This window comes from Haliotis rufescens, unplaced genomic scaffold (genome assembly GCF_023055435.1).
Source record: "Haliotis rufescens isolate VD_foot unplaced genomic scaffold, xgHalRufe1.0.p SCAF_13, whole genome shotgun sequence".
NCBI lineage: Eukaryota > Metazoa > Mollusca > Gastropoda > Lepetellida > Haliotidae > Haliotis > Haliotis rufescens.
Window position 1 is genome coordinate 13,044,114 of NW_025963813.1, and position 128,449 is coordinate 13,172,562.

Genomic DNA, 128,449 nt, shown 5'->3' on the forward strand with positions numbered 1-128,449 from the left:
ACTGCGGTATTGTATTGACCTGATGGAGTTTCTAATATGATGGAAGGATGCACTGTGTGTGTGGCATGTTTTATTAGAATTTTGTTGCTTACATTGTATATACTCAGAACAGGGTCATCATGTATTGCAATTTTTTACCGATGCTGTGGTGCACCAAGGCTGTCTGATTCCAGTTCCACCAAGATTGTCGAACACAGGGACACAGGGGAATATGTTCAGGATTTATGAACACAATTTATCAATGTGTTTTTTGTTGTCCTTTACGTTTGCTTTTTAGGATGGTGTGGATGAGGATTAATCTGATAATGGCAGTTCCGACCAAAGTTGTAGCAATCATAATGCAGAGTTGTGGCCCTTGGCTGAACCAGGATCCATGTGTGAGTTTGAATCCCATCTTCGTCCTCAGTGTGTGATCCTTGGTCAGCACTGTACCAATTGATATGGGACCAGCCCAAATGGTATAAATATATGACTGTCACTTGTGGCATTTCTCTCTCATTATTCTGACGGGGCGGTCGGGTAGCCTAGTGGTTAAAGCGTTTCTTGTCAATACCCGACATGGGTACAATGTGTGAAGCCCATTTCTGGTGTCTGCCATCGTGATATTGCTGGAATATTGCTAAAAGCAGCGTAAAATCATACTCACTCACACATTATACTGACAGTGTCATACAACTGAAATAAGATTCAAGGTGGCATTAAATCCAACTCATTCACTCTGTTGACCTGCGCTGCAAATGTTTCCATGTCGCCCTGTTTGAGAGAATTGATTCGTGGTGCACCACTGCTGGGATAGACTATGACCAGACTATTATGCTTACATTACCACAACTATGTATTTGCATCAATCTCATTAAAATCAGATCTTAGTTCTCGCTACTGCTAAACAAAGATCTGAGGACATCCCATTACGGGTCATGTCAGACCGACCTTGCGCGAACTTTGACCGACCAATGGAATGACCAATCAGAAGGCAGCTTTTCGAGGCTGCATGATCAGAAATCACATTCTGACTGTCACTTTCATAATCTGGTAAGCCATGCTCTGATTGGTCGGATGAAAGGTCGTTCTGACGTGACCCGTAATGGGATGTCCTCAGATCTTTGTTTAGCGGTAGCGAGAACTGAGGTCTGATTTTAATGAGATTGGTATTTGCATGTTTCGTTGATTCCTTTGTTCAGTATAGTGCTATAGATATTATCATGTGTACAGTCAGTTTATATTTTCGACAGGAAAAAAACAAACACAAACTTAAATGAGGTATTAACACCAATACGTGTACCTCATTGAGCCATTCCATTACCGGTGTGAAAATACATTCACAGTATGTTTTGGATTAAAATGCATTGAAACAGACCAAGAATGAAATATTTGTACTCATTCCTGAATATTAAACAACTATGACTAACAAATACATACAAATAATAAATTATTTCATGACATCATTCTAATATTTATACCTCCAGGGCTCCACAAAGCTATGCTAGCATAGACTTAGACAATCTGATACTAAGATATTTTGAGAACAGTTTCCAGTTATCTGTCAATTTCTGTAGACGAGATTTCTTGTGTTCCACCCTCCCATTGCGATATTGCTTCCCATTGCTTCCACGATCCTCTAATCATGGGTTCGAATCCCAGAGTCACCTGATTCTGGTCTGTTGGCACCACCCATGCTCATTGGTTTGCTTGTGTGCCAGAGGACCATACCATGGTCTGTGACACCGAGATCTGTCTGGCAGTGAACTACTTGCTGGAGAGAGGTGCTTCTGTTACTGGATTCTTAGTGAGTTAAATTTTAGATTACATTGGCAGTATGTCAGCCAGATGATGAAGGTGATATCAGAGATTCCACTACCCTGCCCAAATATTGTCTCATTGTCTCCATTCCTGTGCTCCTGGGCTTCAAATTGGAGATGCTTCTGTGACTAGATTGTGACATATTGATCAGCATCGTCACCATCCCTGTGCTCCTAGGCTTCAAATTGGAGATGCTTCTGTGCCTAGATTGTGACATGTTGATCAGCATCGTCACCATCCCTGTGCTCCTAGGCTTCAAATTGGTGATGCTTCTGTGACTAGATTGTGACATATTGATCATCATCGTCACCATCCCTGTGCTCCTAGGCTTCAAATTGGTGATGCTTCTGTGCCTAGATTGTGACAATATTGATCAACATCGTCACCATCCCTGTGCTCCTAGGCTTCAAATTGGTGATGCTTCTGTGACTAGATTGTGACATATTGATCAGCATCGTCACCATTCCGTAAGTCCTTTTCAAACTGAAAAAAAGACTATACTGTTCCATCACTTTGGGCCTTCCTCACACATTTAGCTGACAAACTGTGATATTACTGAAAAACTGTTTAAAGCTACCTAAACCCAAACTCACTCTCTCAATTTGCTGAATCTGTTTGGCAAATTCAAGCCCACGGCATTGCAGCAAAAAAGGACTGAAATGGAGTACTGTTCAGTTTTATCGTTTTCACTAACTTATTTTAAGCTCATTGTAGTATAGCCATGCATGACACCAATCATCAATCTCATTAAAATCAAGTCTTAGTTTAGCAGCAGCGAGAACTAAGATTTGATTTTAATGCGATTGGTCATCAATATGCTCTTAAGCCAACATTTCATTACATTGTCAACATTTTCTGAGTTGTGACTTTATCGACATATCTTGCTTTGGTTGATGTTTTATCATATTGTATCTATTTTTGTAGCGTTGTAGATGTATATACTTTAGTTTCCGCCATGTATCTCACTAGTTGTCCTATGTATCACTGGGCAAAGAAAGTTGTCTATATAAATAACTTTTTTCTGCATCAACAGTTTGTTTAAAAGAACTTATTTGAGTTGCTATACTGTTTGTTGTATGTTGAGCTTTGGTCATGAAATGTTCAAAAACTGTTTCTCATCGTGCAGATCTGTTTTAATAAGATACTTCATTTCTGACATTTCTGGAAGACAGAACATGGGGTGGCTGGCCAAGTGTGAGTCTAAACCCAGGAAGAACTGCTACTGTCAAGGATTTTAGACACAGACCAGATACAGAGGAAGTAACTCTCGTTTTTTAACCCACAGGCATTTAATGGATGTTGTGTGTCAGCAAAGTGGGAAGTGCTCTCTCACTGGTAGTGGAGATGATGCTGGGTTTGCCCCAAAATGGAGGTCATGGGTGGCCCAGTCGTCTGAGGTGATGCTATTTGCTGTGCAGAGTTGCGTCCCTTGGGCACGCCAGAAACCTATGATTGTGGGTTCGAATCCCGGTTCGACCCAATTATGTTTCTAGGTTTGTCAGCACCATACCCGTGCTCATGGGTGTCACCGAAGTGGTAAACGTCTGAGACCTGCATCACTTGGGGCTTTCTTTCCACATTAAGCTGACATGCCGTGATACAAGTGGAATACGTGATACAAGTGGAATACCGGGTACTGTTCAAAGTGGCGTTAAACCCAACACACTCATTCACTCACTGCTTCTCCAAATGAAGACAACATGTGAGGCTGGTACCTTGTGTCCTTGCCATGACTGAAGTACATGTATTGTCCAGTTGTGTAAGTCCTCTGCATAACTTGTCACAATGTTGGTTGGTTGGTTTGTTGTTTAACGCCGCACTCAGCAATGTTCACTGATGATGTAGCACAACCAAACCTAGATTTATTATTTTTATGTGTATTATTTTAAGATTTAGGTTCAAAAAAATATTTTAGTTATCAGACTCCTACTTAAAACATCTCAATGTCTTGAATACTTTTTTTTTTTTTTTTATATTTCAAAATGAAATTCTAACTTCGCGGATGACACTTTTATTGATGAAAACATTCTTGCTTGGGAATAAATAATGGTTACAATATTTATCTTCTCTCGATTACCAGGGTGCCGTTGTACAAAACAACCTTAGCGCTACAACTGTCGTAAGTCTATGTTAAGGAATGGGAGTTACGATCACCTTAGCACTAGGATCGCTTTGTACAATGCCACTCTGTTCTGAGAATGTGAAATAGGTTCAGTAGAGGGTATTGACATATCATGAGGTGTTAAATCAAAATATGCTGGCATATCCACCATCCTCATATTTCGTGTCCAATGTGAGATGTCATAGTTAATAAGTGGGTAATACTGAGAAGGATGTGCAGAGCGTTACATGGAGAATGCCCCATAATGCATGTGAATGAAATTGCTGTTTTATGCTGAAATTACTGCTGCTGCTATTCTTGTTTCATCATGAAATGTTTGGTTATGTGTTTGTATGATTTAGATGTATTCTGGTGTGAAACTGCTAAAACATCCCCATTTTTTCATTTCTGTGAGGTGATTTATCTGAACACCACGGGGCAGTGGGGTAGCCTAGTGGTTAAAGTGTTCGCTTGTCACATCAAAGATGGGGGTTTGATTGCCCACATGGGTGTGAAGCCCAGTTCTGGTTGCTGGAACATTGCTAAAAGTGGCGAAAAACCGTACTCACTCACTCACTCTGAATGCCACATCCATGCAGTTTGTCACGTGTTGACACCTTCTGAGATAAATAAAGACATATAGACATTATTACCCTTCACTAGGCACACTCTTCACAATTGTGCCACATTGGCACTGTGTTGTTTTACACCTCTATTTTGTGTATAAATATTACATTTGTGATCCTTATAATAAAACTGGGGGCACGGGTGGCCCAGTCGTCTAAGCAGCCGCGATTCACTGTGCAGAGTTGCGTCCCTTGGGCATGCCAGAAACCTATGATTGTGGGTTCGAATCCCGGTTCGCCCCGATTATGTTTCTAGGTTTGTCAGCACCATACCTGTGCTCGTGGGTTTCACCGAAGTGGTAAACGTCTGAGACCTGCATCACTTCGGGCTTTCCTCCCACATTAAGCTGACACGCTGTTATATAACTGGAATACTGGTAAAAGCGGGGTTAAAACAAACTCACTCACTCACTCATTATAATAAAACTAACCCAAGGTGTAGTAAATTGTGCCCAAAGAGTAAACAGTAATTTAAGGGCTAGGAAAGTTTTAGGGTACAACGACTGAGATAATAAGGGAGTTGTAAAAGGGTCAAAGCATAGTAAAGGGGTACCATGCAGGCTTAGATCACTTTTAGTATCATATACCTTTGGTAGGAAAAGGCATCCAATGGCTAAGATTGTGAAGGGGGTCCAAAGGCTAAGATAGGAAACGGGGTCCAATGGCTCCATTTGTGAAGGGAGTCCAAAGGCTAAGATAGGAAAGGGGGTCCGAGGGCTAAGATAGGAAACGGGGTCCAATGGCTCCATTTGTGAAGGGAGTTCAAAGGCTAAGATAGGAAAGGGGGTCCAAGGGTTAAATTAGTAAATGGGACCGAGGGCTAAGATAGTAAAAGGGGTCCAAGAGCTAGGGTTGAATAGGGAATCCAAACACAAGATAGTAGAGCAGGTACAAGGGTTAAAATAGTACAGGGCAGGGCTTTATCTTGACATGGTCAAAGGCTGATATTTGGTGCCACGCCCACAGGAAATGGCAGTTCAAAATCCGGAAACAGAATGAACAAGTTCCCAATTCATTTTAAGTTAGTTGTCACAAATGTTATGGCTTTGTAAAGATGACTTATGTTTCAAGGTTGTATAGTTGCATATGTGTGTTGAGTGTGTGTGTGTGTGTCTTGAGTGTGTGCGAGGACACACTCTTTCTCTTTCTCTCTCTCTCTCTCTTTCTCTCTTGTACTTGTCTGGTCTTCTGCAGGAGTTTTAAAACAAAGTAACACTTTTAAATATGTTATATCTTGAGAAGCAGAATTTAAGGTCAGACATTTTAAGTTTAATTTTCATGGTTTTTTTTGTTTTTGAAAGGTTGTATCTCTGTGTTGCTCTTCTTGCCATAACATCAACATCCTTTAAGGGTCAATTGTGGTCTGGCAATATGCTAGCTACATGAGCCAATACAAATGTGTCTAGGTCTTTCAAATATTTTTTTAACTTAGGATACTAGTCATGTTCTTGGTGCAGATTGTTTGATTTTAGTTAAATACAAAGGAAGTTATTCTCAGAATCGCACTGAATATGATGTACAGTTCACCATTTCAGAATATGTATTAGGTAGTTTTGAAGATAGTATGTGTGAGGCCTGAAGAGTTGAGCTATCTTATTGTGATAGTAATACAACAAACTATGCATATTAACTGATGTCAGAGAGGAGACTGGTTGACCAGGGACGGCTGAGTTAAAATAATAATAACAATAATAATTGGTGTTAATGCGTATGAGTGTCTAAATCTAAATGTTTATTTTACACTGTAATATTTGTCATGTCAATATTATCAGTTTAATGAATTTCTTGTTTATATCAAACCTGAATGTACACAGATATTTGATGATTAAGTGATGAGAATATTTTTCATGTTTGATAAAAAAGATGCCACGTGGAAAAAAAAGATTCTTCAAAATTTGGTAAAAGGTTTCTGTAGCCATTGTCTCTATCTCTGATATGGTTCTTTCTAGTTATCGTGAGTGTCAAAGTGTCTTACTATTCTTGGCGCCTGTGATCCCTGTATTGTTTTGAGCAGTATATGTATGCCTGGTCTACATTTTCACATTTCTACTTGTGAAGTGAACATTTCCTGCACAGATAATTTGTATGGCAGAAATTACTACTCCTTGAATAAAAACCAAGTAATATTCTGCAGCTTCTGTGTTTGTTATGAGACATTTAATATCCTGTCTATACTTGTGGGATGACTGTGAGTGAGTGAGCAATATTCCAGCAATATCATGGCGGTGGACACCAGAAATGGGCTTCACACATTCTACCCATTTCGGGATTCGAACCCGGGTCTTCAGTGTGATGAGCGAATGCTTTAACCACTAGGCTACCCGACCGCCCCTTGGATGACTGTGAAGGAGCCTTGTGGTTAAGGTGTTCCCTTGTCACGACTAAGGCTGAGGTTTCATTTCCCCCTTGGGTACATTGTGTTGAATCCTTGTATGGTGTCACCGCCATGATATTGTGGGAATATGCAGCATAAAACCCAAACTCACGCACCCACTATGAGTATAGGTAGGTAGGGAAGCTGGGGAAGAAGAGCTGAGTTTAGAGGATCTGGATGTATTGTACACAACATCTTTCGCGCTGGGACTGCCGTTTGTCTTGGTTATTACGGTATGGGAGATACAACCACCTTTGTGCTAATTTTGCTTTGTACTATGGCACCCAGGTTGTTCAGTGTCTGGCCTCCTTTCACAAAGTGATCATAGCTCCATGCCTATCATAGGTCTATGTTGACGTTTGCGAGTCATGACACTTGCACTATGAAACACACCCATGGCTAATTGTGCATCACATCATTGTACCTTGTACCATTGTACCAAAGGAGACACCACATGTAACCTGTGTATCTGGGGCAGGACTGAAGCCCAAGAAACTGATAGAAGTCCATCCACCCACTCTCCGCCACCGGCAGTGCTTAACTTCGCCTGATTTGTGGATTGTGCGCTTGGCACAGGACCATGTGCCATCACATTGGTACGATGTGTGGAGACCATTCTAAAGGATATTGTGGAATACGAGGCATAAAATTATGTATGCCAACTCAATGACCTGGAGGGTCAAGTGTTCACGGGACCAGGGATCTTATATAGCCGCCAAGGTCAAGGTCATTTGTAAGCCTGCAGATATCAGAAAGTAAAGTCACATGGGCTACAAAAAAGCTGCATCATAACATGGATATGATGAAAAAAATATGTATACATTAAAAGGTGAAATGGCTTAAGCTTGAAATGTGAATCTGTTGTCTTGTCCAGGACCAATTTATGAGTGAAAAGGGATACCAATATCGCCGTCGGCTAAGACTAGTTTCTTCATCCCAGAATCCGTCACCATAGATCATCAAGGTGATGCAACAGGTATAAAAACAGGGACCAGTCTAAAAGCGAAGTGCAGCCTGTGGTCATTGTGTTCTTGGTAGTGATACCACTGAACAAAGAAAGGAGAGTTAAGATAGCCATTTTGTGGAAGTAAGTTCCAGCCCATTTACGACAAGGGGAGCTGCAGAGAATCAGGGTAGGGTCATTCAAACATGTGACAGTGGTCATCCTCCCGAGGCAAGAGTGTTAACTGACTTTAAAAATCCAGTTTCAACCCATGCCGAACAAGGCTGGAATTCCTGGGTTATTACGAGTTATGTCCCTTCTAAACCTCTCCTATGGACCAATCAGATTCCACAGAAATACAGTAAACTACGGTTATAACGAACTCAAATAGAGCACTAATTTTAGTTCGTTATAACCGGAGTTCGTGATAAGCATATATACAACATCCAAACAGCAAATGTCAGGACCAAAAATTAAGTTCGTAATATCCGTCAGTTCATTATAAGCGTGTTTGTTATAAACATATATTACTGTAATATTAACCTGTAGTAAGACTACAAATAAACAATACAATTAATGGAAGCAAATATGGTGAGATAATATAAAAACAAAGCTCATAGGTCACATTTCTCAAAACGTCGTTTAAGTCATCACAAACTAAAAATTGAACAGTTACCCAGAAATAATTTCCAAGATCGGTTATCATATATGCAACTTTGAAAAGTTTCCGCGCATGTACTGCATTATGTGGTCGAATATATGAACAGTATGCGTTCTTAAAGTGAACTTTGAAACTTGGAATGAAGCAACCCTTTTCTACATATATTTCTGTGTTGCTCGGCTCCACGATAGTCCATATCGGAAGCGGGGAGCTGTGTTGATGTTTCAGAAGTTAAATGGCATGAAAACCTGGGACAATTGCAATCACACTCTCTGTTATTTGTGAAGTTCAGGGTTGGTGCAACCTTGGTCCTTAAAGTTAACATAAGTTACTCATTCCCTGTGATCGTGTACGACAGGCGATCATCCCACAAGGTAAGTGAACGCTTTCCTCTGCGAGAAGTATGTTTGCAAACATCGTTTCAGTGAAGCATTTATCTTTATCATCCAAAAAATGAAGATCTGGGGTAGAATAGGTCAGCAACCCATGCTTGCCGAAAATGGCGACTATGCTCGTGGTAAGAGGCGATTAACGGGATCGGGTGGTCAGGTTCGCTGACTTGGTTGATGCATGTCATCGTATCACAATTGTGTGGCTCGATGCTCATGATGTCGATTACTGGATTGTCTGGTCCAGACTCGACTGTTTACAGACCGCCGTCATATAGCTGGAATATTGAGTACCGCGTAAAACAACAAACAAACAAACAACTACATCTATGCCAAATGTTGATACATTTTGAAAAAAATAGATGGACGATTCATAGCCATTCATGAGTTGCTAAGTGTGGCTTCTGTTGTGGTCATGTTTTAAATCAGATCGGAATTCTGTGAGCAAATTTAGATACGTTACAGCTGGGATCATTCATACGAAATTTCAGCCGAATATTATCAATCCATTCCTTGTTAAAGTTATTGAAATCCACTCACGCAGGTGTGTTGTCCAGAAACAATAAGAGCATCAAGGTTCACCAGTGCAGGGATGCAACTCCTATGGCAACAACAAACCTACCAACACGCGTCTGAAAGCAAAATGTAAGCGATGACTTCATATCGACCCACTTGGTTAGCCACAGTATAGGCAGTCAACCATTTAACTCAATCGAATGACGACGAAAGAGTATTGTTAAGAATAGTCCAATTTTTATAGTAACATGCCAGTTTTAAATCTACATCTATGATAATCTAGTTATCTTACTGTCCTTTGTTGACATGGTTTATAGTCTGATGATATGTATCATTAATATATAACTTGTTCTAGTCACGTAAGGGCTGAAATATTGCCAATGTGACAAAAAAAAACTAAACTCACTCACTTTCATATGCTAGTAACATTTGGATTAAATATCTCAATTGGCCGTTTTGGCCTAATTATTTTTAAACTACAAAGTTCTTGGAAGTCGGCCGGTGTTACAAGCAGTCTTCACAGTCGGTGATTGGACATCTTCCTGAGGCAAGGGAGTTAATTGACTTTAAAAGTCCAGTTTCCACCCTTGCCGAACTAGGCTTGAATTCCTGGGCTCGACCGTAGCGCCACCAGTGGTTATTACAAGTTATGTCCCTTCTAAGCCTCTCATATGTACCAATCAGATTCCACCTCTCGTATCACTTGCATTTGCTTCAAACCAAATGGCGGCGCCCAGTCAAAACGATCTGATCGACAATCAAGATCTATATTGTGATGAAACGGGTCTTACATTGCGAAGTGCATCAAATTACGTGAGCACCTTGATTAAAAACATACAAAGACTTGGGAAAAAATATCTGTTGACAACGAGTTGGCGGTGCACATACTTTGCAAATCCTGCAATCGATAGAAATTTGCACGACATTGTACGAACCGGATTTCGATTTCGGTGCGCGATTTTGATTGGACAATGCATAGACTCGTTAGTCCAGCCAAAATGTAACTCCATAATACCAGCCTATTTCGGAAAGGGGGGAAACTGGACTTTTATAGTCAGTTAACTCACAAGCCTCGGGAAGATGGTGATTGGACTAGGCCTACTCATGTGTTGCGAAATGAAACACAAAACAAACAGCCGTGTTTGAAAATGCTTTTTTGGCACACGTGGGTACGGATTGCCCCGTTCCCTTGAAAAATATATAACTGTATCTCTAACCTTGACTCGTGTTGCATGGTTCAAGTGAATATTGAATTGAGACAATTTAAAGTTTAATATGTATGCCTTATTTTGATGGCCTTATACCTTCCATAATAGGTTAACTTGTGTTTGTCATCGAAAAGAGAAATTTAAATTTGGATTTAAGACTCACTTACACACCTAAAGAAAAAAGAGCCATACGGGCATGATCTCTTTTTATCCCCCCGGCATATAATGCGGGGGAATATAGCGATCAGCCAGTCTGTCTGTCCGTCCGTCCGCCCGTCCGTCTGTCTGTCAGTCCGTCCGTCTGTCTGTCCGTCTGTAATCATTTCCTTTTCCGGGGCAGAATTCCAAAACCATTCAGTGTATTTGATCGAAACTTGGCAAATCTATCAGGCACATACTGAAGTGGTGCCTTTTGATATTTTGGGATTTTTCTAATTTTTATTTTTTATTTTTTTAATGGAATGAAGATGGACATAGACTCAATTGGGGATGGGGTTCGTTTCAGGGGCAGAATTCGAAAATCATTCAGTGTATTTGATCGAAGCTTGGCAAAGCTATCAGGCACATACTGAAGTGGTGCCTTTTGATATTTTGGGATTTTTCCAATTTTTATTTTTTTAAAATTTTTATGGAATGAAGTTGGACATAGACTCAATTGGGGATGGGGTTCGTTTCAGGGGCAGAATTCGAAAACCATTCAGTGTATTTGATCGAAACTTGGCAAAGCTATCAGGCACATACTGAAGTGGTGCCTTTTGATAAAAAAATTTTTTACGAATTTTTATTTTTTACAATTTCTATTGAAAGAAGTTGGACCTAGACTCCAATGGGAAACGGGTTCGTTTCCGGGCCAGAATTCGAAAACCATTCAGTGGGTAAACAATGTATGGTTCTTGAAGAACATTCAACTGTTGACTCATTACATAGAGAATTGCACATTTACTAGTGGTTACTTTACAGACAGCTGCCGGGGGGATAGGTCATCTTTCTGATGACTCTTGTTTATCATTGTATATTATGATCAGATAGAAGTCTTGAAGTATTGACATATCAAAAATGGAACACAAACTGGTACTATTGTAAAAAAATATTATTTTGAATTTATTTTGATTTATTTGGTTTTATCAATTAGCAAAATAATCCTGCTAGACATTCGAACTAAAATGAAGATTCTTCTACAATAGAAAGACCATTTGAGAAAAGTCAAATAGAGTGGCCTCCCTTGGAGTTTTTGTTTACGATTTCTTCAGTGTGCAGATTGGCAAAGAATGACGAATAATAGCTAAACTGTTTGCTTTTGAAAGACAGCTGAAGTATGGAGAACGTTAGTTGTCTACAAGGTAATATGATGCATGCAAGTTTGGATTGTTTATATTTGCAGTATGAATCATTGTCGTCCGGAACATTTGTATCCGATAATGAACTCTGAAGAGTATACAGAATTCGCGCACCTGTCTCGTTTCAGCAGAGACCATATAATACGATATATTATATGGTCTCTGATTTCAGTCATTCTTTGCTAACAATTCCTCTCTTGCTGTGCTGCCACGTACATTGAAATAAGAGAACTATACTGAAGTTTTCAGAGTGATAGTATTTCCGACATTGTCACAAATATCTTATTTCAGCATGTTCGTGATGGGAATGTTATTCACCGACAATTTAAAAATGGCACCCCCAAGCTAGGAGATTACATCTGTGAATTATTTGCACATGTATAATGTGTTAATATGTTTCTGGTATACTGAACTAAATCATGCACAGAAATTTATCTTAAAATACAGTGCTACATTTTAGGAATAAATCAGTGTCATATCTGAGCGACTGCATTTGTACCAATAACTGAGAATGACAGATTTGCATTAAGAATCATTGCCATGGCCCAACTAACCATTTCAATGTTTAGACACCAGGGTGCATTTGCACAAAGCAATCTTAGCGCTAAGATGATTGTAACTCCCATACATTAACAAAGGCTTACAATAGTCGTAGCGCTAAGCTCACTTTGTGCAAGTGGGCCCAGGCCTGAGTGTTCTAATCAAAACGTGCTATGCGTCAGGGGTCTGGAAACGGTCATATGTGCCGGACATGTCCAATTGGGAATCTCAAATGTCTGGTTTAAAATATTGCTTACCGGACATTTAAATTTTTCTGTCCGGACATTTTAAAAAACAAACAACGCTACCTTCAGGGTCCAAATAATTGATGAGCGTTATCATATCCCTTCAGCGAATTCAGGTGAATAAACAGGTATAACAAACTTGGTCAATAAAAGTGTGAAATTTGATAGCATTGTATGTGTAAATAAGGTTTTCTGTGTACATTTTTGACAGATTCAGTATGTTCAAGAAAAGTTGATATTTTATTTGTCTCAGTGTCTTCTGATGTCCTGAGTGAGTTCCTGGAAGTGGCGGTGCACTGCATCCTGTACAACCGAGGCCTCTACCCAGCAGGGGTGTTTGTGAAGAGGAAGAAGTACAATGTCCCAGTTCAAGTACATCCGTCTACTTTTCAAAATATTTCCTCACTCTTACATTGGGAATTTCTATGCTCCATCAAAACTGTGATGTGAAACTTTCATCATGTTCATAGTTTTAGATGACTCTCCCGATTCCCTGTGACCCACCTTAGCCTATAATAAATGACTGGTCCCTGAATGCAAATCTAAGTTTCACATGTTCTTCAACTGTATGTTCAATAACTTTGGGTCCCAAGGTAAAAGAGTGATTGAAGTTATACCTTAAAAAAAAGCTTTATGGACATGACTAAGTTGTCTCTGAAATATGAATATTTTATGTACATTAAACATGTTAAAGGCAAAATGAAATAAATGAAAATGTGCTTTTTGAGAAAGACAAGACAAGTTTTGCCTCCTTTTGTATTTTGACTTCAGCAAATTTGGATGAGGTAGATTTGTAAAGCAACTAATTAAACAATTTGCTGATCATTATTCAGATGTGTCTGATTAACTGCTGATGTGTCTGATTATTGACAGATGTGTCTGCACCCTGAAGTGAAGGAGTATGTGATCCACGTTGTCGACGGGGTCCGCTGGCTGCTGGAGCAGGGGGAGGTCGAGACGGTGGCCATTGTTGTTCTAAGGGCAGATAACTCTCCACTGGAAAGATTTGTGTTTGAGATAGCTGACACACACAGTACCAGGTCAAAGTAAGTTCCACTTGTACTGATATAACTGACACACATAGTACCAGGTCGAAGTAAGCTCCACTGATACTTATATAACTGACACACACAGTACCAGGTCAAAGTAAGCTCCACTTGTACTGAAACAGCTGACACACACAGTACCAGGTCAAAGTAAGTTCCAATTGTACTGATATAGCTGACACACACAGTACCAGGTCAAAGTAGGTTCCACTTGTACTGATATAGCTGACACACACAGTACCACGTCAAAGTAAGTTCCACTTGTACTGATATAGCTGACACACACAGTACCAGGTCAAAGTAAGTTCCTATTGCACTGAAATAGCTGACACACACAGTACCAGGTCAAAGTAGGTTCAATACCAGTACCAGGTCAAAGTAAGTTTCCATTGTACTGATATAGCTGACACACATAGTACCAGGTCAAAGTAGGTTCCACTTGTACTGGTATAGCTGACACACACAGTACCAGTTCAAAGTAAGTTCCACTTGTACTGATATAGCTGTCACACACACTACCAGGTCAAAGTAAGTTCCCATTGTACTGATACAGCTGACACACACAGTACCAGGTCAAAGTAAGTTCCAATTGTACTGATATAGCTGACACACACAGTACCAGGTCAAAGTAGGTTCCACTTGTACTGATATAGCTGACACACACAGTACCAGGTCAAAGTAAGTTCCACTTGTACTGATATAGCTGACACACACAGTACCAGGTCAAAGTAAGTTCCTATTGTACTGAAATAGCTGACACACACAGTACCAGGTCAAAGTAGGTTCAATACCAGTACCAGGTCAAAGTAAGTTTCCATTGTACTGATATAGCTGACACACATAGTACCAGGTCAAAGTAAGTTCCACTTGTACTGGTATAGCTGACACACACACTACCAGGTCAAAGTAAGTTCCCATTGTACTGATACAGCTGACACACACACTACCAGGTCAAAGTAAGTTCCCATTGTACTGATACAGCTGACACACACACTACCAGGTCAAAGTAAGTTCCCATTGTACTGATACAGCTGACACACACACTACCAGGTCAAAGTAAGTTCCCATTGTACTGATACAGCTGACACACACACTACCAGGTCAAAGTAAGTTCCCATTGTACTGATACAGCTGACACACACAGTACCAGGTCAAAGTAAGTTCCCATTGTACTGATACAGCTGACACACACACTACCAGGTCAAAGTAAGTTCCCATTGTACTGATACAGCTGACACACACACTACCAGGTCAAAGTAAGTTCCCATTGTACTGATACAGCTGACACACACAGTACCAGGTCAAAGTAAGTTCCCATTGTACTGATACAGCTGACACACACACTACCAGGTCAAAGTAAGTTCCCATTGTACTGATACAGCTGACACACACACTACCAGGTCAAAGTAAGTTCCCATTGTACTGATACAGCTGACACACACAGTACCAGGTCAAAGTAGGTTCCCATTGTACTGATACAGCTGACACACACAGTACCAGGTCAAAGTAAGTTCCCATTGTACTGATACAGCTGACACACACACTACCAGGTCAAAGTAAGTTCCCATTGTACTGATACAGCTGACACACACAGTACCAGGTCAAAGTAAGTTCCCATTGTACTGATACAGCTGACACACACAGTACCAGGTCAAAGTAAGTTCCCATTGTACTGATACAGCTGACACACACACTACCAGGTCAAAGTAAGTTCCCATTGTACTGATACAGCTGACACACACACTACCAGGTCAAAGTAAGTTCCCATTGTACTGATACAGCTGACACACACACTACCAGGTCAAAGTAAGTTCCCATTGTACTGATACAGCTGACACACACAGTACCAGGTCAAAGAAAGTTCCCATTGTACTGATACAGCTGACACACACACTACCAGGTCAAAGTAAGTTCCCATTGTACTGATACAGCTGACACACACACTACCAGGTCAAAGTAAGTTCCCATTGTACTGATACAGCTGACACACACACTACCAGGTCAAAGTAAGTTCCCATTGTACTGATACAGCTGACACACACAGTACCAGGTCAAAGTAAGTTCCCATTGTACTGATACAGCTGACACACACAGTACCAGGTCAAAGTAAGTTCCCATTGTACTGATACAGCTGACACACACAGTACCAGGTCAAAGTAAGTTCCCATTGTACTGATACAGCTGACACACACAGTACCAGGTCAAAGTAAGTTCCCATTGTACTGATACAGCTGACACACACACTACCAGGTCAAAGTAAGTTCCTATTGTACTGAGACAGCTGACACACACACTACCAGGTCAAAGTAAGTTCCCATTGTACTGATACAGCTGACACACACAGTACCAGGTCAAAGTAAGTTCCCATTGTACTGATACAGCTGACACACACACTACCAGGTCAAAGTAAGTTCCCATTGTACTGATACAGCTGACACACACAGTACCAGGTCAAAGTAAGTTCCACTTGTACTGATACAGCTGACACACACACTACCAGGTCAAAGTAAGTTCCTATTGTACTGATACAGCTGACACACACAGTACCAGGTCAAAGTAAGTTCCCATTGTACTGATACAGCTGACACACACAGTACCAGGTCAAAGTAAGTTCCCATTGTACTGATACAGCTGACACACACACTACCAGGTCAAAGTAAGTTCCCATTGTACTGATACAGCTGACACACACAGTACCAGGTCAAAGTAAGTTCCCATTGTACTGATACAGCTGACACACACAGTACCAGGTCAAAGTAAGTTCCCATTGTACTGATACAGCTGACACACACACTACCAGGTCAAAGTAAGTTCCCATTGTACTGATACAGCTGACACACACAGTACATTATTTCAATATTGATTTCTGAGGCACTCTTGCTGGAATCACTCCCACATACAATGTTTCAGTTTCCTTGGCCATGTAGCCTCGGAGGAGATGTTGAAAACAAACTAAATGTTAAGACCAATTCACGTCAGACAATGGGCGACCCGTAAAGATCAGGGGTAGAATAGATCTTCAGCAACCCATGCTTGTTGTAAAAGGCGACTATGCTTATTGTAAGAGGCGACCAACTGGATCGGGTGGTCAGGCTCGCTGACTTGGTTGATGCATGTCATCGATCCCAGTTGCGTGGATCGATGCTCATGATATTAATCACTGGATTGTGTGGCCTAGACTCGATTATTTACAGACCGCCATGATATAGCTGGAATATTGCTGAGTGCAGCGTTAAACAACAAACCAACCAACCAACTTCTCAGAGATATTGTTAAAACTATAGTTTCATCTCAAAATGATGATTTTTGTTCCAGGACTGATGAATATCTGTTCCAGTTGGAACAGTCTCTGAGGGCGTTCCTGCTGAAGCTGAACATCTGTGACTCGGTGCTGCAGCCGCTGCCTGAAGGTGTGTGGGGATACGTGCATTTATCACATAAGAGTGATGAGGGATACGTGCAGTTATCACATAGGAGTGATGAGGGATTCATGCAGTTATCACATAGCAGTGATGAGGGATCGAGGATACATGCAGTTATCACATAGCAGTGATGGGGGATGGAGGATACATGCAGTTATCACATAGCAGTGATGGGGGATGTAGGATACATGCAGTTATCACATAGTAGTGATGGGGTATGGAGGATACATGCAGTTATCACATAGCAGTGATGAGGGATGTAGGATACATGCAGTTATCACATAGCAGTGATGAGGGATGGAGGATACATGCAGTTATCACATAGCAGTGATGGGGGATGGAGGATACATGCAGTTATCACATAGTAGTGATGGGGGATGTAGGATACATGCAGTTATCACATAGTAGTGATGGGGAATGTAGGATACGTGCAGTTATCACATAGTAGTGATGGGGAATGTAGGATATGTGCAGTTATCACATAGTAGTGATGGGGGATGGAGGATACATGCAGTTATCACATAGTAGTGATGGGGGATGTAGGATACATGCAGTTATCACATAGTAGTGCTGGGGAATGTAGGATATGTGCAGTTATCACATAGTAGTGATGGGGAATGTAGGATATGTGCAGTTATCACATAGAAGTGATGGGGAATGTAGGATATGTGCAGTTATCACATAGTAGTGATGGGGAATGTAGGATACATGCAGTTATCACATAGTAGTGAATGGGAGATGTAGGATACATGCAGTTATCACATAGTAGTGAATGGGAGATGTAGGATACATGCAGTTACCACATAGTAGTGATGGGGAATGTAGGATATATGCAGTTATCACATAGCAGTGATGGGAGATGTAGGATACATGCAGTTATCACATAGCAATGATGGGGAATGTAGGATACATGCAGTTATCGCATAGCAGTGATGAGGGATGTAGGATACATGCAGTTATCACATAGCAGTGATGGGGGATATAGGATACATACAGTTATCACATAGCAGTGATGGGGGTTGTAGGATATGTGAAGTTATCACATAGTAGTGATGGGGGATGTAGGATACATGCAGTTATCACATAGTAGTGATGTGGGATACGTGAAGTTATCACATAGCAGTGATGGTTTGATGGGTATGTGCAGTTATCATATAATAGTGATGGCGTGATTGGGACGAGGGGGGATATGAGCAATTATCACATAGAAGTGATGGGACTGGCTGTATTTCACATCAAAATTTTGGAAATTTTACTATTGTACATTACTCTTGTAAACTGATACATATGTAAAACCTTATCAGCTTATTGACACTATTGTGGAAGTCATCCATCGCAATTCACATGCATACCATCGTGACACGTATCGCTTTGTTGTTCTGATGAAGCTGGAATATTGTGGTGTTCCATCACTCACTCACTCATGATCTCACACACTGAAATACATCAATCATTCTCTCACACACTGAAATACATCAATCATTCTCTCACACACTGAAATACATCAATCATTCTCTCACACACTGAAATACATCAATCATTCTCTCACACACTGAAATACATAGTTCTCCTTTGTTCCCAGACTGCACCTGGACAGTGCACATCCACACACGAGAGTCTGCTGCACAGAAGTTGGATGAGAAACAAGTCATCAAAGTCCCCGGGAGATTTGAGGAGATTCTACACTCTAGACCAGTGAGTGACAAATTTGATTTGTGTGATTTTAAATATGGCTGCATTGTCTTGGCGGTAGTATAAAACACATCTTACTCTATCAGTTCCAGGACGCAGTAGGACCGCCTCCGTGGTCTAGTGGTAGAGCGTCCGCCCGGAAAGCGGAAGGTCTTGGGTTCGATCCCCGGCCGCGTCATACCAAAAGACGTTAAAAGATGGTACTTGTTGTTACCCTGTCTGGTGCTCGGCATTAAGGGGCTAAAACAAGGACTGGTCGGCTCGGAGTCAGTATACTGTGTCTGAGTGGGGTATTCATGTTAAACTGCGGCAAGGTATCTCAGTGAGCTAGCACTATAAATCGGCATCAGTCCGGACTAGTACAAGCAGCCACACAAACACACAAGCGTACATGCACGTCGCTATATAAGTGCAATAATCTTGGACACGACGTTAAACCCCATTTCACCTCACCTCACCAGGATGCAGTACAGACTGGTGAGCCTTTGTTGTACCTGGGTTAACTTGTCATGGGTAGGAATCCCATTTTCACCCTAATTATCATCTTTGGTCTGTCAGTACCTACCCATGCTTGTGGCTTCCACCAAAGTGGTAAATGTCTACTCTTGCTTCTATTCAGGTTTGGGGCAGTCGGGTAGCCTAGTGGTTAAAACGTTTGCTCGTCACGCTGAGGATGAGGGTTCGATTTCCGACATGGGTACAATGTGTGAAGCCCATTTCTTGTGTCCCCTGCCATGATATTGCTGGAATATTGCTGAAAGCCTTGTAAAACCATACTCACTCACTTCAGGTTTTTCTCCCACATGTGGCTTTTTAACGGAAATAGTTGAAAGCCATCCCAACTTACTCAATGTATTTTGACTCCATCAACCACTGGTTTGCCAGGTGCAATGTATGCGACACTTTTTAGGGCATACTGTGATAGGTGTAAATTTGCAGACTTCTGTTTACATTATGTAGAGGTTTTCTTGTGAGTATGTTTGGGGATGGTATGTAGTGTTTATTCCAGATACAGGACATTTACCATTCCCAAACTCAAGTGGGTAAATGTTCCAGTATATGCATTAACTCAGTAATAATTCAGATTATACCACAGCAAGCTCCACATCATGAAATCAGCATCCGCACTGTTTTAGGTGAGAGAATTGTATTGTGTGATAAGAGATTTTGTTGACTATATGTTAGTCTAGGAATAAATATGTAGTATTTATTCAAAATACTTCCAAAACACACAGTATGGTAACCTTTTTATCATAAAATGTTAAAACTCCTTAATATGTGCATCAACAAAGCTGCCGTGGCCTGGCACCCTGCTGGCCTAATTTCGTTAGCGAAATCCATGGTTTATTTTATGATAGAAATTAACGTCATGAATCTTTGGTATTTAGAATAACAAAAAAATCTGATAAGGGATCAGCGATTATCACAATTTCGAAGCTGTTGCTGTCCTTTGTGCACAGAATTTTGATAAATGCACCGAGTCTCAGGGTCCAGGTACTTTGAGAGGTGTTGGACTAAAAGTTGATAATCAGACGATTAAAAACAAACATCAAGGTAACGTTCAGAATATTTATTGGAACTGTTATTGTTAATTGTCAGCTAGTTGACTGGCTTCTATTCCAGCGTTGGGATAGTTGCCGGTTCCATAAATAGCAGATTCTCGGGTCAAGATCATTTGACATGCTTCCTTTTGCTGGATGTTTCAACTTGAACCACATAGTAATAGAACAGCTTTCAAGACTACTGAAGGAGGAAGACGGTGTAGCGTCAGCCATTAATCTTCGGGATAAGATAAGGTGCGAGCGAGGCTAACACCCAACAGTAATCTCTATTAGCAGTCCCTGGTTTCGATTACTCTCCTCATTCACTGATAATAGTGTGAGTGAGTGAGTATGGTTTTATGCTGCTTTTAGCAATATTCCAGCAATATCACGGCGGGGGACACCAGAAATGGGCTTCACACATTGTACCCATGTCAGGAATCGAACTCGGGTCTTCGGCGTGACGAGCAAACGCTTTAACCACTAAGCTACCCGACCGCCCCTCACTGCTAATAGAGATTACTCACTAGTGTTTGTCCCACATCTATCTTATCTATACATTAAAGGATAAAGCATGTTCCAATCTGTGCTTTCAGAACTTCCCCTGGGTTGAAGCAGACGAGAAACAGCAGAAAATGGAAGACTCAAAGCTTGTTCCTCTCAAGTCCATGAAGTCCGACTTCTTTAAGGTACAACTCCTGATCATGTCAAAGAAAATACAGTCCTACGTCTCAGGGACAGCTAACAGTCGAATATCCCATTATGACATGAGACCCGTCAAGATTCCGGATTAGAAATTGGTCTTCAGCAACCCATACTTGCCGTAAAAGGCAACTAATGGGATTGGGTGGTCAGGCTCGCTGACTTGGTTGATACATGTCATCGATCCCAATTGTGTGGATCGATGCTCATGATGTCAATCAATGGATTGTCTGGTCCAGACTCGATTATTTTACAGTCCGCCGTCATATAGCTCAAATATTGCTGAGTGCGGCATTAAATAACAAACAAACAAACAAAACATGACATGATCACAATTTTTATGTTTTACCTTACCTGATGCTACAGTGCTTCAGCTTCCCTACGATCAAGACTTCTCCTGGCCATGGTGACCCAAATTAGTGAGCTTCATGCCCTTGATGTTTCCTGGGTTTTCGTCCCTAAAACCGGGTCAACCTAATGGCCAGTTCCATGATAGTCAGCCCAGATGATGACCTGAAACTCGCCCTCTGCAGGTGTCCACGCAAAGGTGACGTGAGACACAATCTGGTTCTGATCAGCTGTCCTTCATGTGTATCATCATGCTGACCTGTTGCCAACCTGTCGCCAACATCTCTGGCCCAGGAGTGAGTTGGGTTTAATGCCGCGTTTAACAGTATTCCAGTTATATCGCAGCGTGTCCACTTAATGTGGGAGGAAAGCCCGACAAACCTAGAAACATAATCGCGGCAAACCAGGATTCGAACCCACAATCATAGGTTTCTGGCATGCCCAAGGGACGCAACTCTGAACAGCAAATCACCATGCCTTAGACAACTGGGCAACCCATGCCCGTCTCAGTCCCATGAAGATTCGGGGTAGAACAGGTCTTCAGCAACCCATGCTTGCCGTAAAAGGCGACTAACAGGATCAGATGTCAATCACTGACTCGATTATTTACAGGCCGCGGCTTTAAACAACATCTCCATCCGGACTACCATCTACAACTATCTTTGCCAGTCATTATCACAGCAATGCATCTGTTGAGGATGTTGAGGGGACTCACAGGTTGGGACCACTTTTCTTAGCCCGGCAGCGGACCAACGCCAGAGACCATGCTCTGACAGGAGGAAAATGTCACCTTTGGTCCTTTGGTCACCTGGGGGCACGGGTGGCCCAGTCGTCTAAGGTGCTGCGATTCGCTGTGCAGAGTTGCGTCCCTTGGGCACGCCAGAAACCTATGATTGTGGGTTCGAATCTCGGTTCGCCCCAATTATGTTTCTAGGTTTGTCAGCACCATACCCGTGCTTGTGGGTTTCACCGAAGTGGTAAACGTCTTTGACCTGCATCACTTCAGGCTTTCCTCCCACATTAAGCTGACACGCTGTGATATAACTGGAATAATGTTAAAAGCGGCATTAACACACACACTCACTTTGGTCACCTGCTGATATGGTACGACCATACCTTCTTCCGAGAGTGCTTGACCTGCATCAGAGCCACTATCTCACTGCCGTCTGGAGAGATCCCTGTCGCAGTGCTTCCTCAGCGTGAATGCTGCTTATCAGGGTAAACCCAATCTCATTAAAATGAGACCTTAGTTCTCACCACCGCTAAACAAAGATCTGAAGACATCCCATTTGGGGTCGCGTCAGAGCGACCTTTCATCCGACCAATCAGTGCGTCGCTTACCAGATTATGAAAGTGACAGTCGGAATGTGATTTCTAATCATGCAATCTCGAAAACTTTAACATTGGGTAATCCGAACGATAGTTACGGGTTTAACAACTGAATCCTTACAATCTAGACCATCTATTAGCCATTCCAGAATGTTTTTTGTTAAGGTTTCAAATTTGTAATCGAGAATTTGTCAAAATATGTTTCGAAGCGTAGTCGCCAATTTGAAATCAATGCCGTAAAGCACAAGAAAGCTGCCTTCTGATTGGTCATTCCATTAGTCGGTCAAAGTTCACGCAAGGTCGGTCTGACGTGACCCGTAATGGGATGTCCTCAGATCTTTGTTTAGCGGTAGCGAGAACTAAGATCTGATTTTAATGAGATTGGGGTAAACCTGCCTTCCATGTCAGTCCAATAAAGCACTGTGTTGAGTCAGGTAAGATAAAACATAAGCAATGTTTTTATACTTACCTGAGGCTAAATGTTTAAGCTCACCCACTGTCTGTCTCACTGTTCTGGCATTACTGTCTGCGCCTGCTGCCATACCCTGAAGAATATGAAACACATGTCAAATATATGTTCTTTAAGTAACCTTAACATTGCAAGTTAGTGATTTTTGGGTAACACTTGTTTTACATTCTGATTTTTTTGATTATTCATCAGCTTTTATCAAATTCTTGGTATATTTATACAGAAAATGAATAACTCCATGGTTCTTTTCATATAAGGGTTGTTGGGTAGGCAAGTGGTTAAAGCATTTGCTTGTCACGCCGAAGACCCAGGTTCGATTCCCGACATGGGTACAATGTGAGAAGCCTATTTCTGGTGTCCCTCGCCATGATATTGCTGGAATATTGCTAAAAGCGGCGTAAAACCATACTCGCTCGCTCACTCGCTCGCTGACCCACTCACTCACTGACCCACTCACTCACTGACCCACTCACTCACTCACTCACTCACTCACTCACCTCTTATTAAATTCTTTTGTTTTTTTTCAGATGCAATTGTTTGTTGAAGAAAGTGCTAAGAAGACATCTTGATGCCCAGGCTGTTGTCTGTCTGTATGTGTGTTGGTGTTAAGTTTAGAGCGGGATCCTTTTTATCACTGTTGTGTACAAGTTTGCATGGGGCTTTCTTCTCTCAGGCCTGAACACATGTTGTGGATATCAGTACAGAAACAATATAGGGAACAGACAAGGGAAGGTTTTGAAATCTGCTGATATTGCAGTTTCCTGCATGATCAAATTTTAAGGAGTGAATTTTTAAACTTATCCTATCTCACATTATGCATTTCTCCTTCTTTCGATGTTGGTGTGGAAACACCCTAGAACAAAGTTTCCAGCTTCAAAAAACATTACACTCGAACACATCCCAACATCACTACACTACCAAAACAAATGAGTCGCGCATTGTTATCTCCTGCCAATCTTCAACGTGTGTCACATTGATATAACTGAAAACTCGTTTGTATGTTTTAAAACCCAAAGCCACAGAGGCTCTTGAGAAGATGCTGGTATAAATGGATGTGTATGTTTAATGTTGTGGTCCAAAATCTACACATTAATCAGCAAACATCACCCCCTGAAAACTTCAATACAACCTACAAATGTGAAACAGGGCGGTTGGGTAGCCTAGTTGTTAAAGCATTCGCTGGTCACGCCGACGACACGGGTTCGATTCCCAACATGGGTACAATGTGTGAAGCCCATTTCTGGTGTCCCCCACCATGATATTGCTGGAATATTGCTAAAAGCGGCGTAAAACCGTACTCACTCACTCACTCACAAATGTGATACATTTAGGAGCTGAGCCCACACAAAGGCCTCAAGTAACACAAGGCCTAACATGTCACGATGGAATTCCCTTCTCCACACATCAGCTGTACAATCATTTGATAGCTTTGAAACTGCATTACAGTGGTTCGAGATGGGAGCTAACTCTGTTTGCCTAATCGAAAGTTCCAGGTGGGCCCATATTCGAAACTAAATATCATCATATATTTTAGAAAATGGTTATCAGCACTAAACCAATCTAAGAAGATGTACGGATGGAAAGATAAATATATAATGCATTCAAACATTTAATTAAGAATACGTTTTACCTTAGGGATAAGCTGGGCATTTAATAGCTGGACCAACAACAACGTACAGCGTGACCGACGCCATTTCTCGCAAATACGAAAACAACGGAGATAGCTCCAGTTTCAAATTAGAGTGACCTCCCTTTCCCAATATGAACCACTGACAATGCGGTTTCACCCACATATCTTGCAAAGAAAACAATTTATTCCAGTAAACTTTGTACTTTTTGTTACACAAACCCTCCAACCAAGCAGCTAATGACATGGCTGCTTGATGGCTACCTCTAATATGGCGAATACAAAAAATTTGACCATGTGTTGTATTTCATTACAGAACCCTGCCACGCCCCTTAAACATTCCATGGAAACATACATTTGAAACTCATGACATACTATGTTTTGCATTAATATTTATGTATATTTCGATACATATTTCATTGTTGAACATGTGTATATGTGCCTTAATAAATATCTATCAAGTTCACATAATGAGTTATTGTTATGTGATGTAAGCAAAATAAACCTATAGAAAGCATCTGGGCCCACTTGCACAAAGCGATCTTAGCGCTAAGATTAACGTAACTCCCATACTTTAACATAGGCTTACAATAGTCTTAGTGCTAAGATTGCTTTGTGCAAGTGGTCCCTGGTGTTTGTGTTGCCGAGTAGACCCAACAATTCAGGGGGCACGGGTGGCCACAATTTGCTGTGCAGAGTTGCGTCCCTTGGGCACACCAGAAACCTATGATTGTGGGTTTCGAATCCCAGTTCGCCCTGATTATGTTTCTGGGTTTGTTAGCACCAGACCCGTGCTCGTGGGTTTCACCGAAGTGGTAAACGTCTGAGACCTGCGTTAAGCTGACACGCCGTGATATAACTGGAATTCTGTTTAAAGCGGCGTTAAACCCAACTCACTCACTCTCACCAAAAAATACACTCACTTTGTTCATTACATCTCCAGGATAAGATCATACAGCGTCTTGCATACATGCATTCATCACATTTAACAATTCATTCATATATAACAATTAGGTCATTCACCATAATCAGTCACCATGTTATTCCATGTTATTCCAATTCCCTTCCCCACCCAGAAACCGCTTTACGTAAAAACATTTCATGCAAAGATTTTTTTGTTTTGTGATGTGGTCTGTGAATAATCGAGCCTGGACCAGACAATCCAGTGACTGACGTCATGAGCATTGATCTGTGCAATTGGGATACAGTGACATGCATCAACCAAGTCAGTGAGCTTGACCACCCAATCCCGTAAGTCGCCTCTTACGACAAGCACAGTCAGTCCTCTTTTACGGCAAGCATGGGTTGCTGAAGACCTATTCCACCCCCGATCTTCACGGGTCTGAAATGAGATAAAAAGCAAATTGTTGTAACTGTAATGACGGAATGAAGTTGTTTAAACTACTGAAAAAGTCAATTAGGACACATTAAATATCTCAGTACAAGTGGAGGGGCACGGGTGGCCCAATCGTCCAAGTACGGCGACTCGCTGTGCAGAGTTGCGTCCCCTGGACACGCCAGAAACCTATGATTGTGGGTTCGAATCCCGGTTCACACCGATTATGTTTCTAGGTTTGTCAGCACCATAGCCGTGCTTGTGGGTTTCACTGAAGTGGTAAATGTCTGAGACCTGCATCACTTCGGTCTTTCCTCCCACATTAAGCTGACACGCCGTGATATAACTGGAATAATGTTAAAAGCGACGTTAAACCCAACTCACTCACTCACTTTGACCTGGTACTGTGTGTGTCAGCTATATCAGTACAAATGGAACTTACTTTGACCTGGTACTGTGTGTACCACCTATATCAGTACAAGTGGAACTTACTTTGACCTGGTACTGTGTGTGTCAGCTATATCAGTACAAGTGGAACCTACTTTGACCTGGTACTGTGTGTGTCAGCTAAATCAGTACAAGTGGAACTTACTTTGACCTGGTACTGTGTGTGTCAGCTATATCAGTACAAGTGGAACTTACTTTGACCTGGTACTGTGTGTGTCAGCTATATCAGTACAAGTGGAACTTACTTTGACCTGGTACTGTGTGTGTCAGCTATATCAGTACAAGTGGAACTTACTTTGACCTGGTACTGTGTGTGTCAGCTATATCAGTACAAGTGGAACTTACTTTGACCTGGTACAGTGTGTGTCAGCTATATCAGTACAATGTGAACTTACTTTGACCTGGTACTGTGTGTGTCAGCTATATCAGTACAAGTGGAACCTACTTTGACCTGGTACTGTGTGTGTCAGCTATATCAGTACAAGTGGAACCTACTTTGACCTGGTACTGTGTGTGTCAGCTATATCAGTACAAGTGGAACTTACTTTGACCTGGTACTGTGTGTGTCAGCTATATCAGTACAAGTGGAACTTACTTTGACCTGGTACTGTGTGTGTCAGCTATATCAGTACAATGGGAACTTACTTTGACCTGGTATTGTGTGTGTCAGCTATATCAGTACAAGTGGAACTTACTTTGACCTGGTACTGTGTGTGTCAGCTATATCAGTACAAGTGGAACTTACTTTGACCTGGTACTGTGTGTGTCAGCTTTATCAGTACAAGTGAACCTTACTTTGACCTGGTACTGTGTGTGACAGCTATATCAGTACAAGTGGAACTTACTTTGACCTGGTACTGTGTGTGTCAGCTATATCAGTACAATGGGAACCTACTTTGACCTGGTACTGTGTGTGTCAGCTATATCAGTACAATGGGAACCTACATTGACCCGGTACTGTGTGTGTCAGCTATATCAGTACAGTGGGAACCTACTTTGACCTGGTACTGTGTGTGTCAGCTATATCAGTACAATTGGAACTTACTTTGATCTGGTACTGTGTGTGTCAGCTATATCAGTACAATGGGAACTTACTTTGACCTGGTACTGTGTGTGTCAGCTATATCAGTACAAGTGGAACCTACTTTGACCTGGTACTGTGTGTGTCAGCTATATCAGTACAATGGGAACCTACTTTGACCTGGTACTGTGTGTGTCAGCTATATCAGTACAATGGGAACCTACTTTGACCTGGCACTGTGTGTGTCAGCTATATCAGTACAATGGGAACCTACTTTGACCTGGTACTGTGTGTGTCAGCTATATCAGTACAATGGGAACCCACTTTGACCTGGTACTGTGTGTGTCAGCTATATCAGTACAATGGGAACCCACTTTGACCTGGCACTGTGTGTGTCAGCTATATCAGTACAATGGGAACCCACTTTGACCTGGTACTGTGTGTGTCAGCTATATCAGTACAATGGGAACCCACTTTGACCTGGTACTGTGTGTGTCAGCTATATCAGTACAATGGGAACCCACTTTGACCTGATACTGTGTGTGTTCAGTATGTGCCTGGTAGACATACAAAGTTTTGTAAGAAAGTATTTAACGGCTTTTGAGTTACGTTCCGGAAACGAACATCACCCTTTTAGAACCTTAGCCCAACAGACACATCTGCAGATACACAGACACATCAGCAGATACACAGACACATCATCAGATACACAGACACATCAGCAGATACACAGGCACATCAGCAGATACACAGACACATCAGCAGATACAGACACATCATCAGATACACAGACACATCATCAGATACACAGATACATCATCAGATACACAGATACATCAACAGATACACAGACACATCAGCAGATACACAGACACATCAGGAGATACAGACACATCAGCAGATACAGTCACCTCATCAGATACACAGACACATGAGGATAGACAGACACATCATCAGATACACAGACACATCATCAGATACACAGATACATCATCAGATACACAGATACATCAACAGATACACAGACACATCAGCAGATACACAGACACATCAGGAGATACAGACACATCAGCAGATACAGTCACCTCATCAGATACACAGACACATGAGGATAGACAGACACATCATCAGATACACAGACACATCAGCAGATACACAGATACATCATCAGATACACAGATATATCAACAGATACACAGACACATCAGCAGATACACAGACACATCAGTGGATACAGACACATCAGATGCACATACACATCACCAGATACACAGACACATCATCAGATACAGGCACATCAGATGCACATACACATCAGCATATACACAGACACATCATCAGATACAGACACATCAGACACAGTCACATCATCAGATACACAGACACATCAGCAGATACACAGACACATCATCAGATACACAGGCACATCAGCAGATACAGACACCTCAGATGCACAGACACATCAGCAGATCCATTTACCATTCCAAAACACACAGCATGATAACCTTTGTATCATAAAATGTCATTCTTTAACTCTTCTCATCTCATCTCTCACAAGTGGTACCTAATCACCCAGGTTTTGCTGGAAGGTGTGCAATACTATATATTACCTGACAAGATCAATGATCAATGATCAATGTGTTCTTTGAGTCCTAATGCAGAAGTGACGTTTTGTTTCTCCTACATATTGTTTCTTACATTTGGAGCAGTTTAGTAAGCAGATTATGTTTCTACTCTCGCAGTTAAATTGCGTTTGAACATTTGTATTTTTAGCCTGTCGTGTTTGCTGACATGATATACATGTTTGTTTGTGGTTTGCATGGTATGTGATGGCCGCCTTCATGAGGATATCGCTAAGTGTGCAGTTCTTTCTATATGCTGTGATGTGTGGGAATCGGAACGTGTCTGTGCAGTACCAGGAGATTTTAACCTTGGAGCTGACCTTGAGTGCTGCGGGATTGTAGTCTGTGATGAAGATCACCAGTTTAAGAGGTCTGTTCTCTCCTTCGTGTTCGCTCTCAGTTTATTATCCAGAAGGATTTTCTAAGGGTAGACTCTCCTGAGATAATACTTGACCATATTGTTACTCCGGAACTCATATTGTGATTGCGAACTGCATATCTTTTTGAGTCGTAAGAATTGGCTGTAAGATCCTAATGTAACGCATGCAGGTGACTGGTAGTGAAATTCCAGTTCGTGTCTTCTGGTTAAAGATGACCCGTGTCTTAGAAAGATGAAAATTGAAAATTGAAATTCAGCTTTAAATTTAATGTAATGTAATTCATTGATTTCTTTGATGAAAGATTCTAATCTGGTGAGACCCAGGTCTAGATAAGGAAAATGTAAAAACATCTGAAGTACAGGTTTGGGTTATCAGTGGTTCTTTTGGGGAGTTTTCTTCTTAATTTTCCCATGAATATGTTGGCGTAGGATGGGGCTAGTTTAGTAAATCATCTAATAATCTGGGCTTCTGATCGAAGGCCTTCCTTGTTTGGTATGTCAGCGTAAGGGGATGGAACGTCCATAGTGACATGGACAAGGATGATGTCGCTATTTGGTGGGAGGTTAAAATTGTCTTAAGTCTGGATAAAGTGAGTGGTGTCAGATATAACTGGGGTAGTTTTTGACGACCTCCTTGATGGATTGGCGTGGCACTCTGTTCGTTAGCGAAATCCATGGCTGGGCCATGGTTTATTTTATGGTAGAAATTAACGTCATAAAGTTGACGTTTAGAATAACAACCGCTGATCCCTTATCAGCTTTATAATTAACAAACTGTCCATTTTGGTAAATGCACCAAGCGTCAGATACTTTGATTGAGGGTACCTGTCGCGTTGTTCTCATGGAAAAAGTGAGAGGTTTTGGACTAAAAGTTGATAATCAGACGATTAAAAACAAACATCAAGGTAACGTTCAGAATATTTATTGGAACTGTTATTGTTCATAGTCAGCTAGTTGACTGGCTTCTATTCCTGCGTTGGGATGGTTGCCGGTTCCATAAATAGCAGATTCTCGGGTCGAGATCATGTGACATGCTTCCTTTTGCTCAATGGTTCAACTTGAACCACATAGTAAGTAAACAGCTTTCAAGACTACTGAAGGAGGAAGACGGTGTAGCGTCAGCCATTAATCTTTGAGATAAGATCTTATCTATACATTACATGATAAAGCAAGTTCCAATCTGTGCTTTCAGAACTTTCCCTGGGTTGTGTATCGTTCGGCTACAAACACGATATGAGAAATTGTGAGTAACCGGAATCTCCAATGTCATGTAATCATTTCAGAAATATTTTCCTTGAGGTAAACTGGAAGTTCAACAGACGAGAAATGGTCCTAATGATATTTTGAACAGTGAAAAGAAAGGCCAACAGTACATGCAGAGTAAGTGAGCGAGTAGGTTTTTACGCCGCTTTTAGCAATATTCCAACAATATCACGGCGGGGGACACCAGAAAGCCTTCACACATCGTACCCATGTGGGGAATCGAACCCGGGTTTTAGGTGTGACAAGCGGACGCTTTTATCACTTGCCTACCCCAACGCCGAGTACATGCAGAAACTTGTGGCAGCTTCATGTATTTTGTGGTTGACTGTCGATGCTCATTATGTAAATCACTGGATTGTCCGGTCCAGACTCGATTATTTACAGACCACCGTCAAAAAGCTGGAATATTGCTGAGTGCAGTGTTAAACAACAAACACACACATACAGTGGTTGATTGAACATATCCCTAGATTTACGGTGGGTATCTAACAACTGGTGGCTCTAGAGGTGTGTCCAGTGGCTGCACAAGCCCTTATTTCACCTTGTATTTAAGTGTCAATCTATTGTGAGATGTAAACATTGTGACAGAATTACTTTAAAAATGACAATATCCACGGACCACGGCACGTGATACGACAAACCAATCAGGAGCGACTTTGGTAAATGGGTCGTCCGTGCAGCATGTGCAGATCAGCCTTGTCCTCCGCCCTGTGTGGTCGAGCTTGAATGTTTAGCGTGCCGGCCGTTAGCCTTCCTTGTTGAGACTTACATTTGGTGGAAGGTGAAGAACATTTGAAGATACAGCAAATGAAAATACACCGTGTGAGTGAAAATTGACTTTGTATTTTATTTTCTTCACAGTTTTTGTTGAGTGTGTTACACAGTCAGGCCAGCATGCCCGACCAGAGAGTTTTCGGATGGCTCTGGGACCCCCAAAGAGCTTGGACTTTCGGGGGAAGTTTGAAAATGGCAAATAATTATCCTAAGCAAATAACATTTTCGCCATGGATCGAGAACATTTACGAAATGAAAGCCAGGGGATTTGTTTCTTGTTGCATTTGTTTGACCACCGGGTCTTTGTTTTGAGGGGGCACGGGTGGCCCACTCGTCTCAGGCGCCGCGATTCGCTGTGCAGAGTTGCGTCCCTTGGGCACGCCAGAAACCTATGATTTGCGGGTTCGAATCCCGGTTCGCCCCGATTATGTTTCTAGGTTTGTCAGCGCCATACCCGTGCTCGTGGGTTTCACCGAAGTGGTAAACGTCTGAGACCTGCATCACTTCGGGCTTTCCTCCCATATTAAGCTGACACGCCGTGATATAACTGGAATACTGTTAAAAGCGGCGTAAAACCCAACTCACTCACTTTGTTTTGAGTGTTTTGGTCTGTCCCCGTGACTTAATAAAAGAAATGTTTGATACAAGAAACTGACAGAACTGTTTTACGTAAACAAAACGCAGCTACTGATTTCCTTACTTTGGCTCAGAAAGCTCCTCAAAACATTGATGATTTTGCATTTAAAATACAGGAGGCTGGTCTTTCATGTACAAAGTTAAATAAGGAAGAGTTTTGTGCTCTACGTGAAGTGATGTTCTGTATTCCAAGTCATTGTTTGTCAAAAACTGCCCACATATGACAGTACCTTGAAGGCGACGAGTCATGTGTGCAAGAATGAATCCCAGAACATTCTGACAATACTGCAGTTTGCGTGTTAAATGTTTATTCTGTTCAAGGGGTTACACATTCTGGTGTTACGTCAGTCCTTTGAGTGACGCACGCTGAGTGGCGCGGTGCGTCTAGTTCTAGTTGAGGTGTGCTTGATGAGAGAACTACTTTGTTGGTTGGTTGGTTGGTTTGTTGTTTAACGCCGCACTCAGCAATATTCCAGTGATTGACATCATGAGCATATATCCACGCAATTGGGTTCGATGACATGCATCGACCAAGTCAGCGAGCCTGACCACCCGATCCCGTTTGTCGCCTTTTACGACAAGCATAGTCACCATTTATGGTAAGCATGGGTTGCTGAAGACCTATTCTACCCCGGATCTTCACGGGTCTTGTAGCACGATTCTGTGGTAGGAGTGATTGTTGTACAGCTTCTGCTTCACCACCCAAAACTGTTGAAATTGGTAAGCTTAGTACGCAAGCAGTCATCAGTTGCTTGGTGCCATGCATTAGATTTAGCTGGTTGAAAAAGACTTTCTTAACGTTGTGGCCATACAGGAAACGTTGGCTCGCTGATCGATGACTTGGTTGATGCATGTCATCGTATCCCAATTGCGTCGGTTGATGCTCATTGTCGTCAATCACTGGATTGTCTGGTCGAGAGTCGATTATTTACAGACCGCCGTCATATAGCTGAGTGCAGCGTTATTTTAAACAACCAACAGTGTGTGAGTATGGTTTTACGCCGCTTTTAGCAATATTCCAGCAATATGACGACGGGGGACACCAGAAATGGGCTTTACTCATCGTACCCATGTCTGGAATAGAACCCGGTCTTTGGGGTGACGAGCGAACGCTTTAAACCACTAGTTAAACGACAGTTGGTGATGATCGAGTGATAGGAATGGGTATGTTCAAACAAACTTACAGATGTGAAACCTGGGGATTTCAGCGAGCCGGAGTTTAAAATAGGGTGGATGATTTACACCCGAAAGAGTTGGTAGCATTGCTCAGTGAATACAAATGTAGTTGTGTCATTACGTATATATTATCAAGTGCATTTAAATCCAGCTTCTATTTCAATTAACTTGCTGCACTATGACACAAGCAGTCACCATTGTGCTTGCTTGCTTGCTTGCTCCCTTGTCTTGCCCCCTTGTCTTGCCCCATATATTCAGTGACAGGGTACCGTGTGACTCGTCAGCAGATTTTCTTTGGTGTCTCTCTTGGGTGCAGGGGCGGTCGGGTAGCCTAGTGGTTAAAGCGTTCGCTCGTCACGCCTAAGACCCGGGTTCGATTCCCGACATGGGTACAATGTGTGAAGCCCATTTCTGGTGTCGTGTCCCCCGCTGTGATATTGCCGGAATATTGCTAAAAGCGGCGTAAAACCATACTCACTCACTCACGTCATTGGGCTCGGTGTCATGCACACGGTGAGTTATTTCTTATATTTTATACACTCAGATAGTGTGCTATGACTAAATATAATCATTATCAATTTATGTAAACTGTCAGTATACATGAAAAAGGTTGTTTGGGGGCACGGGTGGCCCAGTCCTCCCTGTACATGGTTGCGTCCCTTGAACACGCCAGAAACCCATGATTGCGAGTTCGAATTCCGTTTCGTCCCGGTTGTTTCAAGGTCCGTCAGTACTGTACCATGCTAAATGTTTGAGACCTGCATCACTTCGGGCTTTCCTCCCACGCCGTGATATGACAGAAATAAGTGGAGTTAAACCCAACTCACTCACGTTAGTTATGCGTGTCAATGTGTGTGTTTTATGTGTACGTTGCACAACTTGACTCTGTATTATTTGTCCACAGGGCCTGTCATCGGTCTTCCCATCAAACTACACAGGTTTAGGCAGGAGGCATGGTCATACATTCAGGCTTACACTTGAGCCCGTGGATTTGACCTTCAAAGTGTCATTCTTTAAGAAAAGCGTAGAACATCTTGGTTTCTCAATTTCAGTTGATGGCGTCGGTCCCTCCGTAGTAAGCAGTCCAGGATGGTCCTGTTCCTGGACATGGGAGCAGGTTTGGTTCACTACATTACTTTGATGTATTCTCAATGTTTCGGATTTTGTTTTGCCATGAAAGTCTGGAGGGCACGGGCATGGGTTGCCTAGGGCACCGCAATATGCTGAGTTGCGTCCCTTGGGCACGCCATAAACCTATGCTTGTGGGTTCCAATCCCGGTTCGCCCTGATTATGTTTCTAGGTTTGTCAGTGCCAAGTATGTAAAAACACACCGTGATATTACTGGAATACTGACTTTAGTGGATGTACGTTCGCAGAATGTTGAAGCATAACACTGTTAAAGGGTTGTCAAACTGAACCAAATTTCACCTGTCTGGCGGTATGTACATCACCAGCATAGATCTTCGGAGTGCTTGTGCAAGACATTTCCCATTGAATATTCTTAGGAATTAAGTGTCAAATAAACTAAAACCATACTAGTGAGATGGGTACATGGACCAGTTGGAGATTACGTCATGTTGTGGTGGTTGCTGTGGACATGACACCAGTGTTTGGGAAAAGGTTAAGCATCACTAATTCATGTACAGACATGTAGAGTGGTCGGGTCATCGTGTCCCAATTGTGTATTTGAGGAGAAATAAATGTGTAACAACCGCCAGTCTTTTTGTTATCCATAACACTACCATACTCTGGGACCCAGATAAGAATTGGTCTTCAGCAGCCCATGCTTGTTGTAAGAGGCGACAAAAGGGATCGGGTGATGCATGTCATCGTATCCCAATGCTCATGTCAATCACAGGATTATTGCCGAATTTGGCATACTAAATGTGATGAAAGCCCGCAAAAGCAATTTCCAGCTAGCAATCAGTGACTTTTGAAAAGGACTCCACATGAATGAAAAGGTAAATTTTGGGTTGCTCATGTTCTGCCTAATTATGGTATACTAAAACGCATATAAATTGCTTTTCCCCCCACATTCTTTGTCCATTATATTGGAGTGACACTGAGAATCAGCACAATCAATGTTGAACGACCCAAAATTATTGCCCGACAACACAGGTCTTTTAATATACTGCTGTCATACTTCAGCTACCATGTGATCTCAAGGCAACAGACGCTTGTGATTGCTAGCTTGAAATTGCTTTTGCGGTCTGCACCAGACGATCCACATGATGCCATACATGAACACCGACCCGTGAAAATCCGGGGAAGAATTTGTCTTCAGCAACCGAGTCTCAATTATTTACAGACCGTCATCAAAGTTTAAAAAAAGCAATATTTTCTCAGAAAATCCACACTGCTAGTAGAGAAACTGCCCTTGTAGTACATACCGACGGGATGCAGCTGATAAGAAAATGATGGCTTTTAGACAGTTTATTCAGTATGCAAGGCCATATAGCCCGAAGTACAGTTCAGTTGTAACAGATACATGAAAATCAACTTGAAAATAGCATTATATATACTCACCTTTGTTTGAATACATTGCTAAGACTGTCAACACCACAATTTCATGATTACCTTTCCTGCATTCTTTGTCCATTATATTGACGTGACACCGAGAATCGACACAGTACAGAATGTTGAAAGACCCAAATTCATGAAAACCAGTGCTGTCAGACACTTGTGATTGCTAGCTTGAAATTGCTTTTGCGGTCTTTCAGTGTCGAATATTGCAGTCTGCACCATGCATGAACAGTATTGAACACCGACCCCGTGAAAATCCGGGGAAGAATTTGTCTTCAGCAACCCAGGCTCACTGACTTATCCACATGATGCCGTGAAGATCCAGGCTCTCTTACTTGTCTGGTACAGACCATTTAAAATAAAAGCAATATTCTCTGAGAAAATCCACACTGCTTGTATACTGCACCTCTCCTGTTGGGAAAGAATCCATGAAGTAGTTTATAGGTCGCATAAGGTTGGGGGCTAGCAAACCACTCTAAAATGTAATATGACACAGTTTATTCAGAATGCAAGGCCCGAAGTACAGTTCAGTTTTAACAGATGAACATTGCTAAATATTTGATAACATCTTCAATTCATTAAATTAATCATTGATTGTCTTAATTTGATAGAAACTTTGATCTCAATACATGTTCAATATTTTTCACATATAAAAAGAACAACCAGAGATTGAAGACAACTTTCAAAATCACTATCCTTGGTTCTATGACATTTATTGACCTGGAAGTTATATTCTAAACTTACAAAGAGCTCTCAATTTTATCTTGTAATATGCTTAAATATGTTTCTGGTTGTAACAATGATTTGACACTAGCATAATGCTTGAGAAAGTGAAGAGGAAACTTGTTGGTGCCAGTTTTCCTGATATATGTTTATTAATCTTTGTTTAAATTTATGAAAAAATAGTTTTTTATTACCAAGGTCTTGTGAAATCCATACAAAGGAAAATCCAGTATTAAAAATGCTTCTTACACCAGACATTTGTTTTCATTGAATAATTTATAAACATTGCCTTAGATGCTTTGGACCAATTAATTACTTTTAATAACTTTTCAATTTTTAAATGTTTATCACCATATATCCAATTTTCATGCTTCGATACCATTCCACCATTTCTAAAAACAATGATATTTGTTTTCTCATGGTTTACTTCTGAACCCCATTTAATACAAAAGGACTTCTATACATTAAGCTGTTTCTGCAAGCCTACCACAAAGGACACCAGAGCAACATCATCCGCGAACAGCAATAACATCTTGCATCACAAACACAAACACACCATGATGACATTCTTTGTATAAATTTCAGAAACAAGTTCGTTTATAAACATGATGAAAAAGATTGGGCTTAAGATGCAACCTAGACGAAGTTGATGGAGGCGGTAGTCAACAAGTGGTGAATGTCCCTGGGGTGAACTTCGAGAGTGGAGCGAAATAAATCCGAAACAACGAGCACTGAAATGGATGATATTTGAAGCAAAAATAGGCAAAACGAATGCAATTGTGAACAAAGAAACGAACAAAGAGAAAGCAATTACATTTGTCTGTACTTGAAGAGTGAGTGCGTGAGTGAGTTGGGTTTAACGCCGCTTTTAACAGTATTCCAGTTATATCACGGCTTGTCAGCTTAATGTGGGAGGAAAGCCCGAAGTGATGCAGGTCTCAGACGTTTACCACTTCGGTGAAACCCACGAGCACGGGTATGGTGCTGACAAACCTAGAAACATAATCGGGGCGAACCGGGATTCGAACCCACAATCATAGGTTTCTGGCATGCCCAAGGGACGCAACTCTGCACAGCGAATCGCGGCGCCTTAGACGACTGGGCCACCCGTGCCCCCTGTACTTGAAGAGAGACGGTGCACGAATGGTTGACTATGGTTTGGATACACGCGATAAAGCCATTTAGTAGTTAGTACTAAATGCAAATATGTCTATCAGTGGTTGGTTCACAGGACAAAGGACAAAATGTGAAAGATCGCTCGACAACCCTAACAATACTCAAAGTGACATCTCTCAATATCAGACATCATTATTATTAAAATAACGTACTACCACCCAAGAGTAAGTACATGTAGATTCAATCAAACTCGTTGAGAAGTTTTCATGAGCAGCAAACCTATTTTCGATCACTCCTAACTAGCATTGCTTGTACTTCACACTTGGCTGTCTCATTGAGTGAGTATGGTTTTATTCCGCTTTTAGCAATATTCCAGCAATATCACGGCGGGGACACCAGAAATGGGCTTCACATATTGTACCTATGCCGGGAATCGAACCTGGGTCTTCGGCGTGACGAGCAAACACTTGAACAAAAAGGCTACCCAACAACTCCCTGCCTCACCGAGACGTCTGCTCAAAATAAACTTGCTTGGCCAGTAACATGATGTACAAGATTTTCTTACGTATTATTTCATAAATACAACTTTAGAAGAGTATTTTAAACCTTGGATATTACATGACATTCGTCAGAATTTATTTCCAGTAGTTTTCCATTTCATTCCATGCAACAAAAGGACAGGTTTGAAATAGATAATGATTGTAGGCGAATGAGAGTAAAGGAATAATTTGTCATAAAAGGTAAAATATATTATTAGCATTGAACTTCGAAAATATTAACTAACAAAATCTTTTATATAAAGGGTTTTCAGTTATTATGTCTTTCCCTTTTTTTCTTTTGGCCCAGCTAAACTACAGCTTGGAGGGAACATGCACACTTTAAAATTGTGAAACAAGAACCACAAGAATGCATTCATTTTGCTCTTAGACAAGATCTATTTTACAAATTCTATTTTTTCCAACTAAGGATGCAAAGCAAAGTAATTATTAATATAAATGTACTTCACTGATCGGAGTATTTGATAATTTATATAATGCAGAGTGAAAAAAACAAAATGAAAACTATTTAAAACATCAAAACGAAATCACATTTAGTCTTCTCTGAAATCATTTTGTCATTCACAAATCAATTATCTATATACATGATATAGTGTGTGTAGATCTAATTACATTTACTGTTTATGTCATAAATAGAACCATGAGAGATTCTTATATATGAGGCTAAAATACTAAAAAGGTTCTTTAATATTGAATCCCGTTGGACAGCTTTCTCACTATAAAACATTCCATTCCATTCCCTTATTCAACTATATGCACATTATTTTCTTGGAACATAAAGCCTTCAATCAGATATGAAAAGCACATACAGTAAACTACGGTTATAACGAACACGCTTATAACGAACTGACGGATATAACGAACTTTATTTTTGGTCCCGACTGTTTGCTGTAGTTATGCTGTATATATCCTTATAACGAACTACAGTTATAACGAACTAAAATTAGTAGTCCCCTTGAGTTCGTTATAACCGTACTTTACTGTATATCAACATACCAAATTAGAAATTGACGCCAAATATTCAAACAGTGTTACTCAGGTGATAAACCATCTTCCCGAGGCAAGTGAGTTAACTGACCATAAAAGTCCAGTTTCCACCCTTGCCGAACTAGGCTGGTATTATGCAGTTACATTTTGCATAGTCCAATCAAAATCTCGCACCGAAATCGAAATCCGGTTCGTAAAGTGTCATGCAGATTTCGGTCGATTGCGGGATTTGCAAAGCATGTGCACAGCTAACAAGTTGTCAACAGATATTTTCTAAATCTTTTCATGCTTTTAATCAAGGTGCTCACGTGATTTGATGCACTTCGCGATGTAAGACTCGTTTTATCACAATATAAATCTTGATTATCAATCAGATCGTCTTGATTGGGCGCCACCGTTTTGTTTGAAGCAAATGCAAGTGATACGAGAGGTTGAATCTGATTGGTCAATAGGAGAGGCATAGAAAGGACATAACTCGTAATAGCCACTGGTGGCGCTACGATAGAGCCCAGGAATTCCAGCCTAGTTCGGCAAGGGTGGAAACTGGACATTTAAAGTCAGTTAACTCTCTTGCTTCAGGAAGATGGTGATAAACCGTCTCATTCACTCGTGGGTCGCCTTGGAAATCTTCCCATTCGTGATGTACTAATCACAGCTGCGGGGTGTTCCCTTGACAGAAACGGGCAGAGCTACCACATGTGAAACCGACCTTCACATAATTTGTTTACAACATGGCATCGACTCACGTCAGCATGCTTAGATGTCGTGGCCACACTTTTGAAATCTCCTTTTGCGACAAAATGTGAAACGGCTTGGGCTATTCATTCACACGGTCTGGAAGTTTCAGCAATAACACATGACTAATAGTCATTTTATATGAAAAAAGCAGTTATTTGTCAAAACGAGTGAGCATGTAGGAAAATAGCAGACAAGAAATCATGGCACTGATATTATGCGAACGTGCCCTGTCGATCACTTCAGGCTTGTCCATTCAATGTTTACATTTTGATCATGAACTTCCTTCCCATAAATATACACTACACTACCTTAATACTAACGATCATAGCTATCTTTCCATATATTAGATTTGATTATTTTCTGTAAATCAACATCATAAACAGAAAGACAATCTGCACTGTCGTTTCGTATCTCGCACCATGCTAAATCGCCATGACACACAGTCAACAAGAGTTTGCCACCAATGTGCCCCTGTTGCAGAATTATGCCATAATTAAATCAAAACAAACCCTAACCTTTTTTTAAAGGAGGTGGAACTTGTTGTCATGGAAATTGTTAAAAGAGTTTGCCACTAACGTGAAGTTTCCTGCCCGGCAAATGAAGTGTATATTATGTCAACAATAGTGAAATTTGATCACACAAACACATACATTTGAAAATATTCAAAATTTGGTAAGGAGTAAAAGGCAGCAAGGGAGCATCTACTTGATGATAATGCAAAATATCCTAAAGAAACAAAATAAAATGCCGCAAAACACAGTTTCTATGATGTTCAAGAAAAAAACCTTCTCCACAAAAACATGATGGAAGTACAAACTGACAAAACCAGTTACCACATTTACAACTGAATTCATTAGGGTGGGAGAAAGAAAAAACATTACAAGTCATGTTACCGGCACTCACTGCGAGGAAGTAGGGTGCCACGAGTGCCACACACATTTTATGTTGTGGCTTTTTAACAATAAGGTCGTACCATGTTATATTATAAAGTGAAAATACAAACAAGACAATATTATAAATGTGAATGTGAAAACTCTACAGCACAAAAGCCTTCATATCAACATGTGCTGAAAACTGTAAAAAGTTTCATACAGAAGTATACCATCTTATCGCATACTCATCTCTGTAAAATCAATGCAGAAGTATACCATCTTATCGCATACTCATCTCTGTAAAATCAATGCAGAAGTATACCATCTTATCGCATACTCATCTCTGTAAAATCAATGCAGAAGTATACCATCTTATCGCATACTCATCTCTGTAAAATCAATGCAGAAGTATACCATCTTATCGCATACTCATCTCTGTAAAATCAATGCAGAAGTATACCATCTTATCGCATACTCATCTCTGTAAAATCAATGCAGAGGTAGGGATGATGGATTTGATTATGAAGTCAATAAACGTAAGTTACCCTCCACCATTATTGAGGCACATACTGACAACTTGGTAGAAGGCATGCACAGTTTCCCCTACCATGGGAGATACCTCCAAATGATGACAAAACACAAAATGTAGGCACGCCAAAAACTTTATTGTGACTTATAAGATTCCTTAAACAGGTTAAATGGGTATCAAGTTGAAAGTTTTGCCATTTTAAAGAAGAATTCATATATTTCTAAAAGTTCAACTTGTTGCCATGGAAAAATAAAAAAATATTAATTTCCAAAAAGAATTAATAGTAAAAGGCACCAGTTGAGCATGTACCTGACAGACCTGCAAAGTATCATGAAAAAATATTGAACGGTTTATGAGTTATGCTCCGGAAACGAACCCTACCCTCACAGAACCCAAGTCCATCTTGTTGCCATGGAAACGTAATAAATAGAAATTTCTAAAATTTCTAAATAGCAAAAGGCACCAGTTCAGCATGTACCCGACAGACCTGCAAAGTTTCATGAAATAATACTGACAGTTATGCTCCGGAAAAGAAATGTGACTGACGGACAGATGGAGCCTGTTTCTATATCCCCCGCCAACTTCACGAGATATGAACAAAGACTTCCATTGAGGACTAAACTTGGTTGTTTCACACCAATAACTGTACAGTGGAGAACAGTAAATCTTTCTGGCCAGTCTGATAGATGTCTTTTTCAAATTGGCTGTCTGATATGATAATAGTTACGTGTATGTGACATGGGTGCATAATTAAAAGAATTGCCATTATTCACACGAAGTTCAACATGGCAGAAAAAGGTCGAGAAGTGTGGTAACCACTTTACAAATATTGCCATATTTCGGAACCCACAGCACTGCATAAAATATGAGTTACACGATGTTAAAGTTGAGATGATTAGGGTGATGATCGTTATAATTTTGATTGTGCACACTCAGTGTTTGACATCTTAATTAACAGTTGAAAATGGACATTAACACTGATTAAGGGACATTAAGAGGGTGTGACTGTGAAGAGTGAGGAACCACGTATGGTCCCTTGGCACCAAGAGGGTTTTGTTTCTTTCTTTAGCAACTTGTGACATACTACTTTTCTTCTCTTTCTTGATACTCCTCTCCAATCTCTCTAACTCATGTTTCAGATGCTTCATCCTCAATATGCTTATGTGAAGTATTGTGAACAGCAATCTCTCGATCACTTAATCTAGACAAAACGGACGAACTTATTTCTGATCATGTGGTCATTTTTTCATCAAGTTCATGATTCATTTTAACTACATGATATGACAAATAGGCAGGTGGTCCTCTGCGCCTGGACGAAAACCGGACAGGTCGTGTTTCACCTGGCATATCATTGTCATTACTGTCAAAGTTCATAATTAGGCAAAATACTTACACATCCTGCTCGCGGGGCCATGGAAAGACGAAGAAGTCCCCGGGAGTCATTCAAGACAATTTACTGGCAGTTTGTTATTTCATCGCCATAGACAAATGCAAGGCAAGGCATTGCACAGCACGATGTCAACACACGGGCAACACGTGGTTACATTAAAAAAAAGAAAAGATTCGGGTGCATATAATTGTTGAACCGGAAACGAACTGGCAGACAAATAAAATTAAATTCCTTCACGTACACACTGCATCGGCAATAGGCGAACAGAGTCATTAGACACATAATATTATAATAGTACATGGACGAACAAAGTGATTGGACACATAATATTATAATAGAACATGGACGAACAGTCATTAGACACATAATATTATAATAGTACATGGACGAACAGAGTGATTGGACACATAATATTATAATAGTACATGGACGAACAGAGTGATTGGACACATAATATCATATTAGTACATGGACCAACAGAGTGACTAGACCCATGATACTATATTAGTACATGGACGAACAGAGTGATTAGACACATATAATATTATATTAGTACATGGACCAACAGAGTGACTTGACCCATGATACTATATTAGTACATGGACGAACAGAGTGATTTGACACATATAATACTATATTAGTACATGGACGAACAGAGTGATGGACACATATAATATTATAATAGTACATGGACGAACAGAGTGATGGACACATATAATATTATAATAGTACATGGACGAACAGAGTGATGGACACATATAATATTATAATAATACATGGACGAACAGAGTGATGGACACATAAAATATTATAATAATACATGGACGAACAGAGTGATCGGACACATAATATTATAATAGTACATGGACGAACAGAGTGATCGGACACATAATATTATAATAGTACATGGACGAACAGAGTGATTGGACACATAATAGTATAATAGTACATGGACGAACAGAGTGATTGGACACATAATATTATAATAGTACATGGACGAACAGAGTGATTGGACACATAATATTATAATAGTACATAGACAAACAGAGTGATTGGACACATAATATTATATTAGTACATAGACGAACAGAGTGATTAGACACATAATACTATATTAGTACATGGAGGAACAGAGTGATTAGACACATAATATTATATTAGTACATAGACGAACAGAGTGATTAGACACATAATACTATATTAGTACATGGACGTACAGAGTGATTAGACACAGAATATTATATTAGTACATGGACGAACAGAGTGATTTGACACATAATACTATATTAGTACATAGATGTACAGAGTGATTAGTCATATATCAATGTATTAGTAGTTGTAGGTACAGAGTGATTAGACATATATTTGGCTTTTTCTTAAAAAAACATATTCAGGCTGGAGGTAGTCAGCTACAATACGCGCATGACGTTCGTCAGAACACCCCCGGGCACATCCATACTTGTCCAGAAATTCCAGAAGCAATAGTAAACTCCAACGTAAACATCGAACGCGACCCTAGGCTACCCGCCCCAGTCTCCACGTTCCATTGTTCACATGTTAACAGTGTACACATTGTAGCCGAACATGCAGATTAACTACATGCATGCAGACGATTTCTCGATAACTTGAACTCTGGTGGCCTGGAGCAATAAACAGCGATTTAATTGGCTGTTTGGAATTCGATTTCCTAAAGTCTGGATTCTGATTGAGTGATCCTGAAAGTGTGATGTGTGACCTTTGGCACCATGTGCGGGGCCAATCATTAACATTTTGTGTCTGCAGAAATCTGCAAGTTGCAGACTGAGACACATTGAACATACTGGCTACCCCTTTCAATCGCCTCTGCCAACAGCCCTTAGACGTTCATCACATTGTTGACGACACATGCCCCATCTTATCACAAATACTGCATTACAGCAAGAGTGGAGAGTTCACATGTTACTGTGGATAAAACATGACGCCCAAACCCACATGGTATTTCATGTTCCATGTGCAATGTTTCGGGGGTGTTGGAGCGTTAGGTTTTGGTTCTGAAACCGTTCCATCTTTGGCAGTCATATTTCAAAGCTGAACTTTGTTCTGGCGACTGATCATTATCATATATATTTAAATGACCCTCAACTTGTTTAGGAGAGTACATGTTGCCAACAATATTTATCCGGGAAGGGACATTTCTGGATTAGTGGGGTCCGGATTAACAAGTTTCACTTAATGCAGGTAGTGTTAAGCTCTGTAGACAAGAAGTCACACCATGCCATTGAATCCAGAATTTCTCGATCACCGTTAAATCAAACTGCTGGGCAAAAGATAGCACACAATTGTTTACATTTTGAGACACCATCAAACATGGGTGTATACTTTCTTTTGCGGTCTGTTTTATTTTTTCTCTTGTGCGTTAAACGAACGGCTGATAAGATAAATTAAAATGCTGAGTCACTGGAATGACGCCGTTATTTTATATGGGTCGTGTTACACTTAAGAAAAACTCCTTTGTATCTAGAGATGGTGAGATGCAGGCAGGGTTTGTTTGTTCTCAGCTGGGGGACTCGAAGTGATCAGATCAATATATACACTTGCATGTACATGACGTGTGAATATATACAACATGTCGAGTCAGGAGAAGTCAGCAGCGAGAGATGAGAAATCCCCTGTAGCATTCTCATGTAGGTATAACACGCTCATTTTTATGACAAACGCAATTGTATCATCTTGGTTTCAGATGAAATGTTCAATGTACATTGAACGTCAGATGAGGTGAGGTGAAACGCGTGTGTGTGTTTGTACTGGTCCGAAATTATGTTCAGTTAAACATGGATACCCCATTCAGGCACACCGCCTCCGTGTTCTTGTGGTAGAGCGTCCGCCCGGAGAGCGGAAGGTCCGGGGTTGGATCCCCGGCCGCGTCATACCAAAAGACGTTAAAAGATGGTACTTGTTGTTACCCTGTCTGGCGCTCGGCATTAAGGGGCTAAAACAAGGACTGGTCGGCTCGGAGTCAGTATACTGTGTCTGAGCGGGGTATTCATGTTAAACTGCGACATGGTATCTCAGTGGGCTAGCACTATAAATCGGCATCAGTCCGGACTAGTACAAGCAGCCACACAAACACACACACGTACATGCACGTCGCTATATAAGTGCAATAATCTTGGACGCGACGTTAAACCCCATTTCACCTCACCTTACCTCACCATTCAGACACACTGTACTGACTCCCAGCAGGGTGACAGCAATTGTCTTCTTTTCACATCTTTGGATCATCAGTATCAGACTAGTGATATATTTTTAAATGTTGTCTTCTAACTGTATTCTTACTATGTATAAAGAGTGGTTGCTTCCAAAGATTCATTGTGAGCGACCACCATAACTCCCATGGAGGGCTCTGTTCTTGGGGGGGCGGTCGGGTAGCCTAGTGGTTAAAGCGTTAGCTCGTCACGCCGAAGACCGAGGTTCGATTCCCGACATGGGTACAATGTGTGAAGCCCATTTCTGGTGTCCCCCGCAGTGATATTGCTGGAATATTGCTAAAAGCGGCGTAAAACCTCACTCACTCACTCACTCACTCTGTTCTTGGGGTAAATTTTGAGTTAAACGGAGTGTATAGTAACAATGTGATCATAATTATGATTATTGGTGTAAGAGTTCGTCTCAGGTCACGAAGAACACTTTGCTTTACAGAACTCGTGTTATCAGCTAACTGGTGCATCATCGCCATTCTATGATTCCGTATTAAAAGCGACAAATCACTTTCCATAAGCATGAATATCCATTGTACGATTCCGAGTTTATCATGAGCATGTATTTATGAATCACTCTCAAATAGCGATTATTTCAGGTGTTCGCGAAAAGTTGTTCGTAACCTGCCCCATCGGTGGCTGTCGTCACAAACACACGCAAGGGCAACTTAATTGCTTACCCGAAAACACGGTAACATGTGGTCCACGTCAAAATAGGGAATTGGATCAGACATATTTTTTTTTACTTATGAATAAGATTTTGAAATGTTCTCCACATGAAACCTTTTGAAAGCTTTGCTGAGAATTCATATCTTATGACCCTAATCAAACAAATGTTCACAATGTGTGCGCAACCCCAATGCGACCACTAGTCACTTAATGCAGATTAGAATGAGTGATTGAGTGTTTGTTACGCGTGAGTCAGCGATATTTCATTATATATAACGACCAAGAACACCTGTGTTTGATGGCATTCACACCGCCGAACGAACGATGAGAAGGCCGACATTTTGTCTGTCTGTGGCATGTGCAACCTCTCGGCATTCTCATTTAATGGCATGTCAGTTAGTGACAGTTAGTGACAGTCGCAAATCAAAATACTTCGCTCAATCCGTTTAAAGAGGACATTAATATTTAAAAATTACCAAGAGTATTCTATACTCGAATCCAGGCAGGTGCGCGCCTCCCCCTTTTTTTTAGCATGCTAATCATGTTAACATATACTACTCAACGTTTGCTAAGGATCACCAAGGTAAAACGTCAAATTGTGTTGAAAAAGCCAAAGACAATCATGCGCGAAGGCATGTTTAATGAACAAAGCGACAGAATGACAACAAAGAACGCGTGATCACAGGTCAAAATCTGAAACATAAAAGAAATCATGAAAACAAATTCATTGTCTAATCGAAACGCGCCACTTTGTGATGTCGGATGGGTGTGATGCAAATGCATGCTTCGATATCCGGAGACTAGCCTCGCGGAGACGATCACACACTGACTGAGTAGAAACGTTAGCGCCATTGGCGTTCCGCAGGTCATTTCTCAGAGTGGTGTCAGTCACGAAGTGATGACATCTTGCTGCAATCACCTGCATGTCGCTGGGTAGCTGATCCAAACGTCTGATATCAATGAAATGCCCTGCTGATCGCACTTTGGCTGACACCAAAAACCTTTACTTCGTGACGTTATGTTGACCGAGTTTCAAGCATGTCTGTTCATCGACAGTCACTTAAATTCTTCGGTCGTCAGACGACTTTTTTTTACGCCGAGGGGGCATAGGTGCATTCAGTTGTAACAGTTGCAATCCTCAGTCGCTGTTGTTCTCTCTTATAATGATGCTCAACGAGTCTGTTACGATACATCCAAGCACAGGTTCTCAATCACCCCGTGCACCACATGCCTCTGTCCGTTCGTCATGAAATTGAGGTGAGGTGAGGTGAAATAGGGTTAAACGTCGCGTCCAAGATTATTGCACTTATATAGCGACGTGCATGTACGTGTGTGTGGGTGTTTGTGTGGCTGCTTGTACTAGGCCGGACTGATGCCGATTTATAGTGCCAGCTCACTGAGATACCATGCCGCAGTTGAACATGAATACCCCACTCAGACACAGTATACTGACTCCGAGCCGACCAGCCGTTGTTTTAGCCCCTCAATGCCGGGCGCCAGACAGGGTAACAACAAGTACCATCTTTTAACGTCTTTTGGTCCTAAAGGGGTTATCCAATCATTATGTACTGAGATATTTCAATTTTCATTTGTTGGATGATGTTTTGATGTCATCAAAATGGATCCTCAGCATACTTTGAATAATATATACTAAACATATAGGTAAAACGTTCGCTCATCACACCGAAGAAACGGGTTCGATTCCCCAAATGGGTACAATGTATGAAGCTCATGTCTGGTGTCCCCCGCCATGATATTGCTGGAATGTTGTTAAAAGCGGCGAAAAATCATTTGCTGACTCACTGATTCACAAAATATGACACTGAATCATTTGGTATTATTTGGTTAAATAACAATCAAATGGCGAACAAACTCAAATTGTTTATGTTTATATTTTAAGTGAACCGTTCTTTTCCAAAACGTATTCACGCCCTATTCTTCAAATAGTTGTATACGGACTTGTATTCCTTTGTAGTATCGTGCCTGTGTTCACAACGATGGCTACTGGCCTTCGTTGGCTTGTTTGCGGGCATCATGATGAACGCCGCCCGTGTCAACCTCAGCGTCGCCATCGTGTGCATGGTCAACGACACCGACACCAATTCTACGTCGTCGACATCGGAGGTACAGTTTTCAACCACCTCATCCCCTTCGCACTGTTACGTATCATGGTCAAGTGTGGTCGCCCTTGTATCTCTTCTGGGGGCACGAGTGGCCCAGTCGCCTAAGGCGCCGCGATTCGCTGTTCAGAGTTGCGTCCCTTGGGCATGCCAGAAACCTGATTGTGGGCCCGAATCCCGGTTCGCCCCAATTATGTTTCTAGGTTTGTCAGCACCATACCCGTGCTCGTGGGTTTCACCGAAGTGGTAAACGTCTGAGACCTGCATCACTTCGGGCTTTCCTCCCACATTAAGCTGACACGTTGTGATATAACTGGAATAATGTTAAAAGCGGCGTAAACCAAACCCACTCACTCACTTGTATCTCTTCTTATTATGCCTCAAAGTCAGATTGACCAATCAGAGAGCAAAACTACTAACCCCATATGAACTCGTATACCTGTAAAAATCCAAGATGGTAGTGTCTGACCGAATATGAGACCGTCAGAAACAGCCATTTTGGATATTCCAACACCCACCTCACATATTTCACATGACAATTCTGGTACAGAAATTCGTTATTCGACACTGTTTTGTGCTTTAATATCATTAATTGTGATGTGTAAAGACATTATTTTTTAAAGAAACCACGTTCCTAACTTTATTAATAAATGCTATAGAGAACAAAAAGCTCACAACGGAGGTCACCGAACTTACAACGTCATAGAACATACTAGAGGATGACGTCACAAACAAGAAACGTGACAATATTGACGTCACAGAGAAATAGAAAAGATAGCAGCCCGGGAAAGCAGTGGCCTGCAGATTTCTGATAACAAGCGGGCATATTTGTGATAATTCTATTCATTTTAGCTATAATATTTGTTAAACGTTCGCATTTAGTGCATTACATAGTCCATTGTTAACGTTTGTGTTTACATAAACGGAACTCGTTACTCGTTACTTTATGTGTTGCAGCCTTTGGCATCGCTCGATGGCTTCGAAGTGTCCTGCTTTGTCAAAGTATTGCATCAATCTTGTACATGTAAATCATAAATTAAAAATGAAAACAAACTGCTTTGTGCCCCCCCCCCCCCCCCCCCCCCCCCCACCACCACCACACACACAAGCTCACACACTTCCTACTTAAACACAGCTATGGTTCAAAGATGGGATAAATAATATGTCCTTGTACTTCACACGTTATATTTCCAGCATGCCGAGTTTAACTGGTCCAAGGGAGAGCAGTCTGGAATCCTCAGCTCGTACTTCTACGGCTACATAGTGACACAGATTCCCGCGGGAATACTGGCGAGTAGATATGGCGGAAAGTACGTCCTGTTTATCGGGATGCTGATTGGCTCGATCGCCACACTGCTTCTACCAATCGGCGCCCGGACTTCCATCTACCTGGTGTATGTGCTTCGTGTGATTCTTGGCCTGGCACAGGTAGAGATGACTGTCAAGTTGAAAATAGCCTTTTTAATTTCCATGTTACTTTCTCACTAATGCAATTATTACTAAGGATGATAAATTCACTGATGGAATTGCGCATTGCGATATCTAACACAATTATTACAGTTATCACGGAGGCTTAAACGAACCAACATCAAAACAGTCGACACAATTCGAATTGTGTTACTCTTAACCAGTACATTAAAAGGTTCTTGTCCAATGAAAGAACGTCATTTGACCATAGTGGGTGTATTTATATTCCGAAACCTCTACAGCTCTACTCAACAAGACAATATATGACTGTGAGCTAAATTCTGATTTATTTTGTTTTACTGGTTTAAATTGTGTTTTACTATACTCTCCCCAGGGAGTATTTTTTCCATCCTTTCAATCCATGTGGGGCCAATGGGCGCCACTACTAGAGAAGACAAAACTCACTGCTGTCTGTTACTCAGGTAAATCAGATTTGAAAGTTTATATTTCTGAGGAAATCGGCCAATCTGAGATGTGTTTCGTGGTGGCAGAGGTTAACCTAGAAATCGGAATATGGTATTTAATGTTTCCCTGCACGACGCTTGGGAGTTATGGGGTTAACCAAGTTCTGGTCGTCTCGGAGTCAGTATACTGTGTCTGAGCTGGGTATCTATGTTAAACAACTGCGGCTTGGTATGCCAGTGGACTTGCACACTCCATTAGTCCGGACTACTACAAGAATAGTACTGGAAGCTGGCTGGAACTCGGTACTTCCAAATATTTCTCTAAACCGCTCTTCGCCATCTTCCCGAGGGAAGTGAGTTAACTGACTTTGAAAGTCCAGTTTGCACTCTTGCCGAACAAGGCTGGAATTCCTGGCCTCGATCGTATGGACCAATCAGATTCCACCTCTCGTATCACTTGCATTTGCTTCAAACAAAATGGCGGCGCCCAGTCAAGACGATCTGATCGATAATCAAAATCTATATTGTGATAAAACGGGTCTTACATCGCGAAATGCATCAAATCACGTGAGCACCTTGATTAAAAACATGAAAAGATTTGGAAAATATCTGTTGACAACGAGTTTGGGGTGCACATGCTTTGGAAATGCTGCCATCGACAGAAACCTGCATGACAGTTTACGAACCGGATTTTGATTTCGTTGCGCGATTTTGATTGGACTATGCATAGACTCGTTTGTCAAGCCAAAATGTAACTCCATAATACCAGCCTAGTTCGGCAAGGGTGGAAACTGGAGTTTTAAAGTCAGTTAACTCCCTTGCATGGGGAAGATGCACTTCGCAAGTAGACGGAAAGGCCTGAAATCACACTCGTGTCGCTCTTATATAGGTACTATTAGCCTTCTAGAAACTGTCCCATCCAGAAACATCTCAAAGTGCCAGTTATTACAAAACATACCTACAACAGTTTATACGGCCACTACAAGTCATAACACATGTCAACGGATCGATGCAAATGAATGTTTTGATGATTTAATTTCACTTCCAATATCTGTACATAAAAAAGTCATGGAGAAATGTTCTGAAGTCATTATTGCGACTGTCTAATTTGTTTTCACAAATAGTTGCTCAAATAGTATTTTTTTAAAAACCCAGACAATCTTGAAATATAGCATGTTTATAGATTGACTTGAGTATTTGTCACAGATAGAAGGGGAAGCCGTTTTGTCATTATTGTAATATTGTTATTAATATTCTACATTCCAGGACCTCAGTTTGGTAGCATAGCAACGTTCGCTTTATCGGGGTTCATGTGCATATATGGCTTCGATAATGGATGGGGTTCCATGTTCTATGTTACAGGTAATTAAGATATACACAATCCGATACTAAAGTGAATAGATTCATTAAAACTTCAAGCGACTATTCCCCACATGTTATTTGTTATAACCGAGTATTCTTTCAAGTAAATTGTTACAACCGAATATTCCTTTTCCCGTCTTTGTCATCAACCGAAAATCCATTATGTACTAAACCATACTTAGTACCGTAGATAAAACCCCAATAAATACATAATGACAGTATTAACTTCGGTATATAACATGCAATATGGCTTTACTCTGACAGTGAGCTAATGCACCGTCATATTACTGGAAACAGGTTCAAAACAAGGTTAAACCATAAACAAACTCACTCACTCACTCACTCACTCACTCACTCACCAATACCCCCACCCCACCCCACTCGACCCCACTCCACTCAATCCCACTCACTCACTCACCCACCCACTCACTCACTCACTCACTCACTCACTAACTCACCCACCCACCTACGCACCCACCTCACCCCACTCCACTCCACTTCACTCACTCACTCCACTCACTCACTCCACTCAATCCCAATCACTCAATCCCATTCACTCACTCACTCACTCATCCACCCACCCACCCACCCACCCACCCACCCACCCACCCACTCACTCACTCACTCACTCACTCACTCACTCATAAAGGTGTCCGGCCATCACAAATACTCCCCTTATAATGCCTGCTAATGTATATTGCTTTGGACACGGCATCAGTTTGTGGGGAATAACATTTGCCAAGAGGAAGCAAGGAAATTGTTCAATCTTTGAAATCAATAAATATTTTCACCCCAGAACTAGTTGATATCACCCACTTTGGAACAACATTGTTTGTCTCATGCTTACAGGTGGTATATCGTTGTTATGGTGCGGGCTGTGGTATATAACGGTCGCCAGCACACCGGCTCAGCACCCTCGTATCACGGAGAGAGAGAGGAACTATATCATCACCAGTATAGGGAAACAACAACAGGTATCGTCCATTGTATCTACATGATTTAAATGTGTTATATATTCTACCATAGAAGATCGATTCAGTAACGAAATGGTCGAAGCGTTTCTTATCACTCAATGTCCGGGGGACACTGGGCATTATATTACGGCGGGGGACACTGGGCATTATATTACGCCGAGGGACACTGGACATTATATTACGGCGGGGGACACTGGATATTATATTACGCCGGGGGACACTGGACATTATATTACGGCTGGGGACACTGGACATTATATTACGCCGAGGGACACTGGACATTATATTACGGCGGGGGACACTGGACATTATATTACGGCGGGGGACACTGGACATTATATTACGGCGGGGGACACTGGATATTATATTACGGCGGGGGACACTGGACATTATATTACGGCGGGGGACACTGGACATTATATTACGCCGAGGGACACTGGACATTATAATACGGCGGGGGACACTGGACATTATATTACGGCGGGGGACACTGGACAAAATATATTACGCCGAGGGACACTGGACATTATATTACGGCGGGGGACATTATATTACGCCGGGGGACACTGGACATTATATTACGGCGGGGGACACTGGACATTATAATACGGCGGGGGACACTGGACATTATATTACGCCGGGGGGCACTGGACATTATATTACGGTGGGGGACACTGGACATTATAATACGGCGGGGGACACTGGGCATTATATTACGGCGGGGGACACTGGACATTATATTACGGCGGGGGACACTGGACATTATATTAACCGATAATGACATATGCCTAACTGCGAGTCGACAACAGATGATAGCTAAATATTCGTTCAATACAAAATGTTACTTGAAACAACACGTCATGTATCTACGGTGAGGCTAAGGCAACGCTCGCTGAAAGCCAAATCAGTGTTGCGATGGGTCTCATTTTGGCGATCATTGCTATAGGTAAGAATGCCAAATTATATTATTATATTGTTTTAAGTCAGAGAAATCACTCGCACCTGCTGATTCTGGAAGAATTAATTAATGAATTAATTAATTAATCCGCCCCTTCGGGAATCAGACTTCGGGAATTAACAGATGCCCGTGATGTCTCCATTACTTCACAAATAAGATGTTAACGTTGTTATCTAGACGTTCTCGACCCCATGGGCCGCCCTGCTGAAGTCACCGGCGCTGTGGGCGTGTCTAACTGCACACGTGTGTTGTAACTGGATAATATACACACTACTGACCATCATACCAACATTCCTTAAAGAGGTGCTGGATTTCGACATAGCCGAGGTGCGTATGTAAATACATTCGACGAATAGGCATTTCGATACCGGTGGACTAGAAACAAATAATTTTTTTTTTTTATTGTTGTGAGGTACGATTATGATGGAAATTATAATAATTTTTTTTTTCTTCTGAATTCCTAACGGGTGAGGGCGCTGGGGTTGCCTAGTGGTTAAAGTGTTCGCTTGTCACAGGGAAGACCAGGGGGCACGGGTGGCCCAGTCGTCGAAGGCGCCGCGATTCGCTGTGCAGAGTTGCGTCCCTTGGGCACGCCAGAAACCTATGATTGTGGGTTCGAATCCTGGTTCGCCCCGATTATGTTTCTAGGTTTGTCAGCAACATACCCGTGCTCGTGGGTTTCACCGAAGTGGTAAACGTCTGAGACCTGCATCACTTCCGGCTTTCCTCCCACATTAAGCTGACACGCCGTGATATAACTGGAATACTGTTAAAAGGGACTGTTAAAAGCGGCGTAAAACCCAACTCACACACTCACTCACAGCGAAGACCCGAGGTCGGTTTGGATGTTGGCCTGATATTGAACGAATGATGCTGAAACAATGTAAAACTGACACACACTCACTCAGTTAATTTCAGTGCTTATGGTAATAAAATCAGCATTGCTAGATGTGTGTATAGTGTCCATCATGGAAATGTTTAATGTAAATCGATTGATTTTTGTCAAAAGAACGGCTTGCTGTCGTCCATTCCCTACGTGAGCCAGGCAGTGTCCGGAATGTTGACAGGTCAAGTGGCCGACTACATCCGGTCAAGGAAATACCTCAGCACGACGGCCACCCGAAAGATCTTCCAGTCTATATGTCAGTAACAGTAGATACACACATTGTATATGTCAGTAACAGTAGATACACACATTGTATATGTCAGTAACAGTAGATACACACATTGTATATGTCAGTAACAGTAGATACACACATTGTATCTGTCAGTAACAGTAGATACACACATTGTATGTGTCAGTAACAGTAGATACACACATTGTACATGTCAGTAACAGTAGTACACACATTGCATATGTCAGTAACAGTAGTACACACATTGTATATGTCAGTAACAGTAGATACACACATTGTATATGTCAGTAACAGTAGATACACACATTGTATCTGTCATTAACAGTAGATACACACATTGTATATGTCAGTAACAGTAGATACACACATTGTATATGTCAGTAACAGTAGATACACACATTGTACATGTCAGTAACAGTAGATACACACATTTTTAACGGATTAACGGATCGTCGCAAAAAGCATAATCAGTCGCAAGACGTAATTCTTTAATATACTCGTGGCGTGGGCTTTATTCTGAATATGAGTAAAGAGAAGCCCCAAAGATTCTCGCCGTGATAACAGTGGAATGTGGCGGCTACAAATCACCTTTGTACCATATTCACTGTGCACACTCAAGCACATTGAGGGTAATGTGAATTGTTGCCAAACTGATATGTAGGCATAATGATTTGAAACCAAAATGAGGTGAAGGCAAATGAAATAACGGACAAGTAAAATGTAATCAAAATGAGTGGAAGGCAATGGCAATCTAGTCTAAATGAGATGTAGGCAAAATGAGCGGAAGGCAATGGCAATCTAGTCTAAATGAGATATAGGCAAAATGAGCGGAAGGCAATGGCAATCTAGTCTAAATGAGATGTAGGCAAAATGAGTGGAAGGCAAGGGCAATCTAGTCTAAATGAGATGTAGGCAAAATGAGCGGAAGGCAATGGCAATCTAGTCTAAATGAGATGTAGGCAAAATGAGCGGAAGGCAATGGCAATCTAGTCTAAATGAGATGTAGGCAAAATGAGTGGAAGGCAATGGCAATCTAGTCTAAATGAGATGTAGGCAAAATGAGTGGAAGGCAATGGCAATCTAATCTAAATGAGATGTAGGCAAAATGAGCAGAAGGCAATGGCAATCTAGTCTAAATGAGATGTAGGCAAAATGAGTGGAAGGCAATGGCAATCTAATCTAAATGAGATGTAGGCAAAATGAGTGGAAGGCAATGGCAATCTAATCTAAATGAGATGTAGGCAAAATGAGCAGAAGGCAATGGCAACTAGTCTAAATGAGATGTAGGCAAAATGAGTGGAAGGCAATGGCAATCTAATCTAAATGAGATGTAGGCAAAATGAGCAGAAGGCAATGGCAACTAGTCTAAATGAGATATAGGCAAAATGAGTGGAAGGCAATGGCAATCTAATCTAAATGAGATGTAGGCAAAATGAGTGGAAGGCAATGGAAATCTAATCTAAATGAGATGTAGGCAAAATGAGCAGAAGGCAATGGCAACTAGTCTAAATGAGATGTAGGCAAAATGAGTGGAAGGCAATGGCAATCTAATCTAAATGAGATGTAGGCAAAATGAGCAGAAGGCAATGGCAACTAGTCTAAATGAGATATAGGCAAAATGAGCGGACGGCAAAGGGAAATGTTGGCAAAATGAGTGGATGGCAAAGTGAAATGTAGGCAAAATGAGTGGATGGCAAAGTGAAATGTTGGCAAAATGAGTGGATGGCAAAGTGAAATGTAGGCAAAATGATTGGAAGGGATAGGGAAATGTAGGCAAAATGAGTGGACAGCAAAGTGAAATGAAGGCAAAATGAGTGGACGGCAAAGTGAAATGTAGGCAAAATGAGTGGACGGCAAAGTGAAATGTAGGCAAAATTAGTGGACGGCAAAGTGAAATGTAGGCAAAATGAGTGGACGGCAAAGTGAAATGTAGGCAAAATGAATGGATGGCAAAGTGAAATGTAGGCAAAATGAGTGGATGGCAAAGTGAAATGTTTGCAAAATGAGCGGAAGGCAAAGTGAAAAGTAGGCCAAATCAGCGGAAAAATGTGAAATGCTGGCAAAAGGATTCGGAGGCAAAGTGAAATTTAGTCAATATGAGATGAAAACAGAATGGTCGGAAGGAAAAGTAAAATGAAGGCAAAATGAGTGGAAGTTAAAGTGAAATGATTTCCAAATTTTCGAAAGGCAAAGTGAAATGTTAGCAAACGATCGAAGGTCAAAGTGTAAAATGTTAGATGCATAATGGAACCTCTTAGTCAAAGGTCTTTGATCATTGTGGGGGACAGATTGAATCCCCTGACTGTGTATGCAACACATGCTGCACCTCAACACCAGACAGTTGGTAGAGGCAGTGCTGATCTGAATTGTCATGATAAGAGTATCTCTATCATATACATCCAGCCTCACTTGTGTTTGGACATAATTTCTAAATATCTTTTAGCCAGTTATGTTTAGTGACAACCCATACATCCGGGTGGTAGCGCTCCCGGTGAAATCTTCAGGTTATCAAATTTCCGGATGGTCAAATCAATGATATGGGGTTATGCCCATCGTATACAGGAATGCATTCTTAACAATAATCGATTAAGTAGTCGATTTCCGTACTAGCGGGGTTGCACTACACATGTTTTTCTACCAAATCTATCATTTTATATCACAAATTAGGTTTTATTTCAGCCTTCGTGGGGGCAGGTGCGTGTCTGATCGGGACAGGGTTTGTGAACGTGGAGAACCGCTACGTCGCTGTAGTTTTGTTAACGATAGCCATGTGGTGTGTTGGGATGGCATCTGCTGGCTTCATTGTCAACACTGTCGACTTCGCTCCAAGGTAGGGTTTCTCCCTCTTTTCAATTCCAGATGGGAAATTCAGTTTTTAATGTGTTGTTCCATGTTGTTTTAAAAAAAATGTGTCGGATGGTTAAAACAAAAGATGTTATCATCGTTAAGAGTATAGATCATGGTATTTTCATCTTTTTGGTTGGCCTTGTTTATCTGAGGTTGTGTCTCTCAATACTGATGTAGATGATATGCAGTATACTGAAATACATTGTGCGGATATGCAGTACATTGATATACAGTGTGTGGATATGCAGTACATTCATATACAGTGTGCGGATATGCAGTACATTCATATACAGTGTGTGGATATACAGTATACATATTTTCAGAATACTGATATACAGTGTGCAGATATGGATGATGCTGATACATACTAGTTGGCAAAAGAAAGTATACACCCATGTTTGATTGTCAATATAATGAAAAGAAACAAGAGAATGTTATTCAATGATTTTGCATTCGCTAATAGGGTCACATGCAATTGTCCATGCACAATTTCAGTGCGAAACTCAAAGCAGGTGACGTGTACATGACGTTTACAAGTACATGGGGGTAGACAGATCACAGTTCACAGGAATGATCAGTGAGTGAGTGAGTATGGTTTTACGCCGCTTTTAGCAATATTCCAGCAATATCACGGCGGGGGACACCTGAAATGGGCTTCACACATTGTACCCATGTCGAGAATCGAACCCGCGTCTTCGGCGTGACGAGCGAACGCTTTAACCACTAGGCTACCCCCCAAGAAAAGAAAGAAGAAAGTGTAACCCATTTGTTGAAGAACGTCTTCAACGGAAACCTGGTACGCTCAGTAACGAGTATGACCACCGTGAGCACCAATGCACGCCCAGACACGCCGCCTCATTGACGTTGACGTAATCGGGAATCCGATTCGATTCAATTCTTACAGCGTCGGCAAGCTCTTGCTGGTTTGCTGGTGTTTGCTGGCGGGTGTGGACGTCTTCGGACCTGACGCTTCAGATGATCCCATAAGTGTTTAACTGGGTTCAAGTCAGGCGAGAGTGCTGGCCACGGGAGAATGTTGACGTTGTTCGTTCACAGGAAATCGGGGCGGTCGGGTAGCCTAGTGGTTAAAGCGTTCGCTCGTCACGTCGAAGACCCGGGTTCGATTCCCGACATGGGTACAATGTGTGAAGACCATTTCCGGTGTCTTTCCGTGATATTGCTGGAATATTGCTAAAAGCGGCGTAAAACCATACTCACTCACTCTCAGGAAATCTTGGACGAGCCTTGCAGAGTGTGGTCTAGCGTTGTCATGCTGTAGGAGTGTTGCTTTTGGCGAAGGTATGGAAGCACCACGGGTTGAAGAATATCATCTCTGTATCGCTGGCCGTTGAGGATGCCGCGGACGCGGACAAGCCTCGTCCGTTGGTTGCCACAAATTCTACCCGAAACCATTTCACCACCTCCACCAATGGGATGAACTTCTTGAATGCAGCCTGGCACCAAACGTTTCCCCCTGCGACGGTATGCTCGAGCTCTACCATCATTGTAAAACAGCTGAAAACCTTCTTTCGTCAGAGAAAAGTACTCTCTACCAATCACGGACGTGCCAACGTCCTACTGTTCTGGCCAACTGCAGTCTTCAACGTCGATGTTCCCGGGTCAATGCCATTCCAAGGAAGCAACGGCGAGATCTAATACCTGCGTGACGTAGGCGTCGTAGCACCGTGCGTCGACTGATAAGGCGTCCTAACGCCGTTGCTGTCGTTTCCGTCGCTGTGACGAACCTGTTGCGCAGATGGTACGTGCGCAGATGGTACGTGCGCATGTGCCGATCTTCCTGTTGCGTTGTCACTCGTGGTCTGCCCGATCTTGGTCTTGTGTCCTGCCAGTCTGTCTGAAGCCTTGAAACAGTTTACCCCACCAATTTAAAAGTGTATACTTTCTATTGCCCGTGAGTTTACAGTGTTCTGACATAACGTGTATCGATATACAGTGTACTGATATACAGTGTGTAGATATAGAAAGTATGGATGTACAATGTATTGATATATAGAGTACTGACATAGAGTGTCCGGATATGCAGTGTACTGATGCACAGGTGAGGTGAGGTGAAATGGGGTTTAACGTTGTGTCCAAGATTATTGCACTTACATAGCGCGCGCGCGCGCGCGTGTGTGTGTGTGTGTGTGTGTGTGTGGCTGCTTGTACTAGTCTGGACTGATGCCGATTTATAGTGCTATATCACTGAGATACCATGCCGCAGTTTAACATGAATACCCCACTCAGACACAGTATACTGACTCCGAGCCGACCAGTTCTTGTTTTAGCACCTAAATGCCGAGCGCCAGACAGGGTAACAACAAGTACAATCTTTAAACGTCCTTTGGTATGACGCGGTCGGGGATCGAACCCCGGACCTTCCGCTCTCCGGGCGGACGCTCTACCACTAGACCACGGAGGCGGTCTGATGCACAGTGTGCAGATATATAAGTGTACTGATAAACAGTATAGCCTGGTGGTTAAAGTGATCGCGATAAGTGTTGGACATCCGAGTTCAATTACCAACATAGACAATGTGTCAATCCAATTGTTTGTGTACCCTGTCGCCATAGTAACGGAAAATGGCTCAAATAGGCGTAACCAAGGTTCCTCATTCCTCCATGGACAGCTGTGGAATTCCGTAATATATTCATTTTATTAAATATATATTTCACTGAATGAAATGATATAATTTTCAATTGTGATTGGTAAGTCCTGTTTCATGTTTAACCTTTGAATAAAATGGAAATATCTGACTTTGTTTTATGATTTTGTTTTGGTATATTTGTTATCTAACACCTTTCTGAGCAATATACACGTATACCAGAGCGTCATTTCCTTACAGGGTTCATGTTTGTGTATGTGGGTATCTGTGTCTCAATGTCGACATTCATGTTGCAGATACGCTGGTATACTGTTCGGTATTTGTAACGCTGCTGCGACGGTCCCGGGGATGGTGTCACCTCTCCTAGCCGGTGCCCTCACCCCAAACGTAAGTGTGAGTGAGTGAGTTGGGTTTAACGCCGCGTTTAACAGTATTCCAGTTATATCACGGCGGGTCAGCGTAATGTGGGCGTAAAGCCCGAAGTGATGCAGGTCTCAGACGTTTACCGCTCGGGTCAAACCCACGAGCACGGGTATGGTGCTGACAAACCTAGAAACATAATCAGGGCGAAACGGGATTCGAACCCACAATCATAGGTTTCTGGCGTGCCCAAGGGACGCAACTCTGCACAGCAAATCGCGTAGAAGAGTCGTTAGCGGTTTAGTTCTTTGTTTGTTTTGTTCAACGGTGCTCTCAGCTTTCACAGCCATACGACAGCGGTCTGTAACCAAGGCAACAAACATAACAACCCGATCCATTTAGTCGCCTCGTACGACATAGGACAAATTCTAACGCGGGATTCCAACGGTGACGTCATCATTTCATATACGGGATTGTTTCTTATGATGTTTTGTCACTTGTAACGATTGGTGGTGAGTCAATGAATCTTCTTTTAGTCGGTTCCCGCATTCACCCTTACTTGGATTTTCTTTAGCTGTTTAACGCTTCACTAAAACTTCTTATGACTACACCCTAATGATCTACCCGTGTCTGCGCCGTGCTGTTTGACTTACCTCTCACATTAAGCTGACATTCCCCAATATGACTGAATATTGTTATACGGCGTTAACCCAACTCATTCACGTGAACGCATAAATCGATGCTCACTGCTTTTTCAGTTTCTGATTAAATGTTGCCGACCTTTAATGATAATGATAATTTATGCATATTTCATGTTCTGGGGGGATTGTGTGTCTGGGATTTTGAATTGAGACCAGATATTTTTTCAGCAACAACCCACCATCACCACAATCTAAATAAAATCAGATCTTAGTTCTTGCTATCGCTAAACAAAGATCTGAGGACATCCCATTACGGGTCACCTCAGAACGACCTTTCATCCAACCAATCAGAGCGTGGATTAGCAGATCGTGACAGTCGGAATGTGTTTTTCTGATCATGCAACCACGAGAATACGTCAAAATATGTCGTCGCCAGTTTGAAACCAGTGTCATAAAGCTCGTGAAAGCTGCCTTCTGATTGGCTCATGTCGATTTCTTGTCAGTCATTTCATTGGTCGGCCAAAATTAACGAAAGGTCGTTCTGACGTGACCCGTAATGGGATGTCCTCAGATCTTTGTTTAAGATCTGATTTTAATGAGATTGACCATCACCACCACCATAATATGAAATGGCCAGCCCCTTACTATTGCCTCCGTTAGCTATCAGGCTGGTTTTGGTAAAACGTTCACCCGAAGACCCGAGTTCGATTCCCCATACGATGTCAAAAGTCACTTTTCCATACACTGTTGAAATATTGCTTACCGCGGCGTTACACTATTATCACTCACACACATTTCTCTCCCCATAGAAAACTCAGGAAGAATGGCGGAACGTGTTCTACGTGTGTGCGGGATTCTGTGCCCTGGGAACTTTGGTGTTCGCCACCCAGGCCCGGGGGGAACTGCAGCCGTGGGCCGTGGACCAGGTGGAGGTAGACGTGGGGGAAGGGCAGGAGGTCCCCGACGTTTCAGACAGAGCTCTGGATACCAAGGGCACTTTTGACAAGAAGTCAACTACAGATACGTCAACTCATCTGTAACAGTTTTCAGTCTAACATAACACAACATACATCGGTTAAAGGGAACCCCCTTTAACCGTATCATGGATGCGTTGATACAGAAGATATGTTAAACCAGACAATTCTACAGGGAATGGTACCGCACGGAATAACTGTGATTCCATGAATTCAATGATGATTGCAAACTGTGAAAGGAAAAAGCGGCCATTCACTAAATACAACGGACAGACCAATTGTATGTTTTAAATGTAGCTGACAGCGATCTTAGTCTGCAATCGCTTTGTGGAAGAGGATGGCGATTGTAGCCGAAGCCAAAGATCGCGATCGTCAACATTTACAATAATTGTAGTGCTGAGATTGTTCTGTGCAGGTGGACCCGGGAATTGAAATCACTACATGAAACACCATAACATTCATAGATAGATGTTACATTGTTAAGCAGAAAGGCTTCAAGTATCTCTAATGAACATGTAAAGTTAACGTGTTGATAATATGGTGACCAAATACGAAGAACGTGAATGCAAATTAAAATACTATCTTTCAATATAAGCACGTCTTGGAGATTCTAAAACACAAAATATTCTCTTCATTAAAAACATTTTTTACACATTTCTTACACAATTGTTTTCTTATGCATACATGTACGCTCCCACATAGACGTCCAGACTTAGATGACTCTACTGCTGAAGTGTACAAATTATTATCTGGAAAGGGTTGCAGTCAATCTCATTCAAAAATGTTTCAGCTTTGCAAAATATATCCAAAGACGACAGACATTTGCTCACAAGTCCATTGACATTCCAAGTATCTATAAGGATGTAAAGAACTTGTTGTTGATCTTGATCGCTATCACTGCACTGACTGTCCTCACAGTTGCTTACATGAACTGGGTCAGCACGCCAAGACATCGTTGTCGATTAAAATAGGTCCCTGTGAGATATCTATCTATGTCATGGACTTGTCTTCAGATGCATTATTTTGTTTGTTTGTTTGTTTGTTGCTTAACGTAGCACTCAGCAACATTCATGCTATGTGACGACGGTCTGTAAATAATCGAGTCTGGACCAGACAATCCAGTGACTGACATCATGAACATCGATCTAGGCAATTTGGATACGATGACATGCATCAACCAAGTTAGCGAGCCTGACCCCCCTATCCCGTTTATCGCCTCTTACGACAAGCAATGTCACCTCTTCTCTACCCGGATCTTCACGCGTCTCAGATGTATCGACAGTATTTTGACGTAAACGAGTCATTCTCAAATCTTGTTGAGAGAAGTATGGCGTCGCCCTCCTTCGATCACTGTAGAGCCGACGGGTATCCGGTTCGGTAACAAAAATTCATTTCTTGAAATATCCCCGCATGCTGGTTCCTTCCAGTTGTTTCAACTGTTGTCGGGTTGTGAGGTCAGTTGCCACACCATATCCACGTGACAGAAAATAAGTACGGGCTTTCAACGTTGCCACTTTCATCGTCGGTCTCCCTGAACTTAGCAATCCTTGGTCTCTGGGCGTGATCACGTTTAACTACAAGCCAATGAGCCACGCCCTCTTGTTCAACACATTGATTCACTAGGTAGGTTGCTGGCGAATGACAGTTAGACGCTGTTGTGTGCGCACGTCCATGTCTTGTTATCCAGTATGTATACAGTAAACTACGGTTATGACGAACTTAAAGGAACCGCTAATTTTAGTTCGTTATAACCGTACTTCGTTATAAACATAATTGCAACATGTATACAGCAAATGGTCGGGACAAAAAAACAGCTCGATATATCCGTCAGTTCGTTATAAACGTTGTTTGCTGTATAACCTTTACTCAACATATATTTGTGTCATCTGGGCCATATTCTGATCTAACACAGTGATACGGCAAAATTTATTTCATTGTCATGGTCATGCGGCGTCATGTTACACTGTGACCTGAAGCAATACGACAACGATGTACTGACTCAGTAGCCAGTCGACAACGGGCGATGATGGTCGCCTCTCTTGTTGTACCCGTACCAATGTTTTGAACCATCTGATCAGCGCATTACACAATGTGAACAAGACCTCGACCTTCTTTTGAGCACAGAACATTCAAATGACACGTTGATCGCAGCCGGGTTCAGCTGTGGGTCGAGTTATATGTAGGTTAAGGGCTTAATTTATCACGAGGAAAGCATGCTTCTGTACACACATACCGTAAATACCACTATCAAAGTTACAGCCCGTATGAGTGAGTGAGTGAGTATGGTTCTACGCCGCTTTCAGCAATATTCCAGCAATATCACGGCGGGGGACACCAGAAATGGGCTTCACACATTGTGCCCGTCGGGAATCGAACCCGGGTCTTCGGCGTGACGAGCGAACGCTTTAACCACTAGGCTACCCAACCGCCCCTCAGCCCGTATGAAAACTGTAAACTTACTGATCCAAAATGTTAGTAACTGCTAATACTACCTACCTCAAACTACTGGTACCACCTACACTAATTCCACTAATATTACCACCACAACCAATGCTACTACTGCAACTACTACTACCACCACCACATATGCTCCACACCACCCACACTGCTGTAGCTGAAACGTCGACGGCTACACATTGTTGTCAATTGTTTATCACAGATATCATCAGCTTTTACCGCATGCTTGTCATGATAACGCGAATGACCACAGTAAGTTATCCCACAGAGTGAGTGAGTTTGGTTTAATGCCGCTTTTAGCAATATTCCAGCAATATCACGGCGGGGGACACCAGAAATGGGCTTCACACATTGTACCCACGTCGGGATTCAAACCCGGGTCTTCGGCGTGACGAGCGAACGCTTTAACCACTAGGCTACCCGACCGCCCCTTATCCCACAGATAGAACTACGAGGAAAGTAGGAAAATGTCTTGACAAAGCTTCGCACATTTTTATATAATCTACGCATGCGCATAAACGTTTATAGTTGTATATGGCAGTGACCTTGCAAGAGGTTACAGGTATGAGATTACAATATTTTGTTTCTTTTCATATGTTACCTGTGAAATATATGTTGACTCGTCCTCATCTGTAATTGGATCGTCACACGTACAACGAGAGGGGAGTTTGGATGGCAGAATCTACTCCTCTCATAGCACCAAAGAGAGGCAAAGAGGGTCTCGGTAAGCATGTGACAGGGATTATTTCAACACTTTTACATTCAATTGAAGCTGCCGTTTGCATTTACCATAACTCTTCTAAGCTACTCAAAGTTTGCTAAGGACCACTTTAAAGGTAATACGTTAAATTGTGTGCATCTTTTGAAATGGCCAAAGACAATATTGCGTGAAGACATGTCCAATGAACATGTCCGTTGTCATGTGCCACACCATGCCACCAAACATGTGACCGACAGTCAGTCAGATCACCTGTCAAAATGACAGTATCTGACCAGAACTTAAATGTAAAAAAACCCCTCAAAATCAATATATTATTCAGTGTTCCAAAAAAGAACAACTCTCAGTGAATTACGTGATTCGATCACAGCCTGGCAACGTCTAGGTGGTCTACCCGATCTTCAGAAAGAACATTGCCGAGTTTCTGTAAAGTTCCCGGAAGGACAGGACATCGTGAGAGGCCGATCTGCAGCTCGCTCCAAAATTACGAAAATTCGCTACAAGAATGACCTCCAACGATTCTGTCACGATACACCCAATCACAGGCTCTTAAGCACCTCGAGTACATTGTACTCAATCACAGAATGCCTCCGTCCCTCCATCATGAAATGAAGTTCCTATAGGGGTTACCATATCATTGTGTACCTGAATATTTCAATCTTTATTTGTTCGATCTTTTATATCATTAAACCTTTATCCTTAGCACACTTTGAACAGTATAGTAGTCTGTTTAATTGTACCATGTGAACTTGTGTCAGCCAATATCTACTTTAACCCACTTTTATCTTGACAGCGAGTGACTATCTTAATCATGGCCGTTGCTCTCTTGAAATGTCACGACGACACGACAGTTTTTTCTCTCCCTATATCACGATAGTTTTTAACAGTGATTGTATAACTCTCCCTTTATCACGACAGTTTTTTAACATTGGTTGTATACCACTCCCTATATCACGACAGTTTTTAACAGTGGTTGCATAACTCTCCCTATATCACGACAGTTTTTTAACAGTGATTATATAACTCTCCCTATATCACGACAGTTTTTAACAGTGGTTGTATAACTCTCCCTATATCACGACAGTTTTTAACAGTGGTTGCATAACTCTCCCTATATCACGACAGTTTTTTAACAGTGATTATATAACTCTCCCTATATCACGACAGTTTTTAACAGTGATTGTATAACTCTCCCTATATAACGACAGTTTTTTAACAGTGGTTGTATAACTCTCCCTTTATCACGACAGTTTTTTTAACAGTGGTTGTATAACTCTCCCTATATCACGACAGTTTTTTAACAGTGGTTGTATAACTCTCCCTATATCACGACAGTTTTTAAAAGCGGTTGTTTAACTCTCCCTTTATCACGACAGTTTTTACAGAAGTTGTATAACTCTCCCTGTATCACGACAGTTTTTAACAGTGATTGTATAACTCTGCCTATATCACGACAGTTTTTAACAGTGGTTGTATAACTCTCCCTGTATCACAACATTTTTAACAGTGATTTTATAACTCTCCCCATATCACGACAGTTTTTAACAGTGATTGTGTAACTCTCCCTATATCACGACAGTTTTTAACAGTGGTTGTATAACTCTCCCTATATCACGACAGTTTTTAACAGTGTTTGTATAACTCTCCCTATATCACGACAGTTTTTAACAGTGGTTGCATAACTCTCCCTATATTACAACATTTTTAACAGGGATTTTATAACTCTCCCTATATCACGACAGTTTTTTAACAGTGGTTGTATAATTTTCCCTATATCACGACAGTTTTTTAACAGTGGTTGTATAACTCTCCCTATATCACGACAGTTTTTTAACAGTGGTTGTATAACTCTCCCTATATCACGACAGTTTTTAAAAGTGGTTGTATAACTCTCCCTTTATCACGACAGTTTTTACAGAAGTTGTATAACTCTCCCTGTATCACGACAGTTTTTAACAGTGATTGTATAACTCTCCCTTTATCACGACAGTTTTTAACAGTGGTTGTATAACTCTCCCTATATCACAACATTTTTAACAGTGATTTTATAACTCTCCCCATATCACGACAGTTTTTAGCAGTGGTTGTAAACTCTCCCTATATCACGACAATTTTTAACAGTGATTGTATAATTCTCCCTATATAACGACAGTTTTCAAAAAAGATTTTGTCACTCCTAGCATGCTTAGACAGATATTAATTTATTAGTACATGAAAGTACAGTGTGCTCAGCCAAATATCAGTTTTGTTGTATTGCGGGTACCGTCGCAATGCTGTCAGCAAAATGCTACGAAATAGCTATTTTTACGTCTTCATTTGTACCGTTTATAAAAGTATTAATATATTTAAGCAATGGTTAGTGTTTATCGTTTCGCGCAAGGGAGATAAATCAATGTGGATCTAAATCCAGAAATGATCTAAATAAATTACCAAACCTTTCTGCAGATTGTGTTGTTTGTATTCACGGAAGCAGAATGTCAGCATAGTTGGCTGAACTTGTCTAAAGGATTGCAATTCGTTTTACGGGATTGCGTCCCTTTACTTGCCAGGATTCAACCTCAAGACCTCATTATTTGGCATTCCTTCGCTCACGCCAGTGGAGAGTCCAGTAATGGTTCTGTTCCCAGCAATGGGCTGTATTCGTGCCCCGATGGCGTCAAATGTTGCTTATGCTTTCATTCGCTGGTTTGTCTGGCCAAGACTTATTTATTAAACACGCTGTCGTGATATAGCTACTGACTGGGACTTAAAACAACATTCACTCCCACTTACCCCGAGATATAGCACAAGTAGCAAAACACAAACATCGGTCTTTCTGGACATATGAATGGGCTATCACTGTTGGACTGGTTTCTGAGGACCCTATTCTGAAAGTGTGTTGTTGGCATTAGGCACCATGTGCGGGGCCGTTTTCAACATTTTGTGTCTGCAGAAATCTGCATGTTGCAGACTGAGACACATTGAACATACTGGCTACCTCTTTCAATCGCCTCTGCCAACAGCCCTTAGACTTTCATTACATTGTTGACGACACATTCGAAATCCCAATTTGATCACAACTACTGCATTACAGCAAGAGTGGAGAGCTCACATGTTACTGTGGAGTGGGTGAGTGAGTATCGTTTTACGCCGCTTTCAGCAATATTCCAGCAATATCACGGCGGGCGACACCAGAAATGGGCTTCACACATTGTACCCATGTTGGGAATCGAACCCGGGTCTTCGGCGTGACGAGCGAACGCTTTAACTACTAGGCTACCCAACCGCCCATGTTACTGTGGATAAAACGTGACACCCAAACCCACATGGTATTTCATGTTCCACGTGCAATGTTTTGGGGGTGTTGGAGCGTTAGGTTTTGGTTCTGAAACCGTTCCATCTTTGGCAGTCATTTTTTAAAGCTGAACTTTGTTCTGGCGACTGATCATTATCATATATATTTTAATGACCCTCATCTTGTTTAGGAGAGTACATGTTGCCAACATTATTTATCCGGGAAGGGGCATTTCTGGATTAGTGGGGTCCGGATTAACAAGTTTCACTTCATGCAGGGGAAGTGTTCAGCTCTGTTGACAACAAGTCACACCATGCCATTGATTCCAAAATAACTCGATTACCGATAAATTAAACTGCTGGGCAAAAGAAAGCCTTCACTTGAAAATTGGATTTTCACATTTTTAGCCACCATCAAGCATGGGTGTATACTTTCTTGTGCGGTCTGTTTTTTTACTTGTTTATCATGTGCACTTATCACGAACGTGTGTCTTCTTCAGTGTATGATCGCAAACACCATTGTATCTAGAGATGATGGATTCAGGCTGACTTTGTTTGTCCTAGCACGGGGACTCGTAGTGATCAGGCCAATATAGACCATGTGCATGTACATGACAAGTCAATAGATACGATATGTCGAGACAGGAGAAGCCAGCATCGAGAGATGAGAAATCCCCTGCAGCATTCTCATGTAGGTATAACATGCTCATTGTTATGACAAACGCAATGCTTTCGTCTTGTTTTCAGATTTTTTTAATAATGCATATTGAAAGTTAGATGAGGTGAGGTAAAATGAAATGGCGTTCAAGATTATTGCACTTATAGAATGTATGTATGTATGTATGTATGTATATGTGTGTGTGTGTGTGTGTGTGTGTGTGTGTGTGTGTGTGTGTGTGTGTGTGTGTGTGTGTGTGTGTGTGTATGTATGTATGTTTGTTTGTACAATGTACAATGTGGTCATAATTATGATTATTGGTATAAGCGTTCGTCTCAGGTAATGAAGAACGCATTATGCTATTGCTATAACTCAACAGTAAGTGTAATTACTCTTCTGGTGAACAATATCCATACACTAGGGTGATAAAAGCGACAAACCACTTTCCCAAACATTAAAATCCCGACTACGTCACAAGCATATGTTTACTAATCACTATCCAATAGCGATCATTCCGGGTGTTCGCGAAAAGGTGAGCGTATCCTGCCCCACTGGAAGGCACTCATCACAAATACATGCACAGGCAACACATATGTTAACCTGAAAAAAATGTTACATATGGTACAAGTCAGAGTAGGGAATTGCATCGGATATAACTTTGTTACTTATGCGTCAAATTGAAAAGTGTTCTCATGTCTACCATAAAACCCTTTACTAAGACATTGAAAGCTGCATCCCTAGTCTATCAAGAGCAAGAGTCGTGCAATCCCCATGCAACCAATGGTCACTTACTGTAGATGATTGGTGTGGGGGGCACGGGTGGCCCAGTCGTCTAAGGCGCCGCGATTCGCTGTGCAGAGTTGCGTCCCTTGGGCACGCCAGAAACCTATGATTGTGGGTTCGAATCCCGGTTCGCCCCGATTATGTTTCTAGGTTTGTCAGCACCGTACCCGTGCTCGTGGGTTTCACCGAAGTGGTAAACGTCTAAGACCTGCATCACTTCGGGCTTTCCTCCCACATTAAGCTGACACGCTGTGATATAACCGGAATACTGTTAAAAAAACGGCGTTAAACTGATTGGTGTGAGTGAGTGATTGTTGTTTTCGCCGCAGTCAGTAATACCAATTAGTTAGTGACAGTTAATGACATAAAAACATACAAAGTAGAAAACCCACTTGTGGTGTACCCAGCCGTGATGTTACTGGAGTATTGCTAAATGCTTCTTCACAAAACATAACGCTGTATCCTTTGGTGACATTAAATATTTAACAATATATTGGCTAACAAACGCAAATTGTTTCCCGAATTTAGTGCAAGTATGTTTACATTAAATGTGCACGCCACACCCCTTTTAAAGAAAGTGTTCACCCTCTTTACATCCAAAAATTGAATACGCGTTTGTATTCCTTTGTAGTATCTTGCTTGTGTTCACAACGATGGCTGCTGGCCTACGTTGGCTGGCTCGGGGGTATCATGCTGTACGCCGCCCGTGCCAACCTCAGCGTCGCCATCGTGTGCATGGTCAACGACACCGACACCAATTCCACGTCGTCGGCATCGGAGGTACAGTTTCCAACCACCTCATTATCATAGCAATGTTACGTATCGTGGTCAAACGTGGCTGATCTTGTATCTCTTCGTATCCTAATAAGACGTGGCTACGCGTTCATACTATCAGTCTCAGGTTTTATTTCTCTGGATTGGCATGCTTTGAGAAACTTTGAAATCGCTTTGTCGTGATATATTTCTGGTATGCCCAAAAGGACGCATCACTGCACGGCGAATTGCGGCTCTTTTGACGAATCGGCCATCCGTGTCCACGGTTGCCTACAAACTAGCTTTCATTGAGTAAAAACAGAAGTTATCGTTTTTGAAGTGTAATAATCCTTCAATCAATCTAATTACGCTCTTAATCTAAGCCTGTCTTAAAGAGTTATCACGGGAAACTGTGTATTCAGTAAAGGTACACATTGAGCACCCATTCCAATAATTAAATCACGTGTTACTTTATGTGTTCCAGCCTTGCTTATCGCACGATGGCTTCCTTTAAGTGTCCTACCTCGTCTTGGTATCGCTTCAATTTTATATATGTGAATCATCCATGTTAACATGCCACTATCTATTCAAATACTTGCACGTTATATTTCCAGCATGCCGAGTTCTACTGGTCCAAGGGAGAGCAATCTGGAATCCTCAGCTCGTATTTCTACGGCTACATATTGACACAGATTCCCGCGGGAATACTGGCGAGTAGGTATGGCGGGAAGTACGTCATGTTTATTGGGATGCTGATTGGCTCGATCGTTTCACTGCTTCTACCAATCGGCGCCCGGACTTCCATCTACCTGGTGTATGTGCTGCGCGTGATTCTTGGAGTGTGCCAGGTAGAGATGATTGTCAAACTGAAAATTTACATGCCATATATTTTGTAATTTGCATGTTTGTTTTCCATTATCGCAATTATTGCCGAGAATGACAAATTCACTGATGGAATGGTGCAGAGCGATATCCAAAACAATTATTTCAGTTATAATGAGGCTTGAACAACAAACCAGTCGAACAATTCAATCAGTGTTACTCTTAACCAGCGCTGGTGTACCTGACAAGATGCTTGTCCAATGAAAGATCGTCGTTTGATGACCTTCGGTGTATTTCTCTTCAGAACGCGACACTGGATGTCATGTCATCCACAAGATGACATCACTTTATCATCACATATATCACTTTTGTTGACATAACGTTTCACTGTACTCTCCCCAGGGAGTCTTGTTTCCATCTCTACAATCCCTTTGGGGCCGATGGGCGCCGCCATTAGAGAGGACAAAACTCACTGCTGTCTGTTATTCAGGTAAATCGGATTTGAAAGTTTATATTTCTGATGAAATATTTCACAGATTTTATGCGCATCTCTATAGAACCATTATAGAAAGAACCATTACAGAAAGGACATTATCGTGTTGTCGCCTGTTCAAACCCAAGCCCAAACCAAAGCGCAACATCTTTCATCTGAGCTGTGTTGCGAGGTTTACAAATAAAAATTTCAATAATGGGTCGGATCAGTGGTACCAGCAACGAGTAACAGGTGCACGGCGGACAACTGCGGCTTGGTATCTCAGTGGGTGAGATCTCCTCACTTCCCGTGATATCCCGTCAAGATGACGGCTCATCCGGACACGTGACCGGACATGCCGCCATCTTGTCATGGTGGCACTTCCGGTTCCGTTGTATCCAAACATGAAACCGGACCGGAAGTGCCGCCATCTTGGAACAAGACCCCAAAGTGACTCTGTCCACAACTCATTCATGGATACAAGGACGGATAACTCTAGTACAAAACCACTTGCCGCCGCCCAAACGCTGTATAAATCTGAACACAACAGCACATCTCTTTTACCAAGAAGTCAATCATTTGCAACTACCGACTGTTATTACAGACTTATTTACAAACTATTTCCACCGCCAATGAAATTAATTACATATAACATCTATCAGCGAATCGAAGTAAATGTATTGATGGTTTGTCAGTTCGGTTCACTTCCAATGTATATGCATGAAAAGTCACTGAGAAATGACGTTTGTAAAAAATAATTGCTTGAATAGTTTAATAATTGCCAGCCTTGAAATCTAGCTTGCTTATATAGATTGACTTGAATATTTGTCACAGATAGAAGTGGAAGCCTTTTTGTCATTATTGTAATAGTGTAATAAATATTCTACATTCCAGGAACTCAGTTTGGTAGCATAGCAGCGTTCGCTATATCGGGGTTCATGTGCATATATGGCTTCGATAATGGATGGGGATCCATCTTCTATGTTACAGGTAATTCAGATATACATATTCCGATTCTAAAGTGAATAGATTCACTCACACTTCAACCGATTATTCCTTATATCTTATTTATCACAACCGATTATTCCTCACATACAACTTGTTATGAGTGTGTTCCTCATATCCGTCCTTGTTATAACCGATAATCCATTTTGTTTGTGAAACATACTTTGTACTGTAGATATGACCACAATAAATATTTAATGACAGTATTAATGAAGGTACCTACCACAGAATAAGCTGATGCGCCGTGATATTACTGGAAATTTTGTTCAAAGTATGGTTGAACCAAGCTCACTGACTGACTCACTCACTCATTCACACAGAAATGTGTCAGGCATGCCTACTAATATATTATTGTTTCGGACTTACAATCCGTATGTAGGGCCTTCACATTTGCCAAGAGGAAGCAAGGAAATTGTTCAATCTTTGCAATCAATAAATGTTATCTCCTCAGAACTAGTTGATATCACCCACTTTAGAACAACATTGTATATTTCCCGTCTACAGGTGGAATATCGTTGTTATGGTGCGGGCTGTGGTATATAACGGTCGCCAGCACACCGGCTCAGCACCCTCGTATTACGGAGAGAGAGAGGAATTATATCATCACAAGTATCGGGGAAAAACAACAGGTATCGTCCTTTCATATCTACATGATTTAAATGAGTTATAAATTCTTTTAAAGACACAACTTGAAGACAACTAAATGTGATTTATTACCTTATGGTCGAAGCCTTTCCTTGTCACACGGAAGAATCGGGTTCATTCTCCAAATGGGTACAAGTTTTCAAGCCCTTTCTGTGTGTCCCCAGCTGTGATATGGCAGTGGTATCACTAGAAACGGCGTAAACATAACTCATTACGTTACTACACTAGATATCCATCCATTTAATGTGTTTGTTGTATTATTAGACTTGTGGTTTTCTTTTTTCTTGCCATAAGTTAGACTAACACTGAGACCATGAAATAAGGTAATCTCATTATAAAAATATATATGTGACCTACCAGCAGAAAAGGGACATTATGGGTGCTAAGATACAATTGTGTTGTGACGTCATAAAGAAACACCTCCGTAAATATCGACATGTGTGTTGAATGTACAAGCATATCTTATTTTTCTCTCGTTTCTTCGTAATGTTATAAAAACATTATTTCAAAACATTTCAGCATACATGTCAACGTTCAATTAATCTTACATAACATCTAAAATAGCTGCAATTATTACATAAACAGTTATAAGTCTGAATAATTTGCAGCAAAACGAGTCCAAATGTGCGATGCCATGTATCTCTGTAATAAATATAAATTGAATTTTTGTGTTCCTAAGATACTGTAGTTTTGAAATATAATGAGAAGTCTATTTGTGATTGTTCACCCATAAGGTCCCTTATCTCATGACCGCCTCCGTGGTCTAGTGGTAGAGCGTCCGCCCGGAGAGCGGAAGGTCCGGGGTTCGATCCCGGGCCGCGTCATACAAAAAGACGTTAAAAGATTGTACTTGTTGTTACCCTGTCTGGCGCTCGGCATTAAGGGGCTAAAACAAGGACTGGTCGGCTCGGAGTCAGTATACTGTGTCTGAGTGGGGTATTCATGTTTAAACTGCGGCATGGTATCTCAGTGAGCTAGCACTATAATTCGGCATCAGTCTGGACTAGTACAAGCAGCCACACACACACATACACGTGCATGCACGTCGCTTTATAAGTGCAATAATCTTGGACGCGACGTTAAACCCAATTTCACCTCACCTCACCTTATCTCATGGTTGGTCACATATGTCAACAAAATAAAATTGAAAACAAAATTCAAAAGTCATTCCAGACTTTTTAGATTAGATTCCCTTGTTAATGCACGTTCTGATACACATTTCACTGTGTCTTCTCTAACTGTATTCTTACTAAACATTCTCTTTGGGACTGGCCATCTATTCTACCTCCACGTACGGTTCACATTTATTAGTATTAACTGTGAATTAAACCATTGTGATGACGTCAAGCGATTATTGTTGCAGCTGATTCTGTAATGAAGAAATCACGAGTATATGTTGATTCCGGGAGTAGAATCCTTGAGGCGCAAGTTGATTCTACTTTCGAAATCAACAGATTCGAGTCATTTCCTCAACTTAAACCATTTTATGGTTGATATATAATTTCTCTATAAGTTTGCAGAATACCTTATATTTGCGTCAGTTCTACTTTACTTGGAATCAATTACAACAATAGCATGACGTCATCATAATGGTTTAAGAGCCAGGAATTCGCAGGCCATTCTGTAAGTGCATTTCAAAACAAGTACAACTGACGCAACTATAGGTCATTATGCAAAATTATAGAGAAATCGTTTATCAACCATAACGATTTAATTTGGAGAAATCACACAGACCCGTTGATTCTGGAAGAAGAATGAACTCGCTCATTCGGATCTCGTTCATTTCCCCCCAGAATCAACAGACTGGAGTGATGTCTCTATTAGTTAACACATGACATATTAACGTTGTTATCTAGACGTTCTCGACCCCATGGGCCGCCTTGCTGAAGTCACCGGCGCTGTGGGCATGTCTAACTGCACAAGTGTGTTCTAACTGGATAACATACACACTACTGACCAACATACCAACATTCCTTAAAGAAGTGCTGGATTTCAACATAGCAGAGGTGCGTATGTAAATACGTTCGACTAATTGGTATTTCGATACAGATGGACTAGAAACAAATAAAAAATTTAAAATGATTGTTTTGGTACAATAGGTATTGAACATGAGATAAAGCTTCAACCTTAAGAAAACCTTATTTTTTGTTCTGAATTCCGACCGGCTGAGGGCGCTGGGGAAGCCTAGTGGTTAAAGTGTTCACTTGTCACAGGAAGACCCGGGGTCGATTCTCCACTCGGATAGAAAGTTGACCCGATATTAAACGAAAAGGCTGAAACGAGATATAACTGTCACGCAGTCACTCACTTTTAATGTTAGTTTTAATATAATCAGCGTTGCTATATGTGTGCAATGTGTCCATCGTGGATATTTTTGTAAATGTATGTAAATCGATTGATTTTCTTCACAAGAACGGCTTGCTGTCTTCCATTCCCTACGTGAGCCAGGCCGTGTCCGGAATGTTGTCTGGACAGGTGGCCGACTACATCCGGTCAAGGAATTGCCTCAGCACAACGGCCACACGGAGGATCTTCCAGATCATCGGTCTGTACCAGTAGATAACTTTACATCCTTGCAAGGTTAAACCAGATTTACAGATCGTCGCAAAATGTCAGTCAATCGCTGGACGTGATTCTTTAATAGTGAAGGTGGTTGAGATGAGGACACTATTAACATGGAGAAAACCGATAAAGTTTTACACATATTTTAACCCTTGCATTGAGTACTGTTAGTTCATTTTTGCAAATTTTATTTTGTGATTTATTTGAACATTATCGGGTCATGTGTACTGTTCTTCCCTATTGCATTTATTTTGATCAATGACTTTTAACAATAATATTATTCACATTAGACTTCTACTTAGAATAGGTCCTCAGCAACCTATGCTAGTGGCAGGAGACGATAGATCGCGTTGTGAGGCTCGGTCCCTTTGTAGATTGCGCGTCATCGTACCGGACGGCGTGGGTTTTATTCTGAATATGAGTAAAGTGAAGCCCCAAATTATTCTCGCCGTGACTACTCTAAAATGTTGTTACAAATGACCTGTGTTTCACAGAGCTTGTGATTAGTTCACTATTCCAATGGTCAAGCACACTTAAGGTAGTGTAAGCGGGGGGCATGCGAATTGTGGTCCAAATGAGATGTTGGCAAGATGATATGTATGCAAAATGAAATGAAGGCAAAATAAGGTGTGGGCAAATGCGATGAAGGCAAAATGATCAAAGGGATAGGGAAATGTACGCAAAATTTAGGAAGGTAAAGTGAAATGTAGGCAAAATGAGTGGACGGCAAAGTGAATGCAGGCAAAATGAGTGGATAGCAAAGTGAAATATTGTCAAAATGGGGGGATGACAAAGTGAAATGTAGGCAACATGAGCGGAAGGCAAAGTGAAATGTGGCAACATCATCGGAAGGCAAAATGAAATGTTGGCAAAATGAGCGGAAGGCAAAGTAGAATGTTGGCAAAATGAGCGGAAGGCAAAGTGAAATGTAGGCAACATGAGCGGAGGGCAAAGGGAAATGTGGCAACATCACCGGAGGGCAAAATGAAATGTTGGCAAAATGAGCGGAAGGCAAAGTGAAATGTAGGCAACATGAGTGGAAGGCAAAGTGAAATGTGGCAACATCATCGGAAGGCAAAATGAAATGTTGGCAAAATGAGAGGATGACAAAGTGAAATATAGGCAACATGAGCTAAAGCGTAGTAAAATGTGGCAACATCATCGGAAGGCAAAGTGAAATGTCGGCTACATGAGCGGAGGGCAAAATGAATTGTGGCAACATCATCGGAAGGCAAAATGAAATGTTGGCAAAATGAGCGGATGACAAGTGAAATGTATGCAACATGAGCGGAAGGAAAAGTGAAATGCAGGCAACATCATCGGAAGGCAAAATGAAATGTTGGCAAAATGAGAGGATGACAAAGTGAAATATAGGCTACGTGAGCGGAAGGCAAAGTGAAATGTGGCAACATCATCGGAAGGCAAAATGAAATGTTGGCAAAATGAGGGGATGACAAAGTGAAATGTAGGCAACATGAGCGGAGGGCAAAGGGAAATGTGGCAACATCACCGGAGGGCAAAATGAAATGTTGGCAAAATGAGCGGAAGGCAAAGTGAAATGTAGGCAACATGAGTGGAAGGCAAAGTGAAATGTGGCAACATCATCGGAAGGCAAAATGAAATGTTGGCAAAATGAGAGGATGACAAAGTGAAATATAGGCAACATGAGCTAAAGCGTAGTAAAATGTGGCAACATCATCGGAAGGCAAAGTGAAATGTCGGCTACATGAGCGGAGGGCAAAATGAATTGTGGCAACATCATCGGAAGGCAAAATGAAATGTTGGCAAAATGAGCGGATGACAAGTGAAATGTATGCAACATGAGCGGAAGGAAAAGTGAAATGCAGGCAACATCATCGGAAGGCAAAATGAAATGTTGGCAAAATGAGAGGATGACAAAGTGAAATATAGGCTACGTGAGCGGAAGGCAAAGTGAAATGTGGCAACATCATCGGAAGGCAAAATGAAATGTTGGCAAAATGAGGGGATGACAAAGTGAAATGTAGGCAACGTGAGCGGAAGGCAAAGTGAAATGTGGCAACATCATCAGAAGGCAAAATGAAATGTAGGCAAAATGACTGGACGGCAAAGTGAAATGCAGGCAAAATGAGTGGATAGCAAAGTGAAATATTGTCAAAATGAGGGGATGACAAAGTGAAATGTAGGCAACATGAGTGGAAGGCTAAGTGAAATGTGGCAACATCATCGGAAGGCAAAGTGAAATGTTGGCAAAATGAGCGGAAGGCAAAGTGAAATGTAGGCAAAATGAGTGGAAGGCAAACTAAAATGTTGGCAAAATGAGCAGAAGGCATACTGAAATGTGGCAACATCATCGGAAGGCAAAAGGAAATGTTGGCAAAATGATTGGAAGGCAAAGTGAAATGTTAGCAAAAATGCGATTTATACAAAGCGAGATATAGGGAATATGAGCTGCAGACAATGTTGCACTGCTCATGTTTTTCTACCAAATCTATCATTTTATATCACAAATTAGGTTTTATTTCAGCCTTCGTGGGGGCAGGTACGTGTCTGATCGGGACTGGGTTTGTGAACGTGGAGAACCGCTACGTCGCTGTAGTTTTGTTGACGATAGCCATGTGGTTTGTTGGGATGGCATCTGCTGGCTACATTGTCAACACTGTCGACTTCGCTCCAAGGTAGGGTTTCTTTATCTTGTTAATTCATGATGGGGAAATTAAGTTTTTGATGTGTTTCATCTTGTTTTAAAAAATGTGTCGGATGGTTATACAAAAGATGTTATCATCGTTAAGACTATAGATCATGAGATGTCAATTTTTCAACTCTTTGGTTGGCCTTGTTTATCTGCTGTGGTGTCACTGAATACTGATGTAGATATGTCACTGATATGAGATCATACAGTGTACTGATATACAGAGTGCAGATATAAGTATATTGATATACAGTTTGCGGTTATACAGTGTACTGGTATACAGTGTGCGGATATAAGTATATTGATATACAGTTTGCGGTTGTACAGTGTACTGATATACAGTGTGCGGATATAAGTATATTGATATACAGTTTGCGGTTGTACAGTGTACTGATATACAGTGTGCGGATATAAGTATATTGATATACAGTTTGCGGTTGTACAGTGTACTGATATACAGTAGATTTTCAGTAGTTAAATTACCAACAAAGACACAGTGTTTCAACCATATTGTTGGTGTACCCTGTCGGCGTAGTAACGGAATATGGTTCAAATAGGCGTAACCATGGTTACTCATTCCTCCATGGACAGCTGTGAAATTCCGTGATATATTCATACATATTTTTTTTTTTGACTGAGTGAAATGATGTCGTTTTATCACATTTTGGGTATGTTTGTTATTTAACACCTCTCTGAGCAATATTTCACGTACATCAGAGCGTCATTCCTTACATAGTTCATGTTTGTGTATATGGGTATCTGTGTCTCAATGTCGACATTCATGTTGCAGATACGCTGGCATACTGTTCGGTATTTGTAACGCTGCTGGGACGGTCCCGGGGATGGTGGCGCCTCTCCTAGCCGGTGTCCTCACCCCAAACGTAAGTAGAAGAGTTGTCATCAGTCTAGGTTTGGTATATTATGTTTAACGTGGCACTCGGCCTTTATAGCTATACGACGGCGGTCTGTAACCAAGGCAACGAACCTTACCACCCGATCCATTAAGTCGCCTCCTACGACATAGGACCAATTCTAACGGGGAATTCCCACGGCGAGGTCATCATTTCATATACGGGATTGTTTCTTATGATGTAATGTCACTTGTAACGAAAGGTGGTGACTCAATGAATTTGCTTGTAGCCGGTTCCCGCATTCATACTTATTTGGATTTTCTTCAGCTGTTTAAGCCCACACTCAAGCTACTTATGGCCACACTCGAATGATCTACCCACGTCTACTGTTTGTGGCTTACCTTTTACATTAAGATGACATTCCTCAATATGACTGAATACTGTTATACGGCGTTAACCCAACTCTTTTGAGTGGACGCAGGAATCGGTGCCCACACTATCGATCACTGTTTTGTCTGTTCCTGACTAAATGTTGCCAACCTTTAATAATAATAATAATAATAATAATAATAGTGGCCATTTGATATTCTGGGAGGGGTGTTTATCTGGGATTTTCTTTCAGCTACAGCCCACCACCACCGCTACCAAATGGTCGGCATCCTACTATTAACTCAGTTAGCTGTCTGACTGGTGTAGCCTAGGTGGTAAAACGTTCACCCGAAGACCCGAGTTCGATTCCCCATACAATGTCAAAAGCCAATTTTCTTGTTCCGTACACTGTTGAAATATTGCTTACCGCGGCGTTACACTATTTTCACTCACACACACTCTGCCTCTCCCCACAGAAAACCCAGGAAGAATGGCGGAACGTGTTCTACGTGTGTGCGGGATTCTGTGCCCTGGGTAGTTTGGTGTTCGGCACCCAGGCCCGGGGGGAGCTGCAGCCCTGGGCCGTGGACCAGGTGGAGGTAGACGTGGGGGAAGGGCAGGAGGTCCCCGACGTGGCAGACAGAGCTCTGGATACCAAGGACACTTTTGACAAGAAGGCAACTACAGATACGTCAACTCATCTGTAACAGTTTTCAGCCTAACAGTATACCACAAACATCGGATACAGTGAACCTCCATTAGCCGTATCATTGATACAGAACATATGTTAACCAGACAATTTTACAGGGAATAAATTCCAAAAAACGTTCTGTGCAAGTGGACCCTGGAATTGAAACCACCACATAAAACACCATGACCTTCATTGATAGGTGTTATATTGTTAAGCAGGAAAGTATATCTAATGAACATGTAGAGTTAACATGTTGAAAATATTGGGCCCACATAGGAAGAACGTGAATCCAAATGAAAATGATATCTTTCTATGTACCAAGGCACGACTTGGAGATTAATAAACACGAAGTTTTATCTTCACAAAAAACATTTTTTTTCACATTTCTTACACAATTCTTTTCTTATGCATAGACAAACGCCCCCACATCGACCTCCAGACGTAGATAACTTTACGGCAGCTAAAGAATACCAATTATGATCAGACATATGTTGATGTAACAGTACATGGATGAACAGAGTGATTGGACACATAATATTATATTAGTAAATGGACGAACAGAGTATTATTTGACACATAATACTATATTAGTACATGGACGAACAGAGTGATTAGACACATAATATTATATTAGTACATGGACAAACAGAGTGATTAGACACATACTATTATAATAGTACTTGGACGAACAGAGTGATTAGACACATAATATTATATTAGTACATGGACAAACAGAGTGATTAGACACATAATATTATATTAGTACATGGACAAACAGAGTGATTAGACACATAATATTATAATAGTACATGGACGAACAGAGTGATATTTGACACATAATACTATATTAGTACATGGGTGAACAGAGTGATTAGACACATATTATTATATTAGTACATGGACGAACAGAGTGATTAGACACATACTATTATATTAGTACATGGACGAACAGAGTGATTTGACGCATTATACTATATTAGTACATGGGGGAACAGTGATTAGACACATAGTACTATATTAGTACATGGACGGACAGAGTGATTAGACACATAATACTATATTTGTACATGGGTATACAGTATGATAAGACATATATTTATGTATTTTAGATGTAGGTACAGTGTGATCAGACATATATTTGGCTTTGCTGGGATGTTAGTGAAAAACAAATTGCCCCAGATAATTCTTGATAAAAGCAATTATGCAGATTGTTGAAAAAACGTTTGTCTGCCCGAACTCTACATTGTTGCAATCATTAACATTTTGTGTCTGCAAAAATCTGCAATGTGCAGACTGAGACACATTGAACATACTGGCTACCTCTTTCAATAGCCTCTGCAAACAGCCCTTAGACGTTCATCACATTGTTGACGACACATGCCCCATCTTATCACAAATACTGCATTACAGCAAGAGTGGAGAGTTCACATGTTACTGTGGATAAAACATGACGCCCAAACCCACATGGTATTTCATGTTCCATGTGCAATGTTTCGGGGGTGTTGGAGCGTTAGGTCTTGGTTCTGAAACCCTTCCATCTTTGGCAGTCATATTTCAAAGCTGAACTTTGTTCTGGCGACTGATCATTATCATATATATTTCAAAGACCCTCATCTTGTTTTGGAGAGTATCATTATGTTGCCAACATTATTTATCCGGGAAGGGGCATTTCTGGATAAGTGGGGTCCGGATTAACAAATTGCACTTAATGCAGGAAGTGTTAAGCTCTGTTGGCAACAAGTCACACCATGTCATTGATTCCAGAATTACTCGATTAACGATAAATTAAACTGCCGGGCAAAAGAAAGCATTCACTTGAAAATTGGATTTTCACATTTTAGCCACCATCAAACATGGGTGTATACTTTCTTTTGCGGTCTGTGTTTACTTGTTTATCAGATGCAAAGGATAAATAATAAAAATATTGAGTTACTGGAATATCGTCTTCATTATTTTATATGGGCCGCCTTACTCTGAAAATGTCCACAGGCTAATCGTGTATCTGCTTCAGTGTATGATCGCCAACACCATTCATTTTTTTGTATCTAGAGATGGTGAGATGCAGGCGGACTTTGTCTGTTCTCAGCACGGGGACTCGCAGTGACCAGGCCAATATTGGCCACATGCATGTACATGATATGTGAATATATACAACATGTCGAGTTCGGAGAAGCCAGCATCGAGAGATGAGAAATCCCCTGTAGCATTCTCATGTAGGTATAACATGCTCATTGTTATGACAAACGTAATGCTTTCGTCTTGTTTTCAGATGAAATGTTTAATAATGTATGTTCAAGATTATTGCACTTATAGAGGTGTGTGTGTGTGCGTGCGTGCGTGCGTGCGTGCGTGCGTGCGTATGGTTGTATGCACCAGTAATAAATTGTAAACGACCACCATAACTCCCATACAGGCGTCGGGGCGGTCGGGTTGGCTCATGGTTAAAGCGTTCGATCGTCACGGCGAAGACCCGGCTTCGAATCCCGACATGGGTACAATGTGTAAACCCCATTTCTGGTGTCAACCGCCGTGATATTGCGGGAATATTGCTAAAAGCGGCGTAAAACCATACTCATTCACTCACCCATAATGGCGTCTGATCGTGTAGTTACAATGTGATTATAATTATGATTATTGGTATAAGCGTTCGTCTCAAGTAATGAAGAACGCATTATGCTATTGCTATAACTCAACAGTAAGTGTAATTACTCTTCTGGTGAACAATATCCATGCACTAGGGTGATAAAAGCGACAAACCACTTTCCCAAACATTAAAATCCCGACTACGTCATAAGCATATGTTTACTAATCAATATCAAATAGCGATCATTCCAGGTGTTCGCGAAAAGGTGAGCGTATCCTGCCCCACTGGAAGGCACTCGTCACAAATACATGCAAAGGCAACACAGATGTTAACCTGAAAAAGCATGTTACATATGGTGCAAGTCAAAATAGGGAATTGCATCGGATATAACTTTGTTACTTATGCGTCAAATTGGAAAGTGTTCTCATGTCTACCATAACAACCTTTTACTAAGACATTGAATGCTGCATCCCTAATCCAACAGGAGCAAGAGTCGTGCAATCCCCATGCAACCAATGATTGTTGTTTTCGCCACAGTCAGCAATATCAATTAGTTAGTGACAGTAGGTGACAGTTAGTGACATAAAACAAATTTATCATTAATATTTTATACCCGCATCCAGACAGGTGCGCACCCTCCCCATTTTGAAGCACTCAAATCATGTTGACATATGCAAAACATTAAGGTCGGTGGGGTAGCCTCGTGGTTCAAGCGTTCTCTCGTCTCGCCTAAGGAACGGGCTCGATTAACCACATATGTAAAACCCAGCCGTGATGTTACTGGAGTATTGCTAAATGCTTCTTCACAAAACATAACACTGAATCCTTTGGTGACATTAAATATTATTAACAATATATTGGCTAACAAACTCAAATGGTTTCCCGAATTTAGTGCAAGAATATTTATATTATAATGCACGCCACACCCCTTTTAAAGAAAGTGTTCACCCTCTTTCCTTCCAAAAATTGAATACGCGTTTGTATTCCTTTGTAGTATCTTGCTTGTGTTCACAACGATGGTTGCTGGCCTACGTTGGCTGGTTCGGATGTATCATGCTGTACGCCGCCCGTGCCAACCTCAGCGTCGCCATCGTGTGCATGGTCAACGACACCGACATCAATTCCACGTCGTCGATATCAGAGGTACAGTTTCCAACCACCTCATTATCATCGCAATGTTACGTATCGTGGTCAAACGTGGCTGATCTTGTATCTCTTCCTATCCTGCTAAGACGTGGCTACGCGTTCATAGTATCAGTCTCCGGTTTCATTTCTCTGGATTGGCATGCTTTGAGAAACTTTGAAATCGCTTTGTCGTGATATATTTCTGGTATGCCCAAAAGGACGCATCACTGCACGGCGAATTGCAGCTCTCTTGACGAATCGGCCATCCGTGTCCCCGGTTGCCTACAATCTAGCTCTCATTGAGTAAGAAACAGAAGTTATCGTTCTTGAAGTGTAAAAATCCTTCAATCAATCTAATTACGCTCTTAATCTAAGCCTGTCTTAAAAAGTTATCACGGGAAACTGTGTATTCAGTAAAGGTACACATTGAGCACCCATTCCAATAATTAAATCACGTGTTACTTCATGTCTTCCAGCCTTGCTTATCGCACGATGGCTTCCTTTAAGTGTCCTACCTCGTCTTAGTATCGCTTCAATTTTATATAATTGAATCACAAATGTTAACATGCCACTATTTATTCAAATACTTGCACGTTATATTTCCAGCATGCCGAGTTCTACTGGTCCAAGGGAGAGCAATCTGGAATCCTCAGCTCGTATTTCTACGGCTACATACTGACACAGATTCCCGCGGGAATACTGGCGACTAGATATGGCGGGAAGCACGTCATGTTTATCGGGATGCTGATTGGCTCGATCGTTTCACTGCTTCTACCAATCGGCGCCCGGACTTCCATCTACCTGGTGTATGTGCTGCGCGTGATTCTTGGAGTGTGCCAGGTAGAGATGATTGTCAAACTGAAAATTTACATGCCATATATTTTGTAATTTGCATGTTAGTTTTCCATTATCGCAATTATTGCCGAGAATGACAAATTCACTGATGGAATGGTGCAGAGCGATATCCAAAACAATTATTTCAGTTATAATGAGGCTAGAACAACAAACCAGTCGCACAATTCCATCAGTGTTACTCTTTACCAGCGCTGAAGCACATGACAAGATGCTTGTCCAATGAAAGATCGTCGTTTGATGACCTTCGATGTATTTCTCTTCAGAACGCGACACTGGATGTCATGTCATCCACAAGATGACATCACTTTATCATCACATATATCACTTTTGTTGACATAACGTTTACTGTACTCTCCCCAGGGAGTCTTGTTTCCATCTCTACAATCCCTTTGGGGACGATGGGCGCCGCCATTAGAGAGGACAAAACTCACTGCTGTCTGTTATTCAGGTAAATCAGTTTATATTTCTGATGAAATCTTTTTCACAGATTTTATGCGCATATCTATGGAACCATTATAGAAAGGACATTGCCGTGTTGTCGCCTGTGCAAACCCAAGCCCAAACAAAAGAGCAACATCGTTCATCTGACCCGTGTTCGAGGTTTACAAATAAAAACTTCAATAATGGGTCAAATCAGTGGCAGCGGGAACGAGTAACAGGTGCACGGCGGACAACTGCGGCTTGGTATCTCAGTGGGTGAGATCTCGTAACTTCCTGTGAGATCCCGTCAAGATGACGGTTCATCCGGACACATGACCGGACGTGCCGCCATCTTGCCGTGGTGGCACTTCCGGTTCAGGTGTATCCCAGCTTGAACCAGGACTGGAAATGCCGCCATCTTGGAAAAAGACCCCATACTGACCCATTCGTCACCACTCGCCCCTTTCTGCAACCTGCAAGGAGACACGTCCCCATATCGATGAATGTTATGTGCGAAAATACGAATGCGCGTATGATTTCAAGTTCTTCGACAAAGAATTCCTCAGAAAAAATGTTTGATTTTACATATGTCTTGCATCTTAAAATATACCCAAGACACAGTTAAATGTGTTCAATCATACTTATAATTCCGCATGTCCAAATGTGCTTTGAATTGCATCTAATTTTTTTATAATATATATAACCATTACGCAGCGAGTTGACAATTGTTTTAGGTATGCCCGTTTGCGCAAAGACGCTAAGAGGGGCACGAGTCGCAATTTGGCTTGTCTCGGAATAACACGATTTGGTCACGAATGCATAGTGACCCTGTACACTACTCATTCATGGATACAAAGACAGATAACTCTGGTACAAAACCACTTGCCGCCGCCCAAACACTGTATAAATCTGAACACAACAGCACATCACTTTTACCAATAAGTCAATCATTTGCAGCTACTGACTGTTATTACAGACTTATTTACAAAATATTTCCACCGCCAATGAAATTACTTACATACACCACCTGTCAACGAATCGAAGTAAATGTTGTGATGATTTGTCAGTTCGGTTCACTTCCAATGTATATGCATGAAAAGTCACTGAGAAATGATGTTTGTAAAACTAATTGCTTGAATAGTTTTATTATTACCAATCTTGAAATCTAGCTTGTTTATGGACTGATTGGAATATTTGCCACAGATAGAAGAGGAAGCCTTTTTGGCATTATTGTAATATTGTTGTTAATATTCTACATTCCAGGAACTCAGTTTGGTAGCATAGCAACGTTCGCTATATCGGGGTTCATGTGCATATATGGCTTTGATAATGGATGGGGATCCATCTTCTATGTTACAGGTAATTCAGATATACATATTCCGAGTCTAAAGTGGAAACATTAATTTCATTCACAATTCAACCGATTATTCCTTATATGTTATTTGTTAGAAACGATTATTCCTTACATACAACTTGTTATAACGGAGTGTTCCTAATATCCGTCCTTGTTATAACCTATAATCAATTTTGTTCGTGAGACATACTTTGTACTGTAGATATGACCACAATAAATATTTAATGACAGTATTAATTAAGGTACCACAGAATAAGCTGATGCGCCGTGATATTACTGGAATATTGTTCAAAGCATGGTTGAACCAAGCTCACTGACTGACTGATTCACCCATTTACACATAAATGATGATGTCTCCGGCATCATAAAGGTTCTCCTAATTATGCCTAGTGATATATTGTTGTTTTGGACATACAATCCGTATGAAGGGCCTTCACATTTGCCAAGAGCAAGCAAGGAAATTGTTCAATCTTTGCAATCAATGAATGTTATCTCCTCAGAACTAGTTGATATCACCCACTTTAGAACAACATTGTTTATCTCCTACTAACAGGTGGTATATCGTTGTTATGGTGCGGGCTGTGGTATTTTACGGTCGTCAGCACACCGGCTCAGCACCCTCGTATCACCAAGAGAGAGAGGAACTATATCATCACCAGTATAGGGGAAAAACAACAGGTATCGTCCTTTTATGTCTACATGATTTAAATGTGTTACACATTCTTATAAAGACACAACTTAAATACTACTAAATGTGATTCATAACCTTATGGTCGAAGCCTTTCCTTATCACACGGAAGAATCGGGTTCATTCTCCAAATGGGTACAAGTTTTCAAGCCCTTTCTGTGTGTACCCAGCTGTGATATAGCAGTTGTATCACTAGAAACGGCGTAAACATAACTCATTACGTTACTACACAAGATATCCATCCATTTAATGTGTTTGTTGTATTATTATACTTGTGGTTTTCTCCCCCCCCCCCCCCCCCCCCCCCCCGAATTAATTAAGGCTAACAATGAGTAATCTCATTATAAAAATAAATATATATGTGACCCACCAGGAGAAAAGGGACATTATGGTGTTAGGATACAATTGTATTGTGACGTCATTGAGAAACACCTCCGTAAATATCGCCATGTACAAAAATATCTTACATTTCTCTCGTTTGTTCGTAATGCAATAAAAACATTATTTCAAAACATTTCAGCATACATGTCAACGTTCAACTAATCTAACATTACTTAAAAAATGCAATTATTACATAAACAGTTATAAGTCTGAATATTTTGCAGTAAAACGAGTCCAAATGTTTGATGCTATGTATCTCTGTAATAAATATAAATGTGAAATGTATTTTTGTGTTCCTAAGATACTGTAGTTTTAAAATATAATGAGAAGTCTAATTGTGATTGATCACCCATAAGATACCTTATCTCATGGTTGGTCACATATGTCAACAAAATAAAAAACAAAATTCAAATGGAGCCAAGGACACTGCCTTGGGGCTGAGGCAAAAAACACCTGCTAAATCATTCCAGATTTTTTAGATTAGATTCCCTTTTTAATGCACGTTCTGATACACGTTTTCACTGTGTCTTCTCTAACTGTATCCTTACTAAACATACTCTTTGGGACTGGTCATTTATTCTACCTCCACGTACGGCTCACATTTATAAGTATTAACTGTGAATTAAACCATTGTGATGACGTCAAGCGATTATTGTTGCAGCTGATTCTGTAATGGAGAAATCATGAGTACATGTTGATTCCGGAAGTAGAATAATTGGACCCCGATGAGGCAAGTTGATTCTACTTTGAAATCAACAGAATCGAGGCCTCTCTAAAACATAAACCATTTTATGGTTGGTGTATAATTTCTCTATAAGTTTGCAGAATACCTTATATTTTCGTCACCTCTACTTGACTTGGAATTAATTGCAACAACAATAGCATGACGGCATCATAATCGTTTAAGAGCCAGGAATTCGCTGGCCATTCTGAAAGTGCATTTCCAAACAAGTACAACTGAAGCAACTATAGGTCATTATGCAAAATTATAGAAAAATCATTATCAACCATAACGATTTAATTCGAAAAAATCACACGGACCCGTTGATTCTGGAAGTAGAATCAACTCAACCATTCGGAGCTCGTTCATTTTCCCCCGGAATCAACAGATTGGAGTGATGTCTTTACTAGTTAACACATGACATATTAACGTTGTTATCCAGACGTTCTCGACCCCATGGGCCGCCCTGCTGAAGTCACCGGCGCTGTGGGCGTGTCTAACTGCACAAGTGTGTTCTAACTGGATAACATACACACTACTGACCAACATACCAACATTCCTTAAAGAAGTGCTGGATTTCGACATAGCAGAGGTGCGTATGTAATCACGTTCGACTAAATGGTATTTCGATACAGGTGGACTAGAAACAAATAATATTTTTAAAATGATTGTTTTGCTATATCAGGTATTGAACATGAGATAAAACTTCAACCTTAAGAAAACCTTATTTGTTGTTCTGAATTCATACCGGCTGAGGGCGCTGGAGAAGCCTCTAGTGGTTAAAGTGTTTGTTTGTTGTTTAACGCCGCACTCAGCAATATTCCAGCTATATGACGGCGGTCTGTACAATAATCGAGTCTGGACCAGACAATCCAGTAATTGACATCATGAGTATCGATCCACGCAATTGGGATCAATCAAGTCAGCGAGCCTGAGCACCCGATCTCGTTATTCGCCTTTTACGACAATCTTAGTCGACTTTTACGGCAAGTATGGGTTGTGCAAGACCTATTCTACCCCGGAATCATCACGGGTCTAAAGTGTTCGCTTGTCACAGGAAGACCCAGGGTCGATTTTCCACTCGTATACAAAGTCGACCCGTCAATGAACGAAAAGGCTTCAACGAGATATAATTGTCATACAGTCACTCACTTTTAATGTTAGTTTTAAAATAATCAGCGTTGCTATATGTGTGCAATGTGTCCATCATGGATATTTTTGTAAATGTATTTAAATCGATTGATTTTCTTCAAAAGAACGGCTTGCTGTCGTCCATTCCCTACGTGAGCCAGGCCGTGTCCGGAATGTTGTCTGGTCAAGTGGCCGACTACATCCGGTCAAGGAAATACCTCAGCACAACGGCCACACGGAGGATCTTCCAGATCATCGGTCTGTAGATAACTTTACATCCTTGCAAGGTTAAACCAGATATACGGATCGACGCAAAATTTCAGTCATTCGCTGGACGTAATTCTTTAATAGTGCAGGTGGTTGAGGACACTATTAGCATGGAGAAAACCGACAAAGTTTTACACATATTTTAACACTTACATTGAGTACTGCAAATTTTATTTTGTGATTTATTTTATCATAATCGGGTCATGTGTACTGTTCTCCCCCATTGCATTTATTTTGATCAATGACTTAATACAATATTTATTCACATTAGACTACTACTTAGAATAGGTCCCCAGCAACCTATGCTAGTGGCAGGAGACGATAGATCGCGTTGTGAGGCTCGGTCGCTTTGTAGATTGCGTGTCATCGTGCTGGACGGCGTGGGTTTTATTCTGAATATGAGTAAAGTGAAGCTCCAAATTATTCTCGCCGTGATTACTCTAAAATGTTGTTACAAATGACCTGTGTCTCACAGAGCTTGTGATTAGTTCACTATTCTCTGGTCAAGCACACTTAAGGTAGTGTAAGCGGGTGGGAAGCGAATTGTAGTCCAAATGAGATGTTGGCAAGATGATATGTATACAATATGAAATGAAGGCAAAATAAGGTGTGAGCAAACGAGATGAAGGCCAAGTGAAATGTTATCAAAATGAGCGGAAGGCGAAATGTAATCTAGTCTTAATGAGATGTGGGCAAAATGAGAGAAAACAGAGTGACATGTCGGCAATATGAGTGGACGGCAAAGTGAAATGTAGGCCAAATGAGTGGACGGCTAAGTGAAATGTAGGCCAAATGAGTGGACGGCAAAGTGAAATGTTGGCAAAATGATTGGACGGCAAAGTGAAATGTAGGCAAAATGAGTGGACGGCAAAGTGCAATGTAGGCAAAATGATTGGACGGCAAAGTGCAATGTAGGCATAATGAGTGGACGGCTAAGTTAAATGTTGGCAAAATGATTGGACGGCAAAGTGAAATGTAGGCAAAATGAGTGGACGGCAAAGTGAAATGTAGGCAAAATGATTGGACGGCAAAGTGCAATGTAGGCATAATGAGTGGACGGCTAAGTTAAATGTTGGCAAAATGATTGGACGGCAAAGTGAAATGTAGGCAAAATGAGTGGACGGCAAAGTGAAATGTAGGCAAAATGATTGGACGGCAAAGTGCAATGTAGGCATAATGAGTGGACGGCTAAGTGAAATGTTGGCAAAATGATTGGACGGCAAAGTGAAATGTAGGCAAAATGAGTGGACGGCAAAGTGAAATGTAGCGAAAATGAGTGGACGGCTAAGTGAAATGTAGGCAAAATGAGTGGACGGCAAAGTGAAATGTAGGCAAAATGAGTGGACGGCAAAGTGAAATGTTGGCAAAATGATTGGACGGAAAAGTGAAATGTAGGCAAAATGAGTGGACGGAAAAGTGAAATGTAGGCAAAATGAGTGGACGGCAAAGTGAAATGTAGGCACAATGAGTGGACGGCAAAGTGAAATGTAGGCAAAATGAGGGAAAGACAAAGAAACATGTATTACAAAATTAGGTTTTATTTCAGCCTTCGTGGGGGCAGGTGCGTGTCTGATCGGGACAGGGTTTGTGAGCGTGGAGAACCGCTATGTCGCTGTAGTTTTGTTAACGATAGCTATGTGGTTTGTTGGGATGGGATCTGCTGGCTACACTGTCAACACTGTCGACTTCGCTCCAAGGTAGGGTTACTTCATCTTTTTAATTCAAGATGGGAAATTCAGTTTTTAATGTGTTGTTCCATCTTGTTTTTAAAAATGTGTCGGATGCTTATACAAAAGATATTATCATCGTTAAGACTATAGATCATGAGATGTCAATTTTTCAACTCTTTGGTTGGCCTTGTTTATCTGCGTTGGTGTCACTGAATACTGATGTAGATATGTCACTGATATGAGATCATACAGTGTACCGATATACAGTGTGCGGATAAAGGTATATTGATATACAGTTTGCGGTTATACAGTGTGCGGATATAAGTATATTGATATACAGTTTGCGGTTGTACAGTGTACTGATATACAGTGTGCGGATATTCAGAATAATGATATTACGTGTACGGATATGCAGTAGTTAAATTATCAACATAGACATAGTGTGTCAACCAAATTGTTGGTGTACCCTGTAACGGAATATGGCTCAAATAGGCGTAACCATGGTTACTCATTCCGCCATGGACAGCTGTGAAATTCCGTGATATATTCAAAAATATATCCTCTTAACTGAATGAAATGATGTCGTTTTATCACTTTCTGGGAATGTTTGTTATCTAACACCTCTCTGAGCAATATACACGTATATCAGAGCGTCATTTCCTCACATAGTTCATGTTCGTTTATATGGGTATCTGTGTCTCAATGTCGACATTCATGTTGCAGATACGCTGGTATACTGTTCGGTATTTGTAACGCTGCTGCGACGGTCCCGGGGATGGTGTCACCACTCCTAGCCGGTGCCCTCACCCCAAACGTAAGTAGAAGAGTCGTTATGGGTTAAGTTCTTTGTTCGTTTTGTTCAACGTTGCTCTCTGGTTTCACAGCCATACGACAGCGGTCTGTAACCAAGGCAACAAACATAACCACCCGATCCATTAAGTCGCCTCCTACGACACAGGACAAATTCTAACGCGGAATTCCAACAGTGACGTCATCATTTCATATACGGGATTGTTTCATATGATGTAATGTCACTTGTAACGATTGGTGGCGACTCAATGAATCTGCTTGTAGTCGGTTCCCGCATTCATACTTATTTGGATTTTCTTCAGCTGTTTAACCCCACACTCAAGCTACTTATGATCACATTCAAATGATCTACCCACGTCTACTGTTTGAAGCTTACCTTTTACATTAAGATGACATTTCTCAATATGACTGAATACTGTTATACGGCGTTAACCCAACTCTTTCACGTGGACGCATGAATCGGTGCTCACACTATCGATCACAGTTTTGTCAGTTCCTGCCTAAATGTTGCCAACCTTTAATAATGATAATAGTGGCCATTTGATATTCTGGGAGGGGTGTGTATCTGGGATTTTCTTTCAGCTACAGCCCACCACCACCATAATATGAAATGGTCGGCCCCCTACTATTCACTCCGTTAGCTATCTGACTGGTGTAGCCTAGTTGGTAAAACGTTCACCCGAAGACCCGAGTTCGATTCCCCATACGATGTCAAAAGCCCCTTTTCTTGTTCCGTACACTGTTGAAATATTGCTTACCGCGGCGTTACACTATTTTCACTCACACACACTCTGCCTCTCCCCACAGAAAACCCAGGAAGAATGGCGGAACGTGTTCTACGTGTGTGCGGGATTCTGTGTCCTGGGAAGTTTGGTGTTCGGCACCCAGGCCCGGGGGGAGCTGCAGCCCTGGGCCATGGACAAGGTGGAGGTAGACGTGGGGGAGGGGCAGGAGATCCCCGACGTGTCAGACAGGGCTCTGGATACCAAGGAAACTTTTGACAAGAAGGCAATTACAGATACGTCAAATCAACTGTAACAGTTTTCAGCCTAACAGAATACCACATACATCGGATACAGTGAACCTCCTTTAGCCGTATCATTGATACAGATCATATGTTAACCAGACAATTTTACAGGGAATGAATTCCGAAAGACGTTCTGTGCAAGTGGAACCTGGAATGGAAACCACCACATAAAACACCATGACATTCATTGATAGGTGTTATATTGTTAAGCAGAAAAGTATCTCTAATGAACATGTAAAGTTAACATGTTGAAAATATTGGGCCCAAATAGGAAGAACGTTAATCCAAATGAAAGTAATATCTTTCAATGTACCAAATCACGACTTGGACATTAATAAACACGAAGTATTATCTTCACCAAAACAATTTTTTTCCACATTTCTTACACAATTCTTTTCTTATGCATACACATACGCCCCCACATCGACGTCCAAACGTAGATAACTTTACGGCAGCTAAAGAAAACAAATTATGAACAGCCATATGTTGATGTATTAGTACATGGATGAACAGAGTGATTAGACACATAATACGATATTAGTACATGGATGGACAGAGTGATTGGACATATAATATTATAATAGTACATGTGCATTCGGTTTGATTAGACATATATTTATGTATTTTAGATGTAGGTACAGAGTGATCAGACATATATTTGGCTTTGCTGGGATGTTAGCGAAAAACATAAATTGCTCAGATAATTCTTGACAAAAGCAATTATGCAGATTGTTGAAAAAACATTTGTCTGCGACAAACATTACATTGTTGCAATGTATTTTTCTTGAAAACATATTCAGGCTGGAGGTAGTCAGTCATAATACGTGCTTGACGTTCATTAGTACACCACCAAACACGTCCACGCTTATACAGAGAGTCCAGAAGTATTTTTGAACTTCTCCGAAAACATTAAACGAGACCTTCGGCATTGTCTTACGTTCTAAACACTATTGGCGTATGGCTAGAATGTGTTCACTTGTTAACGGTGGAACAACACATGGTAGCCGAGCATGAAGATTAACTACATGCAGACGAGTAAACACAGATTTGATGGGCTGATTTCTTGAAGCCTGGATTCTGGTTAATCGATCCTGAAAGTTTGCTGTCTGACCTTGGGCAACGTGTGCGGGGCCAATCATTAACATTTTGTGTCTGCAGAAATCTGCAAGTTGCAGACTGAGACACATTGAACATATTGGCTACCTCTTTCAATAGCCTCTGCCAACAGCCCTTAGACTTTCATCACATTGTTGACGACACATTCCCAATCTTATCACAAATACTGCATTACAGCAAGATTCGAGAGTTCACATGTTACTGTGGATAAAACATGACGCCCAAACCCACATGGAATTTCATGTTCCATGTGCAATGTTTCGGGGGTGTTGGAGCGTTAGGTTTTGGTTCTGAAACCCTTCTACTCTGGCAGTCATTTTTCAAAGCTGAACTCTGTTCTGGCGACTGATCATTATCATATATATTTTAATGACCCTCAACTTGTTTTGGTGAGTATATGTTGCCAACATTATTTATCCGGGAAGGGGCATTTCTGGATTAGTGGGGTCCGGATTAACAAGTTTCACTTAATGCAGGAAGTGTTAAGCTCTGTTGACAAGACAAACGCAATGGTATGAAATGTTTAATAATGTATATTGAAAGTATGGTGTTCAAGATTATTGCACTTATAGAGTCTATGTATGTATGTATGTATGTATGTATGTGTATTGGCTAAAAAACTCAAATTGTTTCCCGAATTTAGTGCAAGAATGTTTATATTAAAAGTGCACGCCACACCCCATTTAAAGAGTTCACCCTCTTTTCCTCCAAAAATTGAATACGCGTTTGTATTCCTTTGTAGTATCTTGCTTGTGTTCACAACGATGGCTGCTGGCCTACGTTGGCTGGCTCGGGTGTATCATGCTATACGCCGCCCGTGCCAACCTCAGCGTCGGCATCGTGTGCATGGTCAACGACACCGACACCAATTCCACGTCGTCGACAGCGGAGGTACAGTTTCCAACCACCTCATTACCATCGCAATGTTACGTATCTTCAAATGTCAAAAGTGGCTGATCATGTATCTCTTCGTATCCTGCTAAGACGTGGCTCGATCTTCACACTATCAACCTCCGGTTTCATTATCCAGGATCAGCAGGCTTTGAGAAACCTTGAAATCGCTTGGTCGTGATATATTTCAGACCTTTTCAGACTGGGCCATCCGTGTGCCCGCTTCCTTACTGACTAGCTCTCATTGAGTAAAAAACAGAAGTTATCGTTCTTGAAGTGTACCAATCCTTCAAACAATCTACTTACGCTCTTAAATTAAGTCTATCTTAAAAAGTTATCCGAAAAGGTACATATTTAGCACCATTCCAAGTGCTGCTTAATCCCCCAAACGAGACTGACATCATCTTGCTATTTGTTTTAGCATGAATGGGCTTTTCTACACATAAGTCATATGCCGATAGTTGTAAATGGTGTCGTGTGTAGAATGCGAGTTCCACTGTGACGTAATTAAATCACGTGTTACTTTATGTCTTCCAGCCTTGCTTATCGCTCGATGGCTTCCTCTAAGTGTCCTAACTCGTCTAAGTATTGCATCAATCTTATATATGTGAATCATACATGTTAACATTCCACTATCTATTCAAATACTTGCGTTATATTTCCAGCATGCCGAGTTTAACTGGTCCAAGGGAGAGCAGTCTGGAATCCTCAGCTCGTTTTTCTACGGCTACATATTGACACAGATTCCCGCGGGAATACTGGCGACTAGATATGGCGGGAAGTACGTAATGTTTATCGGGATGCTGATTGGCTCGATCGTTACACTGCTTCTACCAATCGGCGCCCGGACTTCCATCTACCTGGTGTATGTGCTGCGCGTGATTCTTGGAGTGTGCCAGGTAGAGATGACTACCAAGCTGAAAATTTACATGCCATATACTTTGTAATTTGCATGTTAGTTTTCCATTATCGCAATTATTGCCGAGAATGACAAATTCACTGATGGAATGGTGCAAAGCGATATCCAAAACAATTATTTCAGTTATAATGAGGCTTGAACAACAAACCAGTCGAACAATTCAATCAGTGTTACTCTTAACCAGCGCTGAAGCACATGACAAGATGCTTGTCCAATGAAAGATGTTTGTTTGATGACCTTCGGTATATTTCTCTTCAGAACGTGATACCGCATGTGGTGTCATCCAAAAGACAATATATCACTTTTGTTGACATTACGTTTACTGCACTCTCCCCAGGGAGTCTTGTTTCCATCTCTACAATACCTTTGGGGCCGATGGGCGCCGCCATTAGAGAGGACAAAACTCACTGCTGTCTGTTATTCAGGTAAATCGGATTTGAAGGTTTATATTTCTGATGAAATCTTTTTCACAGATTTTATGCGCATCTCTATAGAACCATTATAGAAAGGACATTGTCGTGTTGTCGCCTGTGCAAACCCAAGCCCAAACCAAAGCGCAACATCGTTCATCTGACCCGTCTTGCGAGGTTTACAAATAAAAACTTCAATAATGGGTCAAATCAGTGGCAGCAGCAACGAGTAACAGGTGCACGGCGTACAACTGCCGCTTGGTATCTCAGTGGGTGAGATCTCGTCACTTCCCGTGAGATTCCGTCAAGATGACGGCTCATCCGGACACGTGACCGGACGTGCCGCCATCTTGTCGTGGGGGCACTTCTGGTTCCGGTTCATGAACCAAGACCGGAAGGCCCGCCATCTTGGAAACAGACCCCAAAGTGACCCTGTCCACAACTAATTCATGGATACAAGGACAGATAACTCTGGTACAAAACCAATTGCCGCCGCCCAAAGGCTGTATAAATCTGAACACAAAAGCACATCACTTTTACCAAAAAGTTAATCATTTGCAGCAACTGACTGTTATTACAGACTTATTTACAAAATATTTCCACCGCCAATGAAATTACTTACGTACAACATCTATCAGCGAATCGAAGTAAATGTTGTGATGATTTGTCAGTTCGGTTCACTTCCAATGTATATGCATGAAAAGTCACTGAGAAATGATGTTTGTAAAAAGAATTGCTTGAATAGTTTTATAATTGCCAATCTTGAAATCAAGTTTGTTTATGGACTGACTGAAATTTTTGCCACAGATAGAAGAGGAAGCCTTTTGGTCATTATTGTAATATTGTTATTAATTTCCTACATTCCAGGAACTCAGTTTGGTAGCATAGCAACGTTCGCTATATCGGGGTTCATGTGCATATATGGCTTCGATAATGGATGGGGATCCATCTTCTATGTTACAGGTAATTAAGATATACACAATCCGATTCTTAAGTGGAAATATTCATTCACAATTCAACCGATTATTCTTCACATACAACTTGTTTTAAGTGTGTTCCTCATATCCGTCCTTGTTATAACGGATAATCAATTTTGTTCGTGAAACATACTTTGTACTGTAGATATGACCACAATAACTATTTAATGACAGTATTAACTTAGGTACCTACCAAAGAATAAGCTGATGCCCTGTGATATTACTGGAATATTGTTCAAAGCATGGTAAAACCAAGCTCACTGGCTGACTGACTCACTTATTTACACAAAAAAGTGTCAGGCATCATAAATGTACTCCTAATTATGCCTACTAATATATTTTTGTTTTGGGCATACAATCCGTATGTAGGGCCTTCACATTTGCCAAGAGGAAGCAAGGAAATTGTTCAATCTTTGCAATCAATAAATTTTATCTCCTCAGAACTAGTTTGATATCACCCAACAACATTGTTTATTTCCCGTCAACAGGTGGAATATCGTTGTTATGGTGCGGGCTGTGGTATATAACGGTCGCCAGCACACCGGCTCAACACCCTCGTATCACCAAGAGAGAGAGGAACTATATCATCACAAGTATAGGGGAAAAACAACAGGTATCGTCCTTTTATATCTACATGATTTAAATGTGTAATATATTTTTTTAAAGACACAAATTCAATACTACTAAATGTGATTCATAACCTAATGGTCGAAGCCTTTCCTTGTCACACGGAAGAATCGGGTTCATTCTCCAAATGGGTACAAGTTTTCAAGCCCTTTCTGTGTGTCCCCAGCTGTGATATAGCAGTGGTATCACTAGAAACGGCGTAAACATAACTCATTACGTTACTACACAAGATATCCATCCATTTAATGTGTTTGTTTTATTATTATACTTGTGTTTTTCATTTCCCCCATAAGTTAGACTCACATTGAGTCACAGAAATAAGGTAATCGCATCATAAAAATATATATGTGACCTACCAGCAGAAAAAAGACATAATGGGTGCTAGGATACAATTGTGTTGTGACGTCATTAAGAAACACCTCCGTAAGTATAGCCATGTGTGCAGAATGTACAAACATATCTTATTTCTCTCTCGTTTCTTCGTAATGTAATATAAACATTATTTCAAAACATTTCAGCATACATGTCTTCGTTCAATAAATCTAACATTACATCTGAAAAAAAACATATATTACATAAACAGTCTTGAAGATTTTGCAGTAAATCGAGTCCAAATGTTTGATGCTATGTATCTCTGTAATAAAAATAAATGTGAAATGTATTTTTGTGTTCCTAAGATACTGTAGTTTTAAAATATAATGAGAAGTCTAATTGTGACTGTTCACCCATAGGTCCCTTATCTCAAGGTTTACATATGTCAACAAAATTCAAATGGAGCCAAGCACACTGCCTTGGTGCTGAGGCAAAAAGGACCTGCTAAATCATTCCAGACTTTTTAGATTATATTCCCTTGTTAATGCACGTTCTGATACACGTTTAACTGTGTCTTCTCTAACTGTGTCCTTACTAAACATTCTCTTTGGGACTGGTCATTTATTCTACCTCCACGTACGGTTTACATTTATAAGTATTAACTGTGAATTGAACCATTGTGATGACGTCAAGCGATTATTGTTGCAGCTGATTCTGTAATGGAGAAATCACGAGTATATGTTGATTCCGGGAGTAGAATAATTGGTCCCCGATGAGGCAAGTTGATTCTACTTTCGAAATCAACAGAATCGAGGCCTCTCTAAAACATAAACCATTTTATGGCTGATTCTGTAATGGAGAAATCATGAGTATATGTTGATTCCGGGAGTTTTATGTTGATATATTATTTCTCTATAAGTTTGCAGAATACCTTATATTTGCGTCTCAGTTCTACTTGACTTGGAATCAATTGCAACAACAATAGCATGACGTCATCATGATGGTTTAAAAGCCAGGAATTCGCTGGCCATTCTGAAAGTGCATTTCAAAACAAGTACAACTGAAGCAACTATAGGTCATTATGCAAAATTATAGAGAAATCATTTATCAACCATACCGATTTAATTCGAAAAAATCACACGGACCCGTTGATTCTGGAAGTAGAATCAACTCACCCATTCGGAGCTCGTTCATTTTCCCCCGGAATCAACAGATTGGAGTGATGTCTTTATTAGTTAACACATGACATATTAACGTTGTTATCTAGACGTTCTCGACCCCATGGGCCGCCCTGCTGAAGTCACCGGCGCTGTGGGCGTGTCTAACTGCACAAGTGTGTTCTAACTGGATAACATATACACTACTGACCAACATACCAACATTCCTTAAAGAAGTGCTGGATTTCAACATAGCAGAGGTGCGTATGTAAATACGTTCGACTAATTGGTATTTCGATACAGATGGACTAGAAACAAATAAAAAATTTAAAATGATTGTTTTGGTACAATAGGTATTGAACATGAGATAAAGCTTCAACCTTAAGAAAACCTTATTTTTTGTTCTGAATTCCGACCGGCTGAGGGCGCTGGGGAAGCCTAGTGGTTAAAGTGTTCACTTGTCACAGGAAGACCCGGGGTCGATTCTCCACTCGGATAGAAAGTTGACCCGATATTGAACGAAAAGGCTGAAACGAGATATAACTGTCACGCAGTCACTCACTTTTAATGTTAGTTTTAATATAATCAGCGTTGCTATATGTGTGCAATGTGTCCATCGTGGATATTTTTGTAAATGTATGTAAATGGATTGATTTTCTTCAAAAGAACGGCTTGCTGTCGTCCATTCCCTACGTGAGCCAGGCCGTGTCCGGAATGTTGTCTGGACAGGTGGCCGACTACATTCGGTCAAGGAATTGCCTCAGCACAACGGCCACACGGAGGATCTTCCAGATCATCGGTCTGTACCAGTAGATAACTTTACATCCTTGCAAGGTTAAACCAGATTTACAGATCGTCGCAAAATTTCAGTCAATCGCTGGACGTAATTCTTTAATAGTGCAGGTGGTTGAGATGAGGACACTATTAACATGGAGAAAACCGATAAAGTTTTACACATGTTTTAACACTTGCATTGAGTACTGATAGTTCATTTTTGCAAATTTTATTTTGTGATTTATTTGAACATTATCGGGTCATGTGTACTGTTCTTCCCTATTGCATTTATTTTGATCAATGACTTTTAACAATAATATTATTCACATTAGACTTCTACTTAGAATAGGTCCTCAGCAACCTATGCTAGTGGCAGGAGACGATAGATCGCGTTGTGAGGCTCTGTCCCTTTGTAGATTGCGTGTCATCGTACCGGACGGCGTGGGTTTTATTCTGAATATGAGTAAAGTGAAGCCCCAAATTATTCTCGCCGTGATTACTCTAAAATGTTGTTACAAATGACCTGTGTTTCACAGAGCTTGTGATTAGTTCACTATTCCACTGGTCAAGCACACTTAAGGTAGTGTGAGCGGGAGGCATGCGAATTGTAGTCCAAATGAGATGTTGGCAAGATGATATGTATGCAAAATGAAATGAAGGCAAAATAAGGTGTGGGCAAATGCGATGAAGGCAAAATGATGAAAGGGATAGGGAAATGTACGCAAAATTTAGGAAGGTAAAGTGAAATGAAGGCAAAATGAGTGGACGGCAAAGTGAATGCAGGCAAAATGAGTGGATAGCAAAGTGAAATATTGTCAATATGGGGGGATGACAAAGTGAAATGTAGGCAACATGAGCGGAAGGCAAAGTGAAATGTGGCAACATCATCGGAAGGCAAAATGAAATGTTGGCAAAATGAGCGGAAGGCAAAGTAGAATGTTGGCAAAATGAGCGGAAGGCAAAGTGAAATGTAGGAAACATGAGCGGAGGGCAAAGTGAAATGTGGCAACATCACCGGAAGGCAAAATGAAATGTAGGCAAAATGAGCGGAAGGCAAAGTGAAATGTAGGCAACATGAGTGGAAGGCAAAGTGAAATGTGGCAACATCATCGGAAGGCAAAATGAAATGTTGGCAAAATGAGGGGATGACAAAGTGAAATGTAGGCAACGTGAGCGGAAGGCAAAGTGAAATGTGGCAACATCATCGGAAGGCAAAATGAAATGTAGGCAAAATGACTTGACGGCAAAGTGAATGCAGGCAAAATGAGTGGATAGCAAAATGAAATATTGTCAAAATGAGGGGATGACAAAGTGAAATGTAGGCAACATGAGTGGAAGGCTAAGTGAAATGTGGCAACATCATCGGAAGGCAAAGTGAAATGTTGGCAAAATGAGCGGAAGGCAAAGTGAAATGTAGGCAAAATGAGTGGAAGGCAAACTAAAATGTTGGCAAAATGAGCGGAAGGCATACTGAAATGTGTCAACATCATCGGAAGGCAAAAGGAAATGTTGGCAAAATGATTGGAAGGCAAAGTGAAATGTTAGCAAAAATGCGATTTATAGAAAGCGAGATATAGGGAATATGAGCTGCAGACAATGTTGCACTGCTCATGTTTGTCTACCAAATCTATCATTTTATATCACAAATTAGGTTTTATTTCAGCCTTCGTGGGGGCAGGTACGTGTCTGATCGGGACAGGGTTTGTGAACGTGGAGAACCGCTACGTCGCTGTAGTTTTGTTGACGATAGCCATGTGGTTTGTTGGGATGGCATCTGCTGGCTACATTGTCAACACTGTCGACTTCGCTCCAAGGTAGGGTTTCTTTATCTTGTTAATTCATGATGGGGAAATTAAGTTTTTGATGTGTTTCATCTTGTTTTAAAAAATGTGTCGGATGGTTATACAAAAGATGTTATCATCGTTAAGACTATAGATCATGAGATGTCAATTTTTCAACTCTTTGGTTGGCCTTGTTTATCTGCTGTGGTGTCACTGAATACTGATGTAGATATGTCACTGATATGAGATCATACAGTGTACTGATATACAGAGTGCAGATATAAGTATATTGATATACAGTTTGCGGTTATACAGTGTACTGATATATAGTCTTCGGATATAAGTATATTGATATACAGTTTGCGGTTGTACAGTGTACTGATATACAGTGTGCGGATATAAGTATATTGATATACAGTTTGCGGTTGTACAGTGTACTGATATACAGTGTGCGGATATAAGTATATTGATATACAGTTTGCGGTTATACAGTGTACTGATATACAGTGTGCGGATATAAGTATATTGATATACAGTTTGCGGTTATTCAGTGTACTGATATACAGTGTGCGGATATAAGTATATTGATATACAGTTTGCGGTTGTACAGTGTACTGATATACAGTCTGTGGATATAAGTATATTGATATACAGTTTGCGGTTATACAGTGTACTGATATACAGTATGCGGATATAAGTATATTGATATACAGTTTGCGGTTGTACAGTGTACTGATATACAGTAGATTTTCAGTAGTTAAATTACCAACAAAGACACAGTGTTTCAACCATATTGTTGGTGTACTCTGTCGGCGTAGTAACGGAATATGGGTCAAATAGGCGTAACCATGGTTACTCATTCCACCATGGACAGCTGTGAAATTCCGTGATATATTCATACATATTTATTTTTTTGACTGAGTGAAATGATGTCGTTTTATCACATTTTGGGTATGTTTGTTATTTAACACCTCTCTGAGCAATATTTCACGTACATCAGAGCGTCATTCCTTACATAGTTCATGTTTGTGTATATGGGTATCTGTGTCTCAATGTCGACATTCATGTTGCAGATACGCTGGTATACTGTTCGGTATTTGTAACGCTGCTGGGACGGTCCCGGGGATGGTGGCGCCTCTCCTAGCCGGTGTCCTCACCCCAAACGTAAGTAGAAGAGTTGTCATCAGTCTAGGTTTGGTATATTATGTTTAACGTTGCACTCGGCCATTATAGCTATACGACGGCGGTCTGTAACCAAGGCAACGAACCTTACCACCCGATCCATTAAGTCGCCTCCTACGACATAGGACCAATTCTAACGGGGAATTCCCACGGCGAGGTCATCATTTCATATACGGGATTGTTTCTTATGATGTAATGTCACTTGTAACGAAAGGTGGTGCCTCAATGAATCTGCTTGTAGTCGGTTCCCGCATTCATACTTATTTGGATTTTCTTCAGCTGTTTAACCCCACACTCAAGCTACTTATGACCACACTCGAATGATCTACCCACGTCTACTGTTTGTGGCTTACCTTTTACATTAAGATGACATTCCTCAATATGACTGAATACTGTTATACGGCGTTAACCCAACTCTTTTGAGTGGACGCAGGAATCGGTGCCCACACTATCGATCACTGTTTTGTCTGTTCCTGACTAAATGTTGCCAACCTTTAATAATAATAATAATAATAATAATAATAATAATAATAATAATAATAATAATAATAGTGGCCATTTGATATTCTGGGAGGGGTGTTTATCTGGGATTTTCTTTCAGCTACAGCCCACCACCACCGCTACCAAATGGTCGGCATCCTACTATTAACTCAGTTAGCTATCTGACTGGTGTAGCCTAGGTGGTAAAACGTTCACCCGAAGACACGAGTTCGATTCCCCATACAATGTCAAAAGCCAATTTTCTTGTTCCGTACACTGTTGAAATATTGCTTACCGCGGCGTTACACTATTTTCACTCACACACACTCTGCCTCTCCCCACAGAAAACCCAGGAAGAATGGCGGAACGTGTTCTACGTGTGTGCGGGATTCTGTGCCCTGGGTAGTTTGGTGTTCGGCACCCAGGCCCGGGGGGAGCTGCAGCCCTGGGCCGTGGACCAGGTGGAGGTAGACGTGGGGGAAGGGCAGGAGGTCCCCGACGTGGCAGACAGAGCTCTGGATACCAAGGACACTTTTGACAAGAAGGCAACTACAGATACGTCAACTCATCTGTAACAGCTTTCAGCCTAACAGTATACCACAAACATCGGATACAGTGAACCTCCATTGGCCGTATCATTGATACAGAACATATGTTAACCAGACAATTTTACAGGGAATAAATTCCAAAAAACGTTCTGTGCAAGTGGACCCTGGAATTGAAACCACCACATAAAACACCATGACCTTCATTGATAGGTGTTATATTGTTAAGCAGGAAAGTATATCTAATGAACATGTAAAGTTAACATGTTGAAAATATTGGGCCCACATAGGAAGAACGTGAATCCAAATGAAAATGATATCTTTCTATGTACCAAGGCACGACTTGGAGATTAATAAACACGAAGTTTTATCTTCACCAAAAACATTTTTTTTCACATTTCTTACACAACTATTTTCTTATGCATACACAAACGCCCCCACATCGACCTCCAGACGTAGATAACTTTACGGCAGCTAAAGAATACCAATTATGATCAGACATATGTTGATGTATCAGTACATGGATGAACAGAGTGATTGGACACATAATATTATATTAGTACATGGACGAACAGAGTATTATTTGACACATAATACTATATTAGTACATGGACGAACAGAGTGATTAGACACATAATATTATATTAGTACATGGACAAACAGAGTGATTAGACACATACTATTATAATAGTACATGGACGAACAGAGTGATTAGACACATAATATTATATTAATACATGGACGAACAGAGTGATTGGACACATAATATTATATTAGTACATGGACAAACAGAGTGATTAGACACATAATATTATATTAGTACATGGACAAACAGAGTGATTAGACACATAATATTATAATAGTACATGGACGAACAGAGTGTTATTTGACACATAATACTATATTAGTACATGGGTGAACAGAGTGATTGGACACATAATATTATATTAGTACATGGACGAACAGAGTGATTAGACACATACTATTATATTAGTACATGGACGAACAGAGTGATTTGACGCATTATACTATATTAGTACATGGGGGAACAGTGATTAGACACATAGTACTATATTAGTACATGGACGGACAGAGTGATTAGACACATAATACTATATTTGTACATTGGTATACAGTATGATAAGACATATATTTATGTATTTTAGATGTAGGTACAGAGTGATCAGACATATATTTGGCTTTGCTGGGATGTTAGTGAAAAACAAATTGCCCCAGATAATTCTTGATAAAAGCAATTATGCAGATTGTTGAAAAAACGTTTGTCTGCCCGAACTTTACATTGTTGCAATCATTAACAGAAATCTGCAATGTGCAGACTGAGACACATTGAACATACTGGCTACCTCTTTCAATAGCCTCTGCCAACAGCCCTTAGACGTTCATCACATTGTTGACGACACATGCCCCATCTTATCACAAATACTGCATTACAGCAAGAGTGGAGAGTTCACATGTTACTGTGGATAAAACATGACGCCCAAACCCACATGGTATTTCATGTTCCACGTGCAATGTTTCGGGGGTGTTGGAGCGTTAGGTCTTGGTTCTGAAACCCTTCCATCTCTGGCAGTCATATTTCAAAGCTGAACTTTGTTCTGGCGACTGATCATTATCATATATATTTCAAAGACCCTCATCTTGTTTTGGAGAGTATCATTATGTTGCCAACATTATTTATCCGGGAAGGGGCATTTCTGGATAAGTGGGGTCCGGATTAACAAATTGCACTTAATGCAGGAAGTGTTAAGCTCTGTTGGCAACAAGTCACACCATGCCATTGATTCCAGAATTACTCGATTAACGATAAATTAAACTGCCGGGCAAAAGAAAGCATTCACTTGAAAATTGGATTTTCACATTTTAGCCACCATCAAACATGGGTGTATACTTTCTTTTGCGGTCTGTGTTTACTTGTTTATCAGATGCAAAGGATAAATAATAAAAATATTGAGTTACTGGAATATCGTCTTCATTATTTTATATGGGCCGCCTTACTCTGAAAATGTCCACAGGCTAATCGTGTATCTGCTTCAGTGTATGATCGCAAACACCATTCATTTTTTTGTATCTAGAGATGGTGAGATGCAGGCGGACTTTGTCTGTTCTCAGCACGGGGACTCGCAGTGACCAGGCCAATATTGGCCACATGCATGTACATGATACGTGAATATATACAACATGTCGAGTTCGGAGAAGCCAGCATCGAGAGATGAGAAATCCCCTGTAGCATTCTCATGTAGGTATAACATGCTCATTGTTATGACAAACGCAATGCTTTCGTCTTGTTTTCAGATGAAATGTTTAATAATGTATGTTCAAGATTATTGCACTTATAGAGGTGTGTGTGCGTGCGTGCGTGCGTGCGTGCGTGCGTGCGTGCGTATGGTGTATGGTTGTATGCACTAGTAATAAATTGTAAACGACCACCATAACTCCCATACAGGCGTCGGGGCGGTCGGGTTGGCTCATGGTTAAAGCGTTCGATCGTCACGGCGAAGACCCGGCTTCGAATCCCGACATGGGTACAATGTGTAAACCCCATTTCTGGTGTCAACCGCCGTGATATTGCGGGAATATTGCTAAAAGCGGCGTAAAACCATACTCACTCACTCACCCATACAGGCGTCTGATCGTGTAGTTACAATGTGATTATAATTATGATTATTGGTATAAGCGTCGTCAAGTAATGAAGAACGCATTATGCTATTGCTATAACACAACAGTAAGTGTAATTACCCTTCTGGTGAACAATATCCATACACTAGGGTGATAAAAGCGACAAACCACTTTCCCAAACATTAAAATCCCGACTACGTCATAAGCATATGTTTACTAATCACTATCAAATAGCGATCATTCCAGGTGTTCACGAAAAGGTGAGCGTATCCTGCCCCACTGGAAGGCACTCGTCACAAATACATGCAAAGGCAACACATATGTTAACCTGAAAAAAATGTTACATATGGTTTAAGTCAGAGTAGGGAATTGCATCGGATATAACTTTGTTACTTAGTAAGTGACATAAAACAAATTTATCATTAATATTTTATACCCGCATCCAGACAGGTGCGTACCCTCCCCATTTTGAAGCACTCAAATCATGTTGACATATGCAAAACATTAAGGTCGGTGGGGCAGCCTCGTGGTTCAAGCGCTCTCGTCTCGCCTAAGGAACGGGCTCGATTAACCACATATGTAAAACCCAGCCGTGATGTTACTGGAGTATTGCTAAATGCTTCTTCACAAAACATAACACTGAATCCTTTGGTGACATTGAATATTATTAACAATATATTGGCTAACAAACTCAAATTGTTTCCCGAATTTAGTGCAAGAATATTTATATTATAATGCACGCCACACCCCTTTTAAAGAAAGTGTTCACCCTCTTTCCTTCCAAAAATTGAATACGCGTTTGTATTCCTTTGTAGTATCTTGCTTGTGTTCACAACGATGGCTGCTGGCCTACGTTGGCTGGTTCGGATGTATCATGCTATACGCCGCCCGTGCCAACCTCAGCGTCGCCATCGTGTGCATGGTCAACGACACCGACATCAATTCCACGTCGTCGATATCAGAGGTACAGTTTCCAACCACCTCATTTTCATCGCAATGTTACGTATCGTGGTCAAACGTGGCTGATCTTGTATCTCTTCCTATCTTGCTAAGACGTGGCTACGCGTTCATAGTATCAGTCTCCGGTTTCATTTCTCTGGATTGGCAGGCTTTGAGAAACTTTGAAATCGCTTTGTCGTGATATATTTCTGGTATGCCCAAAAGGACGCATCACTGCACGGCGAATTGCAGCTCTCTTGACGAATCGGCCATCCGTGTCCCCGGTTGCCTACAATCTAGCTCTCATTGAGTAAGAAACAGAAGTTATCGTTCTTGAAGTGTAAAAATCCTTCAATCAATCTAATTACGCTCTTAATCTAAGCCTGTCTTAAAAAGTTATCACGGGAAACTGTGTATTCAGTAAAGGTACACATTGAGCACCCATTCCAATAATTAAATCACGTGTTACTTCATGTCTTCCAGCCTTGCTTATCGCACGATGGCTTCCTTTAAGTGTCCTACCTCGTCTTAGTATCGCTTCAATTTTATATAATTGAATCACAAATGTTAACATGCCACTATTTATTCAAATACTTGCACGTTATATTTCCAGCATGCCGAGTTCTACTGGTCCAAGGGAGAGCAATCTGGAATCCTCAGCTCGTATTTCTACGGCTACGTGTTGACACAGATTCCCGCGGGAATACTGGCGACTAGATATGGCGGGAAGTACGTCATGTTTATTGGGATGCTGATTGGCTCGATCGTTTCACTGCTTCTACCAATCGGCGCCCGGACTTCCATCTACCTGGTGTATGTGCTGCGCGTGATTCTTGGAGTGTGCCAGGTAGAGATGATTGTCAAGCTGAAAATTTACATGCCATATAGTTTGTAATTTGCATGTTAGTTTTCCATTATCGCAATTATTGCCGAGAATGACAAATTCACTGATGGAATGGTGCAGAGCGATATCCAAAACAATTATTTCAGTTATAATGAGGCTTGAACAACAAACCAGTCGAACAATTCAATCAGTGTTACTCTTAACCAGCGCTGAAGCACATGGCAAGATGCTTGTCCAATGAAAGATCGTCGTTTGATGACCTTCGGTGTATTTCTCTTCAGAACGCGAAACTGCATGTCATGTCATCCACAAGATGACATCACTTTATCATCACATATATCACTTTTGTTGACATAACGTTTCACTGTACTCTCCCCAGGGAGTCCTGTTTCCATCTCTACAATCCCTTTGGGGCCGATGGGCGCCGCCATTAGAGAGGACAAAACTCACTGCTGTCTGTTATTCAGGTAAATCGGATTTGAAGGTTTACATTTCTGATGAAATCTTTTTCACAGATTTTATGCGCACATCTATAGAACCATTATAGAAAGGATATTGCCGTGTTGTCGCCTGTGCAAACCAAAGCCCAAACCAAAGAGCAACATCGTTCATCTGACCCGTGTTCGAGGTTTACAAATAAAAACTTCAATAATGGGTCAAATCAGTGGCAGCAACAACGAGTAACAGGTTCACGGCGGACAACTGCGGCTTGGTATCTCAGTGGGTGAGATCTCGTAACTTCCGGTGAGACCCCGTCAAGATGACGGCTCATCCGGACACATGACCGGACGTGCCGCCATCTTGCCGTGGTGGCACTTCCGGTTCCGGTGTATCCCAGCTTGAACCAGGACTTGAAGTGCCGCCATCTTGGAAAAAGACCCCATTCTGACCCATTCGTCACCACTCGCCCCTTTCCGCAGCCTGCAAGGAGACACGTACCCCTATAGATGAATGTTATGTGCGAAAATACGACAAACCATTCAGAATGCGCGTATGATTTCAAGTTCTTCGTCAAAGAATTCCTCAGAAAAAATGTTTGATTTTACATATGTCTTGCATCTTAAAATATACCCAAGACACAGTTAAATGTGTTCAATCATACTTATAATTCCGCATGTCCAAATGTGCTTTAAATTGCATCTATTTTTTTTATAATATATGTGAACCATTACGCAACGAGTTGACAATTGTTTTAGGTATGCCCGTTTGCGCAAAGACGCTAAGTGGGACACGGGTCGCAATTTGGCTGGTTTGGGAATAACACGATTTGGTCACGAATGCATAGTGACCCTGTACACTACTCATTCATGGATACAAGGACGGACAACTCTAGTACCAAACCACTTGCCGCCGCCCAAACGCTGTATAAATCTGAACACAACAGCATTTCTCTTTTACCAACAAGTCAATCATTTGCAGCTACTGACTGTTATTACAGACTTATTTACAAAATATTTCCACCGCCAATGAAATTACTTACATCCACCACCTGTCAACGAATCGAAGTAAATGTTGTGATGATTTGTCAGTTCGGTTCACTTCCAATGTATATGCATGAAAAGTCACTGAGATATGATGTTTGTAAAAATAATTGCTTGAATAGTTTTATTATTACCAATCTTGAAATCTAGCTTGTTTATGGACTGATTGGAATATTTGCCACAGATAGAAGTGGAAGCCTTTTTGTCATTATTGTAATATTGTTGTTAATATTCTACATTCCAGGAACTCAGTTTGGTAGCATAGCAACGTTTGCTATATCGGGGTTCATGTGCATATATGGCTTTGATAATGGATGGGGATCCATCTTCTATGTTACAGGTAATTCAGATATACATATTCCGAGTCGAAAGTGGAAACATTCATTCACAATTCAACCGATTATTCCTTATATGTTATTTGTTAGAAACGATTATTCCTTACATACAACTTGTTATAACCGAGTGTTCCTCATATCCGTCCTTGTTATAACCGATAATCAATTTTGTTGGTGAGACATACTTTGTACTGTAGATATGACCACAATAAATATTTAATGACAGTACTAATTAAGGTACCACAGAATAAGCTGATGCGCTGTGATATTACTGGAATATTGTTCAAAGTATGGTTGAACCAAGCTCACTGACTGACTGACTCACCCATTTACACATAAATGATGATGTCTCCGGCATCAAAAAGGTTCTCCTAAGTATGCCTAGTGATATATTTTTGTTTTTCGACATACAATCCGTATGAAGGGCCTTCACATTTGCCAAGAGGAAGCAAGGAAATTGTTCAATCTTTGCAATCAATAAATTTTATCTCCTCAGAACTAGTTGATATCACCCACTTTGGAACAACATTGTTTATCTCCTACTTACAGGTGGTATATCGTTGTTATGGTGCGGGCTGTGGTATTTTACGGTCGCCAGCACACCGGCTCAGCACCCTCGTATCACGGAGAGAGAGAGGAACTATATCATCACCAGTATCGGGGAAAAACAACAGGTATCGTCCTTTTATGTCTACATGATTTAAATGTGTTACATATTCTTATAAAGATACAACTTAAATACTACTAAATGTGATTCATAACCTAATGGTCGAAGCCTTTCCTTGTCACACGGAAGAATCGGGTTCATTCTCCAAATGGGTACAAGTTTTCAAGCCCTTTCTGTGTGTCCCCAGCTGTGATATAGCAGTGGTTTCACTAGAAACGGCGAAAACATAACTCATTACGTTACTACACAAGATATCCATCCATTTAATGTGTTTGTTGTATTATTATACTTGTGGTCTCCCCCCCCCCCCCCCCCCCCCCCCATAAATTAAGGCTAACAATGAGTAATCTCATTATAAAAATAAATATATATGTGACCCACCAGGAGAAAAGGGACATTATGGTGTTAGGATACAATTGTATTGTGACGTCATTAAGAAACACCTCCGTAAATATCGCCATGTACAAAAATATCTTATTTTTCTCTCGTTTGTTCGTAATGCAATAAAAACATTATTTCAAAACATTTCAGCATACATGTCAACGTTCAACTAATCTAACATTACTTAAAAAATGCAATTATTACATAAACAGCTATAAGTCTGAATATTTTGCAGTAAAACGAGTCCAAATGTTTGATGTTATGTACCTCTGTAATAAAGATAAATGTGAATTGTATTTTTGTGTTCCTAAGATACTGTAGTTTTAAAATATAATGAGAAGTCTATTTGTGATTGTTCACCCATAAGGTCCCTTATCTCATAGTTGGTCACATATGTCAACAAAATAAAAAACAAAATTCAAATGGAGCCAAGGACACTGCCTTGGGGCTGAGGCAAAAAAGACCTGCTAAATCATTCCAGATTTTTTAGATTAGATTCCCTTTTTAATGCACGTTCTGATACACGTTTTCACTGTGTCTTCTCTAACTGTATCCTTACTAAACATTCTCTTTGGGACTGGTCATTTATTCTACCTCCACGTACGGTTCACATTTATAAGAATTAACTGTGAATTAAACCATTGTGATGACTTCATGCGATTATTGTTGCAGCTGATTCTGTAATGGAGAAATCATGAGTACATGTTGATTCCGGAAGTAGAATAGTTGGTCCCCGATGAGGCAAGTTGATTCTACTTTGAAATCAACAGAATCGAGGCCTCTCTAAAACATAAACCATTTTATGGTTGGTGTATAATTTCTCTATAAGTTTGCAGAATACCTTATATTTGCGTCAGCTCTACTTGACTTGGAATTAATTGCAACGACAATAGCATGACGTCATCATAATCGTTTAAGATCCAGGAATTCGCTGGCCATTCTGAAAGTGCATTTCAAAACAAGTACAACTGAAGCAACTATAGATCATTATGCAAAATTATAGAGAAATCATTATCAACCATAACGATATAATTCGAAAAAATCACACGGACCCGTTGGTTCTGGAAGTAGGATCAACTCACCTTTTGGGAGCTATTCCCCCGGAATCAACAGATTGGAGTGATGTCTCTATAAGTAAACACATGACATATTAACGTTGTTATCTAGACGTTCTCGACCCCATGGGCCGCCTTGCTGAAGTCACCGGCGCTGTGGGCATGTCTAACTGCACAAGTGTGTTCTAACTGGATAACATATACACTACTGACCAACATACCAACATTCCTTAAAGAAGTGCTGGATTTCGACATAGCCGAGGTGCGTATGTAATCACGTTCGACTAAATGGTATTTCGATACAGGTGGACTAGAAACAAATAATATTTTTAAAATGATTGTTTTGCTACATCAGGTATTGAACATGAGATAAAACTTCAACCTTAAGAAAACCTTATTTGTTGTTCTGAATTCATACCGGCTGAGGGCGCTGGAGAAGCCTCTAGTGGTTAAAGTGTTTGTTTGTTGTTTAACGCCGCACTCAGCACTATTCCAGCTATATGACGGCGGTCTGTACAATAATCGAGTCTGGACCAGACAATCCAGTAATTGACATCATGAGTATCGATCCACGCAATTGGGATCAATCAAGTCAGCGAGCCTGAGCACCCGATCTCGTTATTCGCCTTTTACGACAATCTTAGTCGACTTTTACGGCAAGTATGGGTTGTGCAAGACCTATTCTACCCCGGAATCATCACGGGTCTAAAGTGTTCGCTTGTCACAGGAAGACCCAGGGTCGATTTTCCACTCGTATACAAAGTCGACCCGTCAATGAACGAAAAGGCTTCAACGAGATATAATTGTCATACAGTCACTCACTTTTAATGTTAGTTTTAAAATAATCAGCGTTGCTATATGTGTGCAATGTGTCCATCATGGATATTTTTGTAAATGTATTTAAATCGATTGATTTTCTTCAAAAGAACGGCTTGCTGTCGTCCATTCCCTACGTGAGCCAGGCCGTGTCCGGAATGTTGTCTGGTCAAGTGGCCGACTACATCCGGTCAAGGAAATACCTCAGCACAACGGCCACACGGAGGATCTTCCAGATCATCGGTCTGTAGATAACTTTACATCCTTGCAAGGTTAAACCAGGTATACGGATCGACGCAAAATTTCAGTCATTCGCTGGACGTAATTCTTTAATAGTGCAGGTGGTTGAGGACACTATTAGCATGGAGAAAACCGACAAAGTTTTACACATATTTTAACACTTACATTGAGTACTGCAAATTTTATTTTGTGATTTATTTTATCATAATCGGGTCATGTGTACTGTTCTCCCCCATTGCATTTATTTTGATCAATGACTTAATACAATATTTATTCACATTAGACTACTACTTAGAATAGGTCCCCAGCAACCTATGCTAGTGGCAGGAGACGATAGATCGCGTTGTGAGGCTCGGTCCCTTTGTAGATTGCGTGTCATCGTGCTGGACGGCGTGGGTTTTATTCTGAATATGAGTAAAGTGAAGCTCCAAATTATTCTCGCCGTGATTACTCTAAAATGTTGTTACAAATGACCTGTGTCTCACAGAGCTTGTGATTAGTTCACTATTTCACTGGTCAAGCACACTTAAGGTAATGTGAGCGGGAGGCATGCGAATTGTAGTCCAAATGAGATGTTGGCAAGATGATATGTATACAATATGAAATGAAGGCAAAATAAGGTGTGAGCAAACGAGATGAAGGCCAAGTGAAATGTTATCAAAATGAGCGGAAGGCGAAATGTAATCTAGTCTTAATGAGATGTGGGCAAAATGAGAGAAAACAGAGTGACATGTCGGCAATATGAGTGGACGGCAAAGTGAAATGTAGGCAAAATGAGTGGACGGCTAAGTGAAATGTAGGCAAAATGAGTGGACGGCAAAGTGAAATGTTGGCAAAATGATTGGACGGCAAAGTGAAATGTAGGCAAAATGAGTGGACGGCAAAGTGCAATGTAGGCAAAATGATTGGACGGCAAAGTGCAATGTAGGCATAATGAGTGGACGGCTAAGTTAAATGTTGGCAAAATGATTGGACGGCAAAGTGAAATGTAGGCAAAATGAGTGGACGGCAAAGTGAAATGTAGGCAAAATGATTGGACGGCAAAGTGCAATGTAGGCATAATGAGTGGACGGCTAAGTGAAATGTTGGCAAAATGATTGGACGGCAAAGTGAAATGTAGGCAAAATGAGTGGACGGCAAAGTGAAATGTAGCGAAAATGAGTGGACGGCTAAGTGAAATGTAGGCAAAATGAGTGGACGGCAAAGTGAAATGTAGGCAAAATGAGTGGACGGCAAAGTGAAATGTAGGCAAAATGATTGGACGGAAAAGTGAAATGTAGGCAAAATGAGTGGACGGAAAAGTGAAATGTAGGCAAAATGAGTGGACGGCAAAGTGAAATGTAGGCACAATGAGTGGACGGCAAAGTGAAATGTAGGCAAAATGAGGGAAAGACAAAGAAACATGTATTACAAAATTAGGTTTTATTTCAGCCTTCGTGGGGGCAGGTGCGTGTCTGATCGGGACAGGGTTTGTGAGCGTGGAGAACCGCTATGTCGCTGTAGTTTTGTTAACGATAGCCATGTGGTTTGTTGGGATGGGATCTGCTGGCTACACTGTCAACACTGTCGACTTCGCTCCAAGGTAGGGTTACTTCATCTTTTTAATTCAAGATGGGAAATTCAGTTTTTAATGTGTTGTTCCATCTTGTTTTTAAAAATGTGTCGGATGCTTATACAAAAGATATTATCATCGTTAAGACTATAGATCATGAGATGTCAATTTTTCAACTCTTTGGTTGGCCTTGTTTATCTGCGTTGGTGTCACTGAATACTGATGTAGATATGTCACTGATATGAGATCATACAGTGTACCGATATACAGTGTGCGGATATAAGTATATTGATATACAGTTTGCGGTTATACAGTGTGCGGATATAAGTATATTGATATACAGTTTGCGGTTGTACAGTGTACTGATATACAGTGTGCGGATATTCAGAATAATGATATTACGTTTACGGATATGCAGTAGTTAAATTATCAACATAGACATAGTGTGTCAACCAAATTGTTGGTGTACCCTGTAACGGAATATGGCTCAAATAGGCATAACCATGGTTACTCATTCCCCATGGACAGCTGTGAAATTCCGTGATATATTCAAAAATATATTCTTTTCACTGAATGAAATGATGTCGTTTTATCACTTTCTGGGAATGTTTGTTATCTAACACCTCTCTGAGCAATATACACGTATATCAGAGCGTCATTTCCTCACATAGTTCATGTTCGTTTATATGGGTATCTGTGTCTCAATGTCGACATTCATGTTGCAGATACGCTGGTATACTGTTCGGTATTTGTAACGCTGCTGCGACGGTCCCGGGGATGGTGTCACCTCTCCTAGCCGGTGCCCTCACCCCAAACGTAAGTAGAAGAGTCGTTATCGGTTAAGTTCTTTGTTTGTTTTGTTCAACGTTGCTCTCAGCTTTCACAGCCACACGACAGCGGTCTGTAACCAAGGCAACAAACATAACCACCCGATCCATTAAGTCGCCTCGTACGACATAGGACAAATTCTAACGCGGAATTCCAACAGTAACGTCATTATTCATATACGGGATTGTTTCTTATGATGTAATGTCACTTGTAACGATTGGTGGCGACTCAATGAATCTGCTTGTAGTCGGTTCCCGCATTCATACTTATTTGGATTTTCTTCAGCTGTTTAACCCCACACTCAAGCTACTTATGACCACACTCGAATGATCTACCCACGTCTACTGTTTGTGGCTTACCTTTTACATTAAGATGACATTCCTCAATATGACTGAATACTGTTATACGGCGTTAACCCAACTCTTTCACGTGGACGCTTGAATCGGTGCTCACACTCTATCGATCACTGTTTTGTCAGTTCCTGACTAAATGTTGCCAACCTTTAATAATGATAATATCGGCCATTTGATATTCTGGGAGGGGTGTGTATCTGGGATTTTCTTTTAGCTACAGCCCACCACCACCATAATATGAAATGGTCGGCCCCCTACTATTCACTCCGTTAGCTATCTGACTGGTGTAGCCTAGTTGGTAAAACGTTCACCCGAAGACCAGAGTTCGATTCCCCATACGATGTCAAAAGCCCCTTTTCTGGTTCCGTACACTGTTGAAATATTGCTTACCGCGGCGTTACACTATTTTCACTCACACACACTCTGCCTCTCCCCACAGAAGACCCAGGAAGAATGGCGGAACGTGTTCTACGTGTGTGCGGGATTCTGTGTCCTGGGTAGTTTGGTGTTCGGCACCCAGGCCCGCGGGGAGCTGCAGCCCTGGGCCATGGACAAGGTTGAGGCAGACGTGGGGGAAGGGCAGGACGTCCCCGACGTGTCAGACAGAGCTCTGGATACCAAGGAAACTTTTGACAAGAAGGCAATTACAGATACGTCAAATCAACTGTAACAGTTTTCAGCCTAACAGAATACCACATACATCGGATACAGTGAACCTCCTTTTAGCCGTATCATTGATACAGATCATATGTTAACCAGACATTTTTACAGGGAATGAATTCCGAAAGACGTTCTGTGCAAGTGGAACCTGGAATTGAAACCACCACATAAAACACCATGACATTCATTGATAGGTGTAATATTGTTAAGCAGAAAAGTATATCTAATGAACATGTAAAGTTAACATGTTGAAAATATCGGGCCCAAATAGAAAGAACGTGAATCCAAATGAAAATAATATCTTTCAATGTACCAAATCACGACTTGGAGATTAATAAAGTCGAAGTCGAAGTATTATCTTCACCAAAACAATTGTTTTCCACATTTCTTACACAATTCTTTTCTTATGCATACACATATGCCCCCACATCGACGTCCAAACGTAGATAACTTTACGGCAGCTAAAGAAAACAAATTATGATCAGACATATGTTGATGTATTAGTACATGGATGAACAGAGTGATTAGACACATAATATTATATTACACTGCAAACACGAAAACGTCGTTTTTTTCCGTATATGGTCATTGGACGGAAAAACGACGTTATTTGGACGTTTTCAAACCATCGTTTTTCCGTCCAAATAACGTCGTTATTTGACATCGGAATTTACTGGGAGAGAACGATACCGTTAAGCTCCTCCCTTTCTTGATTGACATTGTCGATCAAGCAACAGCGTCTACCGGTATTTCTACTTCTCAGATTTCATTGGTCAGTCCTCGCGTGTTAGATTACAGGCCCGCGTTTGACGCTGCACTCGAAGCGCTAAGCGGAAGTACTGAAATCAATCGTTCTGCGCATGCTGATTACTTAATGCCTTGACCAAATTTCCGTTCTGTGCATGCGCGATTTCGCGTATTGTTTCCTAGATTTAATGTCACCACTATTTGACAATGATTCTTAAACACAGTCACGTGAAGGTTCGGAATCGTAACAAGTAACTCCATTTAAATTGAAGAGGATCCCCAGTGATATGGGAGATTCCAAGATGAAACTATTCTATGGCTATCTAGGCTGCCACCCAAACCGATCTAAACGGGACCCGATAGCTTATTGTATGCTATATAGTCATATAGAAGTGGACAAGAACTATACAATGTATTCCGGCCGATTGTTCTTGCATTTACTTATAAGTCAGGAAAATGGACTTAAAAGGGGAGTTGTTGAATGTAATTATTTTAATTATTAAATGTTGCCTATACACTAATCTGGACGAACTTCTCATTGTTCTGTTTATGTCATCCTATATACTATTAGTATGTTACCGTTATAAAGTCAACCTCTCACATAACATTATATTGTTCATAGTATCAAAGTTTAATCAACAATATCAAGAGCAGCAATTTAAACCACTGAAACACCCAAACACAAGGCTGTTATCAAGCGCTAGTGCAGACGTGATGCATCGTAAAAACTGTATCGTGATGTCTTCAGAAATTCAATTTATTATACTACGAGATAGTACGGCTAACGATTGAATCACGGGGGAACGAAGACAATATCGCTAATACAGATATAACGTATTTGAATGTTAATACTAAAGACAAACAATCATTATTTTTGCAGTGACGATATAACACGTATACACGTTTATTGGTAACTTTCATCAGTTTTGCTCTTCATTTTAATAACTGTGTTTTCACATATATATGTAGCAATACCCGACAAGCATGTCATACATAATTATGGGGCAGTTTGCAATCTTGTACTGACTTAATCTGGTGTTAATGAGCGAAGTTTATTGGCTTGTGTGTAAAACCCCGTTTTTCTGGTAATCCTATTATTACTTAGTTTATTTCTATCTAATGACACCCTGTTTTCTGGATCATGGCTCCGTGACTATCCATAACAATTAAGATGAACATTCAGTTCAAGTAAATGAATGAGTTTGTTTTGACGCTACAGTCAGTCAAAAAAACAATGCTGTGAGGTTTGATAACACACTTCTACCAGGTCGAACATCGTGGATCCTCATTTTCTGCCTAAAGAGAACCATAGTTCATATGCTTATCCATCTGCGAATACCCTCCCACTCAAGATGACCTTACTTGTTGCTAAATCTATCATCTATTCCCCCCCATCTCACCCCCACGCCCCCACCCCACACACGCACGCACGCAAACACGTACACACACACACGCACACGCACACACACACACACACACACACACACACACACACACACACACACACACACACACACACAAACACACACACAGACAACGGACCTAAATAACCTGGACAGTAAATACTGCTGATAGCCTCTAGTCAACTCAGCCGCGCCACCGCAGAATGTTCGTCCAACTCTGCAGGGGGCATTCTCAGTGGCTTCAAACGCGCTGAAATGTTTTCGCCTTGCATCCAAGATGGTGGACAAGTGAAATCGTATGAAATTTGGCTATTTTAGGTCCTTTCTCTTTTTTGATTACCCAATAAAGTCAATTCATAGTTACACGGTTGTGAAGAAGCTTACAACTTTATAAGACTTATTCATCTCATTCCAAAAAAGCTACTCGCACTCACATAAAGTTGTAGTTATTATGTCACTGTTTTATTTCTTTAAAAATATATTACATGTTCAACAATAACAATTAAGATAAACATTCAATTTCCGATATAAGTAAATGAATAAGTGTGTTTTACGCCACAATCAGTCAAAGACCAACGTTGTCCGGTCTGATGACACACAATCTACCAGGCAGCATATTGTGTACACCCTATCCCCATTGAAGTCTCCACTGTGGGTATTCCTGGGGACGAAAAGGCCCCATGTACCTAGAAATTTCATCAATACATTCATGCGCGGCATTCTCTGCCTAAAGAAGATCATATAGTTAACATGCTTATCCAACTCGAACTACCATCACGCTCAAGATGAATGTTTTATGTAACATCCAACAGGCCCACATTTACGCACGCACGCACGCACGCACGCACGCACGCACGCACGCACGCGCACACACATATTTGGATTTACCAATCCCTGAATTGAGAAGACGTGTGCTACGAAGCTCCTCCAAGTCATCATCAATATCCGTATATGTCTGTGATATCATTACCTATCCAAAGCCGAATATACATTTATTGTGCTTTCTTGACAACAAATGTTATAAATGGGATAACACTTTCGGAGTAAAGTACAGATTCTCGTACTTTCTTGGGTTGAGTCCCGTCCGGGATTTGAACCCACACTGTGAGTGGGGCACCCAATCGCCAGAACACAAAGTTGGCGATCTAACCCAGCCACCGAACCAAAAATGGTAGTCCAGATGACGTATACTTTGTGTTCTCCTCTGACAAGAGAAAAATGGCACGGCTTCTATGGCCGAAAGCTTTGAACCAACAATGCCTTTAAGAAAGTTGTCAACAGTAACACACATTATATTTGGATACCACTTTCTCAGTACACTACATATTTTTAGGGTGGAGATAATAGACGTTGATGGTTGATTATCAATGGACAAATTAAAGCCAAAACTTAACTTATGAATGATTGGTAATGGGAAATGGACAATGGGCAAACGGAAGGCGGGTAAATCAGCGCCAGTTATCTGTTGGCTTCCCTTGTTGCGTTCCCTTCTTTGCTATCTTTTTACTTTTGTTGTTCTTACAGGTACAAATATATGTTCTCTGCCTCATAGCATTTAATAATATTCACCTGATGAAGGAGAAAGTATATATTCCGAAACGCAGTGTTCCTCCGTTGACATCCATAAATATTTTTCCTTGTGTGTATCAGTTCTTAATGCCCTTCAAAGACTCAATCTAGCTTTCTTTTTAAATGTGGTGATATTTGCGTAGAATATAATATGGTCATGCCTATATACATTTGGGTCCTTGTCTACATAAGCATTTAGACATACAATTTAGAGCTAAGGACATTGCTAATTCTGCAGGAATGAAGTACACGTCATAGCAAGCTGTGATCTTTATTCATACTTCGATATTCGTAATGGAGATCTGTAACTGAAGTTTACCGTAATCTTCCGTAACTCTCACCTCCTGACCAGTTGAACGTCTTAGTGCATTCAGATGCCATTGTAAAATTCCAGGCTGCCCCTCTTTCTGTGATGTTTTGACGGATGAAATCTATTGCGTTATAATACTCTATGTTTGCTGATATATAATATGGACATGATGTAAAATATTTACGATATTTTAAACGTGTAATTCGATGCATATGCAATGCAACGTGAACATAAGTGCGGATGCACGAAGGCGGTTATAGTCATAGTTATACTGCTATGGATGTAGGGGAATGGTAGGGGGGTGTATGTATGTATGAAAGCACGAATACCGATACATGAGGGCGGATATAGTTATAGTTCGATGGATGTTGGGGAATGGTGGGAGGATGGATTATGTATGAAAGCATGCGCATGGATCCATGCTGGCTGACGTGGACATAATGGTGGGGAAAGAAGAATGTGAATCTTTTGTTTCACTAACTTATAGTGTTTTCTTTCACTCAAATACTGTTTTACGCATTTTAATGACTGAAACTGTATTGACTCAAAGGTCATACTGGCCGGGCTTTTAACATATCTACCCCAACTACATACGTAGCCATTTTTATGGTGTACAATTCACACACACACACACACACACACACACACACACACACACACACACACACACACACACACACACACACACACACACGCATTAATTGTTTTATTAAATGTATCTTCGAGAGTCAGTATGAAACTAGAAATAACTGCCTTTGTTCTGTAAACCTCACCAAGTTTCAGCTTTCGCCTCTTCCTTTGTGGACTGAGGTTTCACATTTGTAAAATGATCTCTCTTATCTGTCTGTACCATCAACTTAACTGCCCTCACCCCCTGCAGATTTCCCGTCCCATATTGCCAAGCAGGTGACCCACAAGGAGGAATACCGCCCTCCCTCAGTCCAGTGATACTGTCCCTAGTACAATATGTTGGGGATACGTAGCCTTGCTGTGGGCAAACATTTTGTAACAATTTGGCAAACTTTGATATGTAAACAGCAAATATAATTCAGTTTTATTTCAACAAAAACGGACAAAATCGGATCCTACTTATTTTGTGGATACCATAACAATAAATCAAGCCAATAGATCGTTTGAGCTGGCATTAATATAAAAAAATAATTAGCAAGTCGATAGTCATAATTCCCTCTGTTGGTCCCACGTGAAATGTTCTTCATGAATAGAATAGATGGCTGATAGACGTTCGACCGAATAATATCATTTGCTAACTTCAACTGTTAATCTAATTTCCATGAACGTATGTTACATAGTTCATATGTTCATGGGCTTCTTCACTGAATGTATAGTGTGGAGGACTACTTCACTTGAGGATAAGTAACATAAATAACGATGATAATTATGATAGTATTGCCATTATTATTCCTTCAGATTATTAAAAAAAAGTTATTATGTTTTCATAGAGAGAAAGAGGTATGGAGATTGTGAGATTATTTTTAGCATCGGAATTGTTAACATAATTCTTAAAGATATTATGTTTTGTTTGTTTGTTGTTTAATGCTGCACTCAGCAACGTAAGGATATTAAAACATTAGATTTAGGTTCAGTTGTATTTTTATATTTGTATCATTTTGCAAATGTTACAGAGACCTGATAAGGGATATAATAATGTATAGTCGCTATTCTTAAAGTAAGAATATGTTAGATTTATCAACCAGAAATATTGCCAACAAGAGGATAATTATATTTCATGACACTATTCAACGTCGAAGTCAACGATATTTGTGTATGTTATTGCTACATGACACGGATACATCATGATAAAGCAATTAGAAATTGGCATTTGATGATATAAGATAGCTACGCGATGTTGCTGGAGAATCCGAAAGTGAGAGTGATATGACAATTGGTATTGGGAGAAAAGGTACAGATGATTGACGAGAAAATTGTGAGAATATGCGGGACCAAACTCAAATCCTAAAATGGATTTATCTAGCATGGCCGCTGTCGGATTCTATTCAAGGAATCATCATTATTTAAGTACGGGTAAATATTGTAAAGCGTGTATTTGTTCCTAATTTAACACCCTCAAAGAGGCTGTACGTAATGTTGATATCTCATATAGAAATAAACATGTCTCTGGCGTTGTTTATCGTACAATAAACAACTCCCACTCGTCGTTTGTTTCTTAATTACATGACCATATACACTAACATTATATCTTTTCATGTGTATCGGTCAACAAAAGCAACATAAGCATTTCCATTATCATGAGAAACCCTTGCCAAAAGTAGCGCCAACTGCACCATTGCGACAACATCAGGAGCATGTTTCATGATTCATCATAATAAATGATGACATTGGATGCTCGCAAAAACGCGAGCTCATTCCGATCCACTAGTGGCACCCGCCACAAACACATCCAAAGGCAAGCCAATTGTTCACCCGAAAAGGCAGAGAATTGCATCTGACATCATTTTTGTCATTGATACGTCAAACCTTGAAATGCCGTCTACACGTCCAACACAAAGCCCAAGCCAGGACCCAAATCCTTCAAACCCGGCCAAAGTTCTGTTAATTACATACATTTCCCCCTAACCTTAAATAATCTATACAAGTTCTGAAGTAAATCGTATTTACCCGTATGAATCGTCTTATGTTATTCATTGCCGATGCACAGAATATGCGCACTTTCTGAAAGTACTGTGTGATAAGTCACGCACCAAACCTGTACTCTCGATATACATGCTGCTCTTACTTAAAAAAGAATATCGGGTTAACAAGATACGTATATTAAAGTACCATGCTTTCCAGAAGTGCTCTCATTCTAATTTGAAATAATGGCATAAATAGTTACCACTCATCTTTCAATATTTTTCAAGGTTTGGTTAATCACGAACATATTTGAATATGTACAACATCTATACTTACTTATCTTTATACTTAAAGGCATCAGGTTTGTCTGTCATAAGACCCCGAAACAAATATGTCCAACACAGCCCAATATTTGGCTCTTGGCTCCTTGTTCTTATATTTTATAACTATTGTTTAAACAACTGTTTTTTTTCTGTAAAATATGTTCATTTCAGAAATTAGATGTTATTCTAGCATTAGGTCTGTGGTACGTTTACTGCATCAGCATTACATTAAAACGATATTACATTAAATAAATCTATACAGAGGAAATACTTAACATTTATCTTTTAAGGAAGAGTGCAGGACGACTTGCTTTATACATATAAATGTGGACATATATGTATGGACATTTGGATGATACAGATATACCTCCTTAAAGATAGTGTTCGTAGATGACTGTAGAAAGTGGAATAATTATGTGAGTAATCGGGTTAATACCACGTTCAGCAATATTTAGCCATATTGCGATATTGGTTTCCAACATACAAGACGGACCATGAAATTATGACTTGAATTTGGACCTGGCTTTCTGGTGTGATGTAACACCCCAGAATCTCCGGTAGAAAAAGGGCTCAAAGCACGAATTAAGATCACGAGATGATACTGATGTATGCATCTGGACATATATTTGCGTAGTATTACTACCTTAATTCATCAGTATATATGTATTTTGCATAAAAGGATATTATAGGATCGACGCTGACATGCGCATATAACCTATTCACCAGTGCTGTAATATTTCATTTCTTCTGACACATATCGACACGAGAAACTATAATTTAAATTTCAAAGGAGCCCAAGTGGGATGGAAATTTCAGTCTGAACCTGTTGAACAAGGCTTGTTTCATTTTGGGCTATAGCACTGCCGCAAGGCCTGGGCGGAAGGGAACACCTGTTTGCACCCATCAGATACCAATCACAACTTCTCTCTCCAAACGAAAACAAAATACGAAAAATGTCGGAAGTGTATCCTTCTAATTTTCTATTTAGATACATGTTTTAACTTTATAGTAATTATATGTATCTCATGTATTATTGGTATCTGTGATGCTGGTACCGTTTTGTTGCCATTGTGTAGCTTTTGTGGAGTTATTATGAATATCAAATACATGTCTTGAAATATGGACTTGTGAAAGAACTCATCATTGAATCATTTGCATTTAAATTAATGCATATACCATTTACTTGGCGTGTATGGACATATTATCCATCAACTTATACACACTTATTATGGACATATACAGAATTTCATTGTACCTTATTATTTAAAAAAATACCCGTGAAGATCCGGGTTAGAATAGGCATTCAACAACCCATGCTTGTACGAAGGCGACTTGGCTCGCTGACTTGGTTGATGCATGTCATCGTATCCCAAATGCGTAGATCGGTGCTCTTGATGCTAATAACTAAATTGTTTGGTCCAGACTGGATTATTTACGAACCACCGTCATATAGCTGGTATATTGCTGAGTGCGGCGTTAAACAACAAACAATCAAACAAAATCTATATAATTATTAAACACCTTCCAACAAAGAGAAATTAAACTTATATTTTCTAAATATTCTGTTATATTTATAACATAATTTGATTCATAATTTAATTATTGCGTTGCTTTCTTTCCTGTCATTCAATGTGCATGTTCAAACCCCTAAACTTTTAATATTTCATTTTTCATAAATGGCTACGTTAGTGAGTTGCCTAGATCTCTCGTTACCTACTCACAAGAATATATTAAAATAAGATCATATTCGTGTATATCACTATCTGATGCTTAAGTTTTATTTCAGAAAATATAATTAATTCAAAATGTAGAAAGATACACAATTTGCCATTATTTGACTTTTAAACTGTACAAAGTATGATATAATGATCAGAATGCCTGTAACGGGTAGTATTTAAGAAAGAAATATTTGTCGAGAAGTCCCATTTTTCAGATATGCCCTTCAGTAGTATTATTGTATATCTCCAGAGAGAGGTTTACATTGTAGTTCTTATTATTTGTGGATAATTCAAAAAGCAACATAGAAAATATATATGCTACCATGACGAAAGAATACAGAGTATACATAACTCGCAATTCTATATATTCAGCAAACAGCCCAAAACCGAAACTCCACAACATATCCGATTACACTGATTAAGGCTGCCCCAGTTCTCCATGCGATACTGACGCCCGTTCGTCTCCCAGACCATACAGAATAAATTTAAAAGGAAAGTAAGCATTAATAAAAAAATATTGTTCTTGTCTGCTTCAGATTATATTTTGTAGATACTTATTTTAACTAGGAAAATTGTACTGACACCGGCGCTGTCCCTATTGAAGCTATTTATAAGAATTTCGAATTGCCGTCCATTGTTCGATGTCAATACATCGATGACAAGTGAGGATATCATAAAGTAATCGTTGATGCCGCGCTACACTTTGATAAAAATTATAATCAAGTTGACTGGTGTGTACATTACTACAGTGAACATGTACATGATCATGCCCTAATAATCAAATGCCGTAATGTCAAATACTAATTTATTATTGTGTGATGAATTTAACTGGATCAGTTGTAACATGTGATATTAATATTCCATCAATTTCTTTCCTGGTTGGTCCATCCATGTCTACAAAATGAAAACAATACAAGAGCATAGAACAATTCTTAATTTCAGGCTAGGGCTGTGGAAATCTAGACTTTCCCAATCATTATAGACTTGAGTTGGTCTCATGTTTTACTTTATTCTCTTGGGTCAACGTCACAGCTCATACCATACACTAACAAGACCAGTTTGACCCCCGCCGGAGCTCCCGGATTTTGGTTATATCATCTAACATGGCCAACTCTGCTCTTAAGTAAACAAGAACCTAATCAGCGAGGGGTCCTTTATCATCCCTATGTGGCTGCTTATAAAAATCTGATATCTTTTCCCAAAGGCCTGGTTAATAATATATTTTCTGCTGAATATTCGAAACAAATAGAGTGAGTTGGTACTACATGTACATATGTAAACGGTTCTATTTTAAATGACTGCAGCG

General features: G+C 40.8%; 6 protein-coding genes across 7 annotated transcripts; all 6 read left to right on the plus strand.

Moving 5' to 3' along the window:
• The first annotated feature begins 11,829 nt into the window (after positions 1–11,829).
• LOC124124325 (mitotic spindle assembly checkpoint protein MAD2B-like) lies at positions 11,830–25,380 on the plus strand. Its single transcript, XM_046487456.2, has 7 exons — positions 11,830–11,958; positions 12,994–13,112; positions 13,614–13,786; positions 17,102–17,196; positions 18,791–18,903; positions 21,038–21,130; positions 23,817–25,380. Exons 1-7 carry the CDS (start codon positions 11,934–11,936, stop codon positions 23,856–23,858), a joined length of 660 nt encoding a protein of 219 aa, XP_046343412.1. The 5' UTR covers positions 11,830–11,933; the 3' UTR covers positions 23,859–25,380.
• A 20,129-nt stretch (positions 25,381–45,509) lies between these two features.
• Positions 45,510–63,777, plus strand: LOC124124331 (uncharacterized transporter slc-17.2-like). Its single transcript, XM_046487471.2, has 11 exons — positions 45,510–45,669; positions 48,887–49,035; positions 50,226–50,459; positions 50,833–50,920; positions 52,169–52,264; positions 53,114–53,238; positions 54,374–54,523; positions 55,206–55,338; positions 58,012–58,162; positions 61,081–61,171; positions 62,595–63,777. The coding sequence occupies exons 1-11, from the start codon at positions 45,612–45,614 to the stop codon at positions 62,823–62,825; spliced, it is 1,506 nt and encodes a 501-aa protein (XP_046343427.2). The 5' UTR covers positions 45,510–45,611; the 3' UTR covers positions 62,826–63,777.
• Positions 63,778–65,783: 2,006 nt separating this feature from the next.
• On the plus strand, positions 65,784–81,852 carry LOC124124328 (uncharacterized transporter slc-17.2-like). Of its 2 annotated transcripts, none has more exons than XM_046487467.2 (11): positions 65,784–65,940; positions 71,280–71,428; positions 72,016–72,249; positions 72,626–72,713; positions 73,590–73,685; positions 74,205–74,329; positions 76,202–76,351; positions 76,758–76,890; positions 79,414–79,564; positions 80,369–80,459; positions 81,275–81,852. In XM_046487467.2, the coding sequence occupies exons 1-11, from the start codon at positions 65,889–65,891 to the stop codon at positions 81,503–81,505; spliced, it is 1,500 nt and encodes a 499-aa protein (XP_046343423.2). In that variant the 5' UTR covers positions 65,784–65,888; the 3' UTR covers positions 81,506–81,852. The 2 variants fall into 2 exon arrangements, with proteins under 2 accessions (XP_046343423.2, XP_046343422.2); XM_046487466.2 differs by lacking the exon at positions 65,784–65,940 and adding an exon at positions 69,742–69,898.
• A 1,765-nt stretch (positions 81,853–83,617) lies between these two features.
• Positions 83,618–95,660, plus strand: LOC125378591 (uncharacterized transporter slc-17.2-like). Its single transcript, XM_048394205.1, has 11 exons — positions 83,618–83,702; positions 85,068–85,216; positions 85,805–86,038; positions 86,414–86,501; positions 87,737–87,832; positions 88,381–88,505; positions 90,060–90,209; positions 90,874–91,006; positions 92,562–92,712; positions 93,409–93,499; positions 94,303–95,660. Exons 1-11 carry the CDS (start codon positions 83,645–83,647, stop codon positions 94,531–94,533), a joined length of 1,506 nt encoding a protein of 501 aa, XP_048250162.1. The 5' UTR covers positions 83,618–83,644; the 3' UTR covers positions 94,534–95,660.
• A 779-nt stretch (positions 95,661–96,439) lies between these two features.
• Positions 96,440–106,078, plus strand: LOC125378855 (uncharacterized transporter slc-17.2-like). The gene is made up of 10 exons (XM_048394831.1): positions 96,440–96,529; positions 97,195–97,428; positions 97,786–97,873; positions 98,726–98,821; positions 99,324–99,448; positions 101,042–101,191; positions 101,598–101,730; positions 103,369–103,519; positions 104,560–104,650; positions 105,493–106,078. Exons 1-10 carry the CDS (start codon positions 96,440–96,442, stop codon positions 105,721–105,723), a joined length of 1,389 nt encoding a protein of 462 aa, XP_048250788.1. The 3' UTR covers positions 105,724–106,078.
• Positions 106,079–107,798: 1,720 nt separating this feature from the next.
• On the plus strand, positions 107,799–118,805 carry LOC124124329 (uncharacterized transporter slc-17.2-like). Its single transcript, XM_046487468.2, has 11 exons — positions 107,799–107,950; positions 109,146–109,294; positions 109,883–110,116; positions 110,493–110,580; positions 111,839–111,934; positions 112,479–112,603; positions 114,145–114,294; positions 114,959–115,091; positions 116,520–116,670; positions 117,366–117,456; positions 118,261–118,805. Exons 1-11 carry the CDS (start codon positions 107,893–107,895, stop codon positions 118,489–118,491), a joined length of 1,506 nt encoding a protein of 501 aa, XP_046343424.2. The 5' UTR covers positions 107,799–107,892; the 3' UTR covers positions 118,492–118,805.
• The last annotated feature ends 9,644 nt before the right edge of the window (positions 118,806–128,449 follow it).

Coding starts and splice junctions, on each gene's coding strand:
- LOC124124329 (XM_046487468.2), top strand. CDS start 107,893: ATGTCGAGTTCGGAGAAGCCAGCATCGAGAGATGAGAAATCCCCTGTA. Junction 109,295..109,882: donor CCACGTCGTCGATATCAGAG/GTACAGTTTCCA, acceptor TTATATTTCCAG/CATGCCGAGTTCTACTGGTC. Junction 114,295..114,958: donor TGGATTTCGACATAGCCGAG/GTGCGTATGTAA, acceptor TTTCTTCAAAAG/AACGGCTTGCTGTCGTCCAT.
- LOC125378591 (XM_048394205.1), top strand. CDS start 83,645: ATGTCGAGTTCGGAGAAGCCAGCATCGAGAGATGAGAAATCCCCTGTA. Junction 83,703..85,067: donor ATCCCCTGTAGCATTCTCAT/GTAGGTATAACA, acceptor ATTCCTTTGTAG/TATCTTGCTTGTGTTCACAA. Junction 87,833..88,380: donor ATCCATCTTCTATGTTACAG/GTAATTCAGATA, acceptor TCCTACTAACAG/GTGGTATATCGTTGTTATGG.
- LOC124124331 (XM_046487471.2), top strand. CDS start 45,612: ATGTCGAGTCAGGAGAAGTCAGCAGCGAGAGATGAGAAATCCCCTGTA. Junction 49,036..50,225: donor CTACGTCGTCGACATCGGAG/GTACAGTTTTCA, acceptor TTATATTTCCAG/CATGCCGAGTTTAACTGGTC. Junction 50,921..52,168: donor CACTGCTGTCTGTTACTCAG/GTAAATCAGATT, acceptor TCTACATTCCAG/GACCTCAGTTTGGTAGCATA.
- LOC125378855 (XM_048394831.1), top strand. CDS start 96,440: ATGCTATACGCCGCCCGTGCCAACCTCAGCGTCGGCATCGTGTGCATG. Junction 96,530..97,194: donor CCACGTCGTCGACAGCGGAG/GTACAGTTTCCA, acceptor TTATATTTCCAG/CATGCCGAGTTTAACTGGTC. Junction 103,520..104,559: donor ACTGTCGACTTCGCTCCAAG/GTAGGGTTTCTT, acceptor TTCATGTTGCAG/ATACGCTGGTATACTGTTCG.
- LOC124124325 (XM_046487456.2), top strand. CDS start 11,934: ATGGAGAACGTTAGTTGTCTACAAG. Junction 11,959..12,993: donor GAACGTTAGTTGTCTACAAG/GTAATATGATGC, acceptor TATTTGTCTCAG/TGTCTTCTGATGTCCTGAGT. Junction 13,787..17,101: donor ACACACAGTACCAGGTCAAA/GTAAGTTCCACT, acceptor TTTTTGTTCCAG/GACTGATGAATATCTGTTCC.
- LOC124124328 (XM_046487466.2), top strand. CDS start 69,841: ATGTCGAGACAGGAGAAGCCAGCATCGAGAGATGAGAAATCCCCTGCA. Junction 69,899..71,279: donor ATCCCCTGCAGCATTCTCAT/GTAGGTATAACA, acceptor ATTCCTTTGTAG/TATCTTGCTTGTGTTCACAA. Junction 71,429..72,015: donor CCACGTCGTCGGCATCGGAG/GTACAGTTTCCA, acceptor TTATATTTCCAG/CATGCCGAGTTCTACTGGTC.